Genomic DNA, 144,179 nt, shown 5'->3' on the forward strand with positions numbered 1-144,179 from the left:
ATGATTAAGATCACCTTTCTGCAAATGTCGTGGCCCATCTTTTCCACTTCATCACCCCCACCTGACAGGAGATAAATAAGTCACTATCTTCAGTTTAACTTCAGTACAAAGCTATTAGGAAAGATCAACACTGAAGTCTTAATATAGGACTGACATAGATGTTAAGTTCTCTAGCTGAACAATAATGCAAATTAAAATTTCCTACCTACTCTTATTCTTATCATGTCAGTCACTTCTCAAACCAAGATATTAAATTCAAAATGCCTTACCTTCTGAAATACTAAAAGGTATATGAACAATGGAAAATTAATTACTTTCTCTCATCTACCTGCTCAAAACATAAAACATCAATCCTGAATATTGCCCATTACAAAGGACCTAGGTTAAAATGTAACAACAGGCTTGGCAATAATCCCTATTTCATTTAGAATGCTCCTATTTATCCCTCATCTAGGATGCCATTCAAAAACTAATGAAAGCTCTATAGAAACCTTTGATTACAGTCAACTTACCAGTCTAAGGAAGTTTTTGTTTTTGTTTGTTTGTTTTAGAGGGTATTTTGTTTGTTTGTTTGCTTGCTTTGTGCTAAAACAGCTTCTAAATTTACAGACTAAACAGATTCATGGAGAATCTATACTAACTTGATCATATGCCAACACTGATCTTTAAGGTTAATACTTCTATTTTTTACTACAGCTTTTATTCTTTCACTGCATTTTAAAAACATCTAATTTTTTTCACAGATACCCTTTTGCTCTTGCAATATCTACTTGTAATACTTCCCCTTATTTTCACTTCACTCTACATGCTTATGCACTGAAGTAGCTCACCTGTCTTGAGCATTAAAGGCAACAATACCACACCAGTAGAGTCTCCATATACTCTCTCTACTCTCACACCAAGAGAATGACCATACCAAAATCCTGTAATTGAATAATTCATCTTGGTGCAAACCATAGTCAGCAGATGCTGCAAACTATACTTATATAATGTGATCATCACAACCACTTCACGTTCATACTGGAGAATTAGCAATTCTTTTTCTTGTTTAACAGAGAAATCTGTATAGATAAGAGTATCCTCAAGCATTCTATAACATTTTGCAATGCCTTTAAGTGCATTTCAAAATATTGTAAATGTATTTAGTGGTTTTCCCCCAATCTCTTCCCTTTTTTTTTTTTTTTTTTTTTTTAAAGCTAAATAAATAACTGTGAAATAGAAACTGTCAGATCATAAATTTCAATAAGGATTTTCCCCAATTTCTAATGATGGGTTATGCATCAGAAATGTCATCAAAATAAAATTATTGTTCTGCTAATAATTTCAGGCACATAGTCTTACTTCCTACTTTGCTCCCTTGCCTCAGGTGAGGCTGTTAATCCTATCTGTTGGCTCGTTAATGACTCATAGCCATACCTTTAGCTTCTTGAGAGAATAAAAAAAATAAATTTAATAATAATATAAAAACACGCACTCAAAAAACACACACAAAAAGCACACCTTAGGTAAAGGGTTAAATAAGACTTTTACTTTATGAAGCTGCTGATAACTGTTACAGCCTACTAAGGCGTTGTTTCATAATTTAAATTTATTTCTACTGTGCCATTCCACTAGATACCATCTATAAGCATGACTGTTTTCCTACACATATTGTATTTAATGAAGTCTCTGTAGTCCTCAGTACCCTGTAGTCAACAGGAGACCAGTACCTCAATACAAAGCCTTGAAATTCTCTGCTGAAGCACAGAGAAATGTGTAACTGAATCTGGTTATCCAGTCTGAAATTCAAATACGTGATAGTTTGTTACATTACAATATCTACATGGAAAGGTTCTATGGAGCTTAAGATCTTTCTAATCCAACTCACCAATTCAGTAACAAATATCTCTGTTATATTCTTCCCAAGGACAGGCTTTAAAAAAAAAATAATAATAATAATAAATTGGATTCCTTTTGGTTCAAACCCTTGATTTCATTCTTAAATTACTCTTACAAAAATTGCAAAGCCTATAGGAGTGAATACAAAGCTTTGCTACTTGAAAGATGCATTCAATTATGAGAGAGAAGAAAAAATAAATAATTAACAAAGAATAGATCAATTGAATGTAATGGGTTTGTCTTACATATCTCATATGTAGCCCACTGATGTCTCCCACAGCTGAAGCTGCTTTTATTGCAAAGAGAATATTGAGGAAGTATAATACATACTGGCTGTGACTGTTGTCTATGTTCCTTTCTTACCAGTCCCTCAGGAAACTCATGGTGGAAACACAAATTCATTTCTTTATCATCTGCTGCTTATGTACAAATCCTCACTAGCATTAGTACCCCTTTTACTTGCTGAGATCTTTTTGTGAGACATTGAAAACAAAACAGAAAAAAAAAACCAAAAACCAACAAATAACTCTTACTGCATACTCACTTCACATAATTCATGCCTGTCTGAAGCCACTTTTTTTCTCTATGCTAGTGCAGATAGTTATGAGCTCAGCATGCAGGGTCTTGTTAGTCGTTGGTGAATACACATAGCAAATGGTGATGACAATGTTGAAAAAGAATGTTTCATAGCTGAGAATTTGCTCTATCAAATAATGTAATTGTACACTTTGTATCTGCAACATTTTCCATGGAGATAATAGGAGGCATTACTTTCAGAGCAACCCACATAGTAAAAGCAACTTGAAAAAAGATGGTAGAATCTTGCATTCCATTCATGAAGTCTGCAGAATAATGACAGATATTGGCAGGCCTGTTCATATACATTATTTGCTGTGCTTATCTCTGAAACACCAGTTTCAGTGTAAGAATTGTGTACTTTCCTGTAACAATACCAGCAATCACAGACATCTACAGAAGCAGTGACCCCAGATATATCTTCCACCTGTTATTTGCATACAAAGATTTAAGAAATTGAGAGCAATTCTTGTTTATATATTACATTTTCTTGGTAGGATGCACAGTCTTTTCTTCAGGTTGTTATTACAAAGGCAAGATATAACAAAGAAGTTATTATGCATTAAGTTAGCAGCTAACTGCATATATACTTGGATATTATGGTTGTATCTAGTAAAAAAAAAACAAACAAAAACAAACAAAAAAAACTTTGATGAGGTAGCTTGTCCTTAAGACAAACACACAAACAAATAAATATCCCCAATTAGCTTTTATTTCCTATAGAAAGTTAATTTAATCTCTTTTTAAGAAGGGATGTGAAATAATTAGCAATTGCAAGTAAAAGGGACTGATTTCCAGTCCATCTCCAATCTGGTATGTACTTTTATTTTGAAGATATTCAAACTTCAAAGATGTTTTATATTGTCAAAACAGCATTCTAAATTAGTGGTTATTTCTGAAATTTCTATATGAGAATGTGTTTAGTTAAGGAATGCTTTTTTTTTCTGTGTGAGCGTACTCAGTATAATTTGCCGTCTTCTAGGCACTTGCAGTGCTACACTGGCTTGCCCCTCTTTGAGATAGGATACATGCTGTGGCTCCCCTCTTGGCCATGCTTGTGGATTTCCTTCTATGTTAATTAAGTCAAAATAAGGAAATGAAAGATGCACTCCAGGGTTTTTGGGCACAAACACATATTTTATGTCTTGTTATAGGCAACAAGTAATTGCTTTCTCAAGCAGAAATTTGACTATTTTATGTACTAGAGCAAGCCAAGAAAACTAAAAACACTGAGTAAGCTTTAGGAAACATATCCTCCAACAATCTCAGAATGTTTCAAGAGAAAACTGATTTATGTTTTTGCTGTAAAATATTTATTTATCATACAAGATACAATGCTTTTTAACAACAAAAAACAACAACAACAAATAAATAAATAAACAAAAAACCCCAAACAAACAAACAAACAAAAAGCCCCCCAAATCGATACTGTTATAGGTTTGGCATGTAAAAATGTGTTTGTCCAGAACAGCATGTAAATTTAAAAAAAGAGATGCTTTGAAATTTTTCAATTATGCATAATCTCTGTGAGAGTATTGCACTGAGCATTTAGAACCAGAAAAAAGAAGAATGTTGATTAACCTGCCAGGCAGCTCAGCAACACACAGCCATTTACTCAAAGTGGGATGAGAGAGAGAATCGAGAACACAACAGAGAGAAAAGGAAAAGAGAAACAAAACCACAATGATAACAGACATATATATATGTATATATTCTATGCAGTTTCTTGTCATCTGCTGATAAACATCCAGCTAACAGTACAACCGCTCACTGGCTGACACCAGCAAAGCAATGTCTCACTACCCCCACTGTCTGATGCCCAAACAGTCCCTGAGATGTGGCCCACCCCCGGCCAACTCCCCACATCTCTACAGCTTTTTGCATGGTGTCAGGTAGCATGGAGTAACCCAGTGCCTAACTCAGGCCAACATCTTGGCTTCTCCCTGCCCCCTTGTTGCCCCACTATAAATGTAGTGGTTCTTCCCCAAGTGTGATCCTGTCACTAAAGTATTGCTATGCTGTTAACACTGTTTCAGCTGAAACAAAGGAAATGAATTTTCATAATGGCAGAAGATTAAATCTTCTATCGGGAATAGTTAATTTATCCTCTGAGTTTATACTGGTTAACTATCTTCTAATTTTACAGAAAATTGAGTCATCTGCAGTAACTTCTCTTTAAATAGCACTAAATCACCTAATCACTGCAGCTCTATTTTTTTATTCATTCCAACATATATTCCTTAGAGACTCAGATGTGGAAAGAACTTTAGGATTTCCTTTCTCTTTAACTTTTTAATCTGCCCTTTGATTTGTTTTTAAGCTCTGAACAGAGCAATTCCAGGGTAGCTGTACACAAACAGCATTCTTTCACTGAATTTTCACAGAAAATTTAGAATTTAAAAAATTAAAGTAGTGTGTAAAAACACCCTGCAAAGAGGGATTTGTTACTTGCCTCTAAAACTGTATTTGAGATGCTAATGTTTCCGCTGTGATGAAATTTCATTATGATAATTGTAGTTTGTATACTGAATCTCTTCAAATGCAACAGAACTGTTTGCTTTATTTTTTCAATGGTTATATAATTTCATGATTCAGATTGGCAGATTCAAAAAGTTTAAAATATGTATGAATATATATATGTATTTCTATATATGTATGAATGTGTATGTGAGTATCTAACAGGAAAAAAGCATAGCATAAAAAGTAGGTAATAACAGTAAATCACATTCAGTTGACTCTTTTTAGTGAAAAATGAAAAAGCGCTACTTGGAATGGAAACAGTTCTCTTTATAATATGAACTATTTACTCATAGGAATGTCATAATAGCCACAACAGTAATACCAGCATGCTAAGAACAAATTATATTTAGGAGCAAATCTGACCTCATTTGTCACAAACTTATATTTCATTTTCAATTTCACTAATAATCATTTTTCAGAAAACAAAACAAGAAAAATATATTGAACTGATTCTGTAGCTTGTCAGAAACTAGAGAACCAAAGTTTCTTGTTGATACTACCTGTGTTTTCATTTTAGGAACTATGTAACAGATAAAAGGGTTTATGAAGGTGATGCTCTTTTGGAATAGACTCACATTCAGGCGGAGCTCTGGACCACACATCCCTCAACATAAATGGCTGTTTCACTAAAGGCTTGAAATGTAAACTACTGTCTGAAGGAGGACATGGCAAATTTTTCTTCTGCTTGACTGTTTCCTTTGGAAGCAGAAGAGGACATCTACAAAACAGATTTTGTTCACATCCGTGCTTGTGAAGAATGTATACAAAGGCTGCTCCAAAAGTAATGCCTCTTATTATGTCAGCCCATGACAGCGGAAATGAGTGTTGGTATGGTGATAGATACTGAACAATATTCTGTTGATGGCAGCAGAGGGGTAGTCTGATTAAACATAGTCTGACATGGATCTACATATGAAGCAAAGGTGTGTCACTGAATTCCTTCATGTGGAAAAAAAATTGCACCCACTGACATTCATTGTCTCTTGCTGAAAATGTATGGAGACCAAACAGACTTTGCATTATAGAGATGGAGAAATCTTCCATTAAAGGAAGGTTATTATTATAACTAATTTGAAAGTTTTCTTACAAACAGCTTCTTTGTAAGACTTGTTAAGATGGTACTTAGGAGAAAACTGCTTTTATAAGGATATTAAGCAAGTTAGTATGGTGAGAAGATGAGAAGTGGAGCTCTTGTACAGGCCTCATTTACCAAAGGAAATGCTTGAAAAATAAGTGGAAATGTCAGGTGTTGTGCAATGCTTGTTGCAAAACTCCTGTTGTAAAAAGAAATAAAATATTTAGAAAATAAACTGTAAAGATTCTGCTCAAGGTTTAAGCATTATAAGCCTAAATTTGAGAAATCACAGCATGAGAAATGCCACTCTTTGTTTTCAATCAGTATAAACAATTCTGTTTAGTTTTTTAATTTCCTGAACAAACCTACCCTTTGTACATGTCAAGTGTTTGTCTTAAATCTGCATGCAGTTCATTTATATAAATAAATATATTTAGTTGAAAGGAGACCAATAAACTATTCTGAAACTAGAATTTACTCTTCAAAAAAACCTGGATAAGAGCACTGGGTTGAAATCTTTGTCAGATATATTTTTACATGGAAAACAGAAGACTTGCCACAGAAGATGTGGAGAAAGACCTTTTATGATTGTGCAACTATCTTGTGTTTTGGGTGTTAACTTGAGAGAAAAGGCAGTGAGGCTCAAAGAATACGAGTTAAGGGGGGATGAACAGGTCTCTTTGGAAAGGAAAAGCATCCTCATGAGTAAAAAATTGGAATGCATGTTGTTTTGAATTAATTTGATTGATTTGGACTTTGCAATAAATTGTTCCCAGAAGGATACTCTTATTCTATTGGCTACCCAGATATTTAGCTCTGAAATCATGAGAGTTTACTCCATCCTTTGAACAACGAGGAAACAGAAAAGCCTGCTTTCTTTTCTCTGGAAAAATTCTGGTGCTTCTATCCCTTGTATTTACCAGCTCCATACTATAACATCACAAATAATCACAAAACTACCAATGACACTCTGTAATAACCTGAATGCAGAGGAGTGTAGAAAAGAACTATGCTTAAAAGTGCCATTTCATCTGACCAAATTTGCAACTAAATTTGCTGTGGAAGACATTTTTTCTCATTAGCAAGTAAAAGAGCAAGACATTTGTTAAGATGAAAGATAATCTTTCTTACTTAATAAAAAACAGATGTAATAGTTTCCATAACAAAAGGGACACTCCAAGTATGAAATAGTCACATACTTCATATTTCCGATTCTAGCACAAATATAACTTTTTTTCTTTATCCTACAAATCTCAGTGTGTTTTCCAGAGTTCTTACTGGATTTTGAGAAGAATAATAGAATAAAATAAATTTCATATTCACTTCTTGGGAATAAAAATGTTAATTAATTTTACAGCATATTTTTCTGTATCTAAGCCTGCACTCACTCCTGATCTTTTATTTTTCTCCTTTGACTTAACAGCATGATTTCACTAGATCTGATCAACTTCCTGTATTTTTATGTTGAATTACTGAGTGTAATACCACTTACAGCCTTAGTATGAGAACATCCACCATTTGGTCCCCATAAATATTCTGGAATCATCAAGGAATGTTTTTGGGTGCCATATTTTCTACAAGGAGGAATTCAATGACATGCTTTTGCTTCAAAAGCTCTTCCATATCAGATGTCATTTTGTCAGACTGCCCCTCTGCAGCCATCTGTGGCACAGCAACAAAATGTAGTGGGATACTGTCTACTGTCTCTACTAGCATACCATCAATATCCACCTCTGACACTGTGGGCCAACAATAAAATAGGAGGTATTACTTTTGGAGCAGCCCTAATAGAATTTATTGTTCAAATTTGTTTCCAAGTAAGCAATCATTTCATACTATTTTCAAGTCAAGTACCTGGTCCTTGTTCTTTTTACTGTTTTTATGCCTCATCTAACATAACCATATTTTTATTATCGGCAGGTTCCATTATCTCGTTAGTAGTGTCCTGGATAAAAAGATATGATCATATAATACAATGATGTTTAATATTAAACTGTGCATTCACAATATTATGAAACATAGTAATATAATGTTACTATAGCACATAGAGGCAGAAGCAATATGTAGTAAAAATCAACTTCCTTTAGACTTTAAATACTGTTCCAGTTGCTTCTAAACTTTTTGAAACAATAATGTGCAGAATGGCTGATGATATATCTTTCCCTTAACAGTGAAATACAAATTTCAAAATAAGGAAGTTCTAGAAAATAAGTCTGGGTTTATCATACGTGAGAGGCAAGATCAAAGGTATTTGTAGATTAAAGCTATTTTAAGGAGAAAGCAAACAAAAGCTTCACTTTACATTTCTGAAACCAAGAAGGCCACTCCTATATTTACATAGAGACATCCATTGAAATGCTTTCCTGGATCATGGCCAGAATATATAAAAAACTGCACTGAGTGACACTTCAGCACTTTATTAGCTAACATCAGAATGCTGTATTTATGTACATGCATAAGCAAAAAAATGCCACAATGCTTAATGCAACTACATGCAAAAAAAGTGTGAGACAAATACATCATCAAGAAAATTATCTGCAATCAAATATTCATTCTCAATTTCTTGGAAATATGGCAGTCATTCAAATCAAATCTTGGGTCAATTCAGATGCTGTGTAACTAGTTTTGTCAACACTGTCACCCATGAAAATAACTTTCCTATTGAAATGTTTCAAAATGGGATTTCTGTTTGTAAAGACTGAATGAGACCAACATTTTAATTTATGCTGTGAATCAATTAGCAGGAGGTTGAATGTGTCTCTATCCCCTTCAGATAAATATCTTACTGCTACTTATCACTGCCTGTTTCTTTTAATCTTCTTTTTTCCTCCTCCCCAGAAATGATTCACAGTGGCCTTATCAAGAGACTCAGAGTCCCCCAAACACCTTGAGTCAAGACATCTGTTGTGTGAATTCTGTCCTTGAAAAAGAGGATTTACACAGTGGAAATGTCATCACTTAAATTTGAGAGCAATGCCATCCAGTTTCAATCTGCACATTTTGACTTTCTTACTTTCTCCCTGGTGGTATCAGTACTCCTTATTTGAGCATGTTCCCTGCATTTAAAAATGCAAATACCAAGAAAGGTTTTCTCACTTTACTGTCAAATAATGACATCTATAGAGAGTGCCTTATGACAGATTAGAGCTACTCAGTAAGTAAAAATCAGGCGCCTTTGCTATCTGAAAATAATGCATCAGCTGAGTGGAAAAGAAATTTGGCAGCAATTTATTCATTTCCAAGATGGATTTACTTTAATGTAAGAATTAAAAATACATTTTAATGGCCAATATCTGTCTCTGTTGGTAGAGATGAGAAACTGCACATAGGTGAGGAAATTCATTAAAATAATGTTTCCTCATGATTTAGGGTCTCCAAAGCAGCAACTCACAAACAGTAGCAAGCAAGACTCTACACGCAAGCTAGATTCTTAATAAATTACTTATCTAGGTGGCTGATGCTGACTTTTGTCATCTTGTCCATGCAGATCAGATATGCTTTTAAGCAAGACAGCATAAAAGCCTTTTTATACAGCATTCACACACTGCTCATAATCCAAGTTTATTGACTTTTGTGCTAGCAGCCTGCCACTGGAAGCAGAAGGACAGTACTATTTCTCCCATGCACAGCAAAGACTCACATTCCTCGGGTCCATACATGCACAGCTGCAGTCTTTCTGGCTATGTTCTGAAACGGAGATATGTTATGAAGGCCTTATGATAGATTTTTCCTTAGATCAGCATCTTTAGATGATACTGAAGAACTTAAAGTTACCATTTGAGCTTTTCCTCTTATCATCTTTGTTAGTAAATAGTGTACTTGATGCAGTACCTTTGCAGCTTTACACAGCTGTCAGTGCACTGAAAAAAACCAAAAGGCTTGCTCCTTTTAGGTAGTTACAGTCTAGAAAGGGTCGTCAAAGGAGTTAAATGTGTTAGAATTCTGTTATCCATCCCTCCTAACTTTCTTGATTTCTCGGCAAATATTTTCCATGGATTTGCTCATACTCTTGAAAATTCAGAATATTTCTCAAGTTAACAGTACTATACGATGTCCACAGATTTCTAAAAACAACAAGGTGATGATATATAATGACAAAGGTCTTGATAAGCAAATCTTAATTTCGGGTTATTATTCTGTGAAGCACATTTCCTATTAATTCTCAAAAATCAGAGCCAGATTGAAAGGCAAAAGCACTGCATGGAGAAAGACCTGTCCCTTCTGTCCTATAGAGCTGGACGTGTCTGCTGCTGTTGATGCACCTCATTTAGGGTGTAGCACCAGTCTTAAATTCCTTATTGAAATAAAAAGCATGAGTATGTAACTGATAATAATCTGCATGTCTTTAAAAATATTTCAACGTTCATTTGGACAAAAACTATGCAATACCAACAGCATGAAATGTTGGAAGGAAAATGACATTAAAAGGGATGTTTTTCAAGGAGTAACAATGTTGTTCTTCAATTTTAAGATGTTATTACTACTGAATTTTAGTATAATTACAATTATTTTACTTTTCTTTAATACATTCACAGTACAATTTACTTTTCTTTAATATGTTAACTGTACATTGTACAAAATGTACTCTCTGTTTTGTAAACCTGTCAAATGCAAAGTCTCTAGTCATTTCTTTTTCCATTACTGTATTGTCTACAGTCATTTACAACCTATGATATACAAATAATAGTAATAATGAGAATAAGAGTATATTTCTGTAGTTATTTACAAAATCATTATTAGCAGAAAATGATAATGTAAAAATCCATGAAGTCAACAAGAAGAAATTAAACTGTCATGTTTCCTTTTTTACCTGTGCAGTTATTATTTTGTTGCATTTTATAATACATCATCGTCTGAAGACATTTTGAACCAGATGTATGTCATTTATTTTTCATAATTTTTAAGGCAGATAGATTTGGACATCAAGGTTTTCCACATATACATATGTATATACAAGTTCATTTTCTAAAATTGATCAACTTAACTTTCCTTTTAAATGATGTGTCTTTGGGATCAATTATTATTTTCACCTTTTATTTAAAATGAACACTAGAATAAAATGCAGTATCACAGTATTAATCAGTTCTTCCTAAAGATTTATTGAGGTACTAGGATGAAGGTGCCATTGTAACATTTGCTGGGGAAGTTCTATTTAAATTTTTGCGAATTTCTGTAGTTTTGAGCTTATAGTCCTTTTTACACACCTCTGTGATCTGTTTTTCTTTTCTACTTTGTGTCTTCTGTGAGGTCCCTACAGCATTCCTGTTTTAATAAAACCCTCTAAACGTGAGCATAGCAGAGAGGTTACAGTTATAGTTTTCCTTAGCTGTGTAGAAAAAATGCAAATATTCTCTGTTATCTTTTGTTCATTCCCTATTACTGAAACCAGTCTTATGTTATCTGTCTCTGCTTTCTTACCTAGTTATGCTTGAACTTTTTTTTTTTTTTTTTTTTTTTTTTTTTTTTTGGATTAGGAGAAAATGAGCCCAGCAGTAAAATCTTATCTCTATTTCTTACATCTACAGTGCTACAGAGCAAGCTCAAACCCTGGACCTAGTCACCCATACTACTTAATTATTAATGGACACTAGCATAGTTTTAATCTGCAACATCTGACAAGTTCTAAGAAATGCTTGGGATTGCATGAGCCAAGAGCCATTCCCATCCCCAGAGTATTTTTTCCACAGTGCTGTACTTTACTAAACTTCTCCTCTTTCCCTAGATTAAACACACAAGCAATCCAGCAAGATTGTTTTTGATCAGAATATTCCACAATCTAAACAGCATGCCAATTGCTCACAACATCATAATCACATCTGTTTTCTAGGCCATGGTTTCTGAAGGAATGTGTTCTGGATCGATTAAGTTGAATCCTGTTCTGTCAATTCATGAGAGAGCTTGGTGAACAATTACTACAGTGGATCCTTTTGTAAACAGATCTTATCTCTAAATCATAATGGTGTTGATATGCAGAGAAGGTAATGCTGCTCGAGACAAAGTAATTTTGTAGTGAAAGTACAAACCTCTAGACTGAAAGCAGAAAATCAAGTAAGTCATCTCCAGAGTAAGAAGTCACTGGAGTGTATGCACCTCCTTTGGGTACCTCAAACTCTCTCAGATATCTAAAGCAGGGAACTCAAAAGTCAGTATATTCTAAAACTCATAGCAAAAGCAAAATTCCATCAGAGTAGTGTATTTAATTTAGAATATCTGCAGACAATATGGAACTCAGTCCTGAAGGAGTTCATAAGTGTATTTGTGGTTCCCTGAACTCAAAACTATTAAGCACTGCTCTCATTGTTCTCAGTGATAATATTTTGCACAAAACATACGGATATCTTATCCTTGTATTTCTCATCCTTAGCATGCTCCACACCTATTACAGTACTTTCTGAACTTAGATCTGTTCTCCTTATGATTGAGGGCAGGAATCTGAACCAGTTTCTTTCCTATTTTAAATTATTAATTCTCCCAAGGCTATAGATATTCTGAGGGTAACACAGACAAGAGAGAAGATGAGACTTAAGATACTTCTGCAAGAATTGTTCTTCTCTATATAAAACCATTTATAATCACAGTTATGATAAGTTTAAGATTTAATTCCTTTGAAATTAACTGGAAAGTAACATGAAGCTGCACTGCACGGATAAGCATTCTAATATTCCAGAAGAAAGCAATACTTGACTTTCTGAGCAGGTTTGTCTCAACCTGATCTATCTTCTCTTTTGCATTTTCTTACTTGTATTCCAATAATTTTTTATTTTATTTATTTATTTTCAAGGCTACACAATACTTTAATTTCCTACAAAATGATTTCCCCCCCTATTTTTTCTGAAAATTAAAAACAAACAAACAAACAAAACTAAACAAAGCACAACAAAGAAAAACAAACAACCCACAGTCTTCTTAAAATAATTAATAATAAAAAATGCATTGTTTAATACACAAACTAAATTGAAAAGATCTATTCTTTGTACAGCCTTAAAGAATAATCAGTTTCATTGACCTAAATGTGCTGATGCACACAAGTAAATTGAGAACCATACTCCCCTGTCATTGCTCAGTTCTGTCACAAGCAATTTTAGAATCACTATTGATCTTTCATTATTAAGATTTAGAAAGACACTAATTTGTAAATCTGGGCACTTCAGACTTGGTTCACATTAAAAAAACAGTACAGTATCACCAAAAAGATTTTTTTTTTCCCCATTAGAATTTATTGTTATTACTTTTATTGTTATTAATCACCCTAGCCACTCCAACTCATCTCCTTTATTCAGGAGATTGACATGAATGCATGCCAAAAAACTAATCAAACACATTTCTCTGAAGAAGCAAAACCAATCACACAGTCATATGTACATAATAGAACATGAGTGTTCATTTATAAATAATAAATCAGTTTCATTGTGCATACTGAATACAAATTACTATAATTTTTACATCTTTCTCTCCTTTACAACTTCTCATTGAGAAATAAATGGGAACTGATTTCATTATGTATATGCGGGTCACTCTGAAAGTAATGCATCCTATTTATTTCCATGGAACCTAAAACAAACACAGAGAGCGCAATAACACTATTTGATAGAACAAATTCTCAGCTACAATACATTATTTTTCAAGATAGTCACCACCATTAGCTCTGCATTTTTGCCAGTGATAAACAAGAACCTGCATGCCACACTCATAAAAGCATGCACCAGCACAGGTGAGTCAGTGCCACTGTTGCCACTGCTGAAATATACCACCCACGACATCACTTTACTAATGTTTACTCTTTGGACACCATAAATTTTCAGCAAGCATCAATGAATGGCAATGGGTGCCATTTTTTTTCCGCATGGAGAAATACAGTGACACATCTTTGTTTCATCCACATTTCTGTGTCAGATGCCACTGTGTCAGACTGCCCCTCTGTTGCCATCTGTCACATGGCAACAACATGTTGTGGGATATTGGTGGGAAGGTTCAGCCTCTACTGCCACACCATCAACATCCATTTTTGACATTACTTTCAGGGCAGCCCTTGAACATATATTCATTTTATTGGCCTTTGAAAGCCATGCCTTATTGTGTTTGACTGCTTAAAATGATAAGAAGCAAAAGAAGACTGGTAGTTATTGGTTTGCTTGTTTGTTTTAATGAATATTAAATTTCCCTTTCTCATTCTAAGAACTGTTAGAACTGATCACTGAAAACCAACGAGACAGAGATTTTCCTGTCATGTAAAAATTATCTAAGGATAGTATACTTTGTATATACTATATTATATAGTATACTATATATACTTATATGTATACTATATATACTTATACGTATATATAGTATACGATATATATTAATATTCATCGTATATACTTATATGTATATATTATACTAGTATACTAGTTACAAAACAATCATAGTTACACATCTGATGAAGGCAGTAAGAAACAGAAACTACAATTTTCATGTATGGGATGAAAAAAAACAACAAAAATATAAAACACCGAACACCAACATTTCCTTCAATAGAAGAATATAGCTGATCATCAAATATTTCTATCTGTTCTAAGTCTGAATACGCTTGGCAAAGAGATGTTACCTGCAGGAGAAAAATATGTGCTTCATGAATATCACAGAACAGCTGCCAAGTATGTGCAGGTTTACAGTAGCTAAATTTCTGGTCTGGGTTCATTAGCCATATCTTTGGACTTGTCGATGCATGAAGCACTCTTTCTTCTGCAGAGTTTTATGTAGCTGAAAGAAATAGATTCATTGTTCCTTATGCAAAACACAAGTGCAGCAAAATTTTGCTGTTTTCCCCATTCTATAGGTGATTACTGCCAAATTATTCTATTCAAAGCTGACTCAAGTAGCAGTCAAAACAGAAAAGATAAAAGTAGCAACCTGCAGTTAAAGTATAGTTAAGAGACAAAGAAAAGTTTTAAGTATTTTTAAGGGTGTTTGTTGATAGGCAGGTAGTAAAAAGGATTAAATTTTTATTACTACAACTTAAAAAAAAATCAGGAAAGACAATACAATGTGTCTTCTTAGTCCTTGCCATTGTTAAATGTTGAAGACTACAGCAGAAAAACTTTTCACATGGAAATTCATAAGTTATTACCAATGTTCTTTTTTAATGTTGTTATTTTTATTTTCTTCAGCTTAACTAATGAATTTAGTGCAGAACTATCAGCAAAAACTGGAGGCTTGTGGTAAGTTGTTGCACTACAGGATAAACAGAGTGGATGGAACGAACTACTGAGCAGCCAAAAAAAATACTTAAGAGTGGTACAATAAACGTGTTATGAGTTCACTGGTCAAATTTTCTATGAAAAACAATGGCAATATGCAAAGAACGGAAAAGTTAGGATGGAAGCCATTTTACTTACATTTAAATATTTAAAACTGCAAATGTACTTATCTGTACATTCTGGGCAATCTTTGCAGTCAGAGGAAACAAATGGGCATTTCCAGAACACAAATAACCTCTTACATTCAATTCAGTCATTTAGACCTTTCCAGTGAAAGTAACTGTGTCCTTGCAGTGCTTGTTTCTACCACTCACAATAAGGATATCTTGGAATCTTAGCTCATATGTAGCTGTTACATTACAAATATTCTCTTATATCATATTAATCTCACATAAGAGAAATCCAAAACATGCCTGGTAAGGTTTCCTCCTGCAGTTGAATATTTTAATGTGCAGTTTGGGATACTGCTTACCATTTGTGTGACCTTCCTACACACCCAGGACACCACAAGCCATTTGGAGGGGACTGCAGTATCTCACTGTATCTGTCACTGCAACTGATCTGTGTTCAAAAGATAAAGGATTGCAGCAGTTACTTGTAATCAGAGATGACAGGTCATCTTATTCATTCTTTTGCCTTTGGGCAAGATCAACTATATTTTCTATGAGGTATATCAAAATACATTTTTACATGAAAGTTGTTAAATAGTTTCATGAATTATTACTGAGAAAAAAATATCCATAGTAGATAACCAGCATCTATGCTGTTCAGCTGCCTCAGGGCTGTGAATAGGTAGACCCTTGAGAATAAAAATCCTGACAAAGCTGTATTCAAAACCTTTGGCCATGTTAACTGCAGTAATTGTAAAATGTTCCTACATTCCATTTTATGGCCATGCCAATTTTATAGAAAGCCTATATCTATTGTTCCAGAGATTTGTATGCGACCGAAATATCTGTAGATCTATCTAGCTAATGTGCAAGCTAATGGGAGCTACAGGGTAATAGTCTGTCCTTAATTCACTGGCTTCTTTCAAAGATTCAGCTCTCTGTGCATCTTATTAATCTACTAATGAGTTGAACCAGTTCTGAAGTACACAGGCACCACTTCCAGATTTGTTAGAATTTGTTTGCCTTTCCCTGGTTTTCATCAGTGTCAAAGTACTATCCACAGAAACAAGCTATTCTATTTTAAGAAGTACTTTGAGAAAGGATGCCCTTTTCAGGAAAGGTTTTTTGAATTTGATAGGATAAAAAAGTACATAACATATAATACACAATTTAAATCTGAATGAGAAATAGTTCTATTTACATTAATATACATTAAAAAAAAAAAAAGAAAAAAAAGTGTAAGCTGATGTTTCAAATCTGATACAAGAATTTCATAGCATATTTTCATAATGGAAAGTTGAAAAGGCTTACAGGAGTCCTGAGTATCCATGGCTAATATAAACTACCAGAGTACATCCCACAGAGAGCTCCAGGAAGGGTCACAAAAAAACTATACTCTTCAAGAAGAAGTCTTTTTCTACTGCACTACTTAGTCTGAGCTATATAATTGCCTGTTTTTCAGAAGGCTTTTGTGTTAGGTTCTGCAACTACTTTCATTAATATGCTTTATAAATAAGATTGGCAAAGTAGTCTTTTCAAGCCTTCAGGAGTTGGGTATAGCTTATAGATTATATCTGCAAATACACTGAGAGAAACTGGGCTTTCATGTTCTGTTTTGTTCAAAGAATAACTGAAGTACAAAAAATACAGTGTGCCATTATGAAGAATGGGCTACTTTTGAAACTAAAAACAATATCTTTAGGCTCAGAGATCTTAATTTCTAGCATAAAAAAGAATAGTTTGGGTCATCTTTGCATAACTGAGATATATGTGTGAAACCATGCCCTTTTTAATGACAGTATATAAAATTTTGATGATTTAAGATTGTTTATTATATACCTAGCATAAAATATTTTCAGATCTAAATATGTCCCAAAAGGTAATTTTTTAAAATACTTTGGTTGTTTTAAAAGTTGCACGAGAGTCTCCGAGGACTTTGCTTCCAACTAGCTGTTGTAATTCTGGTCAGAGAGCCTAAGGGTTTGTTTGTTCTGTATTAGAGCAGCTAGCGTCTGAGATTTAAGTCCTCCTCCTTTTGGCCTCATCTTCATCTATTCAGGAACACTGGCTGTCTGCCACTGCTCTGCAGCTGTCTAGGCTATGTCTCTATAGCTGTCCTGGGTCAGTAGCTACCCTATGTAACCTTAGTCCTGCCATAAATTGGATTGTGTCTTTTGCAATTGCTTTCCATTTTTATTTGATGGTTGGATTCAAACCTGTTCTATGGTGTATTAGCTGCTGATCCTTCAGATCAGTCTGACATTCTAAAGAAAATGAGTTGGAGGTGCTGTACAAAGTAAAAATCTTTAGACTGTGGGACAAATAATTTCCCTTCCCCTGATATGTACAATCACTAACAAGGAAAATAAAATCTCTGTTTACAAGAAAGTGTTTTATACACATGGAACAGGTAAGAAAAGCACTCAGACACAAAATTCAGAGCAATTTCTGCATCAGCAAATGCAGTCTTTCATTATCACAGTCTAACAACTCAAATAATCGTGTTAATATCTTAATGCACCTTAATGTAAACAGCCCCAAAAATGAAGAGCTGACTACATTACACCATTACATTGATAAACAATTATACAAGTGTGTTGACATTTACTAAAAACTGCCTTTATATGGTGTACTCAATTTACAGTTTTCTGTCATGTGATTGGCACAAACTACAGTAAATGACAAAAAAAAAAAAATAGAAAAAAAAACATTGACAATTTCATGAAATCCCAACTCAACTCAGAGGAAAAAAATATTAAGAGAGATATTTTTATTGCTTTTCTCAGAAATTTAATGTTTATAGTGGAATATATTTTTCAATTTCTGGAAGCATCAAGAAGCAAAATACACAAAAAGCTAGAGATGTGAGATACGAAATTAGCAGCCTATTTAGTAAGATATCATATTTTTTCTGTGTGTTCAAACAGAGCTTAGCACAAAGCCCAGATCACTCTGAAATACATACAAGGCAGTTCATTAGCTGATGAGGTCCTGACCAGGCTGCATGAATTTTATTAACTCTATTGTCCAGAACAGAAGTTTACATAAACAGTTTACACTACAGCACTTCCATATAGATGCTTAGAGATGTCTTAATCTCCATTGGAGTCTCCCCATACAGCATTAAAAAATGTTGAAGAATTCATGTTGTTTGATGGGAAATGGCTATTGCAAGTTATCATAATTTTGTATCCCAAGCTGTGTATTGCTGGCAATGAGAAAAGGACTGACAGTAAAATGGAAATATGAAAAAATAATTTACTACTGATTTTCTAACATAGCACTACAATCCCCAAGATAATAGAAAATATCTCAGCCGCATGACCCATTGGAAAAATAAATTTCTGATTCCTAGACAGAATTGTCTACTGTAGCTCTACACAGGAATGACAGGAAGTACTGAGAGACAGTAAATTTCACAACTATATTTTTGACTTAATCAGTAAAGAATAAAATACAATATATGCTGAGGAGTTTTATTTCTGAACCATTGAAAAACACTCATCAAAATGCAATATTTATTGTTAGGTTTTACCCACTTTGGTAAAATGTTACTATCCCAGAGGAGAGCTGCAAAGTAGAGCTTAATTTTACCAAGACATAAAGACAATAACTAAAAGCTCTTCATGCGTGTTTTTGAACACATAGTCCAATGCTTTCAACACAATGAAGGAAAATATGGAAAATTAATTGAACAGTCAATAGGTTCTGATTTTTCACATTACCTTGAGAAAAGAGTGTTATGTTTCTACAGACCGACCTATTGATATTATTCAAGGTTATATTCAGACTGTTGTAGCTGCCAATGTTAAAACATCTACCTGATAGAATGATTCAGGCTTTTTCCTTTAGATATCCCAGTCATCATACAGACAGTGGGTTAAATCCCTCAAAGAGGAAGTAAAGAATACCTAAGTGAATTAGAAAATTAGAATTAGTAAAGAATACCTAAGTGAATACCTAAGAATACCTAAAGCCTTTCTTTTTCCACTGGCAGGACAGCAAGTGTATTTGGGTACATTATACCATGGTCTTTGTTTGAACAGTTAGTTTATGTACCTGAGCAGAACAGGCATCTTCATCTCTTGACCTTCAGAGCTCTGAATTCACTTTCAATTACAAGCTAATGAAGGATGCCCCTTTTTATGCACAATTAGGGAATGTGAACACAAAGCAACTCCAAGACTCCATATATTTCCTACGGGGATGCCTCCACCTCAGAGAGCAGCAGAGCCTGTCAGAAAAAAAAAAAAAAAAAAAAAAAAAAAAAAAGGCCACTTTTCCTCTTCAATCTGGATCATAGCACAGAAAGAGATTGAAACATTAGACTTGTAAGGTTTGAAAGTTCACCTTATGTTATTTCATTTACTTTATTATTTTTGTTTTAGCAGTCACTTAGAGATGAAATATACAGAAGCATACAATTAATTCATGTTCAGGAGAAGAACACATTAAAACAGTGTACTAAAAACATGTAATTTGGTTAGTTTTTAAGAAGGCCAAACATTATTTACATAATCAGCACATTAAAATTTTGTTAATGGGTTGTGAACATATAGGTTGCTTTCCTACAAAAAGGTAGAACTTTCTTTAAAGTTAGAAATTTAGAACTTTCTTTAATATCAGTAGCTAGCACTCTAGAAATATTTCGTGAATTTGACTTGCTTTTTGGCCTTTCATTGTAAATGCACAGAATGCTTTCTAATTTCTGTGGTATAAACAGGTTTTTTTTTAAGCATCTTTCTAAGCAAAGTGAGCAAGTCTTCTTTCCTAATCTCCTCCTCTCCACCCTCCCCCCACCCCCCCTTTTTTTTTGTTGTTGTTCTGATCTACTGATGTCAGCTACCTTATGTGATCTACCTGAATGAGTTAATAAACTAAAGAAAGATCTCAGTTGAGTAACTCCACTACTTCTTTGGTAGAAAGATACCCTTAAAATATTTATATTCTGTGACTTCTATGACAAATCAATATATTCTGATGTTATCTCTCTTTGTTGACCCATGGAATCACAGAGAACAGTAAGAAAAGCAACAAAATAGTGTCATTTTCCTTGTGTGTTCATACAAGATTTCACTTCTTCACAAGTAAGAACTTGAGAACTGTAATAGTGATTCACAGTGAAAGATGCTTTGTCTGTTTCAATAAATGTATACTAAAAGTATCGTATTCACTCTGTACTCAGCACTGGTAAGGTCACACTTTGTGCTGTGTTCAGTTTTGGGCCTCTCACTACAAGAAAGACATTGAGGCTCTGGAGCACTGTATTTATATTTATATCTGTGCTTGTATTAGGATAAACATAATAGTTCATCTATTTCTAGATAACAAGAAATTACAAAAAAAAGAAATCATATGCTCCACAAAAGACTATGATCGACATAAGAGGAACATTATGTAATGATTACACTGGCAATATAGACAACAGCAAGTAGAATAAGTAGCTTCCTAGTCTAGCAACTGTAATTTAACAGAGGGTCATGGAGCCCCTAGGACTGTGGTCAGTTTTCTTTCAGCTGTATAAGCCTTCTTCACTTCCCTTTGATAGTGATTTATGTAACTGAATGTGTCAAACTGTGTTTCCAACAACGTTTTGAACACTACTTCAGACCTGACAAGCACGAGCAGTAAACTGCAGCTGTATTTTCAGCAGTATTACACACAGTAGTGATCTGGGAGTTGAGTTCATCAGTGACCTACCTAAGTTGTTACCTCCCCTTTACAAGACTGGTTTATTATCTCTCACAGGTTTCCAGATTGCTTTTCTATTATCTATTTATCTTCTATACTTCTACTGACTACCTGTTTCAGCCGATAACTGCCAGCTGCCTCAAATTCTTTGTGATGCCTGATAAAGATCTCTCATGGCTGAGCCTATTGCTGTTGTTACAATGTGCTGTGTTCTCTGTCCCCAGGAGCTCTAAAAGAAAGAATTTTATTAGGCCTTGAATAGATGTGTTTGATGCTTATAAAGAAAACTGACCTCAGTGAAAAGATGTCCTTTGGCTATATTTTATTATTAGAATTCTACAGTCTAATCCTATTTATATGAATTTTATCATACACACACACAAAATGCAGTGCACCTACCCGTTTCACAAGCAAAACTAGGATTAAAATTTCATGTTAGTGGATGGGCTTTTTGTGTTCATGCGTGAGGGTTCAATAGGACACAGTGGTTTATGCAAAGCTTACAGAAAGTGGCTGATGTGAATTACCAATATGGTTCTAATGATGACACTGAGCATTGCTGGAAATGAACACAGGCACTGTGGGTGAAATCACACGGTATGTGCATGGCATCCAGGGGATCAGGCCCAGCCAGCATGGATTCATGAAAGGCAGGTCGTGCTTAACCAGCCTCATCTCCTTCTACTATTGGGTGACCAGGCTGGTAGACGAGAGTAAGGCTGTTGATGTAGTCTACCTAGACTTCAGCAAAGCTTTTGACATGATCTCTTACAGTATCCTCCTGAAGAAACTGGCAGCCCATGCCTTAGAGAGGTATACCCTTCTTTGGATAAGGAACTGGCTAGAGGGTCAGAGGTTAGTGGTTAATGGAGTTAAGTCCAACTGGTACCTGTTACAATTAGTGTCCCCCAGGGGTCGGTTCTAGGGCCCCTCTTGTTTAACATCTTCACTGACAAACTGGATGAGGGAACTGAGTGTACCCTCAGTAAGTTTGCAGATGACACCAAGTAGGGAGGTGGCTCTGATCTGCCTGAGGGTAGGGAGGCCCTCCAGAGGGATCTGGATAGGCTGAATCGCTGGGCTGAGGTTAATGGGATGATATTTAACAAGGCCAAGTGCTGGATCCTGCACTTTGGCCACAATAACCCCATACAGTGCTATAGGCTTGGGGCTGAGTGGCTGGATAATTGTGAAGAGGAAAGGGACCTGGGGGTGTTGTGTGTGCCCAGGTGGCCAAGAAGGACAACAGCATCCTGGCCTGTGTAAGAAATAGTGTGGCCAGCAGGAGCAGAGAGGTGATCATCCCTCTGTACTCAGCTCTGAAGAGGCTGCATCTCAAGTACTGTGTTCAGTTTTGGGCTCCTCACTACAAGAAAGACATTGAAGCCCTGGAATATGTCCAGAGAAGGGCAACAAAACTTGTGAGGAGTCTGGAGCACAAGTCTAATGAGGAATGGCTCAGGGAGGCTCATGAGAGACTTCATTGCACTCTACAACTTCCATGAAGGCGGGTTGTGATGAGGAGGGGCTTGGCCTCTTCTCCCAGGCAACAAACTGATGAGATTTAGACTGGACATAAGAAAGAACTTTTTTTCTCAGAGAGTGTCCAGGCACTGGAATGGCTGCCCAGGGAGGTGGTGGAGTCACCATCCCTGGCAGTGTTCAAGAGGCGTCTGGATAGGGAGGTAGGAGATATGGTTTTGGGGTTTTCAGTAGGGAGGATGGTTGGACTAGATGATCTTGTAGGTCCTTTCCAACCTTGCGATTTTATGCTTCTATGATTCTAGCTTGCCTGCGTACATGAGATAAGATTGAACAGTGTTTGCATGGAACAAAATTCAGTCTAGAAAAAGCATGTAATCAGCATGTAATCACACAAAAACTGTAGAACAGTGACACCAAGACCCTTTAGGCCCAGACTGTGATCAGAAGGCATAACTGGTGAGGTAGCAGAGGAAAATATTGAATTCAAATGAAACAAGTGGTAATGGGGGCAAATAGACTAATCTAGTATAAAACTTACACAAATGATTGTTGGACAGATTCACATAATAACATCAGGCACTCAATACCAGCAGCATTTTATTTTTCTTGGGAGAAAAATAATTCTTAAAAACAAATTCCATTAAATTCACTAAAAGGACCTCAAGTTGTTATGAATCCAGAGAGGAGAACACATAACATGCAGTCTCCCAAAGTCTGTCTCATTGTCAAATGGATGTGGAATGAATAACCAAACATGTAACTTCTTTTCACAAATACAGTAGGTAATTTTGCTTAATTTCTTCAAAAAGATCACTGAAACATACACAGCATCACCCTCCACACACAAAACATATACACATGTACAGACACTGCTTGGAACCTTCGCTAGCTTCTTGAAATTCACATGTAAATTATTAATCACTGTCACTAATACATTTTTAATTCTTACCCTTAGAGTGTGGCTGTGAACATTCTTACTTTGAATAATAGGCTGCCTACACTGGAGCTTTTCAAAGACTGGAAGGGTGTAGGACAATGACAGGGCTTTTTTTATCTGTGTCAGGGACCTGCCTCACTTCAGAGCCCTCATTCTGTAGCACTCACAGAAGAGAGCACTTGCTTTAAAAACCTAATGCCAGTGAAATCTGGAGCTGCATAAAAAATAAAATCATTCTTAAACGGTAGCTTTTTGTCACTTTAAGCAGGACACTGAGCTGTATCCAAACTTGTTCAGGCTGCTGGCCAGAATCACACACTGCTTTAATTGCAGCTAGCTTGTGTTCAGTCTCTGCCTCAGACCAGAAAAATGTGATGAAGCGTACAGCAACAATAGGTTAATTAAGATTCACGGACCTTTCCTAGAGGGACTGCTCTGAAAAGAGTCATACGAAGAAACTGCTTGGGGCACGTAAATATATATGGAATATGTGTAGTGTTATGTAATAGCATGCTAATGTTGTCTTCTAGTTCTATATAGATACACCAATGCATAAATACTTATATATGCACAGAATACATCTATTTTACTGTATTATATATTGTACTATATAGTGTCCAGTATGTACTAGTACACACTAGAATAGCAAATACAATGTATCTGTGAATTTTATTATCCAAAACATACATTGCATACATTTATACAAAAAGAAAATCTATACTTATATTTATACAGTTATGTATTCATTCAAATTAAGGCAAACTGTAGAAGAAATAGAACTATAAAGTGAAAAAAAACATCACCGTTTGTATTTTCATGCATTCACTGTTTCAGTTCCATTGGAAAACTACTCTTTTTTGACATTCTGCAAAGCATTATGTGAACTGTTCATACTTCACTGAGAAAGACAATGTAACCATGCTTTTCTGAATTTTACACATACTATATGAAGCCCCTTATGGCCTACAATTTTCTTCAGGGCACACAAGGTGTTTCAGTATAGAAGACAGCTTACCACTAACACAGTGCCAAGTTTAAAGTCTGCATTTCAGCAATAGCAGCCCAGATGATCCTAATTTAAACACCTGTGGTCTTGTAGTTGTGGGCCTGCCTGGAAGTGATCATGATTTTGAGCATGGCATTTGTACCAAAGTCCCCTTTGCTTGTATACCCAGGAGTCACTGCTTGGTATAGTTGGCCTCTCACAAGTGGTTTGTATTTTTTTTTTGTCTTCCAAAGCCTTTAGTGTGACCTGATGCCAGGACAGACCCTGTGACCATGGGTATTCTGGGCACAGCTTCCATCATACACTTGCACAGGAGATGACTGACACTGCTACTTGCATTAGTACAGCTGTGAGTTTCATGAGCAGCACTGGCAGTCCTTGTGGATATTTACTCCTAAAAATGACCTTGGGCCTAGGCAAGTAACTCAGTTACTACTTATGCGATGCCACAAAAAAACGGCTCCAAAATGTTCTGTTTGTTTCAGAAATAAAAGCATTTTCTATGTCACTTGAACTATTTACTGCTCCTTAAACAACTTGTGCCAGCATCTGTTCAGGGACAGGAGAGAGCTGGCTGCTTTACAGGCACGTGATAAATTACTCCCTTTTTCTGAAGCTGAAGAACTTCCAGTGGAGACTGATGATAGAAACATTTTAATAAAAGCATCTTAGAGAAAGAAGGAATTATCTTCTTATTTAATGTAAATTTTATACAAGAAAAATAAAACTTTTCTGGGGTATTCTGCTGTTTCGTTGTTCCCCCCCCCCCCCCCCCGAAAATTTTAGAAAGGTCAATGTACATTTTAGCTGACTCCAGCTAAGGGATGCAAACATTATTAGCAGAATATAGAAAAGCCTATCAAGTCCCCCTGTTGCTCAACAGCAGCTCAGCAAGCTGAATATTCTCAACTAAACCCCAACTTCTCTCTCCATATCCATAAAGATGTACTCCCAGTTCTTAAAATGTCTGTGAAGGTCCTGTTCGTAAAGTTTGAACCAAATGCTCTGAATGCATTAAAGTTATTTTAAAAAAATAATAAAAAAATCACATGGTCTTCGCATTTACTTTTTGTACATATTTTGCAACATAATGTCAACAACTGTAACTATTTCTTTTCAGATTACTTAAAATGTTGCACATGACATGCAACATTACCCATGAGAATAGGCATTTATGGTAAAGGCTTTAATTATCTAATGATGTGGTTATGTTCCATCATTTACCCATAGGAGTTCAGCCTCAAGGACAGAATTTGGGGATGATTTAATGGCTGTTCTCAGAAGTATGTTCATGGCTTATACAAAACAGTTCCTGAATTTTTCTGGGGAGTGTGGAGGTAGGGAAAAGGGAGAGAGAGCCACGACTTCAATCAAGAACTCATTCCTCATGGCCAGATTTGCTGCTTGATACGGTGAAGTTCTCCCATTTTCCACGCTAAGATCGCTGTCATTTTTTCTTGACATAAGCTTGGCTCCCCTTGCTGTAACCTTTGTGTGGAACAGCCAGAGAGTGCAAACAGCCTCATGATGTGCAACACTCGGTGCCCCGTGTCCCGCTGAGAAGGACAGAGGGGTGGGGCGACGGGGCGGACGGACACGACTAGTCCTGGCCGAGCCGAGGTGAGGAGCGTGACACGCGGCCGAGACACCACGCGGGCGCTGGGTCGGGCGGGGGCCGGGCGCTGCCTTTCTCTCTGGCTCGTCGTCTCCGGGCCGGGCGCCGCGCCCCCGCCGGCCCCGCGGAGCCGGGTTGGGCAGCCCGGGAGGCGTCTCCTCCGCAGCCCCCGCCCCGCCGCGCCGGTGCTGAAGCGCCTCGGCCGCTCCCCCGCAGCACCCCCGGGACAGCGGCGCCCCGTCGGCCCCGCAGCAGCACCCGGGCCTCCCTCCCAACCACCCGGCCCGGGCTCTCCTGCCGTGGCTCTGCTGCCGAGGCAGCCTCATGGGGAATAAATAAATTCATAGCCCCGCTCACCCCCGCGGCAGCAAGAGAAGCCGGCGGCGGCCGCGGGATTAGATCCAGCCCGAGCTAGAGACCAGGTAACGTAACCTACCCGCCAGGAGGGAGGAGGAGGAGCAGCGAGGCCGCTGAGGTCGCCCCCATCGGGGAGGGCTCCGGGGGACGGAGACGGGGCTGCCACAGCCGGGGCGCGACGGCGTCCCCCCCATCCCCCCCCAGCCCCGTTCGCTGTGCGCGCCGCAGTGTCAGTCACACACACGCTCACGCACACGAGCCGCCACCCACGCGGGGATGGATGGACGGACGGACGGATGGATGGACGGATGGATGGGTGGATGGATGGATGGATGGATGGATGGATGGATGGATGGATGGATGGATGGATGGATGGATGGATGAAAGGACGGACACCGCCCCTCGCGGGCGCTGCCCGCCGGTCCCGAAGCAGCCGCTGTTGAGAGGCGCCGCACGCCTCGCCGTGCCCATGCGGCCGCCGGGCGCTGACAGCGGGCGGGGAGGCGGGGAGGCGGGCGGCGGGGCCGAGCCGAGGCCGCATCCCAGGGCGTTGCCGCACCTCCCGCTCTTCGCAGAGCGAGTCCGCGGCCAGGGCCGCCTCCGCCTCGGGGCAGCTCCGCCGGGAGACGTGGGCGGGAAGAGCGGCAGCGAGGCTACATCAGTGTGCCTGACTGGGCGTCACTTGGAGGCAGTGGCCCCTAGGGGAGCGGCGACGTCACGCCGCTATGCTCGGGGAGGGTCTGCGGGGACCCTGCGCTGAAGCTCTGCCTGGCGTGGGCAGGGCCGCTGCGAGCCCAGCAGCGCTGGTTCATCATCTCCAAACACCGCTGGCTTTGCTCAGAGGCTGTTCATCCAGCTCTCCCCGTGACTGGTACCAGAGCCGGGAGAACACTCCTCCATCGTTATTTTTATATGACCTCTGCTAGCACACAGGGGACACAGCGTCCTTGAAGTCTCTCTTGTGTGGGGCATTGATAGCCTTGTCCCGAAAGAAAAGGGTTTCTGTGTGCACACAGATCTCTGTGCCCTGGTTGAAGTGACCCTTATAAGACACTGGAGGTGGGATACGGCCCTAACACAGACCTTTTCACATTCTGAAGACCAAAATGTGTTCTGGTGCTCCAGGGAGGGCCACTGATCTCTTCATCCCTGCAATCATGCAGACATGCTGCTGCTTTTCAAACCAGAGGTGAACAAGAAAACTGAACAGAGAAAAATAACATTTAGAGAAAGCATTTTTATTATTTATTTATTTATTTATTTATTAGATGCAAGCCTGAACTTTTAAGCAAAGAGGAAATCTTACTGAGATTTTTCTTGCTTTTCTGCCAAACAGCTTTCAGTAAACTGAGGGATGCGGATGCCTTCTGCAGGCATCCATTCCTGACTCTGTGGTCTCTATAATAACCACCTGTGTCTCCATAGTGACATCCACCTGTGTCTCCAGTTACATATCAAATAGCAATGAAAGGGGTGCTTGCAGCTTCCCTTGCAGAAACGGAGCCATAAACTTAACTGCACACTAGTTGAGACAGTGAGCCTTTGCTCTCTAGATGAACCATGATATGAAAGTTGGTCTCCATGATGGGGGAGGGAGTAGACTGATATTTAAAGGAAACAGTAAACTGACAAGTAGTTCAGTAAAAGTGGCAGTGTTTTTATTTGTACATATTAAATTCGTAAATAATACATAAATGATTCCCTTCTTACTTTTAAAGACAGCTCTCTCCCCTCTTCTTCCATGATTCCTGACTTTGGATATCATACTTGAGAATGATTACTGAATGGCTTCCACATAAAAGGAAAACAAGAAACTATATTTCAAAAGTTTCTATAGTGTGAGCAATTAATTACAGAACTATCTATAACTTCACATATCTGAATAGCTCAGCTGACTTAGTTTGGAACACAGTGTTTCTAGTATAAGTGACTTCAGAGCAAAACAGGCCTTTGAGTAAGGCAAATACTGGTAGCTGGAGGTCATGGATTTTGTGTGTGTGTGTGTGTGTATGAGTGATTTTGTTAAAAATATATTTTTCTTTCATTACATTTCTTCCTTGGATTTTGTTCACTACTTTCTACATTTTTACTATTCCTTTGTGTATGCATACTTCTGGTATCCATTGGTTTTCTGTTCCTTCATTTTAGGAAAAAAGAAAAAAATCCACTTTAGTAATATTTTTCTTGTCCTCTTTTTATGGCATGCATGTGGCTTTGCTTGCAGTATCTCCTGGTTATTGTTTAAGGAAGGAGACTACACCTCACCTGATTTTTCTCCTATTGCAACATCACTGGATACTTGTGAAGAGTAGAATTTTTCTTAAGTAGATTTCAGCTTTAGTAAAGATGATGTCTGAGTGAAATTCTGAATTAATTCTATACCTAACTTTCTTTGCTAGAGTTAATGCTGTCCATTTTCTTACGTGAGAGTCAAGACAAGAAAAATGGTCTTTGTCTATCCTAATTATTTTTAATATTTTTTAAAATATTTTTTTAATAATTGATAGCAAATATTTCCTGTATCTGTTCAGATATATATGATGTCCTAATGTTTGTACAGTACCAAGGAGAATATTGCATCGGAAAATAGGATTTCATTCGTCAGCTGTTTTATGTATCAAGGAAATGTGAGAAACAGGCTTTGTTCCACATATGCATCCCAGTCCAAACCTGCATTCTTTGGCATGTTTGTGTTTCTGAGCCATTGTGCCAAGTTTCGTAATTTTATTGTGAACCTTGGAACCTAAGCAAAAGTAGTTGGGATGTGGGAGTAAGGGTATGATATTCTATAACTTGAGTAATATAGGATGTTGGGCTAACCTGCTTAGCTTTACATTCTATCATGTATTTTCAGTATTTCTTATAGCTGTTGTTCTGTAGTTAAAGAATCAAAACAAGCTTTTACTGAAGAACAAATTCATAGTTCACAGGTTATGGTGTCTGGCAAACTAGAAGGAGTCTCAGTTTTGTTTGTTTGATTATTTGTTTGTTTTTTTTTCTTTGCAATCTCTTGAGTTTTAATTTATAATAATTATGTCTGGAGGAAAGGTGATCACAGAATTGCAGGGATTGGAAGTGTCCTCAAGAGATCGCTGAGTCCAACCACCAGCTAAAGCAGGTACCCTACAATAGGTCACACAGGTAGGCACTCAGATGGGTCTTGAACATCTCCATAGAAAGAGACTACAGCCTCTCTAGGTGGCCTGTTCCAATGCTACATCATCCTTACCATAAAGAGGTTCTTCCACATGTTAGTATGGAACTTCCTATGCTTGTTCTATTACTACACATGACCAAGAAGAGCCTGACTTTATCCATTTGCCTCCCACATCCCTTTAGAACAATTCCTTATCATCAGCTCCTTTTATTGATTATATTTTTGAATTTAGTTTATAAAGTGATGTTAGGTGGTTGGTTCCTTTATTTGTTATCATCAAGCTCAAGTCACCAATTACTTCCTACATATATATATATATATATTATTTTCAGGACATAGTGCTTTCCTGTCTCATGATGCTTGCAGTAATATGTAATAAGATGTGTGCATGGAAAGCAATTGCTGAAAAAGTGAATAAGTATTATCAAAAGGATATTGACATTAATAGGGCAGTTAAAAAAAAAAATCAAAAAAAAAGAATCCCAATAGAGAAAGAGGAAAAATAATGGGACAAAAATAGGACTTTACTTTGACACTTCCCATTATATGATTTTTCTCTGGGTGGCTTAAGAAATGGAACTGATCTTAATTCACAAAATCAGAAAGTAATAGAGAACAAGTTTAACTCTGAGGTGATTATTTATTTATTTATTTATTTAGCCTTTGATGTGTGTTGTTTGGACTTGTTGTCCTGATTATTCAATGTGAAATACTGAACCAACAAGGAGGCGGTTGTCTGAGTAATAGTGGAAATCATGGTGGATTTGGCATTCTTTTCTTATTGTTCCTATAAAAGATGACGAAAGTGTATGATTTTAACAATGCACATGTAAATCTCTGCAGACTAGACTTGCCCAAACACATGAAGGATATGTTTGCCACTCAAAAAATACTTTCCAGTTGCTTTGACAGGAAGTTTGGTAGTTATTTCACTTTCAGATCATTTTTGTTTTTTTCTGTGGATCAGATTTTCCTGTGGCGGACTCAGCTGTAGGTGGTGATCAAGGTGATGATCAGTGTGGGAACATTCAGAAAGCATATGCTGCACAGAATACTGTTCAGATCATGTCCTATATGAATAGCCTTTATTGTCTTTATATATTTTTACGAAGTTCTTTAGATTAGCTTATCTTCCCTCAGCTATTAGAAGGCTCCTGCTACTCCTTCAGACATGTTGCTCTCATCAGATGGCCTCTATGGAATCAAACTGTTGGCAGCACTCTCAATTTTGGCACACAGGGATAATGAATATAAAACAGTGACTAGTAATTGTGTTCAAAGTGTATTCAACATCGAAGATTTTTTACCATTTGCGTAGTGATAGTACAGTGATGAATGTTGCCTTTTGCATGATGTGCATGCAGCAGAAATTAGTAAAATCAGTCCCAAAGCAATGCTGCATAATTCCTAAGTATATAAGTGGTTTTCTTTTCAAAGAAATATAAACATTAATGTACATTTTAGCTTTCATTCTCAGCAACATGCTTGCAAGTATAAGAAGTTATTTAGGCACACCTGTAGTCTATGGGACAAGCAAAAATGAGTCAGTAAAAGATAAAATTTCAAATTGTTTCTGCATCAGCTTTAGGCTTATACTTCTCAGTGCTTGTTTTCCATATCCAAGAAATATTGAAAACAAATGTGTACACTACTAGAAGTGTACAGTACTACAAGTGTCAACGTCTTATGGGCCCGTCCTGCCCAAACAAGCCAAAGAGGATATACCGTTGCTATGAAAAGAAATATACATGCAAAATGCGTTATTATTATCCAGAGAGATCTAGATAGGCTGGATCAATGGGCTGAGGCCAGCTGTTCAAAAGACCGAGTGCTGGGTCCTGCACCTCAGTCACAACAGCCCTATTCATCGCTACAGGCTTGCAGCATAGTGGCTGAAAAGCTGCAAGCAGGGAAAGGGCTAATTGACAACCATCAGAACATGAGCCATTAGACAATGACCTCTAGTTTCACCAGGAGAGATTCAGGTAGGTTATCTGGAAAAATTTCTTCTCAGTAAGGGTGATCAAGTGCTGGAACTTACTGTGCTGTTCAGGGAGGTGGTTGAGTCACTGTCCCTGGAGGTATTCAAGAATCATTTAGATGTGGCACTGAGTGACATGATTTAGTGGGCATGGTGATTGTGGGTTGACAGTTGACCTAGATGATCTCTGTGGTCTTTTTCAACCTTAATGATGCTATAAATAGGACTGGATTTGGGTCTGAAACTAGGTGCCGGACCCTTATCCTCAGCAATGCTTTCTGCTGGTGTTAGAAATGGAGAATGGGGAGATATAAACTTCCAGCTGGAAATAAGGGTGATTTAAGGGTTGGGAAAAAGTGTGTTCGGGACAGAGACTCAAGTGAGCTGAGTGGTGTGTGTCAGGGAGCTGGTGGAGAGAACAGAGGAGGTAGAGAGAATAGAGCCTCACCGACAGGGAAATCAGTTCTGTAAACTGAAGAAGACAGTGGACCTATCAGCCAATTACCAAATACTTTTTAAGATGTACTCCTTATAGTAATTTTTATATAGTGTTAAACTGAGGACTTCCTTTCTGTCCTAAGGAATTTAGAGTATCTTTGCTCATTGTGTTACACAGGGGTCCTAACTCCTTGTCTTTCATTACGTTGCCTCTCTTCCACTCTTCTACTGCTAATAAAGATGAATAAAGGGACTCAGTAGCCCATAATTAGAAGTCACAGCACCAGGTTTTGGAAAAAAAGTGATTAAAACTTGTATATTTTGAGACCTGTGGGTTGTATATTCAAAGAAAATGAGAAAAGTATATGCCATAATAGCTTATATGAAGCATGAAGCGTATTTTGAGTTTGCGAAGAATAAGGGAAAAGGAGATCCTTTGCTCTTGTTCTTTTGTAGATATAATTATGCTGTCTAGAAGCATAAGGGCTTTATTTTAATGTTTTTCTGATGTATTTATCCTAAGGGAGATGTTTTGTTGTTGTTATTCTGGATACAAGAGTGCTTTATTTCAATGTAGGTTAATTATTTATTCATACATAGCAACAGTGCAGCACAGTGTCATATATGACCTCTTTTGGTTTTAGCTGTATTAGTACAGTGAAGGAGGTTTGTAAGTGAAGTTAGTGAATGTAATGTCCAAACTTGCATAAGTCTGAGAAACCAGGGAAGGATGTTTAAAGCTGACATCTGAGCACACTGTGGCATTTTCTGTCTCTTATGTTCAGAGATGCATTAAAAGAATATGACAGTAATGCTAATTGTCATTTCCTGTTTCTGTGACTCAAGTATTTTGTCTCTGTACTCTAGTGCAATTCCACTGGGTTGCTCTTTGTTTACATACATTAAGGGCTGAGTACGCTCTTTTGATTGCTTCCAAAGACATTTGGATCACTGACTTTGACTTGCCTGATTAGTTTAAATGAAAATTATTTCTCTTAATCATTATCAAAGTGATTTCTGTCTTGAAACAAATACTTTTATGTGTCCTTCTATGTCCTTCATTTCCCCTCATTTCTTTCTGTGGGAGCATTTTCCGCCTATTAGAATGGGGGGAGATATCAAAGAAACCTTTTTGCTCTGCTCATCTTACTGGTATGCTGTATTTTCCACACTAAAACTGGAAATGGTTACATCCTCACTTGTAAGATAGCTTTTATATGGAGTAGATGATACTCCTCCATAATAACCAGTAGGTATGTTACCTTTAGACTTGCAAGTGTTTACATTCTTTACTCTTAGTGTGTTTTGTTTATTATTTCTGCTTTTCAGATCTCATGGGTAAAGGAAAATATGTAGCCATGGAGAATGACAAATTGAAGAGGCAAAAACAGAGTAGAAGTGCAAGAGATGTTATTATTTTGAGGAATTTCATGAAGGCTAATACCTTCAAGCTATCAGAAGCAGAATGATGGATCATATTTTCACAGTAGTTTCAAGAAGTCTTTATTTACTTATTTATTTACTTACTTACTTCTGAGAAAGTAGTAGAAAGAATGTTGACTTTAGCTTTTATTCTATCTGTGTGCTTATTGTAGGCTGTAGCAATATTTTTTTTGTTGATGAATTGTTTTATCCAATCACAAAATGGCACACTCGTATAACAAGATTTCTTCCAAATGTGATTCTAATAAAAGAATAAATAAAATATACTACAAGGAAAACTAACCATCAAAAATATAATTCTCAAACCTCAGTACAACAATCTAGAAAATAAAAATTAGATATTGAATCTTATTGTTTAGCTTGAGAATTCTTGAGTTCCAGGAGTACTTTGCAAAAAGACATGGTCAGAAACATTTAATTTAACATTACTCTTAACGCATAAATCTATTAAAGATTATTCCATTTAGATTTCCTTGAGTAAAGATCTAAAGTCTATGACTGCAGGAGAGGGAGACATGGACTCTGCAGGATAGATTTGTTCCATGAGTTTCTCCCCACTTACTGATTGTACAGCACTGTGAACTCACCCTACAGTGCTTGCTTGCAGAGTTCATCTGCACATGAATAGATGACTCACTCTCACTTGTACTATTAAAAAGGCACTTTGACATAAGAAATGAATATGTCATGTGTGCATTTCCGTGTCTGGTACTGCCCAGACACAAAAGGATGTGTTGATTCAACTGAAGGTTTCCAACTTCAAATTATTTTTGCTATATATTAAAAAAGAGAGCTAAATTATTTCCACAATTCTGTTTATTAGTAAAGCTAATTGTTTTACGCAACCTGCATAAATATGTTCATACATGATCAGATATGAAAGCCTGTTCTTTCCACAACTAATACAAGTTCTTTTTCTGACTCTGACAGCATAAGCCACTGATAATGTAACAAGACGTTCTTTCTTAACTAAGTAACCAGCTTGCACTTCTAGGTGTATTTAAGTATTGCATAAAGGCTGTATATTGAAAATTATGTTCTTAATCCTCTCTTCTTGCTCATCAATGTGTTTCAGCGGCAACACTTTTTTTCTTGTACCAATTTCCTGAAAAATATAGCAGTTAGTTGATATATAACAGTTTATTTTTAAAGTATTACACCCAGATGCTCCTCTAATAAAATAGAATTCTCACAGAATACTGAGTTATACTTTTCACTGGGGATGGAGTATTAATTTCAGTATTACTGGGTCCTAGATAAGGAGGTTGTTATCTCTCTTAATAACAGGAGCTTAAATCCTACTTCTCAATCAATCCTCTCATCTAACCAACTCTCTTAAAGGATAAAATCAGAAATTACAAATTTAGTCTGAACAGCCCAGCTTTCAAGTGTGTTGAAAGCAGATGCAGAGGTTTATATATTCCTTATAGAAGGAATAGTGTATACTTATGGATAGAAAGGGAAGACTGCTTCTTACAAGAACAGTTTGAAAGGTGTTATGAGGGTGAAGGAGGGGAAATGGCGCACTGGCAGTACCAGAGAGTGAGGAACTGTAGATCTGGACCCCGTAAGAATGCAAAAGGACTGAATGCTTTAAGATGTTGTAATGTCATTACTTTGTCTTAGCCCATGAACTGCCAGAACAGAACAGACGATCTTTTTGACAGGAGTTAGCAGTAATTTATCCCACTAAAGACTGAAGATCTTCAGTAATGAAGGAAATTTTTATTTATCCTACCAAACCAGAGAAGATTCTGTTTTTCAGTGCAAAGTGGCTAGTGTTCTCACTGGTTCTTCATGGTGTTCTCACTGCTCCAAAGGGGAGGTTGAGCTGTTTGGTCAGTCCCTGCTGGGTTCATTAACTTTATGTGTTTGTTTCTGTTACCCTAGTTGAGAAGAGAATAGTTTGCATTTATGTTACTAAAAGGCTGGACTTGAATTATTTAACCAAACCCCACAGAGCACAGAACCTTTTGTATTTGGTCAGACTTATGCTCCCAGGGTCATTTTCATCTGCCCCTCTGACCTTGCCAGAGGGAGTCGTTTATTTTTTCACTTGTTGGACAAGTTTATCTGAGTCCTGCTGAGGAGAAATGGGCTACCTACTTTCTGCTGCAAAAGGGAATCAAGGGAAACTGTTTTTTTTTTTTTTTTTTCCTTTTGTCCAAAAGAGAAAAAAGCTTATGTAAGACCTTTCTTTTTTTTTTTGGTAGGAGACTGGTGACAGCAGTGAAAATATGCTAAGTTTTGAAAGTAGAGAAAGGCAGGAAAGGTACATGTCATAACCCATCAGGCTGCTGGGCTTTCATTCGCTGGCAGTCCAGACATACATTGACTCATTTTCTGCCCTGCTCTTAAGGAAAGCCATTGTAACCCAAGATATCTAAAAAAGCTCCATGCCTCAAAGAGAAGGGATGAACAGTACTGTCAGACCACTGGCTTTAATTTAAACTGTAAAATGCAGCAGTATAAATAGAGACCAGATTGAGCCACAGGGTGACTTTTGAGAGGCTGTGCTAAGTTCACCATCTTTAAAAAAGACAAAACAGATGCTGTAGATCCACAGCAAACTAGTACAGTGATTTGAATCTTATACCTGTGGACATGAAATCTGTTAAATTTCACTCAAATAGATATACACAAGGTGGTTGATTAGTTGAGAGAGGAAAAATCTGAAAGTGAAAAAATGTGAACTATGAGGGAAAGGTGCTGCTGAAGTGGCATTCAGGCCAGCTGGGAGCTGCGTAAAATTTGTATCTCTCTTGAGGAGTCTCTGTTGGCAGGATTTGTGTGTATTTCAGCCCATAAAAATAAACCTGCTTTACGTTGGTAGAAACTGCAGCCAAGAGTTATCCCTTGGGGGTGAAGGCTTCTGCCAGAACAGCTGCCCCTCTAGGCAAAGTACAAAGAAATTACACCGCACCCTTTAATCACTACAGGGTATGTCTCCTTGTCTTTAAACAAAAATACTTCATCAGTTGCTGGATATTTTTGTCACTGTGCTTGAGGATTGAAGAACTATGTACCCAAGCACAACTGTCATGTTGCCACTTTAATCTATGCTTACACTTATTGCTTACTTGTTTTAAATGCCTCTCTTAATCATGTGGATGAAAACCAAGTGTACTTCCAACAAACATAACATGTTTAAAGTTTTATGTGTGTAAATCATAACCTAAAAGCTGTAGACTTTCTTAAAGGCAGGAAACAAACATTTTTTTCCTTAGCGTAGCTATGAAACTACAAATATTTACTACATTAAAACAGGAGTCTTTCACAAGACTGACACTGTTCAAAGTTAAGATACCAGAAAACACTGTAGTACCATTCAATTCAAGCTCATTTTCCTTTTCTCTTATATTTTCAGTGTCTTCACAGCATCGTGTCTTTTCTGGAGAACACCTTTCGTTTCTAAAACTCACTAAGCTTTATGCACACACACTAAGTTCTACAGAATTGGGCTCACGTACATTATCTGATATGACTATAGATATGTATTTTTTTTTACTTGTTTGTAAACAGAATAATTCATGAAAGAGAAATGAAGGAATTTGGTATCAGAATTAAAAGTGACCCAAGTAAAACAGAAAATTTGCAAGCATCTGTTAGTGATTTGAGCATATTTTGTCCCTCATAAGCTAGAGTTTTTTTATTTTTGTTTTTTCTTAAAACAAGAGAGTTAGCCACTGGGTTTTTTTTTGTGTCTTGTGGGTGATGTTTTATAAGTTCATACAGCAAAATGTAAGATAATGAGGAAAACTGAGGGGAAATTGAGGTACTGGAGAAACATGAAACATCACTCCTGTGGCAAACAAGCCTCAGATCAGCTGTCAAGTCTTTCCTTACCTTGGACTTTGTATCCTGGTGTGTGCTTGAACTGTTGAGCTGTGAGAGGGTAAGCCCGGCAGCCTTGGAGGCTGGTAGATTAGGAAGGCAGAGTGGACATAGGGCTATCAGCAAGGAGCAGGCAGGCACTGCTGGGAAGGGCTGGCAGACTGGTGGGGAACGTGTGTTTTCGCAGCACTGCCATTGCAGTCAGTGTCAAATTACAGGTAGCAAGAAGTATTGATGTTTTTCTTGAGCCTGAGATTTTCAACTTGGTGCACAGGCGCACACTGTGCTTGATGCAGCTTGTAAGTCACCAGTATGCCTGGCTTATTCCGAAGGATGGTGTACAAGAGGGAGATGTTACCACTGCCTCTTTCCAGTCCTCTCCTTGTAGGCAGATAAAAAATCTTAATGCCCATGGACATCAGCTCAGTCTTTTCCTACTGTTGTCTCTTTGTGATTCCTTTTGGTCTTTTCCATTCAGTTCTAAATGCTAGCCACTGTCAACAAGTGCCTACAGGAGAATCAAGCAAGATCCAGCCCCAAAGGATATGAGTTCACGCAAAGTTAGGCAATGTGATGTGCAACGTAACTTTCATATTTGCATTTTCTTAATACCTAACACACTGAAACTTGTTTTTAATAGGCATTTTCATGTCTTGTGACATGTCTTATTACTCAAGCTCTTGCGTATATGCAGTTATCTAAGCCAACATTATCATTCAGGCCTGAATGCTTTTTACATAATTCACAGAAAATTCTTTTAAATGAATATTATATGTGGTGTTTTTCTTCTGCAAATATATTTACTAGGAAATTCTTAAGCCTATTCAGAAGGTTTTCTTACTTTATCTGGCAAACCGTTATTGTTGTTCTGGTTAGTAGTAAGCTATTCCTGATGCATATCCTGTATCTGTATTATCAGGAACAGCCTTAGGTATTTTTTTGCCTTGAGTAAAATATATTCTGCTGCCTCTACTCCAGCATTTGTAAGAAATCATATTTAATACCACCTGTTTTTATAGACTTTTAGAATGCTACATTATTGAGCTATTACAAAGCATAGTCTCAGAAAGTTCCAGAAAAAAATATGAGACAAAGTATGTATACCTTATAAAAATTAATGCCTTATTAGCAATTTAATCAGTGCAGTCACAAATTGGCTTTGAAAATGCTGCCTTTCCAATTCTGCAGCAACTGGGCAACTGTCCAGTCTTTACATAAGGTAAGCTGCCCTCTGCATTGTTCTGTAAGGCACTGAACATCGTTTCAAGTTTTAATTGGTGTTTGGATGGTTTATGTGATTATTTGGTTGAGCAAATTGTGAATTAATACTGCACATCTGAAATCTGTCACTGTTTTCTTTTTATAAAAAGATGGCTAGAGATTTTCTTTTGCTATGTAAGACTTGAAGATTTACTTTAAAAATGGATAGTATTAGTTAGCTATGTTATGTACATAAGGCATGAGATTGTTTATCTTCATCTTCCATAAATTTTCCTCTACACAGCCGTGATAGCCACAAAAATGTTAGTAATGCAGTATTTCAGAGTTACACATTTTACAAACACAGCAAAAGAAAATCCTGTACAAAATGGGTATTGCAGCACATGCTGTTCGGAGACTCATTGCTCAGCAAAAATGAACTTATTTTTCACAGCAATAAAAAAAAAAAGATTGCAAAATTTCAGATTTCAATGCTGTGTTGTTAAGTTGTGGATCTCTTTCAAGGAAGATCACAAGAACCTTTTATTAAAATTTAGAAAATACATTTTTCAATTCTGTATTTTATTGCGGGTTACATAAACAGAAAAATCACTTCCTACTCCAAGAAAACTTCACATTGGACAGGAAGAAGCATCTGGGTCATTAATGGAGTATTCCATACTAAGAAAATGCATTGTGGGCAAATATGGGTAGATTAATCTGATCAAATGCAGAGCTCAGCAGCGTAGATATGTATATTTGAGCTGATTATCTGTCTACCTATTTTATATAATGGATAGATATAGTTTATGTTTCAGGTCATTTAACTGTAATTCAGACATGTGAAAAGGTGATACATATCTCAGAAGTTTATTTTTGCCCATTGACTATAAATGACTATAAATGGAATGAGGATACTGAGATCACTTATAGATGCTAGTACTTTCAGTATCTAAAGACGGCTGTGATGAGTCCCTCCTTTAAATCAGAAACAATTATAGATGTTCTGTAAACCGGAGAATACATTTAAGGCTTTATTACAAACCTTCATCTTTCTTAAAATGTGATAAGCTAAAATTACATAGTAGGAGGAGAGACGGGAGAAAAGGAGATTCTCCCCCAATATCTGAGATGTTGTAGGTGCTCAGCCAAATATATATATATATATACACACATATACATATATATATATATATATTTTTATATATATATATATATATATATATAATATATATATATATATGTTGGCATATATATAATATTATAATGGAAATTATATGGAAAAAAACAGTGACCAAATTCCAAACCCCTGTTTAGCTTAAAGCACTACTGCCACTGCTAATGTAAAGCATTCTTTCATGAACAAAAAAAAGTATCCTTAGATTGTGATCGAAGGACAAATTGTTCTAGAGTGTTAAATATATAACTTGGCTGTATGGAAAAGAGATTATTTTTTAGATGTCTGTGAATAAGCAGATGTACTGGGACAGACATTACTGAGTAGCAAATCTGAGCTGGTGTTCTGGTGATCATCCAAAGTAAATGATTGTTGTGAACCTACCTCAATTTTTACAGTTTAAGCTTATGATCTGAGAAGTAATTCTCAGCCTGTTTCTGGTGCCTGGCTTTCTTCCAGGTGTTAGCGGTTAAATTTAATGAGCATGTGTCTATGTATGAGTGGTCAGCAATGTGCAGTAAAGTAGCTACATCTAGGCACCCATCTCAGAGGAGTTCTCAAGGAGCTAGGTCTGTATTATACTTAAAAATCTACTGCTACTATTAGTCACAAAATATCCTGCTAGTCTTGTATGCTGAGTTGGGTAGTAGCCTCTGGTATGTCTAAATTTTTATAGACAATAGACGAGGACAGCATTAACTTCATTTTTGTGAAGTTCAAGCTGATGGTGAACTGGAGGCCAGCTGCCTGCCATTTGTGTGCCCTATGCCAATTAGCTCTGTCACTCAGAAGTGCACTTTAATGTGAGCTCTGACCCTCTACTTCATGCTCAGTTCCCTGTATTTAGAGGTGTAGGCACAGATTTAAGCCCTTCTGTTTGCAATCTGAAGCATGTGGATGCACTCCAGCTCTGATCCACCACCATGGTGCCCAGTTAGTGCTTTTCCAGTCTTCCTGGTGTTGATTCTGTGTAGTGTCGCTAGAGGACATATATGGATGCACCTTCTAATGTGTTGCTGTTAGCCTGCTGTTATTCTCTTTCTACGGTTGCTGTTTGTGGATGCAGAAATGTTGAGGCCACAGCTGATTTATCTTCCCCTGCTCTGGCTCTCCCCGGGTGGGCCAGGAGCCTGTGAAAGGAAGGGCCTCTCCTGAAGGCCACAGCAGGGGGAACATCTTTGCTGACACAACTGAGAAGCTGCACCCACAACTACATACAAGTTGTCAAAGTGTAACAGAGCGTATCCAGCACAAACAATAGCTTGCTTCCTATTTCTTCCCAATAATAGGAAACGTGCTATTGTTGTTACCACATGCTCTCAGTCAGAGTTCAACAACCCATGTTTACTTCCTTTTTTCACTCTTCTTATGTGCGTGTCAGCAAACTTGTTCCCTTCCTGTGTTGTCTTCAGTACTGGGACAGACACCCTTTGCAAAGAGCCCTCCCTGCAGTTCTGTATTAGAGGCTTACCTATTCCTGCTACATATTATCTCCACTGTATTTCTTCCATCCTGGAGGAGCCATTTCAGCTTCAAATTAAAGTTTCAGACAGTACAGAGATCAATTAAATGATAATATTTTGTCGTGATTAGGATGGTATTTTTCTTTAAGCAGTATTCACTCTGGGTGTGCTTATAGGAGTTCTAAAATTCATCTCACTTTCCATGGGAGATTGTCACAGCTCTTTTAAATGCTGATCACCATTATAATCACATATATATATATTTCCCCAGATAAATAATAATAATAATAATAATTTAAAAAAGAAAAAATGTGGGAATTGTTTTTTTCCCTGTGAATATTCCAAGTACTGGACTGTGAAAGCAACAGCAATTTTCTTATAAAAACCTGCCACAGGGACTGCCTGATATTCCTGATCAATGCACTTCTAAGACCTTTAAGGCTTTAATATCAGTTACACAGTGGACAAGGAGAAGTTTCAGTTGTTCTGATTTGAACTGACAGAATGTTTTTCCATTTCATTTGGTCATGCGGTTTCATCCCTTCCGGCCTTTATTGGGTCAAGGCAAGCACAGTAAATGGGGCTGGTGAAAAATGACAACTATAAGAACACATACACATTGTTTGCTTCTCCAACAGCATAGTTATTGTCATTTTTGCCATTAAAAGGGTAGGGGTTCTGAAGTTAAAAAGAAATACATTTTACTCAGAATTCATGAGGGAAGTTATGATTTGATCTAAGGTACAACTTGCCTTTTATGTATATATATGTATTTATATTTATCGGTATTACAAATAATTAGACTATTTTTCCTATACAAAAATTGTAAATTGTGAATTTTTGTATAGCTTAAGAAATGTAAAATAAATTCTGAAGTTCTGAAGCAAATTCTGCATTATTGTCAGCAAAATAAAGCTTTTTGATTAATATAGTAACTAGCACTGCTTATTTATTCAAAGAAGTTTCTAATTACTCTACAAAGACTAATGTGGAATTTTACTATGTTTATAATAGGAACAATATGAAAAAGTCTACACTAATTGCATATTTATGTTCAATTGCTGGACAGTTTTTTTCAGATGAGAAAAAATATTAGACTTCTGCAACTTGTTAGCTGGAATGAGTGTCTGCATTTTGCTTTTAAGCTTCTGCTTATGATAATCAGGGCATTTTGTATAAAATTTGATTTTGTTGAACACAATCATATTAATGCTTTGTATTTTAAAAGGCAAGTTCACACCCAGCATCTCTATAAATGCTGAGTTCCTGTAGCATTAGTCATAAACTATATTCAGATGTCCCCAGATATATAGCATTTAAATGTTCTTTTGAATGTATGCATTTCTACAGGCAGTGATAAAAAAAGGCCCGTGTGACAAAGAAACTGTGAAAGAAATCCCAGTGTTCATAAACAAAGTGGGACCTTCTGTGGGATCACATTCTGAGTCCTGAGCTTCACCATAAACTCTCTTGCCTCAGCAATTTGAGATGCTTGTTGACTTGGCCATTGGTCGCACAAAATAAACCATCCAAACATCATGTGTGATCAGCAGCCAATCGGGTCTCCAAAGAGTCTTTAAATGTTCAAGCTGAACAAAGGCTCTGTATCTATCAAGTTCAGATAATTGTCTTGGACAGCAGCTCTCTGAGAGGTAATATGTTGTTTCTTTATTTCCTTTTGTCTTTGTTTAATGTAATAGGTAGTTTCAGATTACTTTGTTAATTCATACAAAACTAGTTGACCAATTGCATGCAAGAGAAGTCAGTGCACCAGCACAACTTGCACAATATTTGCTGTCGGCTTTTTAATGACTTTGTAGCATATATTGACAAAATAGTATGAAATGTTTTCAAAAAGAAATAATCTAAATCTTTTTATATCTCTAAAGAGTTATAGCAAGGATTAATGAGAATGAATGGTGACACTCTTGACTCTTATCAGGCTTTTTAGATTTGATTGGCATTTTTTTGTCTTGTATTTTGCCAACATTTCTTACTAAAGTAAGAATTCAAAGATGAGACTTCTGAAAAGGAACTTTAAAAAGGGGAGCATCAGTGAAACTCAGGTCGGAGTTTAGAATTAGTGCATGTGGAATGTAAATGTGAGTTACAGTAAAGAATTTGATGGAAGTTATTTGACTTGGACTGAAATAGGGGCATGATTGAACAGTGATAAAGAGTGATCAAAGTGTTTGGCAGAAGCACAACTTTGAGGAATCTTGAGAACCTCACAACTGATATGGTAAAAGAGAGTGAGAGCAGGAAGTAGATTTGAAGACAAGTTGAATGGGTCTGAGGCAATAGGAGAAGAAGATTATCACTGTGGCAGTAGGCATGGGTGACAGAGGGGATTACTTCCATGTGTTCTGAAGTAACGCACAATTTATAAATGCAATATCAGTTTTACTTACAAGGCAAGTCTTCATGATATACATCTTATTTTCATAAAGATTTGGGAGGGCAGCAAGACCATAATCCTGGTGCATGAAACCAAGCAATAGAGTGAAGGCTATTCTGCCTTGATGAACACTTGCATGACTCTTCTGCCATGCCAGGGGCTTTTATAATAAAGAATGATGGACTACTTTTAAAGCAAGAACTGTAGGTGTATATTTCACTGACACAAGTAGTTCTGTTTCAGTCTTTTGCAACCTCAGAACTCAATGTGCTATGACTGGTTTTAGCTGTAGGCACTTTAAAATTATTAGATTCCTCTGACTGAAAGAAATGCAAGAGTAATTTCCAATTGTTTTTCATACACAGCAAGCCCCTCCTTCCCTCCAACCTCCATCCAAGTTTTTGCCAGTTTTTAATGCTTCTAAAAGTTTTTACAGGGGCTGTTTATACCTCATTGTAAACAAATATTAATTAATCTTAGAGATAAACTGGTGATTTTTAGAGCTGATTTTGTATCACCTCTGCTATCAGAGTTTACAGCCTTAAAGTCTAATTCTGTCCTTACTCAGTTCAAAATAGACTTAAAAGATTTCAGTAGAGTTAATGGCTTAGAGACCAGAATTTTTGTTATGTTCATGATCTTATGATATCAGAAGTACTCTGATAGCTTACCACATACTAAAACAGTGTAACTAGGTCAAACCACAAAATAAAAAATGACAAAACTACTCAATGGTTACAGATTTCACACTTGTATTGAGCATTCTTGTACCCCTTTCTTTCTATATTTTTGGTTTGCATATTTTCACTATATCATTCTCATTAAATCTACATGAAATATTAAATATAAACTGTTAATCAAGAAACGGAAATTTTGAAACGATTAGATTTTTTTTTTTTTTTTTTCAACAGACAGTGGAACTTTATTATATAAAGTGTTTATTCACATAGTTCCACCCTGATGTAAAACAGATGTACTGTATCTCTCCGGAGTAAAACCAGCCACATGCTCTTAGTAAAAACAGGGGATAACAGAAAGGTATTCTGTATATATGAGCTTAAAGGTAGAGAGGGAGAGGACAATGAATCCCTACCTAATGGAGTCATGTTTGAGCAAGCATGATGCAGTGTGCAACCTTAGCCAAATTTGAATATGGTAATTCCTTTTGCTTTAACTTAATTCCCCAGATAGGTTTTTTTTTGTTTTTTGTTGTTTTTTGTTGTTTTTTTTTTTTCTTTTTCAGATTGTCATGCAAAATTGATTTATGAGTAACCCTCCATATCCCCTTAAACTGTTGATGGAAAAAAAGTTGAGGCACTGGAATAGCCTGTCCAGGGAGGTGGTAGAGTTGCCATCCCTGGCAGTGTTCAAGAAGCGACTGGATAGGGAGCTAGGAGATATGGCTTATGGGTTTTCTGTAGGTATGGTAAAGGGAGGATGGTTGGACTAGATAATCTTATAGGTCCTTTCCAACCTTGTGTTTCTGTGATTCTTCCAGAATTCACAGAGGAAGAACTTTGATCAACCCAGATAACAAAGGAAAGTAAGAGAGTGAAAAAGATGTGTGCAGTGTAGTTTACAGACATCATAAAACAACCACTGCTTGATGCCTAAACATCACTTTATGGTATTTCCAGTGATATTCCATGTGATGGTAATAAATCATGATTGTACTTTACAGAAAGTTCTTGTCTTGACTGCATAATTTTCTTAATTTTTTAAAAATATCTTTTATTTATGTATTTATTTTTGTTCCCATGGATTGCACGTGTAAAAAAGGGGAGATAAATAACTTGAAGAACATAGCCAAAACAGAAGGAGCAAAATTACAGTGGTGCTTAGAAACACACAAACGTTTCAACACAATTTTATTTCAAGTTGTCAATATTACTTTATTCAAGTGCAGCTTTAAATATAAATTTGTAGGAAATGAGAAAGAATGCCTCTAAAAAGTGTCCCTGGGGAGTACATGCACATTAACTAAAGTGTTTTAGGTTTTTTTGTTTGTTTTTTCTGATTTTCCATTTCTGTAGACATAGCTTGTCTGCAGCAACTAATTTGAGAAAGAATATTCTGAGCTAAAGAGGGAGATTGAGATGTTTTTTTTCTTTTTTTACTGGTAAGAGATTCAAGATCTATAAAGAATCTCAGTTTAGCTGACAATGTTTCAACCAGACCTAACTCCTACATACTCAGATGACGAATTTTTAGAGCAGGGAAAATGCCATCTGGTGATTCAAAACAATACGAAACTGATGGCATCAAGTTTGTGTAGATGACAAATGAAAATGACCATCAACCTGAAATAAAATTGCCATATGTGATTCATGGTCCTGAAGAGTCTGGAAACTCAAGCAAAACACTCAACTATCTCCATCATCATGTTTCTATTTAAAATTCTGTACGTTCATTATACTGCAACGAATTACTACTGCAGGTTTACCAACAGTGAATCATCATAGATGCTTTTCCTTGGTCATAAAAATGTCAGTGTATCTGATGTACACTGCTACAAAAGCTATGAACCATACATATCACAATTAAATAAGATATGAGAATTATAAACTGTGTGATTTCATCTGTACTTGTGGTTTTATATTACACTTTGAACTCTGATATGAGGATTCTGATTTGCATGCATATTGCATAATATGTGTAAAACTAGCAATAACGTCTGGTATATGAAGAAACTAGAGCAGCAATAACAGGTTAGAATAATAATTCTAACTATTTAAGTAGTAATAACAGTGAGTTGGTAGCTAGTAAGCTGGTAGTGGGTAAACTGTGGGCCTTGAAGTTTAGAAAGATCAAAACAAAGAGAAAGGGTGCACTGTAACTTTGAAGAGAAAGAAAAGAAAATTGCAAAATTTTGTTCTATAAATTAAGTCTTTATTTGGAGTAAATCTCTATTTGAGCTATGTCCTGTTTTGGGATGAGAGAGATTAAGCAACAAATGGAGTAAGGCAAACTCAACTGTAGCTCACTACATTTGCTTAAAGGCTCCCATCTGTAAATATTTAGTCTGAATGTTGATTTTATTCATATTCAGTTCTTTCTTTTAGAGCTAAATTTGTGACATTGTGGATTTTTTCTCAGTACTTCTGATGAAATTGTGTAATGCTATGTGTAAGCATTCACTAAAATTGCTCCTTTAGTTGTAAAACTTAAATATTTGTTGATAAATGCTGTAAAACATCCATCTCTGTTTGGTAGATTCCCTTTGAAATCAGTAGGGATTTCCTTGAACCAAAAGGATCAGACTATATATATGTTTGTGTAAAACTGATTCTTCATTAATAAATGAATAATAGAAATAACATTTAATGACTACTATGCAATGTTTTCTAATTTTTGATTTGTACGTTTAAAAATAATTTAGTACTCAGTTGTGTTTATACATTGCTGTTGATAAAGACTTTTTTTTACTTGAAAGTCATTTTAAAAAAGGAAAAAACATATAGAAAAAAATGTCCCACTGAACACTTGCAGATCTGTGTGTGATCATACAAGTGTCTTTTGCATAAAATTTCTAAACATCTATCAAATGTGAGCTCAAGATGTCTTGTAGTTATAACACTTTTTGTACAAAAACTCAGTGCCACAGACAATAATGCAACAAAGCAATATTTCTCAGACAAATCCTGTTTTTCAATCCCTTTTGACTTGCTTGTTACATGTTATGTATTCTGATCTGATCTTTCCCATTAGTATATATCAGTGTCTGGTAATTTAAACCATCGTGTAATTCTGTGTTTACAAAGGATTACTGTGCTCTGATATTGTGTGTCTGACATGTATAGGTAACTTCATCTGTGATAGACAGTATCTACATTTTAAGACAATAAGACAAGGTGGTGAGTCTTTAAATTGACATACAATCACTGGTTGGGTTAGAGTGAGTTTCTGTGGAGTAAGAACCGTACAGTTCACTTTGATAATGAGAACTGGCATAGATGTTTAATTTATTCATTTCTTTTCGCTTGGAGGGTCAGAATGAACTGGTATCTTCATTTCTGCTTCTATAAGTTTTCAAATGAGTTTCGCTTTTTGATTTTCAAATAATATTTAATTTGAAGTATCAAAAGAACAATATTAAACCCTAGGTGTCTATACAAAGTTGAGAATGAATAAAAGATAAATTCTGTTCACTGTAAATTTCAATAACAACAGTCTAATTTGAATGCAGCTTAACTATTTCAGAAGTCAGTTGACGGTCAAAGCCAATATTACTATGAAGTCTGAAGTGAAAGCAGTCATCCTTGTGGTAACAGGGACAGATGACCTTTTTGTATTTCTTGTGATTAGAAGAGTAAAGAATATTCTCCTTAAAGGAAAGAAATCTTAAACCAGATATATCAAGTTCTGTTCACAGAATGGGAGAATTCTATGGTATGCTTTCACCTTGTCTTAAACCAAAAGGCACTTCAAGAACTGACTGATTAATTTCCAGCACAAACAACAGACCTAAACTTTGACTGACTGGGCTGTTAAAGGAGTGAGTGTAGGAAGTGATTTGAATTCTAGGACTTGGTGATCATTTAAAGCCAGGTCCTCTTCGGAAGACCAATGCTGCATTAGTTAGGATTGCTTCTGGACAGCATGTGCTACAACAGGATCTGTACTAACCTGTGAGATGAAACAGCTTATTCCCATCTGTCGCTGACCAGCTGTCTTGTGCATTCCCCTCCTTTTCCTGAGATCAGCCTGACAGCAGTATTTATACTCTCAAGCTATCATGCAGTTGAGCTGCAAATGGGAAACAAAAAGGGGAAGATGCTCTTCTTAGCAGTCATTTGTCCAGAAATCACTGTCTGGGTGTGTTGGGCTTTCTAACTCTGATTCAGAAAGAATAATTAGCTTGTGTCTGTGCCCCTCAACAGCTGAAGAGTCTTTTCCTTGAGGCAAGAATATAGCAAGAATACCGCCTTTGTTGGAAGAGATAATGACATTGTTTATTGAGAATTTTTATAGGGAATACTGTCTGAAGAGATGAGTATTTTCCTGGTAACCACCATTTTGCAGTGCTTAGTAGCAAACTATTTTAGATTTAGTTAAATTTGCCATTGCTTACTCTCAAGAAATTTCTTATCACTTAGCCACCGAAGACTAACTCCTGCATTTAGTAATAATAAATACTCTGTTTTTCAAAATAGTAAATTTTTGCAATATGTTCAGGAAATGTTTAAAACACTGATAGCAGCTGAAAAATATTGCAGTCCACAAAGCGTCCTCTGAAATCTAGATCTGTGGGGGAAGGACAAAAAACTTAAAACCCACCTGTTTAGTGCCTGTCTTCAGAGAAAGGAATACTGGCCTATCTGCACACCATTTTGAAAAGTAGGACTTTTTTCCCCCTATTTTTTCTACCTTCCAGATGAAGTTAAAACTGCATTGTAGGAAAGTACACTCTTTCTGTATCTGCGTTGAAAACATGCATCATTCTGGGATGCAGTCAATCTGGGATTGTTCAGTCTGGAGAAGAGGAGGCTCAGGGGAAGACCTTATTGCTCTCTATAACTATCTGAAGGGAGGCTGTTGTGAGCTGGGAGTCGGCTTCTTCTCTTGTGTAACTGGTGATAGGACTAGAGGGAATGGCTTCAAGCTGCGCCAGAGGAGGTTCAGGATGGACGCTACTTCTTTGAAAGAGTGATCAGGCAGTGGAACGGGCTGCCCAGGGAGGTGGTGAAGGCACCTACTCCGGGGTTGTTCAAGGAACGTATGGATGTTGTTTAGTGAGACATGGTTTAGTGAGAAATATTGGTGATTGGTGTATGGTTGGACTGGATGATCTTGTAGGTCTTTTCCAACCTTGGTGATTCTGTGATTGAAGAAAAGAAGAAGCTTTATCTTTTAGATGCACAGAAAAGGAAGAATTAAAATGTTGTAGGAAATTCTTATAACTGGTCTTCTAAACAAATTATTGTTAATTTTGTTGTAATTACATTTTTCCTTGAAACCTTCTCAATGAAGCAGGGCTAGTCAGTAACTAGTAAGTAGTATGTTATTATTTTAAATACTTGCAGAGGTCAATAAGAGAAATCCTAACTAAAATTCTGGTAATTACTTTGGTCATGCAATCTAGTATCCTTCAGTCTGTAGAACAAAATATATAAGGGCTAGTTTCACTGGTCTGACTCCATGTTTTATAGTCTGTGTCACTTGCAAGAAAATTAAAGCTAGCAAAGGATGACAAAGCTGACATATGATATAAAATTAATGTCCCAATTAGCTCAATATACCATTCCCAAAAGAAGTTGGCTAGATATGTGTAGTCTGTAAAAAAACAGGGAATGTCTACTATGGTTTGAAGTTCGTCATGTCCTGTGACAAGGAGCTGTGAAATTTTGTGAGTTTATGAACGTGAGAAGAATTTGCATGAAGTGTTACATCATTTTTCTGTTCTGTTCCACTGCTGTCACATTTATTAAAGCTGAAACTCTTGCTCTTACTGACAGTAAACTTCAGGTATTTGTGAAAAAGGAAAATATATTTGATATATACATGTTGTGAACATTTTTGGCTCGGTCTTTTTGTTTATTTTGCAGGCTGCACTTCCTTGGGAATGCAGACCTGGGGAAATGCTGGTGCAGCCTGGGAGTCAGGGTGCTGCTGGAAGAGAACCTGTCCTGGCAGGCTGCACAGAGTGGCAGGCGCTCTAAGGAGAAGAGTTAAGAGGTTTATCACACATGTGCCTTTGCTGTTGGCTGGCACTTGCCTGAAGACATTGGAGTTAGGGCTCAAGAACAAAAACATAATCTACATTTCAACTGCCATGTTGATGCAAATTCATCTTGAGGTCACTGTAGCAGGAAGGCAGTGCCTAGCTTGAGTGATCTGCATTGCTGGTGTGCTAGGTGGAGAGGAGACAGAAAAGCAAAAATAGAACAGTTTCTCTGCGGGGATGGAAATATCTTTGATACACTTAGGTTTTGTCCCTTAATGTAGTGGGAACTGTGCCAGTCAAGAAGTGAATGTGCGACCTTGAGACATACAGTAGAAAGGTAAAGGACTAAGGAGGTAATGAAGATAATATGATTTAGGGGACAACTGACTGAACAAAACTGTGAAGACTCCATGAGCGGCAGCAGAAAACCCTTTAGTTCGTTGGGTTTTGGATTAGGACAATTGAGATAAGGTTATAAGAATGTGAATCAGCATGGTGACCTGAGATTAGCTACTCAAGTGCAAAAGTTAAACTGTGAAACAGAAAGCCTTTTCCCCAAATAGTTTTATAACAACCACTGAATTCGAGAGCTGATATCATTAACATTTGAAAAGATCTGTTTGAATGAGGGCAAAATTACACCCTCTGCAAATCAGAAGACAAAGGAAGAAGCCATTTTTCTTTATGCACCTTCATCTCCACAAAACAGTCACTTCAAAAATATATTGAATAGTGAAATAAAGAAAGATGGAAAAAGGAGAAGAAATTCTGCTTAGTGACAAACCAAGAATGGATTAAAAAAGGAAGTGTTTTAGCCAAGTCTGACACTATGAATGCTTTAGCTTACTAGTGGTGACCTAGTGTCCTAAAGTGTCCTAAAGTGACCAGCAAAATGGAAAAAAAATCACAAAAAAACAAAACATAAACATTTAAGTGTCATGGAGTGTTTATTTCCATATCTTAAGTGACATCGGTTATCTATCTATCTGTCTATTTATCTATCTACTTATCTATCTGTTTGGTAAGATGTGATTTTCAGAGTTTATGAACTGAGTTTTAAGTTCATTACAATTCAAAAAAATACTGTTATGTCCTTGATCTTAAATTCAAAATGACTCATTTTTAACTGGGAAATAGGAAAAGACATAGAAAGGAAACTAATCCGGTAGATTAGGAAATTTTCAATTAGTAATGAACTCACTTCATATGTTATTAGGAAACTCATTTGTATCAGTAAGTATGAAATGCACCATTGAAGCAAACCTTAATGTTCTTTGTTTAGTAATTCATCTTTGACTCACAAGGAAGACTTACTACGATGTATGAAAATATTGAAGAGTTAATTACTGTCTATTGAAAAGCCTTGTGGGATGCATTTCATCCTTCACAGAAGACACATTGTTTTCTGTCCCACAGTAAGTACTTTATGTGTTCAAAATTATCCCATGGTATTCATTTCTGACTTGGCAAAAAGGATTTAGAATTAGATCAACAGTATGTAGTAACATCTGGCTGCACTGTGCTGCTGAATTACTCGTGTGATAGCAGTAAGAAAAGAAAATGGCAAGCAAATATACATAATTGTAGGCTCAACGGCCCAATATTCTTGTGCACACTGGTTAAACAGACTGACAAAGCAGAGGCAGTTTGAGATGTGTTAATATGGGAAAATATAATTAGGTCCAAAATAAAAGTTACTGTAATTCAAGCAGCAGATATAAACAATAAAATTGTGCTAGGCCTGTCTGTAATCAAATCATACTGTAATACTGGTGATTTGCTGAGTGTTGTACAATAGAACTGAAAGTTTTGAAATGAAATTATAAAAGCAAACCTTTCAAAGCTAGATGTATTACGCATTACCACAATCAAATGCATCAATTACAAAAAAGTGACTTCATTGGTTATTGCAGCTCTCCTGTCAGCTGAGTCACAACAATGAATCTAAAGACTAAAGTGTAACAATTGATATCTGTTCTTCACTTCAGAAAGAGAGGTGGCTGAAGGGCAAGTAAACCTCAAGTTCATTTATGCCTGAATTTCCATGTCTCACAGGGGAGATGTTCTTTAGCTAAATATAAATTCCTTAGCTCTCATTCTCTGCCAATTGTAAGAGTGCGCAAGTTGAATTTTTTTTTGTTGTCTGTGAATACTGAAAAAGACCAATTAATTTTCTTTTCTCTCATGTATTCATCCATTCATCCATTCATCCCTCTGTTTTCCCCATTCCCTTTCTCTCCATTCAGCTACATCCAGGATACTCCTGAAACTTTGTAGCATAAAAAGTAAACTCAAAATGGCAATGATCTTGAGATTCTAAACACTGATGACGACATCTTCCCAAAGTCTGTATCTGTATCTGTATCTGTATCTGTATCTGTATCTGTAGTAATTCTTTTTAGTATTTTTTTTTTAACCTTGTTATGATTTTTTTAGTTCTTTAGCCCCAACTTTGTCATGATCAAATGACAATGAAGCTAGTGTAAGATCTGGCAGTTTGTTTAGATATCTGTATATCATCTGGGGCATTCTTTCTATGCATTGGTATTAGAGAAATCAAGGGATATCCTGTACATTTTAGAGGCCCAGAGCACAGTTTTTATTTGGAGGCATCCACAGTTCCTGATGGAGGGGCTAGGGATGTGAAGGTGGCTCTGAACAGCTCAGGAATCAATAGCATAGTATTTGTCTCAGATATTCTCTGTGTTGGCATACAACAGCTGTTTATCCAGGTGCAAGACAGATGTAAAGTCTAGGTACCATGGCCAATGCCTTGAAGACGTGTATGTTGGTGGCTTCTTATATGAACCATGAGACAGCTGAAAGTCAGTACTGGTTTGATGGCCACATGTACAATGTATCAGAGAAAAAAGCATTGCCTGATGAGCCTGTGGGTAATTTCAAACTGGTAACCTAGATCTTGGCCTCTCAAAAGTAATCTCAGTGTCTAAAATGGCAGGTTAGAGAGGTGTACTCTTGAAAGAAGGAGTACTTTTGCTGAGTCCTTATTTCTTATGTAGATAATGTCTGAACTTGTTTCCAGAACGTGGATTGCTCTGTGAGTGTTACAGGTGTAATGAAGTTAAAACAGGATTTTTTTTTTTTTCTTTTTTTTTTTTTTCAGAACTTGTGGCATGAGTCATAAGTGCCTAGCTACACATTTTTGGCAACTTCTTGATCTTTTCATTCACTGCACTGTATAAATGGCACAAATGTGATTCTGCCTACTCAGAACTGAAAAGATTTATCCAACGTTAGAAATGCTAGATTTCCAGTAGTCATGTCACTACAGAAATAATTCCTGAGAGTAGATACCTTACATCATTATGGATCATAAAATCTGCTTTGCATTATTTTAATGTTGCTCCAAAATTTACACATTTCCTTTATTTCTTTTAAGTGCTGAATTTTATCTGTAAATCTTCTATGCTTTTTCTTTTCTTCACCTTGATTTCTTCTCCTTCTTCACATTTACATTAGTAACCAGAAGTACCCTATTTATTTAAACAAGCAGCAGGATAAAATCCAATTTTATTTCACAGGCGTTTCAAAGACACATCCACCTTTTGTTGCTTTGTGAGTTCCTAACATCTCTGTGCTCAGGGAAGTAGCTATATTTATTTCTTATACTCTGTAAGTGAGGAAGAAGTCTGCTACAAATAATAAATTGATGCCACTAGGATATAACAATCAAAAATCAGTAGATTCTGATGGCCTGAAACCTGCTTTACAAAATTCGCATTTCAGCATCTAGTGTCATCTGCATATCTGTAGCGCTGATAAATAATAATTTGTGAAATTCATGTAACTCACAGACTAGTAAATAGTTTTAGAAGTACTTGAAAGAAAAAACACAGTTTGGTTTCCTCACAACTTTTCTCATGTGTGACATTCACGGGGTTTCTTTTATTACCCTGTGCAGTTGCCATAATAGCAGCAGATCTGTTGTTGGAAACCTCAGGCTGTATTTGTTGCAGGCATACCATGCAAGTAGGAAAATTGTACTTAAGCTTTGACATAGTGCAGCATGACTTGGTTCGTTTATCTAGATTCAGCCAGCTGGGGGTGGTTCAGCAAGTTACTCTGTTAGTATGAAATTTACTTCCTTGTCATTTTTGATGGACCATTAATTACTCCTGTCAAATAGAAGCAGGGGAATTTGTAGTTTGAGTCCTGAAAAAAATGTAGGATTATTTCCAGGAGGCTGTGTAAGGAGTAAAACTGAGACTGATTTTGGTTTTCTCGAGTCTCGCTTTTTTCCTTTTGACATAATTTCCAGTGTTGGTCATTGTGTTTTAGTTGCACTATGGCTTTTGTTTCATAAAGTATTACATAAATGTGACATACTTGCATGGGTTTTGTTAGTTGTGTCATGTAAATCTTTCTCTGGGATATGAAATAGTTTGATCACTTTCTTTTTTGTTATTGGTAGGAAGTTTTGGTTTTTTCACAGAATTAAAATTTCAGTTTTGAAAAAGAATAACATTTATAGTGGAATAATTTGAATTCCTCATTCTCCTAGTTTAAATCCCTGGGAATTTTTCCTTCAGCTGTTTGGTCCTCAGAGCTGTAAAATTTGACAGGGTAAATCTTAAAGGGTATGTAAGTGCTGTCTGTTTCATTTTTTATACTGCTAGCTGAGTGTTCTCAGTCATTGCTAGTAAAGCTGAAACTTTCTTTTGACATCTTTTAGAAAAATGCTATTTTTGTCACAGGTATTTGAAGTGCCAATGGAAAATAACTTCCATTGCTGCTTGAGTACTTACTGAACTCTGAATTAAAAAATCATTTCTAAAAAGATTATTCTGGCTATTCAATAAATAATTATAAAAAGTAAGGAATTGAAGCTATAATAAAGGGGAAAAAAAACCCAAACATTCTAAATTCTATTTAATTTTTCCATGACAAAATGATGAAAAAGAATGAATGATGGTAAATGGGATTACCAAATGTAAATTAAAATGCAGATGATACTATGAAACATATAAATATTATCCAGAATATTAAATTAAAGGACAAAGGATTAATCTTTGTATTTCTTTGTAATTGAATTATAGGCTATGACTTCATTTATTGTACATAACAGATATTTGTATCCTGATGTGCAGATCATTCTTTCTCATCTGGAAATATATTCAGGTCATAATTTTAGGACTTGTGGCAGTTGTCCAGAAATCTCAGATATGTCTTTTGTGACTGCAGTGTGGTCTCTTGCAGCTCCGTTTTCTGAGACTGACTGTTTCTTTGTCATACAAAAGAGATGTTCATATGTCTTCCCAGAAAGAACACAGGCAGAAATATGAGAGACATAGGCAACATTAATCTGAAGTGTGGATAGTCAGTCCATAGTTAAAAGTTTTTTATAATCCTACAGCTCCTATAAGTTTGGAATTTTCTGAGGTGGCTATACAAATGAAAATGATTTTGCTTTCAAAATACATTTCGTTAGTTTCCCTATGAGAAACTTGCACAATAACTTGCATACACAAAATAAAATTGCTATTGCCATGCACCCTGAATTACTCTTCTGTTATTAAAACTAAGTTATTGTGCATACTGTAAGATCTCTGCATTTTCTTAAAATGAATCTTTGTTTCTCATGACATAAGTGATTACTCAGACACTGAAATTTGTGAAATAATTGGTCCATTTAAAAATATTTCTGAGTCCTTGCTTAAAGCTTACCTGTTAAGAGTGTTGTGTTGTTGTTTGTCTCCTTGTTTAAACTGCATGCACAAGTAAGACAGACATGCCTGCTAACTACTAAGATTTTAGAATAATGTGATTTTTATTTTTTTTTTTACACACCTGTCTTAGTCAATCTCTTTTTCTTCAACTACTCTGGCACCAGTATCAACCTTTCAAATGACTTTTGTTTCAGAGATCTGTTGGGGAAAACTAAACCCCCTAGCTTCACGCATGTTCAGTTGTTGGAAACTTTAAAGAAGTTTGTGAAAAGTTTTATTTAATTTAGTTCCAATAATAAACATCCTTTTTACAGTATCCTCTCCTCCACCTCCCCATTTGTAAAACATTCTGAAGTTGAGGGAAAAAATGGATTTCTGGAAGATATTCCTTGTCCACTGAATCTATTTATAAGTTCAGCTTTCCTTGACTTCTAACTTGAGTCAGAATATAATTGTTCACAAATAAAAAATACCAACAGGAAATAATAAGTGATCATTCCAAAGAAACATCTGGTTATATGCTGGATGTCACACCACAGGGCACAAGCTAAAGAAAGCAGCTAAAAAAAAATAGAAATCATGCTATATTTGCTTCTTCAAATACTGCTTAATCAGTTCACCTGCTGAAGAAGATAAAAACTTGTATTTTCTTATAAGCATGTAGGAAATTCTGTGTTGATAATTTGTGTTTCGTAACACTCAGCAGCTTGGCCCAGATCTACCTCCTTTCCAAAATCTGTTGAATGATTTCACTGTTGAAAGCTACTTGGCATGCCAGATCTCCAGAAATGCTGTGGTATTCTGTGACAGTCAGATGAGGCCAGAGCAGCTATCGGAAAATGTGCTGCAGGCTGATAGCAAGCCATGAGGTTTTTGGTGTTTGTTTTTTTTTTCCTGTATTATTTTTTCTTTTTCTTTCTTTCTTTATTATTATTATTATTTTTTTAATGCTTGTGACTTGCTATATAATGCAAAAGCAGCATTTATGTGAAAATACAGATTTTTTTTTTTTATTATTATTATTTTCCCCACTTGGTTAACTAGAAAAAAAAAACAAAAAAACAGGAAGAAGAAATTGAAAACATGACTAGAAGCAAATTCCAATGTCAGGGGAGAGCTGAGTACTGAGTTGAGTGTAGCTATACATGCTACTGAGTCTGCCTACATTTTCTTGCATCATTCTCCCCAGCTCCTTGCATGACTTAACACAGAATATAGTGCAAACAGGGTCAATGATGGTGAGCCAAAACCTCCAGTCATTAGGCTAAAAGGTGACCTTGTGCTGTGTTGTCAAATATTTTATCTGAAATGTGAACTGAATTTCTTGCTATATTCCTAAGTGTAAGCATAGCTTTTGAAATATTGAAAAAATAAAAAATGTTTTAAGTAAGATATGTGAGACAGCACAGAAAGTAAAATGAATGACAAAAATGTACAATTGAGGGTTCAAAAAATACATGGCATATTATTTTGCCCTGAATTAATATTAATTTGTCTTTTGTCTATAACAACTTGGGTTTTTTTTGTTTTGTTTTGTTTTTAATGAGTGAGAAAACTACTCTGGCACAGAAAATAGTCTGATCTGCTCCTCTTCATATATCTTTTTCATAACTATTTTCTCATATTGCAAAATACAAAGTTTGCTCCAATGGTAATGCCTCTTATTTCCATGCTACATTAGACACAAAGAGTGCAGTAACAGTATTTGTAAGTACAAGTTCTCCACTACAAAACACTATTTTTCAGCATAGTCACTACCATTAGCTATGCATTTTTGCCAGTGAAGAAAAAGAGCCTGCATGCCATGCTTGTCAAAAAGTGCTTAACTGTCTGGAACATGTCTTCCTTGTTATCACCACTGCTGAAACACACCACCCACTGCCTCAGTGAGCTCACATCTGCTGGTTGGTCTCCATAAATGTTCAGCAAACATCAATGAATGTCAGTGGGTATAATTTTTTCTGCATGGAGGGGATCATTGACACACCTTTGCTTCATACACACTTCAGTGTCAGATGCCATTCTGTCAGACTGCCCCTCTGCTGCCTCTAATCTCCTGCCCCTCTGCTCCCTCTACCTGTCACGTGGCAACAACATGTAATGGGGTTTTGATTGGAAGGCTCAACCTCTTCTACCACACCACCAACATCTACCTCTGATGTTGTGGGCCAAAAAATAAAATAAGAGATACTATTTTCAGGGCAGCTCTCATAGAAAAGAAAATTATTTTGTTAGTGCAGAATTTGCATTTATGAATTCATATAGGTTATGTATGATGCAAAGCCAATCTTGACTTTAGTTTTTCTATTAAATCTGTACACTTGGGGATGAGTACTGTGTCTTTCAAAGATTGACATTTTCATTTGTAACAAAGAGAAGGTTACAGCTACATCATCACCTCAGATTTATAAAATCGAGATGTCAAACTTTTCCAGTAGAAGGTCTTGGAAATTAGATTCTCACTTGGCCTACCAGAGATGGAATTTGTTAAATTCAGAATAATAAAAAAGATATATTTATTTGCCTAGGAGAGAAATAATCTAAGATGAACCACTGTTCACTGAGACTGTTGTTATATAATCAACAAATTAAATATGCTACAAGGCTTCATTCACTCTAATTTAAAAATATTATTGGCACTGAAATTTCCAGGTTTACAATGAAGACAAAGGAGATTTTATTTTGAAAATTAAGAGACATTGGCTTTAATCTTTAATAGTATTTAATGTCTCCCTTTTTAATAGAGAAAGATTATTTCAGAAACTTTCTCATGTTGCATTAAGGATTTTTTTTTATTATTATTTTTTTTAAGTGTCTGGAATGCTTTTGCTAATTATGATCTAAACTAATTATGATCTATGAGAATATGGTTATTTTTATCGTTTTACTTTTAAAGTCAGTTGAATAAACAAACCTTTGATGTAGTCACAAGAATCTGGGGGATGAAGGTCAGTAAAACCTTTTTTGAAATAGAGTTCAGCCCTACTACCGCTCTCATTCTGGAAAGTTTTGTGCAGTGCCTTGTCCTTTTCTGTGTGCTGTGATTGTTTTAGAGAAACAATCATGGTGTCACACCTGAAAATACACAGATGCCACTGCCTACTTGCAGGTAGCTTGCCTGTTACATTTTAATATTTGTACATAACTCAGAGTACTGTGCCATGACATTAAACACTTAAAAAAAATGCAGATAGATTAAATAGGTTGTGACACTGGCTTGCTGAAAAGACAGTTTTCAAGGGCAGCAATATTACAGTGTTAAAAGCCTTGACATCAAGAATGCATACTATGTCTCTGAAGACTGAAAGAAGCCAATAGACAAAATATCCTACAACAGCAGAATCAATGAATTCTGTAATGGACCAAATAAAAATACCAGAGCTGGTCATACACAAACACTTTTGCTGAGAACCATTCTTGTCCTTAGAAAATGATCGTCATTGGTTTTCGTTGCTTTTTGTCTTGTAGAAATTTATTTGGCTTAATATCATAATCTCTTAATTCATACAATTGCTATGAAAGGAAATAGGAGCTTAATACATAAGCTTTATATAAGTTTCATGATAATAAGTATAAGCTTATATATAGATGTTAGTAATCAAAATCTCAAGCAGCTGCTGAACACTGAAGGCCCTTAAATTACTAGTTGCTTCAGGATTCTAAAATTCTGTCTGTATCATGGTCAGAAATGCCCAGTGTTGACTGTGCTAGGTGTAATACTGCCTTTTGGTCTGTTAAGTAAACAACATGAAATTGTTTGGTGGGTCAGGGCTATTTAACATTTTACACACAGTCAATAGGTTGTCACAGTGTTGGCTCTTTTAGGTGACCTTGTTATTTCCTTGAGCTGCTTGTGCTAGGATCAGAACATAACATAACATCCAAGTTAGATTTCTATCAGAAAAATTTCTAGTTGTCATGTTTTCTGTTTTAAGAGATTTCATCATTTATGAGACTGTTCAAGAGAACATTGCTGTTCTATATGATAATTTTTTATTTATTTATTTTGGAGGAAATTATCTTATGTTCTTTGGCTGGAGAAATTGCTGCTTTAGAGGTGGGTAGGTAAACTTGGAATGAGTAGGTTTACCTGGAATGACTTTTTTCATTGTAGACCAGTTAGACACATTTAACCCACAACCAATTTACAAAGGTCTTACGAATAATTGTTTTATTTAAAATAATAAGAAATCTATGCAGATTCTCAGGCACTTTGTTGAGCTGAGATGAGTAAGGCTTTCCTGAACATACAAGAAGAATTTGATGCAGGACTCCAGGTCACCTGAAGTCATTGCCTTGACTGGAAGAATTATGCAGGAAGCTAAAAGACAGTCAGGTGTATACTTATTATTATTGGTACACTCATAAGGTAAATGTAGATCATGATGAAATTGTCATTAACATAAATACAATGGAACCAAGTAAAAAGAAGAAATTTCAAAGAAGGAATTAAACATGTCAGTCAACTTGACACATACAGACAACTCATAATACAGTGAAAGCACATCTCAGAGTGAGAGAACTAATGTATGACTTCAAAGATTTAATTCATGTTTCTGTTTTTTATTTTCTGTCCTGGTTACATCTACCTATTTGCAAAAGAAGCATAATATTTAATAAAGACTGCATATTTTTCACAGTCAGCTGTCTGGACAAGATTGTTATCCAGAAGAAATAAAAAACCTACAACCAGTTATTACATTTAAAGTCATTTATAGGTAGCATTTTTTTATTTTTTTATTTTAAATGTAATAACCTAGAATGCACACACTAGTGCTATTTTGGATAGTGTTTTCTTGATAAAGTCTTTCTTTTAACAGAGAAGGATAGAGACACCATCTGAACAGTAGCCATTTTAAGGTGCAAATGTGCTCTAGAGCCATCTTTGCTTTGCTTTGCTTAAATAAGCACTTTATTTCAAGTACTTTATTGGCAGTTAAGGGTGATCCGTAGCTACATGACAGTATGCGGTGGGTTAATATTACACTGTTTCACATCAAAGCAGGTATGTATGATGTATTAGAGCAAATAAATCTGTGAGCTTCTCTGGTAAGAGACAAACCATTTTTCCAAAGTGAGGTGCAGTTATGCAGATATCTTCAATACTTGAGGGTATACCATGTACATGAGATATGTAACTGTAAGTTAACTTTTCCTGAAATAATTATGTAGGAGGCACAAATATAACCTTGTTTTCTGGCTCATGACAACATCATTAGTATTTCTGAGTCAGTTTTAAGAATCTGAGTGATTTTGTGGAGTATTAGGTAGTCATTATTCACAAAGGTAGTCATTATTCGGTCTTATTTCAGTTTCTTTGTTTTTTGAGGAAGGGTAACTTGTAATCCTTTATTTCAAAGTGTTTTAGCCTATAAACAATTATGCATTTGTTGCTTTTAAAAAAACAACAACAACAACACAAAAAACAAAAAACAGAAAAAAACAACACACGGAAACAATCAGAACAAAACATAAATAATTCCTGATTAGTTTGACTGAATTATTTGCCTGCCATAATGAGCTTTGGAGAATATACAGAAGCAAGGTTACAGTTAATTTCACTGAGTGATATAAAAGCTTTAAGGAGAGTTAAATGGATAATTCAACACTTACATTGATTGTGAACAGCCTTTCACAACACTTAACTTGAGAGCAACCCATAGCAATATTTGGCCACTATAGTAATACAAGTTCATTATAACTGCATCAAGCACTCTGATTGCAAAGCTTCAATCTGTTCATTTTACACCTGAGAATATTCACAAATTAGAGCACCTGATATTTCTCAAAGAGGTTTCAGCTTCTATTATTCTTGGACCATGCTGGTGTACCAGCTTTTCAACTCATAATTAGTTATCAAACCCAACCAAAGTTTGGGGAAGTCATTTTTTTCCCCATTTATTCTGTGAGCTTAAGTTTGTAAGAGATATAAAAGTCCATTAGTTGGAAATCAACACCTGCATGTCCAAATGCAGTGTGTGGGAAATGACAAAAGTAAATAAAAGTCTTCCAATAACAAACTTTTGCATTTTTTTTCCTTTATTTTTTTATTGTTAAAAATGTCTGAAACAGCTTATGAAAAACAAAGTACAATATTCTTATTTAAGGAGCTTGCTTGAAAAGATTTTCCTTTCTTTGAAGCAGAATTAAACAGTTCTTTATGTTAGCTTGCTATTAAATTATACTTAGCAATCACAGGTAGTAAGAATAGCTATTTGTTATGTATCTTCACTATAAATGAATGCAGGAAACCATACAAAGTGATTTTTATCTTTGATGCATAACAGAAAGAAGCTGAAGCCAACTGGAAAAGTAAAAAAATAGCTGGAGCATTCCATATGCTTCTCCTAAAAGTGCTATTTCATTTTGTTAAGAAGATGAGTCATAGCTTTATTTACACTTTGATGATGAAAGCAACACTATTTGCTTCATCATTTTGTTCTCTTATTATTTCCTCAGAAAGGGATACAGATGAATTGAGTCACCGAGTCCCTCTTTGCTTTCCCGCATTGTTGGTAAACTAAAGGTCACTCTGAAGGTTTATTAGTATTGCATCTTGCAGCATTCAGATATGCAGGGGAAAATGAAACACTTCCCCGCAAAGGGCAAGTGAAAAATTCTGTGTCTTCCAAATTCATTTCCTAGCTAGAGTCACCTACATATGTAGCACCATTTTCTGAGATGAACGGAATAACTTAGGCATGTTTTTCCATTTGATTATTCATTTTACACTGTATATGATACAATAACTGTGTGTTACAGGTATATTTTTAGAATTAATAAATTGTGCTAGGCGGTAGACCAAAAACCAGCACATGCTCTTTCTACATTTGACAACCATATAAATTTATTTTGAGCCAATTAGAGCAGAGTTCATTTTACACTACTGTCATCTCTTAGTAAAAACATTTTATTGATCAATGACATGAATCTCACCTTACCTAACTTAGTAATGAAATGAAAACCAAAGGAAGTAAAGCAAAACAAAAGCCCAAATACCATATGTAATATATAAAATGCAAGATATGATAGAAAGGGAATAATAAAACTAATGTTGAACAGAACAAAGTTTTTTGGCTTAAGCCAAACAGATTAAAACAAGTGTGATCTTCCCTCAAGAATACTAGGCAGCACATCCAGTAATCTACTGAGAGAGTTCTGAAATACTGAAAAATGTGTTTAGCAAAGGACTTGTGAATGAAAAGAGATGCTTACTTAAATCCAGTCATCCCAGAAATGGTTTGTTGTTTCATACACAGCTGTTGACTGAGAAAGGATCTAGCTAAATGACAATTATAAATACAGTATTTTTCATATGAGAAAGCACATGCCAGTGCATAGGTAGTGTGTGCATAAGTCTATGCATTCTTTTGCATAGGTAAGATGGTTGTTTAAGAACAGCAGAAATGAATCAAAGATATGTACTTAAGGTCTTTAAGAAAAAATATATACTCCAGAGATAGGTGCTTTGTTTACAGAGAAAAGTGTTGTTGTCTTGAAGATTGAAGGAGGACTTCAGAGAACTAAAATGATCTTAGACTGTGAATTCCAGCATTATAGTACTTTCTTAAGGAGAAACATTTCGATTTAAAAATTTGCACTACCACTGTGTCTTGTTATCAAGACTGTAGATGCCTATAGATGCTGTAGATGTCTATAGACATGGTTTTATATGTAGAAAGTTTGGTTAAATTCTTGTTTTTATCTAACAGCTGACATTTTGTATATATCATGTGATAGCAACAAAATGTGTGTATGTGTCGGTTTGTTGTAACGAAAAACACAACTCATAATTTTTTACTTCTGATCTGGTTAAACTTCTGTCCTGAAAGGGACAGCAGGGTCATTGCAATAGATTGAGGCATTCAAATAGATTGATTTCTTACATTCTATGTTGTTTGGCTTTGATTTATTAAACTCTTAGGTAGGTATGATTTACTGAAACTCTACTGTGAATATTTTTACTGTGTCCTTTTGATAGTTGGAATCATTCAAATACCATAGATAACTTTATATTTCCTTTCTCATTTGCTATATATTTATGTAAACTGTACTGCTTCTTCTATTGCAGCTATTATAAAGAAATCTTGGGGACTACCATTATTCTGATCTAGATTCTCTATAATGATGAGGGAACTGTGTTTTACAATATGTTACTACAATTCACGGGAGAACAATCCAAAGTATAAAGCTTTTCATGTAACCAGATAGAAATGAAAAAGCTTATACTTTCAAGTCTAATTACTAGTTTGGTTTTGACAAAAAAGAGTTATGTGCAGAAAAGTGCTTCAAATAAGTTTTGCTATTATTAGAGCATAGCATATGTAAACAAAAGTCCTTCTAATTTTGGAGTTGCTTTTGACTAATGAAACAATGCTGTCTCCAGTACATAACCTCTGTCCACAATGTGTAATTTACTATCTAAATCAGAAGTAATGGAGTAGCAGAACTCCTGTTTGCGAGACTGCTTACTGGGTCCGCAACACAAACAGTATCCTTTTTGAATTGCTCATTTGTATTAAGAAATGGGTTTGTATTTAGGAAAGGACTTTTTTTAATGTTTGGAAGGACTTGTGTAACAGACTAAGGTGCTTGATAAGTTCTGATCAAAATTCTGGGAAAAACAGATGCAAAGCTGCTGTAGAGCAGAGAAATGGATGTTGTATAACGTATACACATAGTGCTGGAGTCAATGGAAAACATTTAATGAGAGATTCAAATCTGTAAAAACACAGAAAAATCAGAAAAACAGGGAAAAATGAATATTTGATTCCTAGTCTTTTTCATTCCTTGTGTCAGCACAAGAGGGAAGAGATTTCAGAATTGTATAGCACTTCTCTAGCATCCTTCAATGGTTGGTCACCTCATTTTATTGAGCGCATCAAGGAAGTGACAATAATTTTATGACATTGTGCCATAGCAGAGCTACAGTCTTCACACACATATTCTGGACATTCAATGAGGGCAGAAAATAAAAGGCAGAATAAAAAAATGCAAATAATACAGTATAAACAATATGATTAAATTAAATTATTGATGAATTCTAAAGCTTTCTGCAAATGATTCAAAGACTGTTTTAAGTGCAGCATTGCAGAACTGCTCTGTCAAAGGTACAGCTGTATGATGTACACTTTGGACAGAGTGTACTGGGCTAAGAAAGCATCCTACATAATAGACACAATAGACACATGTTTTTTGATCTCCTCACGTCCCATTTCTCGCAATGGGTGGCAGAGTACACATTAGAAATAGATTAAATTGTCTTGGTCTTTAAAGTTATTTTGTATATATATCAGCAGGTCACCTCATTAACACTTGGACAAAGTACATAGTAAGTTTGTAATTAAACATCCTCTTCCTTCCCATGGAAATCAAATACAATCCTAGCTTCTTCCTTCCCATATTTGTTTATGTTAAACATTATCGTTGCCTAAATTATATTAGTTTTGGTACATACTTCAAATAAGTTTTTTTATCGCCATGTTCCAGACTGGACAAATAATCATCACACATGCACTTATTTTATGTAGTGCAGTGCCATGATACCTGAGTGTAACTGTTGTCTAGATGAGCTAACAAAGCTATTCTGCTCTTCTACTGAGAGACAGTGTGAGTACTTCTGTATAACAGCAGACTGTTCCATGTAAATTTATACCTCCCCTTTTGCTCAGGTGTCTGCTCAATATTGCATCTCATGATATAAAAGTATATTTTGTACCAACATAAATATCAGCATAAGAGGAGCAGCAACTTGAGTATGCTGGACATTGCTGTCTACTTTAGTGCTAGGCAGTTAGAGATGTTACCTTCCCCTTCATAGTCCTCAAGGTGCTATTGAAACATGGTTTCTGTATTAAGAAACAGCAAGTGCATCTTCAAGGATGGTTTCTGCATGAGTGCCATGGTAGTATGTATGCCTGTTTATCTATTGCATAGAACTGAGGAACTGGATGCAGTAGGAATGAGAATACCTTGCTCTCAAGTTTTACTTTTTTAGAGTCCTGGAAATTACTGGTCATAGGATGAATGCAATGGTAACTAGTATTTCCAGCTGGGGTAAACTGTGACTGTAAAAAAAGTGTTGACATTTTTGAACTCCTCCACTTTGATTTATGAGCCCACACACATTCGGTTCTCAAATCATTTTTTTCTTTTTTTTTTTTTCTTTTTTCTTTTTAATTTTAATTATTATTTTTTATAAATGTATGGAACTTTTCACCTCTGCTGAATTCTGAACATAGATAAAATACTTATTTTCATTATTTCTATGGATCTAATAGGATTTAGTAATTCTTGAGTAATCTCTGAATTAATTTATCTTTCGGTTATAGTCTACTTGAAATCACATTTTAATCTTCACTTACAGAAAGAGCACACACATCAAGCTATTATGGGCACAGCTGTATCAATTTGATTTTTCAGTTTAAATTACCCATATATTTTTAATTTTGTTTCATACAAATAGATGGATCACTTTCTCCACTCCCATAAAGCTTTAGAAAATCTGCCTTAACTGAACAGCGTCTTACTTATGTGACCTGGATTCTGGAGAGGTTTTAGGCTGGCTACCTACAGAAAATATTTTGTCTTTTCCAAGATTCTGTAGTTCCCAAATAATATCTTTCAAAGGCTACTTTCCTTGTTGTAAATTTTTATGATTCTGCCCATTTTCTTCTTCCCAACATATTTTGCATATTTTCCACAAGTTAACTGTGGCTTAACTAATGTGTAGTTCTTTAGTTTTGTTTGGAGGTTCACACTTTCAAAAGCTTTCATCTCATAAAAAACACTACTAACTTTTCCCATTTTAACTATAACACAGAAAACATTTCTTAAACCAATAACAATTCCCAAATTGGCAAGAATACCTGAAGTGTGAGCCCAGCATAAGCTTTTGCAGTTTGGAGATACTTTCCAGCCTTGGACAGTTATTTGATCCCAGTCATATGTCCTTAGGAACAGAATCCAGATCAGTTTACTTCCTATTACATAATCTAAGTAGTTGTCATGGGGGCTGAAACATTAGTAACTATTTCCACCCATAGAAGTCATGTGCTGCACTAACTTTGAAGAAGAATATTTTCTCCATGTGCTCAAGGTGATACTTTCAAGCCAGGATTTAGGTGATAGGTAGAATGTATGCAAAAAGTATCCTGGGCCATGATACAGAAGCAGAAAAGACAAGCAGCTTGGACTGTTATCTCAAGAGCACAGATGATCTTTGGTAGTATTTGCAGAAATTTATGGGAGCAGAATCTGCCATCTACTGCATCTTCATAATAGTAAACTGATAGACAGATGTGAATATTATGTTCAGCAAGAAATGAACAAAATATTGTACTTTGTGAAGTATATAATTACATAACATGAATTCTGATTCTGAAAACCTTAGCTAGTTGCACAGACTAATAATAAGCTATTTCTTACCATCATCAATATTTTTTTTCCAGCTTAGCACAGAATGATATTAAAATGAGTATTTTTATTATTGATAATATATGAAAATATGCTGCTTTGCAAAGACTGTGCTATTTATTTTTCAAGTAAAATACAGCAGCAGTACAGATAACTCCATTAATGCTGACCTCAAGCCTTAGTTCCTACACTTGTAAAATATTGCAAAAAGTGAATCTTTAACTCTTCTCCTCCAAACATCAGAACACTTTAAAATATCTATCCAACATATAGCTCTAGATTTACGTGAACCTATTGCTGTTATTCTAGATTTGTTTTGTTTTGTTTTTATAATTTGAATTAAAGTTGAATTTTAAAGACTACGAATGTGCTGATGAAGGCTTTGAGCCTGTGGCTCAAGGGTGGTCTATGAAGTGTTAAAATAACATGCGCCTACAACATGTTTTAAGGCTGGTAACCATCATAGTTAAATATGATGGAGTACTCACAGAATTTAAAGGATGATAGGAGTGGTTAGAAATAAATGAATAAGCAGATCAATATTCTTGCAGTGCAAAGAGCTGATGCTTTGAGCTGTAATGAAGGAGTTTAGCTGAGCTTATTAAAACTTCTTTAATGGAAGAACAAAGTTTGGGGTTTTTTGTTGTTTTTCTTTTTGTTTTTTTTTTTTGTTTGTTTGTTTCTTTTTGAAAAGTTGATTAGTTTGACATTTTTTATTTATTTATTTTTTTCCAAGTGTGCCAAATTTTTCATCAGCCTCAATCAACTTATTGTTAAAGCTGATTAATTCTTTGGACTGGATCACTGGCATTTTCAATTTAGCCTTCAACATTTCATTTCAGTGCGCTCCAATTTGGGTGGGGTGTCAACTTCACTGTGTTAGATATTTTATTGACTGCTTTTTTGAAGTAATTGAAACAGAATTGCAATCACTGTGGTTGGAATACATTTCACTTAACTTTACTCATCTAGCCATTTAGTCATCTAGAATAAGGTGGTCATTTAGGTTTCCCATAAGGTCAAATAAAAATGGTAATAACAAATGCCTGATGAATGGAAGTCCGACCCAGAATTGTGGCAACTGTGAATGCAGAACAGATTTTAGAAGTTTCGATAATAGTACTCAATGTGAATCCAGCAGCAACAATAAATGAATAAATAAATTAATTAATTCCAATGAATGATGAATATTAGCATAGCTACATTGTTATTTATCTCATTAATGACTTAGTTGTTCTTGTAATCTGATCTCAGTCATGTAACATTAATTTCAGTGTAATTTTGTCAGGTAGGGGTCTCAGTTCAGTAAAAACCTCTTTAGTGACTTAGTAATAACAACCTCAGCCTTTGTTTAAACAGTGATGAACTAGAGTCCTGGTGTGAATGGGATTTTGACTACACTTTGTCAGGGTACTTAACTCATTTTTGCTTTTCATAGGGCAACATCTTACCATGCAGGATTCACTTCTGTCTCAGTAATCCTGCAGTGGGTCCTCAAACTGGGACATAAGATGTGCCTTCATTCCAGTTTGAATTAGACCTTTCATAATTCCTGCAGATGTTAGGAACTCACAGCTTGTAATAGTGCTTGTTTAACAGTTTTTGCTTCTCCATCCAATTTTCTGCTCAGCTGCTGCTGTTACTAGGAACCAGCCCATTGCAACACCAAAGCCTACAAGGAAAGAGAGTTACTGGGATTGTTCATTTATTTTTGTCTTATAACACGTGGCTTTCCCTTCATTCTGCCTCCCTCCCCAGAGCCAGCCACTGCTAACCTTCCAGGCATTTGGAACAAAGTTATTCCTATGTGTGCCTTGAGTGTATGAGGGACTATTACTTTCCCACTCTGCCTTCAGGCACATGCTAGTGTTGGTACTGCTTCAGTAGGATGAAAAGTGTATTACAGTATTGATTCTTAGCTATAAATTATGGATGGTTGAATAACTGAATGTTTCTTTCATAAATATGAATATTTAGAAATACTCATTTGTCTGATCTTGGAGAGAAAAAATAATTAGTATTTTTTCTTTAATAAAATAAAGCTTAATATTTAAAATAGCAGTGGTAATATATTTTATTATTTTTTGTTAATATGCTATTAAAGGTTGAAGTGAAACAGGCTTTAAAATTAAGTAGGAAGATTTAAGATTTGACTAGATTAAAAAAAAAAGAAAGAAAGAAAAAAGAAAAAAAAAAGAAAGAAAAGAAAAGTAATGATAAGTCCTAACATATACCTCATAAATAAAAATATAGTTTACTGTATTTATATTTCAATGTACTTATTGTTACCTTTTGCTATCTGGAAAGCACTGTCTTTCAGTTCATGGAAGTTGGAGAAACTTTACAAAAACAGCAGCTTTCTAAAATACTTGCTAATTTGGGTACATTTTAGCAGTTTTGTTCTTCACAGAGTGTTTATCCTGCAGGTTAGACCCCAGCGGAAGAAAATGCAGTAATGTCAAATTCTGAGTGTATCTGTAAGACACTTGGGTTTTATTTATCATGTACCCCTCAGTCTATGTATATGGACATTCAGACAAAATGAAGCCTGTTTTCCTCTTTCAGGAAAATCAGTAGGCTGGCTACCAGTGCTTGTTAGGAGATACTTTGCCTATTAAAGCTCAGAGATAAGAGCAGAGAACAGTCTCTCTTGGTCCTTTCAATAAGAGTCCTTCTATGTCCTGCTTTTCTCCACAACAAAATCCCAGGTCAGAACAAAATCATCTCACAGAACTGATAAAGAATTTATTTTTTTTTCTATTTTTTTTTTTTTTTCAAATAATGGATGTTGCTTAAAGAATAATAGAAAACTGCTGAAGAAGTACTATTTAGTGTAACAGTACCCCTGTAATACTGTCCTGCTTGGAATTCATTAGAGCTACTAATAAAAATAAGAAAACAATATATATTTTCAGCTTTCTAACAGGGATCTTTTATAGAAGTAAAATTCCTATATAGCTCATTCCTTAGCTAATGCTACCACAAAGTCATTGATTTTAAATATAACTATTCTATTAATATTCATTAGGGTTTAGACCAGCAGACTATCTAAGCCTACAAAACAAAGATTATAGCCTACCTATGCTTCCACTTCAAGCTTTACAATTAATCAGCATTTGTTACGTAATGAGCTTTAAAAATCTCACTCTTAACTGACAGTTTACTTAGGCGTTAGTCCACATCCCATCTCTGACACCCAATTTGTTGTAAGTTGCAGTCAAGTTATTTATCCTGTTACTGTATTTGTTTTCTGTGTCTGGAAGTGAATGAGACTTCTGAATCACCTCACCAGAATATTAGGAGCCTGAGTGAACTCAAGTTTGCAAAGCTCTTTGCAGTCCCTGGCTTACCACATGAAGCTGGAATGCCCTACACATGTGCTAAGTATTCTTACTATTGTGCAAAAAATAGGGACAGATTTTTCACATACCATCTCTTTTCCTCTGGGACAAATGGCAGACAGAATGCAAGTGGAGAATGAAGCAGTTATATTAATGGTGCAGAAGAGCAAATCTAAAGCACCCAGTAAAATCCATGTCTCTGTAAACATGAGAACAGCACATCCCCTTCTGAGAAGTCTGTGACAAGCTTTTGTACTGAGAGCTGTTGCTGGTGCTGGCAACTGCAGAATATTAATGAAGCCCTGGTCTGAACAGGTTGATCGTGACTGACTGAAGTCTGCAGCACTTGGTATCAAGATACATTATTTGTCTGTAGTGTTTGCTCTTGGTTTGACCTTGCTGCTTGTTTGCTTGTGTGCTCTTCCTCTCACCATTCCATCCTCTTTGCTCTATTTCCTTCTTTCTTTTCTCCTTCTCTTCCTCTCCCTCCGTATCTTTTTTAAATTTACTTGTTCTCATTTGCCCAATTACATTCTGGTGTGCTGAGATACCTATATAATAACAGTGTTGCATATCATATGTTTTAAAAGTATCCTCTTGCACTCTTTCTACTATTTCTTAGTAGACACATTCAGCTCTTTAAGTTAGATATGTTTTTATTCACTGCTTACATAACAGGGATTTATACAGAGGAACTAGAAGAAGCTTAGGATAAAATCCTTGTTCACAGGCTTAAGGTACAGAAAGACTGAGCAGCCTCTCTGTACCTGATAGAGGGAAGAGGGCTGATGGCTTCCCTAAGGACATTCTTCACTCAGTGTCCCCTGCTACTTGTCCATGCAGATGACATCACTGTCCCTCACCCACCACTTGCCTCTAAAAGGAAGGGGATGATCAGGACTGCCTGGTGAGCTGATAACACACAATGGAATTGTGTGACTGCATGTCAGTTCTGCTGATGACCTTCATTTACTCGAATGCAGCTTCCCTCCCCCCCCCATGGCACTTTGTTCTACACAAGAATATCATCACACGTGACTGTTTTTACATTTTCTACTATGTATATCTTAATATTCTTCATGGCCCATAATAAGCTCTGAGACCTCTGGAAAGACTTTTCACTTGTCACTGCTTCAGTCCTCCCTCTTCTTATTCTTCCACTGTCAGAATTTGTACCTACTTATCTAAAATGCTTTTTCATTTTGGTTGCTAATGGATTTTTCACTCATCTGTATACTTCCTATACTATCAAAATGTTACTAGATAAGCTTAAGAAAAAAGCTGAGGATATTAATTTTCTAGACTGCTTTAGATGGAGTTTTGTTTTGTGGATATTAAGCTAATTTTTTACAGGACAAAGCTGCTTTAGTTCCTGAGAAAGTATGGGATGTTTGAGTTGTTGGACTTCATATTCCTGAGAAAATGATTGCTTTTTTTTTTTTTCCCCCTTGGTGCAACTATGTATGTATTTATTTATGCATTTTCTTTTTACCTTTTAAACTGAATTAAAATTGGCTGTTGTGATCGTAAAGGAATACCAGGGAATCTATTATTAACTGCACTCTGTGGAATATACAGGACGTGTAAGATACAATGATCCAGACTCCTCTTTGTGGCAGGGCAAAGTCTGGCATAGGATATTGGACAGTCATTCACCGTAGCGGTGCTATGCTTTGAAGCATAGGCTGAAAAACATAGAAACAGCTACTGCACCTTTGCTCTTTTCCCTGATGTCCTCTTAGTTTACTCTGAAGCTTTCAAAGAGAGGACAATGAACTGTTGGAGCCTGTCCTGCTACCCTGAAAAGGCAAATACAGTGATATATTTTCAAAGAGCTGATATGCAAGAATCATATTATTATCTAGATTGGAAATGATCTTCAAGTCCAACCATCAGCCTGGCCCCGCAAATCCACCACTAAACCAGATCCCTTAATGCCACATACTTAATACCTTTCCAATGTTTCCCTACCCTCTCCATGAAGAAATTCTTCCCACTACTCAATCTCAGCCTCTCCTGGCACAATTTGTGTCTGTTTCCTTTCAAACTATTACTTGACACCTAAGAAAAGAGGTAATGGAAACCTTCCTCACTGCAACCTTCTTTCAGATAGTTTCAGACAGCAGTGAGGTCTCCATTCATTTTTCTTTTGTCCAGAATAACCAACTCCCATTTCCTCAATTGCTTTTGTCAGTCTTTTCTCTAGTCTCTTCACCAGCCTCATTACTCTACACATGCTTAAGCAACTCATCATTCCTTCTTGTAGTAATGGGCCCCAAACTGAATATCTAATCTTAATCTTCCATCTTGTAGTTTTAAACCATTTCCTCTTGTCCTACGAGAGTAGACCCTGCTAGAGAGTCAGTCCCCTTCTCTCTCATAGCCCTCCTTTAGATACTGAAAGGCTTCTCCCAGACCTCCCCAGAACCTTCTCCAGGCTGAACACCCCCATCTCTTTCAACCTGTCCTTGTAGAAGAGGTGTTCCATCCCTTTTTGTGTCCCTCTTCTGTACACACTGCACCAGGCTTGTGTCTCTTCTGTACTGAGGACTCCACTTTTTGATGCAGTACTGCAGGTGAGGTCCCACTACTGCAGGATGGAGGGACAGGATCACCTCCCTTGACCTGCTGACCACACTTCTTTGATGCAATTCTGGATATGGTTGGCTTTCTAGACTGTGAGGGAACCTTGCTGGTTCATATCCAGCTTGCCATCCACCAGAACCCCCATGTTGTTTCTGAAGGTGCTATGCTCCAAGATTTCATCTCCCAGCTTGTACTGATAGCTGCAACACAGGTGCAAACCACTGTCCTGCTTGCCACCCTATTTCTGCTGTAGGCCAGGACTCTGCTGGCCTTCTTCACTTTGACGCAATGCTGGCTTGTGTTCATCTGGCTGTTGACTATGACTCCCAGGTCCTTTTCTGCCAAGCAGTTTTCCAGCCACTTTTCCCCAGTCCTACAGCACTGCATTGGATGGCTGTAACACTTGGGCACCAATGGAGTTCTTCTGACCAACGTACTGGCAGTAATTTTCCCAAACACTGTGTTATTTTTAGAAAAAAAGCATGCTCAATAAGTTGATAATCACTTTACATTTTTTATGGGCAGCAATTCCCTGATGTTGCACCATATTACTAGAATTTATAATAGAGATAGGAGTGCTGTTGTATGAATATGAAATATAAAAACAAATATGCTCAAACTTTGAAGTCTAAGAAAATAGTAGTTAATCTTTTATTGTCATTATTATTATTTTTTCATGAAATAACCAAAAGTTTTCTCTGATGATCAGTACAACAGCTTTCTGGGACAGAAAACTGCTGTACCAGGTTATTCAGTTAGGTCATAGAAACAGAGATTTTCTTTCTTTTCTTGCCAATTTATTTGTTATTGTTTTTTGTTTGTTTGTTTGTTTTGCTTTGCTTTGTTTTGCTTTTCTTTTTTTTTTTTTTTTTTTTTTTTTTACCTGTGGAGGTAATCACTTACTATGTGTGCTCTAGCGTACTTTGGACTTTTTGAGGTACTCTGCCTTCCAGTGGGTCCTCTGTCAGTAAACAGGTGTTTAACTGCTTTGCCAAAATTTAATTTCAGCAACTGTAATTGACTCTACTTTTCCAGCTTCTAGTGGCAGACCCAGGTTTTCCTTTCTGCTTCATGATTAATATTAAGCTGAAACTGGGGTAACCAGAAATAAAGTACATGCCAGGGGTTCTTTCTGGACATGCATATTAATTTAAAAAAAAATAAATAAATTTTTTTTTAAAGTCTGCGTACAGAGAAGCAGAGTAGTAGATAACTATTGCTGTCAGCAGCAAATCTGTATGACACGATGAAGAAAACAAATTAGTTGCAATATTGCAGCCTTGCATAGAAGCCAGGTGTTTAGTGGTTGATTTAGCCCCTCTGGAGGTTAGCCAGTGTGAAGGTGATGCCTACAACCAGCTTCAGTGAAGTGGAGAATCAGAATTAAAGAGGTTTCTATCACAGAGGTGACCTTATGATAGATAATTTGTAAAGGAACACTTTGCTAGCCTGTGGTGTGTATTGTAGGCAATAGTATATGGCATTTACCCTGACAGCACTCTCGGCACTCTACTGGGAATTAATATAAGCTGACACAGTTCACTCTTTAGTTTTTTGTTAAAGTAATCATATAACTCCCAGAGCTAATGCTGTTCACTGTGAGAAACTGGGGTATGATGTAAGCGACACAGAAGAAATCTCATTGAGACTCACTGGTAATCATAAGCACAACAAAAAACTTACATACTGTTATGATCTGCAGCTTTCAGTATTGGTATGTCAGGGGACCAGTCAAGAGTAATAAGTCAAGTAAATGCCCAAGAAAGAAACATAGAAGGTGAAATATTCAGGATGCGCAGTCTGTGTAGGTTGCATTACAGAAACAAAAACACAGTGGACTCCAACTTTGTTTACTAATAAAGGGGATCTAGATTAGAAAAATCTCAGAACTACAAAATTAATTCTTGCAGCTACGTGTTTTTTAGGAATAGAGTATCAAGATGATAATATATAATATCTATAGGAATAAATATCCAGATGATAAAGAAATATAAAATTATTTTCAGGCTTTAGGAGTTTTAAGGGAACTACCTATAATTTGTGAAGCTTCTGGATTTTGTTGTTGTTGCACTGCTAGGAACCTCTACAAAAAATCACTCTGGTGCTCTCTATTATGTAAAACTTTAAATTAGAAAATAGCTGTGTAAAGTGTGTGAGGACTTCCTGACTTCCTGATGTCTTAAAGTGTGTGAATACAGAGAAAAAAAAAAAAAAAAAAAGTACCATCAAGTTTGACTTCATTCCTGCAAATAATGTCAGCAGTTACTAATAAGCAGAATAAAATGTTAAAAACCGAGTACAATATGACATTGTACTATTTTGTATTTATCTTATGGCTTCAGAAAGAATTTTAAATCTCTTCTTAAGATGTGCTTTTAAAATGTTTTCATGAGTTAAACTAGAAATATTAACAATGGTTAATGGCTGGAAAATGACAACACGTGATAAAGCATTCTGTTAACATACTTGTTCCTTACTGTCCTTGCTGATGACTTTGCTAAAGTACCTTCAAATGTTGCTAACAAAGCAGCATTTAGGAATAGTTTATTTCAACTTTTTTTCCAGTTCTTTCTATACAACATTTTTTTTAAATTTTTTTTTTTTCTGTTTCATACCTATTCTAAGTCCATACTGTAGATCAAAGATATAAGCAAATTTACCTACACCACTTTCCAATAAATGAATAACTGCAAACAAAATTTCAGTAACTGACATCAATGATTTTTAATAGCTGCACATACTAAATGGGATATTTCATATATATACATATATGAATATATATTTAAGAAAAGCTTTTTGCTTCTGAAAACATAATAATGTGTTCTGTGTTTGTATGTCAACTGGGAGCTGGTCTCTGCTTTGAGGATTCTGAAGATGATGGTAGAATACTGCAGTATGTTAAAAAGAAAAACTGTCTGAAACTTTGTTTCTTCTTTTCCAGACTAATTGGAGAAGAGAGAGAGACTAGAAATGCCACCAGCAATAGGAGCACCCCAGTACCCACCTCCAGATGGAGGCTGGGGGTGGGTTGTGGTCTTTGGGGCTTTTATTTCCATTGGATTCTCCTATGCATTTCCCAAAGCCATCACAGTATTCTTCAAGGAAATACAGGAAATCTTCCATACATCATATAGCGAGATAGCTTGGATATCATCAATAATGTTGGCTGTCATGTACGCAGGAGGTAAGATGTTTATGAAATTTGCAAATATCACAGCTCAACTGCCTGCATGGTCATACACTTGAATACTAACCTAAGAATTTACCTAATGCTTTTTCTTTAAATGTCATAACTTGGAACATTTCAGACTATAATAATGGAAGTATTAAATCTTAAATGCATATATTGTAAAAATATATGTACGTATATATAAAAATGTATAGAAACTGTATGAATAGAAAGTGAAAAGATCATATAGAAAAAGTATATAGTATATAGTACAGTATATACAGCATATAGTATATAGAAACTGGAAACACTGTGCCTATAGTACTGCGTCCTTATTCACTGAAGAGTAGCACTTCTGGATTTTTCAGAAGTGGTTTCTGAAGAAAAGTACGATATTATCAGATTCCGGTAAACAACCTTTTGAAGGGTGCATGAACTCCTGGTTTTACCATGGTAATTTTTTTTATCACTGATTTCAACCTACATTGAAATCCTTGACATTTAAGTGACCACAGCTGCTTTAGCAGTCAAGAGGGAGAGGTAGGTGCCTAGAGGAAGGAATTCAGACTAGCTGAGATGCATTCTTTAAGTACCTCTTTCTTTTTTCTCCCCCTCTGACTACAAGGAAGACCCTATAGTCATGATACCATTAGCTGAAGCACCTCAGTTAAATATTTTTCAGTTAATGGGATGGAAAACATAATGTTTTTTTCTTGTTTTTTTCCAGAGACAGAGACATAGTAAAGATGATTTGACAAGTGGTGTCAGTATCAATAAAAGCTTGTTCTTCAGATATTTTGATCTTATATTTATTCATAGGGAGATTTTTGAATGAGTTTATAGGTGCAACAACAATTCACCAGGTGAAGAAGCAGCTAATAATGATGACTGTTGACAACCAGTATTCTGTAGTTGAAAATTTGCTCTGTCAAACAGTGTTATTGTGTTCTTTGCTGTAGATTCCATGGAATTAAATAGGAGGCATCACTTATTCTTGTTGTAGACTCATGGTTTTGAAATAACGATTCTGCCTGGTATAAACACTCTTTGAAGCCATAGCTTCTCTAGAACCACTTCCTTAAAAATAGAGCATTTAGACAATCACTGGCAGAATATGAAATAGCAATCAGGAAAAACATTTATAAAGGAAATCGCTCCATTGTTTGTATTGTGCGAAGGTGGTTTGATTCCTTAGCATCTGATGTACTGTAATGTGAAAGACATATGAAGACCACAAGTACAGTGTGTAGTGTTTACTATGAAGTGTGATATGTCTGTGCGAACACTCTCTTCATCATACTATTAATTAAGGTAACTTGAAAACATCGAAGATCTGTCATTCTCATTAGAGCTTAGCATTCAACCTATTAATCATCACAGTGGGGTCAGTGAATAAGTTAAGAGTCTGTGCTGACACTCTTTGCTTTAGAGACTGCAGCCTCTTGCTGTAATTAGCTGGCTTCTGTGTTTCAATAACAAGGTATTAACTTACCTTTCAATGCTTTAGGAAAAAAAAAAACCACGAATACTAATAAACTAATAAATGGCATCCAGTAAGGAGCTAAAAGAATGTTAATTATGTTTATCACTTACTTCATACTTAGAATAAATGGCATTAAATTACAGCAGGCCATCTGGCAATCCATATGGTCTCTTGCAGTCCTGGTTAATTCCTGCAAATAGGTCAAGCACAGCATTCACTCTGTTAGGAAAGCACTAAGCAGAGGTGACAAATCTGATAAATCTAGTCAATATGAAACTCTTTTCCCCTCTCAGTCTAAGATAATATGCATTTCCATGCAGTTCTTGTTGTTTTTATTTATCTATTTATTTATTTTTCTCAAACACGCTCTTTTCCTCTCAACACTCACCTCCTGGATGTTTGTTAGACCTTACTAAACAACCTTCCCAAAATGCAAGATCCTGTAATACGATCAAGGTTACATGTAATAGATGGCCTCTGTGGTTCAGCCTGTGCTTGAAAGAAGTATCCTCTGGAGAAGAGCAATAGTTCAGTCTCCATGGCAACTCCTTCTTCTGCCTGTCTTGAGCAGGGACTGTCAATTGTATTAAATTCAGGGTGATGGTTTTGTGATGGACTCCTACACAGAAGGGACTGTGACTGGAATGACCACATTTTCACTAGTGGAGGACAGAATCTGGAGTATGATGGTATAAGTGGAGCTATCCTGACAGGGCATAACGTATTTGTGTACATATATGGAAACATATATATATGTTATATATAATATGTATGCATGTATGTTTTCTTTAATATATCAACTTTCTATGCATGCTTAAGGGTCATACATATGCTGCGATGCACACAAATATTAGGGAATTGAAGACCCAAGAGACCAAATATGCTTAACCTCAAATTTTCAACATTCATTCTATTTCAAAATTTCCATTTTTCCACTTTGCACAGCATTAACCAGCCAAAGGTGATTAGAAATTTTATCAGAGCTCAATCTCTTTCTAGAAAAAAACAAAAACATATATATATATATGTATTGCTTTCAGTGTAGGTTTGATTGGAACCTTAGTGATGGCCATAAAAGCCATGTGACAGATATGTTGATTTCAGGCACAGGTGACCTTGGGAAAAAGCAGGTTACTTAACTGACTTTACAACTTTTTCATGTCATTTAGCGAAGGGCAAATTTCACATTGGTTGCTGTTGTTGTTTCTGTTTTCAAAAATAGCTTTTTAGATGTGACACTGGGTTATAGACATAAGCTTGAAAACTGTTAATTACTCCAACCTGCAAAATGTGGGATTGTCTTGATGATCTGAAGTTCAAAGAATAGACGTACATTTAACTTCCAGATGACTTTTCCAAATAATAATTTAAAATACATTTTGAGACCATTCTTGAAGAAAAAAATGCTTCAAGTTGTTTAATTAGTCACGCAAAGTTTAAGTATTCAAGCAAAATTTAAATAGTCACTGATACCATTTTTGAAAACATGCTCACAGTTAAAAAATGCAACATCTAGCCAATTCACAGACATACAGAATCACAGAATGATAGGAGTTGGAAGTAACCTCTAGATATCATCGACTCCAACTCCCCTGCTAAAGTCTATTCCCTACAGTAGGTCACCCAGGTGGGCGACCAGGCAGGTCTTGGATATCTCCAAGGAAAGAGACCATCTCTGAGCAACCTCTCTTCTCTCTCTCTCTCTATCTTTTTTTATTATTATTATTTTTATTTTGTGTGTGTGTGTTATTTCATTATTCATGTTTGAGCTTAACCATCTTGTTGTAGCAAACTCGTCAAAGATTTTTTAGTTGACTACACAAAAAGTAAACTAAAAACAAGCTCTCATTGTGACTTTGTTGTATATTAATTTGGAAAATAATGTATCATATGGTATGTTCAAAATATTTGTGATTTTATCTCAGTGGGTGTTCCAGCGATATTGCTGTGAAGATGAAATGACGTGAACAGTGAAGATGACAGTTGCGAAATGCATGCTACACAAACAACAGATGGTTATGGATTTTTACTTTTGGATAGAACCTAGTCTCCTACACTTTTCAACCTCCCTGGTAACATTTTCTTATTTTAGATATACAAATACTGGCACAAGGTATTCTGTAGCCATGGATAAGGAGACTGAGAAGATTTCTTAAATTGACCTATGTCCTTTGTTGTTAGGGACAAACATTTTTCTCCATCAGAATATGGAAAGCATTGAATTTTAATAACCTCATTTAGAGTGCCCTTGAAAGCAGAACTTATCAACTTTCCAAATGCCTCATGGGCATGAGGGAATACTTTACATTTAGCCAAAAATGTATGTAAAGTAAGTGTCTATGTCAAGTTAATTTGAGACTCACACGTAATGAAAAGAATGTGTAATGAGGTGACATAAGAACAAAACATTTTGAATCTTACTAACAAATACAGATAAGTTCTAAGAGATGCCAAGTGTAATAAAATATTACAAATATGCATCTGTTCTTTTTTTAAAAGAATACCTGAATGCTAGCATGGCCTGATAAAGGCTTTGAAAAGTAATATGGCTAATTATTTCACTTTCTAGAAGTCTTTTAGTTTTAGTAAAAACTATACCTTTTAGGGAAGTGTTCTGTTGTAGTAACCTGTTTTAAACACAGAGAGGTTCTCTGTTTCTAACATAAAATACTTCTAAAATTGGACTTGGGAAGAAGGGTAATGATGTTTTAGATACCTTTTTTCATACCCTTTTTTTTCTTTTGGAACAGATTTGTCATTCTAGCCAGTCTCAGTCTTGCCACTTAGAGACAGTCTCAGAGTTAAGTATATTTAAAGAAGTTATTTTTTTTGGTCTTTTGAATAATTGTCAGAAAGATGTCTACGTGACAAAGAATTGCCATTGTACTTCTACTAAGCATTTTCAGTGTGAAAAAGTGGGTTATTAGTAATGATTATCATAGGAATCACAGAATCTCACAGAACCACAGAATCACAGAATGACCCGGGTTGGAAGGGACCTCAAGGATCATGTAGTTCCAACCCCCCTGCCTGGCAGGGCCACCAAACATACACCTTTACTAGATCAGGTTGCCCAGGGCCCTGTCCAACCTGGTCTTGAACACCTCCAAGGATGGGGCATCCACAGCCTCCCTGGGCAGCCTGTTCCAGGGCCTAACCACTCTCCTAGTAAAGAACTTCCCCCTAACATCCAACTTAAATCTTCCTTCTTTTAACTTAAAACCATTTCCCCGTGTCCTGCTATTGTCAGCCCTTTCGAAGAGTTTACTCCCCTCCTGGGTGTAAGTTCCCTTCAGGTATTGAAAGGCTGCAATGAGGTCATCCTGCAACCTTCTCTTCTCCAGGCTGAACAAACCCAACTCCCTCAGCCTGTCCTCATAGGGGAGGTGCTCCAGCCCCCTGATCATCTTCGTGGCCCTCCTCTGGACCCTTTCCAAAATCTCTTATATAAATCTCCAATATGTCTTTTTTGTACTGAGGGCTCCACACCTGGACACAGTACTCCAGATGGGGCCTCACAAGAGCTGAGTAGAGGGAGACAATCACCTCCCTATCCCTGCTGACCACCCTTCTCCTGTTGGAGCCCAGGATCCCATTTGCTTTTCAGGCTGCCAGAGCACACTGCTGGCTCATGTTTAGTCTTTTGTCCATCAGGACCCCCAGGTCCTTCTCTGCCAAGCTGCTCTCAAGGACCACTCCTCCCAGCCTGTACAGGTGCCTAGGGTTCTTCCAGCCCAAGTGCAAAACCTTGCACTTTGCTGTGTTGAACCTCATTAGGTTCACCCAAGCCCAGCTTTCCAGCCTGTCGAGGTCCCTCTGAATGGCATCCCTTCCTTCCACCGTAAATATTTGCATTAACTTTGATTAAACTAACTCAAGCATCTAACGAAAACAATTTTCATTTATATACAAGCAGGCAACCTTGATCTTCATTTCTATAAGTAAATTAATCATGACAGCTTTTTTTTAATCCCAGAAAATACTGTTTTTTTTATCTCCCACTTTCTTTTAAGTAATGGGTCAAAGACAAAAATAATAAATAGCATACATCATAAAGTGTATTTTCTAACGGATGAAACTATGGGTTTGTTTAATTTAAACTTAGGTCTTTGATATGTTCCTTGAGCATGCAAAACTTTGATGAAGGAATGCTTTTTTTCTGTACACTAATAATGTTGGATTAGTTCCCATATAGTTTTTCATATCACTGGATCATACAATGGTTGCATTTGTGATGTGTGTCATGTAATTCAAAGGTAATGAAACAATGGTGTAGCACAACTGGGAATCATGAGATATTTAAGCAGGTCCCAGAGAAGTATTATGGGGAAGGAAAAGTCTATCTACTCATGCTGTGTATACCATTGTAATCACACCAGTGCTTCAAATGAAATAATAAACCTGGCACTTTACAAAGAACTTATTATAGAATTTTACTGGTCCATTGTTTTGGAACGTCTAAGAACTATTCCCTTGTTTATTTTGAAAGGGTATAGTCAAGGGAAACAGAGCTGAACTGTGATTTATAAGATATTATAAAGGAGTATCAATTGACTACAGCTGAGATTCTTATTGTGATTCCTAAAGGTATGTAGATACATATTTGTTAATAGAAGACTTAGTGATAGGTTTATTCTCCTGCCAGAGTAACTACAGAAATCAAAGAATGAGGTTTCTAATTGTCTTTTAATTCATTAACCAGTTTTGAAGATTTTTGCAGAGATCAGATATGACACACAAAGATAAACATATGTACCAAATGAAGAGGCTTTTGAACAATCAGAACACTTTAATCTATATTTTTAAGATTACTATTATTATTAAGATTCGTTATTAATATTACTATTGAGATTTTTAAGATTACTGTTAAGATCATCCATATCAAAGTATATAACTACTATTTTCCTAGCCAATAGGTGTTTCAGCAGTGTGTACAAGCACACTTTATTCTTTATTCCTTTATTCTTCATGGATTTTGGCATGTTTATTTAATTGTCAGGAAAGTTAAGCATTTCCAGTGCAATTTTACCTGGCTTTTGTTTAGATGAATAAGAACTATGATGAGACAACAAAATGACATGTTTAAATGTGGAGATTGTAATTAAAATGGGAGACTGAAGTGAGAAATAGGTTGTTCATTTACTCATCCAATTCAAACACTTCCTGCAGCGCTTTCACACGGACAAGTTTTACACTGACTGTGTCCTGCTTTATTTTCTATTTATATTGCTTTGAAACACTTTTCATTATGTGCTTTGACTCTCAGAAAATTCTGGAAGGAAGTGGTGATGCCATTACATCTTTTTAAGATTATATCTTCTGTATCAATGACATGGACAGTAGGTTCAAGTGTATCCTCAGGAAGTTTGTGGATGATATCAAGCTGTTTGTTGCAGTTGACACTCCTCAGGGAGAGGATGCCATTCAGAGGGACTTAGGCTGAATCACTGTGCCAAGGTGAAACTCATGACATTCAAGAAAGCCAAGTATAAGGACTTGTACATAGGTTGTGGCAATCCCCATTATCAGTATGAGTTGGGGAATGTAAGGATGGAGCACAGCATCACTGAAAATGATGTGTGGGTACTAATGGATGTCAAGCTGGACATGAACCAGCAGTGTGTACTTGCAGCCTAGAAAGCCAGAGGTTCCTGGACTGCATCAGAAGAAGTGTGGTCAGCAGGTCGAGAAAAGTAGTCCTGCCTCTCCACTCTGTGCTGTTGATGACTTACCTAGAGTGCTTTGTCCACATGTGGAGTCTTCAGTACAAAAGTGACCTGGGCATGTTGGAGCACATCCAGGGGAGGGACACAGAAATGACCCTGAGAAAGCTGGGCCTATTCTATCTGGAGAAGGCTACAGGAAGACCTGACAGTGGCCTTTCATCTAAATGGGGGCTATGAGAAACAAGGAGACAGACTTTTTAGCAGAGTCTGTTGTGATAGGACCAGTGGAAATGTTTTCACACTACAAGAGGGGAGGTTTAGATTGGATATAAGGAAGAAGTTTTTTACAGTAAGGTTGGTGAGGCACTGGAACAGGTGATTTGGGGTTTGTTCCAATGAAGATTGAATTAATATTTTTAGTCTTTCTATACCTCTTGAATGTTGTGTAGGTTGTAGTGTCCAGTGTTTCAGTGACATTTTCAGATGTACTAGTTTTGATAACCTGGTAACTTTAAAATTATTGGCTTGTAAATGTCAAATATTTCCTCATACTCCTAATTAACTTGTTTCCATCATTCACTAAATAAAGATAGCACATCTGGGAGAGTAAATTGTATGTTTAATAATTGACAGAGTTTGTTTAATAATTATAGTTTACTGTAAACTGATAGAAATCTATTGATCTTTTTATATGTTCACCTGTGAGTGATCTGGAAGTTCAATACATTTCAGTTTCTTTCAGGCGAGATCCATAAACACTTCCCTGTTGGTATCAACTGACCGTACCTAACCTGTCATGCTGGAAGTCTAGTTTAGCTTGCTTTTCTTTGTAGGATGCCTTTGTTTTTCCACGAACACCACTTATTTGTGATTTTTTTTCTTTTTTTTTTTTTTTTTTCTTTTACAGCAGTAAGCTTTGCTGTCCAACACATGCTGCTTCCAGATTTACTGCTGCAGCCTAGATTTTATCTTCTTGTTATTCAACAGAGTAGAATATAACTTGTTCAGAGGAGTGGCTTAGTGTCAGAACTTTCAAGGACTCCTTGCAGTGGCTTTCTGAGTAGGCATAATTCAAGAAGGCAAGTATCCTATTTGGCCTTCCCTAGAAGGTGGAGTTGTTGTCTGTCCTTCGCTGTCAAGTTTCACTCAGGAAAGCTTCAAGAACAATTGTGTTTTAAATCATTTGAATTATTGGCCTATACCTGAATGGCAGAATTAATTTCCCCTTATTGTGTTATTGCTAAGCTTTGAGTGTTTCTAATTAAGCAGCTAAAGCTGTTGTTATTTGCCTAATCAGAATACTTGCAACTTTCAAAGCAGCAAGTAAATAAGCAAAGTACAAGAAGTTTTACTTTTGGATCTTCTACATAAATACTCTCTTTGGAAGAACTATTTAATCCATATGAAACCAAGACACTATAAATGTTACCATGAAACATTTAACTAAGGAGCATAAAGTTTTAAAGCTGGCATAAGCAGCATGGAGTTATTACTTACAGTGAATAAGATTTACTTAGTTAGCTAGTATGCCTGGACATATATCCAGCAAAATGCAATAAAATAAAAATACTGAAATTGGTAAATAGATACATTATAGACAGACTGTGTGCTACATATCATGAATGTGCAAATCTTAACTGAACTTATTGCCAGATATTCTAGAATTGTTGTTTGAAAAGTGACTCTGGAAAAACAAAACAAAACAAAACAAAACAAAACAAAACAAACAAACAAACAAACAAAACAAAGTCAGAAAGGAAAGGTTAAAACAGATCAATTGATATTGGTAGTGACAAATGACATGTTTCACTGACAACGTTAGGCTGTTATCAGAGATGTGCAAAATAACTGCTTGGAACTCTGCTCCAAGTATGAGCAATATGTGCTTAAATTTAAATGCCATAGAACCAATCAAGTTCAAAATTATATTTCTCACTTGGTTAAAGCAAGTCAACATATGGAACGAATTCGTTGTGGAACGAATAATCTAAGAAACCATCATGGACCAATTAAAGGTCAGCCAGGGGATCAGGCCTAGTCAGCATGGGTTTATGAACCTGGGTTCATGATCCTGTCTGACAAACCTGATTTCATTCTATGACAAGGTGACCTGGTTGGTGGATGAAGGTAAGGCTGTTGATGTGGTCTACCTGGGCTTCTGTAAGGTCTTTGACACCATCCCCCATAACATTCTCATGGAGAAGCTGGCTGCCTGTGGTCTGGATGGGCATACGCTTTGCTGGCTGAAGCACTGGCTGAACGGCCAGGCCCAAAGAGCTCTGGTCAATGGAATTGAATTCATTTGGTGGCCAGTCACAAGTGGTGTCCCCCAGGGATCAGTGCTGGGGCGCTTCTGTTTTCTCTTCATTGATGATCTCGATGAGGGGATTGAGTGTACCCTCACTAAGTTTGCGGATGACACCAAGCTGGGAGGAAGTGTTGATCTGCCAGAGGGAAGAAGGGAACTACAGAGGGACCTGGATAGACTGGATCAATGGGCCAAGGTTAATGGCATGAGTTTCAATAGGGCCAAGTGTCGGGTCCTTCATTTTGGTCACAACAACCCCAGGCAACCCTACAGGCTTGGGGAGGTGTGGCTGGAAAGCTGCCTGATGGAAAGGGACCTTGTTGTGCTGATAGACAGTTGGCTGAATATGAGCCAGCAGTGTGCCCAGGCGGCCAAGAAGGCCAATGGCATCCTGGCTTGTATCTGGAATGGTGTGGTGAGCAGGACTAGGGAAGTCATCCTGCCCCTGTACTCAGCATTGATGAGGCCTCACCTTGTGTACTGTGTTAAGTTTTGGGCACCTCAGTACAAAAAAGATATGCAGGTACTGGAGCAGGTCCAGAGAAGGGCAACGAGGCTTGTGAAGGGCTTGGAAAATCATCCATATGAGGAGAGATGAGGGAGCTGGGGCTGTTTAGTCTGGGGAAAATGAAGCTGACCTTATCGCCCTCTTCCAGTATCTGAAAGATGCTTCCAGTGAGTGCGGGGCAAGTCTCTTCTCACTGGTGACAGATGACAGGATGAGGAGAAATGGTCTCAAGTTGCACCAGGGTAGGTGTAGGTTGGACGTTAGGAAACACTTCTTTACAGAAAGGGTAGTTATACACTGGAATAGGCTCCCCAGGGAGGTGGTTGAGTCACTGTCCCTGGATGTGTTTAAGAGACGTTTGGATGTGGTACTCGAAGATATGATTTAGCAGAAGGTTGTTAGAGTTAGGGTACTGTGGTTAGGCTGCAGTAGTACTTGATGATCTTTGAGGTCTTTTCCAGCCTGAGTAATTCTATGATTCTATGATTCTATGGTATAAACATGTGTTTATATATGTATGCAGATCCGTACTTTCTGTGGGCTGGACTTCCAGAAAGATTGCATCTTTCTCAATGCAATGGAATTTTCTCTCTCAGAGCAAGGTCCAGTGTGTGTTTCATGACTGTATTTACAATAATGACCAATGTAATTCTGTAGCACAGAGCTTCCACTAAGCTCCAGTTGAAAGACTGTACATCTGCAGCATTTAAAAAATGATTTTATAACATTTGGAAATTTAAAATAGCACTGTGTGGTCTGGAATAAAATGTTTTTTATTATTCTGTAAAGCCAAAGAGTAAGAGTTAGATCACGGGACCTCTGAATGGCTGTCTTTCTAATTTGTTTATTTGTACCATAATTTGTACCATAGGAAAAGTTTGCAATTGAAGCTGAAAATTCTGCATTTTGAAACTTTTATTTCAGTTTAGGAATTAAACAGATGTTTAAGCATAAGACTGTTTAATATAATGCTGGTTCTAATTTCTGTATCATTCCTTTACAATCAAATAGCAAACCACAAAAATAATACACCTAGGAGTGATTTTTTAATTATTTTTATTTATTTATTTATTTTTGTCTTTTATACAGTGAATTTATACCTGTAGAAAGAATGTGCAAGGATATATATAAACCGTTGCTATTCTGATTCAGAAGCTTTCTGTATTCACGTTCTCAAATACAAACAGTAACTTAAGCACATTGCATGTTACTCTGTGCTCAGAGGAACATATCTGAAGTGGCAAGTGAGATTAAGTTATGAACAAATTTGTATCACAGAAATTCTTCTTGATCACTTCTCCATATGTTATAAAAAATTTACCTGACAGGGTGTTCAGATATACATATTGCCTAGATCATTCAACATTCCAACCAATAGTTTTTCAGAAAGATCTGTTAAAATTGACTAGAGAGACTTAGTTCCTCCTGCAGTAAGATAATAATTCTTTTATTAGGAAACCTAAGTAATATTCTTCTCAGCAGCACATAAATTCAATCCTTGCAGAGGCAGATGTATTTCACTGGATCATTTTAATATGCTCTGGCTGAAGAATATTAGCATAACTCCTTAGATGCAAGGTGACTCCAGGAATGCATGATATCTAAACAGCATCTGTAATACAAATCTTAGGAAGCCTATATTTTAATGGCCACTGATTTATTTAGAATATATGATGCATTAGAATAATTAGAACTAAGCTGTTTTATGTTACTTGGTAGAAAATAAAGTTTCTGGCAGTGCTAGGTTGTTACCTTACATCAAGTAAGAAAATATACCTGTTTCCAAAAGCACATGAATATTTTCTTAAAGTGCAATAAGATGGTCCTGAGTGATCAAGCTACTTCATGTTTCTGCTTGCAGGAGAGCTCAGATATTCCTTGTGCATACGAACAAAATTGGTACAGACTCCCTTTCATCTCCCAAATTTTTCAAGAAGACCTTGTCTCTGGGAATGTAATCTCTAATACCACAATGGAAGGGACTATGTAAAGAACATAATATACATGATTCCTTTGTAGTCCAGCCAAAAAACAAATACAGTATATAACTTTGCCTAGCTCTCTGGTAATATCTTAGTTTTCCACTCATTAAGACCCAGGTTACATTTACTCATTTTTTCACGACTCTTACTCATTTTACCTTTTACATATTTTATGAAATACTTCTTTATAGAAAGCACACTTTTCCCATTGCTCAGGAAAGTCATCATGTTTTAGCTGATTGGAGTCTGTGGAATGTGTATGTACTGAAGTCCACAAAAAGAAATGGCATGTGACTAATATATAAAGGAAATGTCTAAAAATTTCAAGGACCCAACGTACAAAGCTCTTATTGTGGAAGAAAATCTCAAAATGTCTGTCTGATGACAAACTCAAATCTAATGAAAAGAAATATGTGAGGTAGATATGGGAACATGGAAAGATAAAGTGATATCTACTCAAATGTATACATATGTACATGATTTCACTTTCAACTCTATTGCATTGAGTAGTATTCTCAAGCATATGTATTTTGCTTTAAAATGGTGAGAAGAACTGAAATTAAAAAAAGAACTAGGAGAGTAATGATTAAAACTCACTCTTAAGTCACTTATTCACTGGTAGATATTTTCCTAAATATTCCTATTAAAAATTATTTTTGAGTGCCTAAATTGAAAGTAAATTTGAAAAAGTTTTAATTTGAACCTCTGAAACACATCCAGTATTCTGGAATTATTCACTAAGTTGTCCCTAGCTTTATTTGCTTGTTTCTTTGTTTTGTTTGAAAGCAGAAAACCAACCAACCAATAAAAACAACATACCAAGGATCCTCATTTTAAGTTGATGGCTGTTGTGTCCTTGTGTGTCTCCCCCCAACCCCACTGCCCTGGTTGCTCAGACTCCCCTTTTGCAAAATACTGGGAAATATGCAAATTCTACACATGGAATGATTCCTTTTCATATACCACCATCTGCCCCATTTACACTCTAAATGTCTTGGGCGCCAAACCCTAATGGAAGTGCTCAGTTTACATTTTGTAGAATATCTCTGAACAACAAATAGTTCCCCTTCACCCTTTCCTCAAAACTTTGTGAACTGAATATTGTTCAGATACAGTTCCTCATACATGAGCTAGTTTACCTTTCAAGGAGGCTGTTGAGGAGCTTCTGAAATTCCCACTCTCAAGCTTTGTCAGTTGTAACCACTGAAAGTCACCACGTGCATTTTATCAGATATTTTTAAGAATGCAATTATAATAAAAATATTTTAGATTTTTATATATGATAAGCATAGTGTGAGATATGTGTTAGACAACAAATGCTTTAGTAAATAATCTAACATTATTGAGAACGACTTAAACATAATGAGTTCTCAGGACTCCTAATTTTAAATACATCCAGATTTACACTTCCTGAATATGTAGATGACATTTAATGGTTAACTCATGATTCATAATTCACAGTAAGTGATCCACAGAAGCACCATAGGTGGTAGATTGAGTATTTTCAATTTGAAGTTTAATTATACAGTAAAAAGTTGAGTTGTGAAAGGAGTATGATAAAGAAGGATAAGGAAAAGGTAACATGTTGTGATTTTCCTGAAATAATGTATTACTGCCTGCAGTAATTTATAAGGAAACATTTCTAAGTTGGGTTAGACTTAATATTTTTCTGGAAAAAACAAAACCCAAACAAATTGTAGAATGATGTGCAGTGTAAGAATAGGAAGTTATATGAACACTACTACATCAGGCAGTTTGAAGAAGACAGAGAAATCTGTATGCCAGTATTAATCTTAACTGATGAAGTTTTTTCCAGGAAAAGTAGTCAGTGATTTTTAAGGTGTACAAAAAATCATAAATCATAATAGGATATAATAAATAGAAAGTGATGAATAATGAACATTTGTGAATATTTTGTTCATGTGTGCATACATATGCAGAGACAGAAAAGAATTGTTGCTCAGAGACAGAAAGAAAAAAATCAAGGGAAATATTTATGACTATATATTTGTAAGTTAATAGCATGGTTTAGGAAAATATCCATCAAGAATTTAAATATTAGCACACACTGTTTATTTTCTTTTTCAATGATTAGCTCTGGAATTAAGAACACGGATTTATTTTCAAATTGATATAGTTGTAGCTGCAACAGTAGAGTACTACAACTGCTGTCTTTTCATTTTGTGAACTGCAACAATGCAGAAAATCTTGTAGTAGAAGAATATACAGAGCCTGTCTGACAATTCAGTTCACAGAGGCAACAAGCTGTAGGGGAAGTATTTACACACATCATTGTAATCTGCATAGACAAAACACAAGTTTTTTGCATATTGACATTTAGTTATTAATTTTTGAATTATTTTGTCTCACTAGTGTACTCAGAAGTTTCTAGGTAAAAAGTACTTGTAAATGGGATGAATGCTCTGTATTATCCCAGGTGAAAACAATCCATTTATATCATTTGAAGTCTCACAATCAAATGAGGAAAAATAAGTGTTTATATTTCATTCTTTATATCTTAGTTCGTGTTTCTATGTAAATACTGCTTCCCAATTTGTTATTGTTGTCTTTGTATGGGCAAAGAGTTTTTTAGTTTTTGCTTGTTTGTTTGTTTGTTTAGTAATCTTTGAGATAATACTAGAAATTGTGCATAGCTATAAGTTATTCATTATTTTCACATTAGTATTAATTTTCCTTTGTTTCCTGTCAGTAGACCAAAAAAGGACTTGTTTTGATCTCTCCAGACAAGTGATGTTGCTTTTTGTTCAAGCACTTAAACACAACTACTACCAAACTAAACTAAGTCCTTAATCTATAAGTATCCACAGAGGACGAAGGAGAAGCCACTGAGATGAATGAATAATATTACATAGATGAGATGTCTCCAAGAAAACCATTAAATATGTTCATTGAAGCATTTCTGTATTTAGAGTAATGCATCCTGAAATTTCTGCTGAATCCCCGGAAGGATAGAAATTTAGTGAAGCTTATTATTAATACCTTCATGTTAAATATTTACTGTAGAGAATTATATCTATTAATATCTACGTGGTTTTTATCTCATGTATTTTTTACCAGAAAAATGAATAAAAGCTTTTTTTTTTTTTCCTCATTTAAAAAAGTAATTTTTGTTGTATGAGTTCAGTGTGCATGTAATATTATTTAGATGAAACTTCCAAACACATTTCTAAGTCTGAAAAGACTTGTGTTAACTTTAGATTCACAAAAGTACATGAACTCCTGAGGATTATAGTTGATTATTTTTAAATGCTACTTTAGAACATTTCATCATCTTATCTTCTCCAGGAAATTTTTATTATGTCTTCCAAGAATCTCACATTTGCAATTGAATTTTCTGATGTTAATGTTGATGCACTACATTACGTTGGCTGTTTAAGTTACGAGCTGGTTACATCAGTTTTCTGAGAAAAAAACAAAACAAAACAAACAAACAAACAACAACGACAAAAAACAAAGTACATTTAATTTCTTGGAAGACTATTTGGAATTCATATATCAAGATGCTGATCATATTTGCAGCTGTTCTCATGACAGAAGCATATAGGCCACTGTGTCCAGTTAATTTTGAGACAGCATGCTTTTTTATTTGGTAGTCAGTGACCATAAATTTTACTGAAAACTGCTGAGTGTTTGGCAGTTTGTAGAATTAAACTCATTTCTGATTAAGTATTCTTATTGCTACTTGCAAAAGGAGTGCCATAAATCATCTTCAAATCTGCTTTGTGATTGACTCTTTTATGACAGGCTTTTGTGAAAAAAAAATAAAAATCTATAACAGAGCACACAAGAGATAATTAATATCAAACAAAAAAGTGTATCCATTAAAATAATAACCAGCATGGCTACACTTTGATTAAAACTGAACAATTTTCCAACTTTTTAAAATTAGTATTTATTCAGAAGTTTGATGACTTGGAGATAAGTTTTCCAAATTGTGTGGTCCGTAGATCCATACACATCAGTGCCACAACTAATGTATAAAAGCCTGCAAGCCAATCAGAAGGAAACTTAGTTTGAGATGGGGAAGTGATGGGAAGAACTCACTGCACTCATGGATGGTTGAGCTGCTTGCTGCTTGCTTCCTGACACGCACTGCTTGAGCTGCTGCCCTGACTCGGTCTTAAACATTTCTTTTTGGTTGCTATTCATTGCATGTGCTGCCATTCCACAAACATGATAAAAAAATTAATAATAAAAAATTTCCTGACACTGTAATCATCTCAAATTAATAGATGCTTTCTTTTTCCCCCATACAACTCCCTTTAAATGCTCATCCAAGAGTAATTATAGTATTTAATGGGAGGTCCAGAAAAACAAAATATTTTTAAGACATTTTCAATCTCCATGAATAGATTTTCAGTACTATCTGAAATCAATTTTGACTTGCTTTTTCTCTGGATAACTAATGTGACATTCCAAGAGCAATATTAAGTACTTTCAGAAAACATTTGTGGTTGAAGGAGTAGTTTTAAAATGAAAAGTAAGGCTTTGCTGTATGAAATACCGGTGACTGCCAAACAAAGCAAATTGATTCCTAAAAGTGCACTCTGTATTTAAAAAAAAAAAAAAAAAAAAAAAAAGTTGTCTCTGTGTGAATGAAATTACAGATGTGAATGAACTTATAGCACTGAGAGATCAAAGCAGAAATCCAGAAATTTTATTTACTTTTAAATATTGCCACTCTTTCAGTGAACATAAACATAAAAAAGTTTCAAACACAACTTCATTATAAAAATAAAGCACAATTGTGGCAGCTTACAAGCATTCTGTATGATCCTTTATTCTGCCACAGTCCCTGTCAGAACTCTTCTAATCAGTTATTATACATTTAAACAGCAGATCATTTTTTTATCCCTCAGAAAATGTAGTATCTATATTCTTTTCATTTCATTAAAAAACAAAATAAATAAATAAATAAATAAATAAATAAATAAATAAAAGATGGAAAAGATGAAGAGAGAAGGCAGCAAGAATTCTAGTGACCTAGACTCTTATAAATTAATGGAGTGTACCTAATACATTTGGACTGATAAATGTTACTCTACCAGAGAGCTGAACAGGATATAGATTTTATGCCAAGTAAATCTTCTTTTATGCTGTTTGGTGGCCCTCAAACAGATCTTCCAGTACTATAACCTCTAGGTATCATGAAATGGAAATACTGTTATCATCTGGTTTGCATCCTTTAAGCTTTCAGAGATACTAGATATGAAGTTGTTGCATTGTCTCCAGAGTCAGATCATTTTTTTGAAGTGTATATTTTTTTAGAACTGGAAAAAAGCAAATAAATACATAGGTATGTGCATGACTGTGTGTGTATCTCTGATAATGTGACTATGAGACAGTCTTTTAAATTTATAGTCCATAGTTTGAGCTGTGTTCATTTACACAAAAATATCTACAGTACACAGCTGAAAAAAAGAAACAAACATTTTATTGAGTTCTGTTTAAATCGTATTAGCACATCGGCATGTTTTAAATGTAAAAAAGTGATTGTTTTTTCAAACATCTGCTTTTTAAATCTACTTATTATTCAGCTATGTAGTCTTTTTTATTATCTTCTTTTAACAACATCAATGCTTAACTGAAGAAGAGAGATCTAAGTGCTAAACACTAAACTTAGAAGTGAGAGGAAAACAGATTATTGCTACAGTTGTTATTATAAGAAATAATGCATTTCATTTCTAAACAATTTATTTCTACTAAGAGGTCTTGGTATTCTCTGAAGGCCAGTCAAATTAGCGTTGTCCTCACATTTTTAGCATACAACTGGACAAGTAAATGTTTTGCTTAGCCATCACAATAAGTGCCACATTATTATAGGCTTTGTATAGAGCATCATTAATAGTTCCCAATTGCATAGCTGAAAAAGTTATTGCAGTGTTTTCCTCAATGTATGATGAACATGAAAAGCTTCTTTCTTACCCATGACTTCCTTTAAAACATTTGTACCCTGCTGTATAAACCTACCTGAGTATTCTTCAGTGATGCAGTTACTGTTGCTATCTTACTCCTTCTCAAAGTGTGGTCATTACCTTAGGTAGATATAAAACAAAAATACAGCCATGAGACTATTAGTATATTATGATAATGGCCTTAAATTTATTTCAGGGAGTGCATAGTCTTTTGTGGCTGATGGTTTGTAGGTGCTAAGGGAGAGATCAGGCTAAATATTCTTGTGGGCTTCCTGACTTAACATCTGCTAGGTAGTTATTTCAGGCTTCAGGAAAATAGACTCAAAGATTCAGCAGTCCTATTGTGCATTAACATGCATTAATGTACAGCAAGATTTTGGCAGTGTTATGTTGCTTAAACAGCTTAGTATTGCTTCTCAAAAAACAAAAACAACCAAAAAACAAACAAACAGAAAAGCATGGAATTTAGGTCCCTGCTGCTGGCATGTGAGCATTGCTTATGTGTAGAAACTGTTAAATGTGAAATTAGATTGATGCATGGCTATAAAAAGTATGATTTCAGACAAACAAACAGCTGGAATTTATGAGGGCTCATATGCATTGAGATATGATATGCATCGTTTTATGAGGCTCAAATACCAAGTATATACACAGATGTCACAAGAACATATTTAACCTACTCATCAGATTGGGAGGGTTTCTATATAAGTAATGGACGTGTCTTGAACTAACTTAGTGTCTTATAGAAAGATTCATATTTCTGAAATGCGCAAATACTAAATTAAAATACTAGTATATACAGAAGAAAAAAAAAAAAAAAAAGAAGTGATATCAATTTTTGGCAGTAAATGCACATCATTGCTTGAGTAAAACATCTCAAAGATAATACAAATTTTAAAAGAATTTTTAATTTGTACAGTCCAAGTTTAGGTCATTTGAAAGTTCAGAGCTCTGATACACCAGGTATCTTTGACTTTCCTCTGATGTCTTTGCCCACTACCTGCCTAAATTGATACATGCATACTTGGCCTTGAGCTAACACACCTTTTAGGTGAGGATGACATTGTATTATTTGATCTGAAAAGCTGTAAGTCCTTAAGTCCTGGACTGGCTGCCACAGTTAAGATCCACAGAGATGCAGTTTTCTTGTTTCTGAACTGTTTGCAAAGCTGTGTCCCTGAATGTATTGTGCTATGAAGACTAAACATTTCCCATTCCCTATAGGAAAACCTTCAAAAGCAAATATCTTCCCCAGACAACTGAGCAAACAAGAATCTGACATATTATCCTGCCTTATAGAAGGAAGGAAGGTTCGGTGGAACAGTATCAAAGAACATGGATACTACAGTTCCTATTCCTTTGCAGTAAATGGTACTGCAGAGCTTGTCTTTCATGTAGTTACAGTTGGAAAAATGTCAACATTGTGCAATGCTGTCTTTTGATCCACAGATTTATTTAAATTAGGTCAGCAGTGTATCAATATTGCACAACAATATTTTTCCATTCTATTCCTTTCCAACACTTGATAGTGTGCTATGTGTTTACCTCATCATTTTCACATGGTCTCACACCTATCTTGGCTTTTCACAGTCTTTGTTTAATGAGAAAAGAAACAGATTGCTATCAGGTCTTTTGCTATCTAGATAATTTCTAAAGTTCTTACATAAGGGTACAACACAAGATGCTGCCTGTAGTGAATAAATCTGTAAATACTTTGACCTAATATTCTCCCAAATGCATTGTTCCTTACTTCTGCCCCAAGGAACATTCTAAGTATGACTACAGCAAGTCAGTGTTTATTGCTGATATATTTTTTGGGGAAATTAACAAATACCACACAATTTTCATATGATCAAATTAATTTACAGAAAATTTACCTTAATATTATTTTTTTCAACAATATAAAAAATATTTTATATAGGCCCAAAACTTTTTACTTTGAGTTAAAGTTGTGGGGTTTTTGTTGGTTTGTTTGTTTTTTCTTTAACAAAAGAAAATATATTGCTCATGTATTTTAAAAGGGCTTTCTTTCAAATTCAGACTTGAGCCCAATTACTGATTTTCCAGACATATCTGTATAAAACAATTTGTGATTTCATTAAAAGAGAGGAATGCATGGTATATTTAGAAGTGGTCTGAGCATAAGTTATCCATCCCTCATGTCTCAGTGCCTTCTTCATATGTCCCCAAAGGAGAAACCTCACCTCACCATGGTTCTTCTCAGTGTCTCCCCTCAAGTAGAAATAAAGACAAACTGATTATCTCACAATGTAAAATGTCTGCTAAATGGTGTAATGTTTCATATGTGATTTTAAATCATTCATTAAATCTCTGGGCTACTGTATATTTAGTGGGCCATTCTATTAATGAGTTTTTAAGTCTGGAGGTTTCAATCCACTTTCATGCTTAATCAGTGAGAAGCAAACATAACAGTCTTCTGTCCTGTTTTCTATGTTAAAAAGATGAGCCCTAACACCTTTGCTTTGAGTATCCTTTACCTTCCTAGTAAAATAGCAGTCCCATTTCTTCTCTGTTCCACCACCTTCATCTTCCTGGGGAAGAACAGGAAGTGTTTTTAGGCCCATTCCATTACTCATACAGAACTGAGCACATTTGGCAATGCTTGGGCTGCCTGGACAAGAAGCCCCATTTATTGCCTGTGCTTTTTGGGCCACAAACTGTTTCTCAAATACAGACTGTAAGATCCAAGCATCACTGAAATTAGAACTCTAAATATTCAGTTAGTCAACTTGACATGTTTATCACTCAAATTAATTTCAAGCTAACCTTTGTATTCACTAGCTGTTAGAAAAGGTGAGCAGGTACAGAGCAATACTATGGTAGATGTTTGTTTCCTTAAGGAAGTTAGCTAAAATTTGGTCATTCAGCACGTGGTAAGGATTTTTGTTGTAGATATTTAACATTTACAGTATGTTCATGATAGTCATTTAATACGTTTACAGTAATTCAAAACAGTGGAGTCCAAAATAACAGTATACATATGAAATATACAGTCTTAAATTTGGTGGAATTGGGGATTTTTTTGCATCATGAAAATTCTGGCATTTATTCCTTCAGATATTTATAGTGAGAGACTTAAAAGTGTTTTGCAATGAAATGAGGTGCAGTGCTTGGCATTCCACTTTATGCCAAGTGCCTGTTTTGTATTTAAAATTTATTGCTTTTTAATATTGGTGTTTTTATTTTTGAATTGGGTAAGTTTAGTTATTGCAAAAACAAGGCAATTCATAATGGTTTGGGCCAAATATAGTGCAATCAGATGGTGTGCAGGTTTGCCTAAAGAGCTTTGACAACCTCTTAATCTTGATATGTAGCATGCCATCTATTCTAGTCATGGTCGTTTAAGAAACAGATAATGCATGTCATGCTAAATTGCATACTAGCTGTTTGTTTAGTGTGGACGTAATTACACCATAAACCGAACTGCAGTCGAAACTGAAAAATGGACTTGTAGTAATATTTTTAAAGTTTCAAAATCTTTATGCTAAACCATATTTTAGATTTTCCCAGACAACCCGTAATCATCCTACTGCCTGCTAACTGCCTCTCTGAAGGTAGTAGGATGAAGGAGAAAATGAGTGTTAGGGGCCAGTGATACACATTCTGATTTGACAGTGTTTCTAAGTCTATGGGTGACTTTAAGTCAGGGTCCAAGACATACTGACATGCTACAGTATCAACAGGATCAGTTCTTAGTTTGCTTGCCTGGAGATTTTTCTTGCTATGTTAAGCAGAGTTGTGATGTCTGTCTCATATGCGAAATTCTTCAGCCCTTGCACTTTCAAAACTTCCACTGTTCAATCTTAGTATTGATTACTTGTGAACTGTAACAATCCCTCTTGCTTGTCTGATGTCTTTAATCTTTTGATCCATCTCCATGACAAATCAACATTTATACTGTCATGGAGACAGTATATCCACATTCACATTCATGTGTCTGCAAACTGTTTCTCTGACAAATTGGTACAGAAACAGCTAAACATTTTCCAGGATGGAAAAGAGAAGAAGTAAAACATTCCGACATATCTTGAGGAAAAAGACATGTATGACAGAGTTACCTGCTATCTGCTAATGCTTTTTTCTTCTTTCAACAGGTCCCATAAGCAGCATTCTGGTGAATAAGTATGGTAGCCGACCAGTGATGATTGCAGGAGGTATCCTGTGTTCATTTGGCATGATTGCTTCCTCTTTCTGCAATAGCGTTCTGGAGCTTTATATATGTATTGGGGTTGTTGGAGGTAAGAATGTTCTTTAAAATGTAATACTATATTATTTCTAATACTGTTGTACCAACAACCCATTACTGAGGAAGAACTCACCCCGTGCAAGGCATTGCACATGCAAAACAAGAAGGTAGAAATATCAGCTCATTTCAGCTATGTAAATGTGTTAATTTTTTAAATTAGCCAGTATGATGTTAAATTATTTCATTGAATATTTCAGGAATAACTGAGGATTTTATTCAATAAATGCTGTATGTATGTACTCTTCCATGCCGCACTGTAATTATGGTATAAAAATTGACAGCACTTATTACAGTAATTTGTGTAGCATTTCACTTTCATTGTTTTAGCTTTCAATCATGTTATGCATCAAGCAGGGTGGCAGAGGGTAGCAGAATTCTAGTAAAAATGCAGAACCTAATCCCAGCTTTCTGTAGGTTCTCTCCCACAGAAAATATAGTAGCTTTCAGTTCTGAAGCTTTCTGTGTAAAATCAAAGTCAAGCCTTAAGAAAAAATATTCCTATGTCATGAAAAGCCTGAATATTTCCTAAGAAAATGAAGTAGTTGTAAACCCAGCAAATTAATTTACGTACTTACCAAAAGTATCTTTTAAAAAATGAATTAATTAATAGCTACTTAGCCTTTATCACTGAGATATTTTAATATGGACAGAAGGCCTAGAGGTGCAACTCATATCCTTGTGTGAATGTGTGGACTGTTCCCATACTTGTTCTCTTCTGTAACTATTCCACAGGTAGTGGGGACTTCCATACATGGGGATGTAGATCTGAACGTGCTCCAAAATAATTATCTCTTTTAATTTCCACTTTTATACACAATCTTGATCTTAAATGGGGCTAGAAATAAAAAGGGAGGAGATTTATTTGTTTAAATTCACCCTACTTTCATTGTAGCTGAGGTGACATTTAGTAACTTTTGTGAGATGAGCCAAGAGAGAATTGTTACAGGTTTCTAAATAAAAAGAAAAAATAGAATTATGGTGCTGATACCATATTTTCTGTGTCACTCCACTGTCTCTATTGCTGCTGAAACACAGCAAGGAATTTTGGCTTAAATTAAAATGCTACAGGTGAATATGACAGAATACCACTATGATGTAGTCCTGACATTAAGACAGACAGAAAGACATTTCATTTTCTCATGCTAGCTGGTTTTCATTTTCATTCAAAATCACTAAATTAGATATTGGTAATTTAAAAAATAACTTGGCAACAGCATGCTGTATGTTCTGTAGTTCATCATATGCAATAATACTTTGTACTATTTGTATTTGTATTTTAGGTCTGGGTTTGGCATTCAACTTACAACCTGCCTTAACCATGATTGGCAAATATTTCTATAAGAAGCGTCCCATTGCTAATGGATTGGCCATGGCTGGAAGTCCAGTGTTTCTGAGCACATTGGCACCTCTCAATCAATTCCTCTTTAATGCATTTGGTTGGAAAGGAAGCTTTCTCATTCTGGGAGGACTACTTTTGAACTGCTGTGTGGCTGGGTCACTTATGAGGCCTGTTGGACCAAAACCAGTCCCTCCTGTGAAAAAAGATGTTGAAAAAGGCACAGGAGATTCTGCCCTGCACAAAAACAACAAGAAGTCTATTTGGCAAACTATCAATAAATACCTAGACCTATCCCTCTTCAAACACAGAGGGTTTCTGATCTATTTGTCAGGAAATGTTATTATGTTTGTTGGTTTCTTTGCTCCAATCGTATTCCTGGCTCCTTATGCCAAACACAAAGGAATTGATGAATATTCTGCTGCTTTTTTGCTATCCATCTTAGCCTTTGTAGATATGTTTGCTAGACCTTCAATGGGACTTGTGGCAAACTCTAAATTTATTCGGCCAAAGATCCAGTACTTTTTTAGCTTTGCTGTCTTCTACAATGGCATCTGTCATATCTTGTGCCCTCTGGCAACAAATTACACTGGTTTGGTGATATATGCCGTATTTTTTGGGTTTGCATTTGGAATGGTTAGCAGTGTACTTTTTGAGACTCTGATGGACCTTGTTGGTGCTGCCAGATTTTCCAGTGCAGTTGGACTGGTAACCATCGTGGAATGCTGCCCTGTGCTCATAGGCCCTCCTCTAGGAGGTAAGAATCTCTTTCATTCCTTTTTTTTTTTTTCTTTTTTTTTTTTTTTTTTTTCCCAGACATGAACTTGCAGTTTGCTAATGAATTCATAAAATAATTCTACTTAATGTTATCTCGTGTTTTCTCTGTGACTGGGAATGTACTGTAAAGTATTACATTACATTTATTATCTTTGCATTTCAGTTTTGTATCCATATGAAAATATGAAAGTGTACATGGAGTACATTTGCAGTAGATAGATTATGAGTGTATCTCGACTAGCCCTTAAATTCAGGTGACAAATGTATGATTTCCTGATAGTATTTAGAACTGTGTTTGCTGCCTTAATTTACATATATTCAGTTCCACTTTGCTCTTCACCAGAACAATTCTTACTCTCTTGAATTCATCAGATCCACTGCTCAGTCTTTGAAGATATTACAGAGTGACTTATAGTTTTTCCAGCTTAATCACAGCTGAAGGAATGCTTTCTTACATTTAAAATGAACACCTTAATTGTGTAAATGGAGAGAATTTTCATATCTAGACAGAATAAACCAGCAGAGAGGTGGTGGAACAGACAGAGTCAGGCTTAGCCGCTCAGGCCGGACTCCAGCATGGTGTTGCATAGCATTGTGCCCAGCTGTGAATGCCACACCACACTTCCCCTTTAGCCAACTGTGCAGCCTGTTTCTGAACAAGTAGATTCAGCCAGTAGATAGGTTTGAGACATTCAAACATCAGTATTTGAATAATCCTTCCTGGACTGAAAATTTTAATGTTACTAACTTCTCTTTTCAGTGCAAGTAATGGGAGATAAAAAGCAGATAAGTTGTATAGTTTGGGCTACATTTGTAACTGTTGGGAATCAGGTGCCAAAAATGATGAAAAGAAACTTATTGAAGTTTATCTAAAAAAGAAAAAAAAAAAAAAGCATTCTTTTATGAATTTTAAATAATCCTGAACTATTCAACACACTTCAATACAATAATAATTGTACACGTATTTTTTTAACAGACATCAAGATATTCCATATTTGCCTTTTCTTTTAACATTTGAGTTCATTTTGGTAATGGCAGAACGAAACGTACAACTCACACAGATTCTTTCTGTGCCACCTAGTGGAGGGAGCCATCCGTGACTGACAGAGTCTGGCTTTTTCAGCCAGGCTCTGAAATGGATATCAATATCGAAAAAATTTAAATTCAATATTAATGGTACAATGGCATATATGAGTATTTATTTTTTAATGTGTTAAGTTTGCACAAGTTTCAAAAGGCTATGTGTTGTCCTATAACTACAAGTATTTGCGCTGTAATGATACGTAATTGATTGCTCTTGTTAAACAGAGACAACCAAGGGGATGAACACTTGAAAAATCTAAATTCCATTTTTGACTTGTTCATGTTCTTTAAAATATTATGCTGAAGTAATGCTAATGCAGAATCTGATTTTTAATCAATTTTATGAGACTGCGTATGAATAAAAAATGGCAAATTGTACTATTTACAATAAGTGAATTATACACTTGCAGCACTACCTAATGCTAGAGTTGTGGAATAAAGAAAAGACTAAAATAGTCTGATGGCTTGTAAATGTGTCTCAGGTGAATTAGGGCATTATGGCTACAACCCAATAGAAGCATATAAGTAAGTACTAAATTGAACTGTGCAGGTTATATTTTGAATTTTAATGATAGTGTAGCTGTGTTCAAAGCCGAATGCTTGCATATGTACAAATGTTGATTAGGGAATTGAAAAAATCAGAAAGAATGGCTCATAAAATGGAAGAATACTGTATTTTCCTTGTCATGTCCAAACTAATATTAGAATTGTGAATATTTAGGTAGAGGCTTCAGAGTTCAAAAATCAGAAGTTGAGGGAGGATGATGGCTGAAGAGATAAGCCTTTCTACTTCTTTCACCAGTCACGGGAAAATAAAAATGAAAAACGAGCAGTTGATGCACAGTGACAGCAGTCTAAGAAGGCACATTTTCTTCCCATCCTATTGTCTGTGTACAGCCTCCATGAGTGTCAGACAGTCACTCCAAAACAATAGGAAGCAAAGTAAGGAGCTGAATAAAATAATAAGACAATGAAAGAAAATGAAGGAACTGAAAACTGTCTGTCATTATTCATTAAGCTTTACTTATTTTGTTCTTCAATATTTTATCAATGCCAGTGATTCCAGTGACAATTTCTAGTTGAACCAGCATAGGTTTTGTTAGAGGTCCACTATATATTTTAGACAATTAGAATGTTTTGGAAGTGCTTTTTTTGCTTCAGCATTAAAATCAGGTCATATATAGATATTTATCCTAGAGAAATATTCAGACTGTATTAAGTATTCTATTCTAAAAAATGCTTTTCTCTCCTTTTGTTTTTCCACTTCAGGTTGGTTAGTGGATGTTACTGGTGAATATCAATACATGTATTTTGTCTGTGGAGTGATTGTGATTGTAGCCAGCATCTGGTTGTTCATTGGCAATGCCATTAACTACAGGCTTCTAGCAAAAGAGAAGAAGTTAGAAGATGAGAAACAGAAAGCACAGAAGAACGCTGACTTGAAGGAGGCAGAACCACTAACAAATAATGAGAATGAAGATGCTGCCAGCAGAGCTGACAAAACTCTTGAAGATCCTTCAGAAAGAGAAACCAATATTTAATCTACAGTGTAGCCCAGAAGACAACATTTATGACTTCCATTAGAAATATGCCTTCAGGACACAAGCCAGGTTCTGTGTTAATAATGATCAGTTACAATATTGGATGGGAACAGATTTTTGCCCCATGTCAAGACTCCGAGTTAGATCTACAGTTTATTTATTTCAGTGATGCAAAATTGAGGTTACAGAGGTAGTGTCTCCATATAATGAGACCATCCAAACTATGACTCTGGACAGTGAAGAGTCCAGAAAACTAGCTGTAAATTCTTCACACAACAAAGTTTTGTTTCAAAAATACATCAAATGCAAAAGCATCTCTTACTGTTATATGGGAAGATATTTTGTGTTCATTAATAGAGTACTGTTAATGTCTTTTGAATTGATGTGCCCAAACTGTATTTACTACTAATATCATAAAACAATATGAGCTCAAATGTATGTTTCAAAATTATGCGAATGAAGCACAATGAAAACTTTTTTTTTCTCATTTGTATGCCCACTAGATCAAAATATTCAATATGTCTATATAAACAGTTACAATAGGAATGTAAAAGTTAAGGTTGGAAGGCAATCAATTGGTGGGCACAATTTATAAAACGTAATAAACAGCGGAGGTTGTTTCCTCCTGTAATAGGTGGCTATGTTGTACTTCAACAGATACATTTGAACACAAGTACATTCAGACCTCGCTAATTCAAAATAAGCTAAATGAAAGTATTTTAAACTAGGATAAACTAGCAGAAGTGGAAGCCAATTTGTTCAGTTGCTTCATGGCAGTGACATCAGTGTGGATGCTTGAGTTCACTGGCAAGTCATTAACTGGTTGATAAGAAGATGTAAGGTCTAAATTCAGGTTCTTGAGGGCAGGTAACTTCATACCAGTTTCCATCTCCCCTTCCCATATATTTATGAAAAGCTACTTCTATTTCATGTTACTGGTTTAACCAAAACTGCTGCAAAGTACATTGCCAGTACAAGTCTGGGAGCTTTGTATTAGCAAACCATTTTTTGCAGGATATTTGGCCTTGTTTCACATACACATATCAGTTGAGATATACACAATTGTTTCTCTTCCTTTAGGTTAAAAGGGAAAGAAAAAAAAAAAAAAAAAAAAAAAAAAAAAAGATTTAGCATTGCACTTGAAATTGAAAAGTGCAAGCTTCCGAAGGTTTTAAATAAAAATTTTTCTGTTCTATTCATAGTTAAGGAAGGGTGCTCTTCGTTTTGCAGAGTTGCATACATAAGCCACAGAAGATGTGAAAATTAAGGGTCTGATTCATAGAACATTTATTCACTATTTATGCAGGATACACATGCATTCAATTCAGGAAAAAAGTTTGGGGTTTTTTTAGCCCTCAAATACATCTTGTACAGCTTTAAGTATGCTGGACAGACAGATATGTTAAACACAATTTGAAGTGCCAATAACAAAAGAAATACAATAATGAAAACTACCAAGTGCAAATGCCGGTTTCTTAAGAGCGGCATTCAATTTGATTATTTTCATTCTTTTTAAAAAAGAAAAAAAGGAAAAAAAAAAAATGAAAAAAAAAATTGTTTGCCTCTGTCTTGCAGGATTATCATCTTATTTGCTATGAACTTCCATAGTAATGCTGAAATTTTCATTATCTCAGCACCGTTTTGGAGAAGAAACATCATGAATCCACTAGCAAGATGGTACAGAACTTTGCATCTTCTTTTTACCTAATTAGGCACAGGAAATCCAGACAACTTCTCCAAGTCCTTTAGGTGCTTCAGAAATAAGAAAATTGTTTATTTCAGAGTTTTAGAAGAAAATAAGATTTATATGCCCAGATTTGAGCAGTGAATGGTTTAAAGGAAAGTGATATAATCCCAGTAAAGTTGCAGGTCAGAGAAATAAATATACCTTCTTTCAAAATGAAATCCAGACAACACCCTTTGAGATAAAAGCATTGCTCTAGCATGGAAATACAGTGGGAGTTCCAGAATCCAGTCTGAAAATGCCCCACATGTCCAGAGTTGTGGAGTTTCATAAATGGCAAGCTGTCATACAGTTAGGAGTATCAGTAATAATGCTGGATTGCAAAGGATGAACTGAATCATCAGCTAAGGAGTAGTCATAGGGAAGATCACTTTGCTCTTGACAGCAGGTGTCAGACAGAGATTATTTGAAGAGTTCTGTATAGAGGTAGATCAAAAATGACCGAGGCAAAAATCTGTGTGCTTATTATCTCTGCAAAACAATCAGACAAACAAACAAAACCCCAATAAACCAAAGGGAAAAAGAAAAGACCCGCAACATAGCATGATTAAGGACACAGTAAAAGACAGTAAGTATCAACTTTTGATTTGAGCCCATTAAAAATTGATATTGACCATTAGGGGCTCGAGAAAGAGGCTCTTGGGAATCATGCAACAGCTGCCTGTTTCATGAAGGACTGCAGAATACGATAAAACATAGCATAGGAAATAAGGGAAAAAAACAAGATTTTTTGAGCTATAGACAAACCTGCAGTAGCAAGAACGATATTACTATCTCAGAGGAAACCAACATTTGTATATATTCTCTGGAGGACTCCTAATCTTTCATCTCTGGTCAGTTATGTCAGTAGTAGGAATGAAAGAGCTGCTTTACCACCATTCACCAATGTACAACTTTTAATCACATGATAAGGTAAAATGATGTATCAGGCAACTGAAACAACGTAAGACGCGAACCGAATCGAGTGAAACATTTCTTCACATCCTTCTCATTCTTTTCTTCTTAAAACTGGCAACTACTACTGTAACAACAAAAATAATCAGAATGCACTTGCTATTACTGAGTGTTATGGAATTTTGAATACATAGCATAATGAAGAAGATTGGAGCCATATCTATGCAGAAAATGCCAGAAATGAAAAAGTCTTCCAAATAAGAGTTCTAAAGTGGTATTTTAATATGTAGTTCTTACTTTAATATTAATAATAAACTGCCTTCAGTTAATTCTATGAGCATTAAAGTAGTGAAGTGAATATAACTTGCCTATAAAACCCAGAATGTTGTTCTTTCTTGCACTGAGCTGAAGTCATTACTGCAAATAATTTCCTTACCATTCTACTTTAAGAATGAGACCCATATACATATCATTTATTTATGTCCCCGTGCTTTTAGTTACATTGGACAGCCTTCACTATGGAGCACTGTAGGGTCAAGATTAGGAGATGCCTTTGCTTTACAGTCATGAAATGTACTCTCAAATTTTAAGATGTACCACATGCATCTGTTACACAACATGAAGTCTGTAGTCTCTTTCGCTGCAAGCATACCCTGAGTTAGCCTTAATCTCATGTATACTTCATCCTCTTTATCTGTCTGCTACAATATTTCTGAGCTAGATTATCATGTTTTTTACATTCAATCAATCAAATAATGCCAAAATCATTAAATTAGTAGGAAAGAAAATAATCAATCTCCAACTATTTAACGTCAAGGTTAAATTTTAAATAAATTCAGAGTACTTATCCAGACACTTTTATCTCTTTAGATTTTTTTTGACATTATAATTCTTTATAGCACAATGGTTCTTCTGTTTTGACCTTTTCAACTCCAGAGAAAGCCTTCTCTTGAATAATTCTCAGTACTTGTTGAGGAACAAATGTTCACCCTTGCCACTTCTCACCACTGAACTGTGCTTTCAGCTGTCGCCAGTTTTGTATCTCCCTCAGGTTCACATACAAGATGTTGTAGTCAGACTGCAGTACTTATGTTTCAGGTGGGTGATTTGTGAACTGTTTTGACAGGATTGGAAAAAGTTGTCTTCAAATAGGTTATTATTATTTTCTTCAATTTTCTAATGATAATTTCCTTATAAGAGTGAGTTCAGCTTTCCTTGCTGTTGAAGGTAATGGCAACAATTTCATTGACTTTGTTACTTCACATTCACATTAATTTTTATGGCATTTTTGCATAGCAACATCCACTGTACTTAAAAGGTTTAACAGCATGTACATAACTGTTCAAAACTTAACCCAGAGAAGTCTGTAAAGAGTCACAAAGTCACAAGCTGTGCTGATAAACAAATTTCAATTATTATTCTTATTATTAGTAGTAGTAGTATTGTACAATCGTCCATAAAGATTCTATGAAGTAGCAATGCATCATGCACTCCCTCAAGTAGTAGGATTACTCTTCCCTAGGTTTAACCATACAGAAATCATATTGATTTTATTTTCCATTAGAAATGCATCCCTATTTACTATTTTTGTAACTTCATTACCCCTCTTATTCAACTTGAAGATTCTCCTGACTCCCAGTTTTCCATTCTGACATTACACAAAAAACTTACAAATGGCATAGAATGACTTTTGTTAAATACTTGCTGTCACTGTCTTCCTCAAATGCCTACGTAATTTTTTTTTCTTCACTTGCTACTTTATATGGTTGAGGGGAAGTAAGGTATTATTCACTTACTTATGTAATAAACTACAGATAGAACATACAGCCAGATCAGATGTAGCCATCAGGATTTCACTAAACAACAGTGACCACTTTCTTAGAATCACGGAATCATAGAATGGTTTGGGTTGGAAGGACCATTTATGATCAACTAGTTTCAACCCCCCTTCTATAGGCAGGGACAACTTCCACTCAACCAGATTGCTCAAAACGTCATCTAGCCTGGTCCTGAACACCTCCAGGGAAGGGTCATCCACAACCTCTCTGGGCAACCTGTTCCAGTGTCTCAACACCCTCACAGTAAATAATTTCTTCCTGATAACAGTAGTATAAATCTACCCTCTTCCAGTTTAAAGCTGTTTCCCCTCATAATGTTGCTACATGACTTAATAAAGAAGTCCCTTCCCAGCTTCCCTGCAGGCTCCCTTCAAGTATTGGAAGGCCACTATAACGTCTTCCCAGAACCTTCTCTTCTCCAGGCTGAATGGTCCCAGCTCTCTCAGCCTGCCTTCATACAGGTGTTCCAGCCCTCTGATCATTTTCATGGCCCTTCTCTGGACCTGCTACTACAGCTCCATGTCCATCTTGTGTTGAGGGCCCCAGAAATGGACACAGTACCTCAGATGGGAAGAGAGCAGAGTAGAGGGGTCAAATCACCTTACCCTATCCATTGGTCACAGTTCTCTTGATGAAACCCACAATACATTTGGCTAGATTAACTTGCTGCAATGGATACTAGCAATTTTGCCTTTAACAAAATTCAACCAAGGCATTTTTTGTTAGTTTCTCTATAGATTACTGTTTTGTATTTTACTCCTACTGAGGATTATAAAGGGATTTTTAGAAAATACTTATTATCAGAGATGACATAAATTTTATCAAGGCTCTCTGGTCTATTTGGGGGGGGGGGGGGGGGGGGGGGAATATGCACTTTCCTGATGTTTGTGCATACATATTTAAAGCATTTGCATGTATAGGCATCTTTTAAATCCCAATTTGCATAAGTATTGCTGTATAATTTCAATATCATTTACATGTTATTATTTTGCAATTTTTTTTCCTCTGTTGTCTACCTCTCAATTACAGTTTGGAGACTTGCATGACCCTGAAAGAATACAGCTAACAAAAAGCACTGTGTTTAAACTTGCACAGATTATTAGACAGTCTCCAAAATATTTGAAGTAATTCATAGTAATTTTAAGGCACTACATACTGATGACTGCATTTGTTTTATCAGTATTTTTAGTAGATCTGAAGACTTAAGCCATACTGGTATATTTTTTGCATCACTGAACTGGTGTGAAGAAAATCAATGTGTCATTTAAGTATCCAAAGTCTACTGCCCTTTCTGTGAGATGCTGCCTTTTTCTATTTCTTTCTATTTCTGAATTAGAGGAAGAAACAAAATGGAAACATTAGGACATTAGTACATACAAAAAGTGTTACAAAAAGTGTTGCAGAATATTTTGCGTTCTTCATCCCAAAAGAGAAAGAGAGAGAAGGAAAGAGACAAAGAGAGAAGAGAGGAAGAAAGAGAGGAAGAAAGAGAGGAAGAAAGAGAGGAAGGAAGGAAAGGAAGGAAGGGAAGGAAGGAAGGGAAGGAAGGAAGGGAAGGAAGGAAGGAAGGAAGGAAGGAAGGAAGGAAGGAAGGAAGGAAGGAAGGAAGGAAGGAAGGAAGGAAGGAAGGAAGGAAGGAAGGAAGGAAGGAAGGAAGGAAGGAAGGAAGGAAGGAAGGAAGGAAGGAAGGAAGGAAGGAAGGAAGGAAGGAAGGAAGGAAGGAAGGAAGGAAGGAAGGAAGGAAGGAAGGAAGGAAGGAAGGAAGGAAGGAAGGAAGGAAGGAAGGAAGGAAGGAAGGAAGGAAGGAAGGAAGGAAGGAAGGAAGGAAGGAAGGAAGGAAGGAAGGAAGGGGGAAAAGGTTTGTATTTTTTTGTTTGTTTTTTTGTTGTTTGTTTGTTTTGTGTTGGGTTTTGTTTTTTTTTTTTTGAGACAAAAAATTGAATACAGAATTTTAGCTTTCTTTCTCTTACGTGGGCAAAGCTGGGGAATCTGGTTACAAAACACTTAACTGGGGACAAGAAATAATGATTGCAAAAAAAGAGAGTTGTTTGATTAAATATACTCTTCTGCTTAGTCTAAAACCATTCTTGCCTTCTAGAACAGTCCATAAAGTCCACTGAAGTCAACATAAGTATACAATCAGACAAGCTTTATCAGACTTCAGAAGTGATTTGTCTTCAGTGGAGACTTCAGCCTTACTTTCACCATATCAAATCTCAGGAATATCAGACATAACACAATAAATGCAGGATTTATTGCAACTGGCAAATTTAGTTATGTCCACATAATAATGAGTAGTGAATCGGTCCCTCAATTAACGCACAATATGTATTACTTTGTCAATGTAAATAAGCAAAAACAGAAAGCAAAAACAACAACAACAAAATAATCCTTCTGAATGTAAATTATAAATAGAGAGGATGAATATCCGAACAAATCTGTTTAACTCCTGAAGTGAATATCTGTTTCCTTTCAAGCCTTTTTCTAGCAGTTCATAACCTTCATTTTATTATTATTTTCTTAGAAAGTGATTTGTGTCTTTTGAAAGTGTATATATAAATATATATATAAGGGAATATATATCTGTATGTGTGTATGTGTATATATATGTATTCCCTTATATATAAAACTCTAATATATATATATTATATATATTTATGTATATATAAAATATATATAATGTTTTAGAGTAAGTTGCATATTGTGCCTAATAAATGACACACACTTGTACACAGAAAAAAGATTTTGGCAAATGATAGAAAAATGTAGAGATTTTTTACAACAGTAAAGTATTATTTTTCAGTTTCTGATGGTTTTATTTATATCATAATTCCTTCAGAAAATTTCATTATTTCATAACACTGGTATTTCAAGCATGGCTCAAGCAGAAGTTGTCCTAAATTCACTGAGAATTTTCATTGTTAGGCTAGAACTTCTCCACTGAGTATGCAGTGGTTGGTTGGTTGTGAAAACTGAACTGAAAATATTATCTGTGAACAGACTGTGAATCATAGACTGATTTTTCAACACTGTAGTACGTATTGCAAGATCATATGAGATATTGAAAGACAAGATATTCTTGTAAAAACTATGGAAAATGAGGAAACTGAGGTCTCTGCAAACACTATTCCACTTAAATTATTGTGGGGAACTCTCCTGAACAGTAAATTATAAAAACAGTGGCAATTTTTAATACATTTTTCACGTGCTGTTTTTATTCTGTCTGCAGGTAGGCAAGTCTGTGAAATGCCTACATTTGTCTCCGACTCTTAAGAAGTATTACCTTAATTTTTTATTTTTATTTTTAATACATTTTTCAGAGTGGTACATAAAGCACATACGTAAATACCCTTCCTGATCTGTGATATAGATGTATTTTCCAATTCTGGCTTACTTAGAAAGTTCACAATGTCTGCAGTCTACTAACAGAACTTGGTATTCCTATGCAATAATTCAACATGCTGTTGCCACTGTTGCTGGCTACTATTTTTTTTTTTCTTCCTTTTTGTATTTTGCAATACTGTATGGTTTTTACTTGAATATGTTGGCTAAACTTTTTGTTTTGATTTGTTTTGACAATCGATTAGCTAGAGGTGCTATTTATGTTCCAAAGAGATCCGGGTGGATGATAACATTTTCTTTCTAGATGCCAAATGCTTTTTTGACTTGACAAAATTCAGTGTTCATAATGTATATTAATCCTGTAAAATGCTTATGCACTGCATTACATTGTATTTAAACACATTTTTGCTCATTAACTGCTATTCCTGTACTGGTGTCTAATATGTCCATTTTGTCCATATATATTTATGGAAAATTACGAAGAAAAATATGTATGATTAACAATCAAAAAAAAAAAAAAAAGAAAGAAAAAAGAGAAAAGAAAAGAAGAAAGGAAAAAAGGAAAAGAAATAAAATTTTCGTGTAAAATTTCTGAAAGTACGTAAATGCTTTTTAAAACTTTCATTCTTTAGTAGAAATTATTTTCAATTTAAAAATGCTCACAGATTCAATTTAAAAATATTCACAGATACATGTGTAGATTAACTATTCAGATTTAGCTAAGACCTTAAAATCTCTTATATCTGCATTAAGAAACAGAACTGATAGGTTTCCTAAGCAGAAAAAATACAACTGGCAGTGAATGTGCTACCAGCCTCTTGCTATCCCTAACCACACCATAAGTACAACTAACTCTCATAAATTACTCAAAAAAACATCTGGACACCCAGGACTTTCCTCAATTATTCTGATTGGGAAGTTCTTCTGTATTCCATGCATATACAAAAACATTCATTTATTACTAATACCAATTTCTGTGCAGAAGAGGAATATGTCCGTAGAAACAAAAATAGTGGATATAGATAACTCTTCATTCACTTCTTTCTTAGTGTTTCCAGATCCTACTTGCTTGTCACTTGGCTTGAGGCTACAGTTAAATTATTTTTTATTTATGTAATTTGATTGGTTGTTTGAAATCAGAGACAACTGATTAACATCCTTTGCATGCTATTTATGCGCCTTTTATAAACATGTGCAAAAAGCTACTAGGAAACAAAGGTGTACCATTTCTTAACTGAACTGTTGAATACAAAACACAACTTTTATGAAAAGAAATGACCTTTATTTTCTGATTTCTAATAACTGCAATATTTATTTTCAAGTAATGTTATCAGTAATTTTCTTGACATGGAAAAGTTGATTCAGCTATGTCAGCTATTCTGTTTAGATTCTAGCTCACTGTAATATTTGCATATCTGAACATATGTAATATTCATAAATAATCTATTTTGAGGCATAGACCAAACAAAGATTAAAATGAAATTTAAAAATACATAGTGGTAAAACCATTCTTTGTACAGTGAACTGGGTCCAGCACTGCTCTTTTCAGTTTGTTTTTGATATTTAACCTTATGATTTTTAACCTCGATCAATTACATTGTTGCTATCTCTTGCATGGTAAACATATGTTACCCCCCTGAATGTAAATGCCATGCTAAAAAAAAAAAAAATATTGCTCAATTAAGGATAAAAGTAAATGCTAATGGACTGAAATCTTCAGTTTTCACTTGAATACCTTCAAGCATTAGAATCACTGAATCATTGAATGATAGGACATCCTGAGTTGGAAGGGACCCAAAAGTATGATCATACCCAACAACTCCACACAGGTCCAACAAAAAATTCAAACCATATTTCTGAGAGCACTGTCCTAACACTGTCTCGAACTCCCTCAGCTCAGTGCCATGACCTGCCCTGGGGAGCCTGTTCCAGGGCCTGACCGTCCTCTGGTGCAGACCCTTTCCGTAAACCCCAGCTACCCCTCCCCTGACAGATCTTTGCTGTTCCCTCGGGCCCTGTCGCTGTCACAACAGAGAAGAACTCAGCGCTGCCCTCCGCTCCCTGTGAGAAGCTGCAGCTGCCATGAGGCCTCCCCTCAGACCCACTTCTCTGAGCTGAGAAAACCCAGGGACCTGAGCTGCTCCTCTTGCGTCCTGCCCTCTAGACCCTTCATCATCGTTGTAGTCCTCTTTTGGACGCTCTGATTTATGTCCTCCTTGTATTATGGCACACCAGGCTGCAGGCAGTGCTTGAGATGAGTCTTCTCCAGCACAGTGCAAAGCAGAATAATCTCTTCCCTTGACCAGCTAGCAGAGCTGGGCCTGATGCATAGGGTACAGCTGACTTATTTGGCTGTCACAGCACATTTTTCACACATATGCAATCCTATCTATCAGTATCTCACAAGGTTTTGTTTTCTCACAAAATCCATGAAGTTTCTTTCTTTTGATATGCTTATTTTCTTTCCCTGATTTTATTATATGCATATAGATTCCTCCTAGAAATTGTACAGCTGTAAAGAATCTCCTGAGATTTTTATTTTCTCTGTGAAATCGTTGGGGATTTGCTGTGATTCCTGAAGTCTCTGGTGCCATCTATACCAACCATTCTTGAATGTCCATGAATGGGAATGAGCAGCTTGCTAATACAATTTTTCTAATTTCTAAATTTAACTCAGACAGCAGTTCATTAACACAGTCTATTTTTTATTATTCTTACCAACATTTGTAGGATCCTACAAAAAGACTGTGTTTAATAAAATAATTTAAATTGTGCTTGAAATTCTGAGTACAACACCACAAGAAATATTTTAAAAGTGAGTTATTCAGACATAAAGTTTCCTTTAAAAGAAATTGAAGCCAAATTGGGATTGAAAGATTTGTCTTGCAAAATCTGGTTATAAAATCCCTAAATTTTATGAAGTCATATTTTCTTCAAAATAAATATCTTCAGAAATGGTACTTGAAAAATCTAAAGCCATAGGCGTACTAAAAGAAATGGCAACATTTTCCAAAGCATCACACGCATCAGTTTTCACTGACAAAAAGTTTATTTTGGAGGAGCAGCGACTCATTTTGCCAACCATCATAATGTACTTTGATTAATAACTGCAATTCCAGTTTTGCCTGAATGATAGATGAGTAGTAGTTAGGCAATGTAATTATTCAGTTCAATCGCTGAACTGAATAATTGAGGAAAATGGTTGAGATTGAATTATTTATTTATTTTTTGTTTCCTTCAGAAAAGTAATTCTTTGCTTTAATTAGAAAACAAACGTTCTCAATTCTGTTTTGGACCTCCTAGATGGAAATAAAGGTAGATTTGGACGCTACTTATTAAACAGCAGGATTCATAAATGATCACATTATTTATTTATATAGATAGACAGGTTCACTTCTTTCTTCTGTTGGACATGAATGAATGCACAATTTCCTTTTCTAAAGCTGTTGGGGATTAGTGAGTGATTTCCTGTCTTCTCTTCCATGTAATTTTTTCTGCCACACAGACTGGTAATCTTTTGTTCCATTTTACAAGGAGGCACTCTAGCATCTACACTCCAGATCTTCCAACAGCAAAAATATAAATAAATGCAGAGGGAAAGAGCACCAATGGAAACATGTTCTGGTATCCTTTAACCAAAAAACCGACAGAATTGTGTTTGGATAATATTGTAGGAAATGTACTGGTTTGAAATGATACACATTCATCTGTTTTGAAAGACTGAAAAAAAAAATGGGCTGGCATTGGTGATCTCCTTCTTTTTACTTGGCTGATGTATATCGCAAACAAAAGACTTTATTTTGTGATATTAATAAAATCCAAAGCCTGCTTTTTTGAATTTAAATGGATGCTGGATTTGTTGTATTAAAGGAATAGTCTGAGTTGATTCAAATTGATGACCACACACAATATTTATCACCTATCTTGAAGTTCAAAAATGTGGAATTACTGTCTAGATACAGAAGCATCAAAAATATATATGGGAAATAAAACCCCAAAGTAGCAATTAATTTCCAAAGCAGTTAATCATCCTAGCAGATTTTTTCTCACATGTTAACAGTGTCACTAAACAATTCTGAGTTCTGGCAAAAAGATACTAAAAACTATTTGCTAAACTCTGTTTTAACAACAGCCACAGTTACCTGGAGATTTGGTGTAGTGAGCAGATGGCTGTTAGCAGAAGCATATAGTTGCAGGTTCTGAAACTTATAAAATGCTTAACAGCCTTCAACAATTTGAAATTCACATGAGTTTTCAGCCTGTGGACTGTTTGAAATTTGGTAGTTGATGTAGGGAATCAACAGCAAGGTGAACAAGTTTGGAACAATTTATGAGGTCCATTTTGTCTATCAGTTCATAACTTACTCCCATATCTGTGTCATCAGTCTCAGCAGTGTTCTTTCTATTTACAGAAGAAAGTCACTGGGAAGCTTCCATGATGACCTTTCTATCACCCTCCTCTAAGTGTAGATCAGACAGCTACCATGAGAGCCTGAGGTGAAAATTGCTTTCCTCTAGTTGTTTGCACATTCTCCAGCTCACAGCTAAGAATCTACCATACCAAACAACTACGCAACACAATACCTTTCTCTCTTCAAGATGCTCAGTTCAGAGGCTCAGCTCACTAAAAGTTATTTCAAGGATTATATGTTTTGAACATATTCCAAATTCTTCCTCATTGTGCCCCAAACCTAGACAAAGGACAACAGTCTGAATATTCAGTCTGAATAGCTGGGGTGTTTTTTGCTTTTTTTTTCTCGGTTAGTCATGGTCTACAGTGTGCATGACTATCTTCCAGTGGAAAAACTTAAGGTTTTTATATTTAAGGAATTCTCTTAAAGATAGAGTTTGGGAAAGATCCTAGGAACGTCACACGGAAGCAATCAGAAAGCTTTCTGAATAGATTTTTCCACTTTACACAACTTGTCCTTATGAGACGTTCATCTCTGCCAAAAAATTTTCAGTCACCCTATGGAAAGCTACATTTTTGGATAATTTTTTCATCAGCTACACATAGCTGTGAAAATTTTAATCTATCCCATGATGGGAAGATCTTGGTTGGACTGAAGGACTGTAAGAAAAATATCAAATATAAGAAGAATCAGAATTCACTCATTCACGAGTCTTTTTCCAACTCCTATAAATAGTGTCATTATTTTTTTGTCACAGACTTTATGGAATAACTTTTATATTTGGAAAGTTATCCATTCCAAATATGATCAGAGAATAAATTATATATATATATATATAAATATTTTTAAAAAGCTAGATAACTAGAATTTATTTATTTATTTATTTATTTATTTATTTATTCATCTTTAACCTTCTGATGGGCTGTTCTGGGAAGTTTCCTTGTAACATTCAGGACTATTATCTACATTCCTAGGAACACAAATGAAGTCTAGCGACCTTTGCAAAGGTAAGACCTATGTATTCAAGATGTAATATCAGTGATTACTATTATTTTAATATTCTCTAAGCACATACTGTTCCTTTGTCACCCTTATAGCAGCTGAAGAAACACTTCTCCTGTTCTCAGCATGAGGTTGCTAGCATCCCTGATAAAAAAATTACTGAAACAGCTATTCACTTCCTAACATCTCCAGGATAGAAATGACTTCACAGTTCTGAATGCTCAAACCCACATATTAAATTAAAAGGAAATCTTTCTTTGTTCAGCTCCTTATTTCTGTCAAGTTTGTTAGCATAAGAGATTACATGAATATTTTTAATAGTACTAATAGATTATACAATGTATATATAACACTTTGTGAAGTCGAAAACACAAACTGAGTACCACAGTTTCAGTACAATATGCAATCTGTATGAAAACATTGTGCTCACAGTTACCATTTCTCCTACTACAAAAACCAGCATCTATCCATCTGGTTTCTCATAAATTGTACTAACAGGATAACACTATACAACCTTGTGGACCTGTAGAGGATATGGAGCAAGGGAAAGTTCATACAGCAGACCGCTCTCTTGAGCAGTAGTTAATGCATTGAGACACAGCTTCTTTTTGTCAATATCTGTTGAAGATAAGGTCAAGAGCTGCTGGATTGTTATAAGATATTCTTTTCCCATTACATCTTCCCCTCAATTTCACAAGTTAAGGCATGCTTCCCAGTCTGTGCCAGAAGGGGAAAGGCTCAGCTTTCCCGACAAAATGTGAGTAGCATCTGCCATGAAGAGTAGATGAAAGTATATAGGTACTGGGCTGTTTTTCTGCTTAGCACATCTCTAACCATTTCCCTTAGAAGATTTCCCAATGTATTGTTTTGTCTTTCTACATGCCCTCTAAATGAAAATGTATATAACAAAAGCTTAACTGGAAATAATTTCACTGCAATACAGTTCTGCTGCTGCATTACAGCTTGTGACATATTCATGTTGTAGCATTTCTGATTTCACAATAGACTTGTAGCGACTTATGTAAAAAAAAACAAACACATAAAAACAAACAAACAAAAAGAGAACAACACAGAAACCTTTCACTTATGTAGTGTTCAAGGTGATCATTTACATCTCTGCAAACAGATCATGCACAACATTTCTATATGTGTTATCTTAATGTCCAGCTGATTGACATCACCAAAAAAAATGCTCTTTGAATCATATTAAATTTTGCTGTTTCCATCCTCCTGAAAGCAAAAAATTTCCTACACAAAAGTGAGCATCTTTGAAAGAGGTCCGTGTGGGGAGAATCCTCACAGACAGTGATGGACTGATAAGCAGCCCTTCAAAGTAGACTCTGATTCTTCATTAGTAAGGCTACAAGAGGGGAAGAGAGAATGAGATGGTCTACTGTCACTTTCTGCTATTGCTTCAGATTTACCAACCTATGTCTGTGAAACAGTCATAGATGTCTGTTGAACTGTTGGCACACAACAGTAAAAATCACAACATCTTCTTAAGATCATGAAATGTCAGCTTTCCTCTAAAGCCTTTATTTCAGAAGTAAGGAGAAGGGAACAATCAAACAGTGGATGCAGCTGAATTTCTGAATGCCTGGAGTATCTCTACATATACATTTTATTTTTATATATATATATATATATATAAAAATTATACACACACACATATATACACATTATATATAATATTATATATATAATGTTATATATATAATGTAATATATATAATATATATATATAACATACATAGTATGTATAACATATATATACATACATATTTAAAATATATATAAATTATAAGATATATATTTATATACCTATATCTATAAAAATAAAGATGTTTGCATGAGTAAAAGTTGTTCCACTGCATTTATATATGCATTTTATATGATGATCTCCTTCTTGTTAATACTCCTCACTTCCCAGAAAATGGAAAGAAAATCATCTCTGTGAAGACTCTTCTGGAAACATTTACTTAATCTCTCTTACATTTAATGAAAGATGGTATATATAAGAAAACTTGGGAAAGTTTTCAGGCAGTGTTAAAATCCCACTGCTTTATACAGCTTTTTCATTTCTCACTTACATATTTCTTAGCATATATGTGTAAAGGTCCATAGGAACCTGCAGTACTGAGTATACACACCCTGTGGAGTTCTCCATGTACCTTTCCCGTGAATTTCCATTTGATTCATTTTAATCTTTAAAGATTGATTATTAAAAAAAAATGTTTCATATTTTAACTTTTAAAGCTTTCCTGCTCATAGGGAAAATCCTCATTTAATTCAGGCAGTTTCTCTATATTCATAATTAAGTATTTTATATTTCATTTCCTTAAACTCCTTTCTGTTGGAAAGATTATATAGTACTAGAAATTGAGTCTGCTTGAACTGATCAGTAAACGAGATCTATCCTTATAATCTGAGTCATCAAGAGAATCTTCTCAGAAGATTAAAGAATTGGCCCTGAAACATCCTCGTAATCGAAGTCACTTAATGTCAAAAAGCATACTTGCTTCTCTCTTCATGAAATCCATACTTTAACAAAAGAAATGAAAGACATCCTTGGACTTCTCAGACTTCAGGACTCTGCAGCTTTGAATTGAAAAGGGGATAATAAAAATTTAGATTTAAGCCATTAAAGTGTGATTCAAGTCATCCTGTATAAAATCCAGACTTTACATCTTTTAAAATAATTTGAAAAGGCAAGTACAACGCCCAAGTACGACAAAATGTACCCACTCAAAAATCCTTATTTGAAGTTCATCAGAGCCTAAGTTAATATACTAGAACAACCCTTTATGCAGCCCTCTGAGTATTTTCAAATTTAAGGCTTCCTTTAGCTTTCTCAGACAACAGCATGTCTGTTCAGTCTTTCAGTGAGCTGTACACAATACACTGCAGTGAATATCAGTGTGGTCAGTAACCCTCTGGTTCTGATTCTTTTATTCCAAAATAATTTTATATTATGTTTCCATCATGACTTCTTGTAGCAAGATTCCTGGTGCACTGGTGGCATAATGTTTTCCATATTAAACAGCCCACAGCAGTTTGCAATTTCCCCTAATCTTTGAAAAGTTTCCTATTCAGGTTTATCTTAACCCATCCCATCCCAGAATCACACAGTCTAAATCAAGTTTTCCCCTTAATTAATAAATCTTCAAATAGATGGAAATCACTTTATAAAATTAAATACAGCAAGAACACGACACTTAAAATGTTGTCATGTAGGTTCAAATCTGAACTACGAAGCTAACTTTCTAAGTATTCTAAGTGATCATAGATGAATCAAAGGTGTATTCCAAAACTCTTGAGTCACAGACACTGTGTCAGTGACATCTGACAAGCTGTTTCTTGTCCAGTGACTCACTGGGTGTGTATACCCTGATAAGAGGATTGCAACATAGCCTGTCCTGCAGATGGGTCTGGATCCTCTCCAAGGCCTTCTGTACTGACTTCAGCATCCGGAGCCCCCATTTACCCAAGCCTCATATTCTCCAATGGACAGTCACTATGACCTGCAGGCCACCTACTCTTCTCTCCAGCTGGTCTTGCTCATTGTGGGATGGTATCACATATAGTAACTGCACAGTCATCACACTCAGCACATTCTTTGCTGAATCTACAGACACATGGGACCACAACACTTGTCAACCTCAACACTCAGAACTCCTACATTTTTAGGAGAGGTGACAACTTTTGTAACCTGACAAAGGCGGCTTCTTTATGATGATGATCAGCATTAGGTGCAGATGGTTCTCAAGACTCTCTCATGGAAGAAAACTGTGACACCACATAGTTTAAAAAGACAAGAAAAATAAGAAAGAGTGTCAGTAGTGCTTCTTATTTTTGTGTTACTTGAGAAACAAATATGAACATGATTCCATATCTGATGACTTACCATTGTTTGTCAGTGCTCTAAATAGCAAAGGAAAGGAAAAAAAAATCCCCTAAAAAAGCCTTTTAAACAGTCTTTTTAGTAAAGAGCAAATATTTGGCTCTAAAATTTGGAAAATTATAAGTAATTGTCTACTTAATAAAAACAAATATATTTTATTTTTGAATATTTTAGAACATTTACATTCTAGAAATACACACATACATAATCAATATTTTTAATGATATATACATATATATAAAATAACAGAACATAATTCAGAATATAAAGGGTGGCAAAAAAATCTCCACAAAACCTCAGGAAAAAAAAAAAGACAAAAAACCTAAGAAATTGTTTTTATTTTCAATTCATATCTTGCACATTTTTATCAGATTCATCAGAACAGGCAGTACTGTCACAAATATCCAATGGGAGAAATTCCACAGAGCTCAAAAGTATTTTCCTATTGTGATACAGAGCTTTGAAAGTCAAACTTCCCTCAGAGTAAATTTGTCCGTCACTGTAGGATGCAAGAGTACTCTAACTCAATGGATTTAAATATTTTACTATAAATCTTTGAAAATTTTCAAAGCAGAAATATTCTTCAAATCCAAATATGTGTAACATTAGTGGCTAATGATATTACATTATTTATTATTTATTTTATTTTTGTAGGCTTTGTTCACATGCTGTTTTAATTTGTAAGTGAAAAGGTCAGAGACGTTAGTATTTCCAACTTAATCATTCCTCACAAAAACATCAGAATACAATGAGAAGACATTTGTGACTGTCAGCCTCTTACTGTACGTCTGAAGGCTTTACGATCGTTAATGACTTTACGATCTTGCCTCCCGAAGAAGCACGCAGCTATTGTAGAATCTAAGACTACACGTTCTTCATGCTCTGCTTTGCGTAAGTGACCAATTACCAGGTCAAGGCTAATATCTACACACAGACACTAATTTCATGAACAGTGAAAAATGGCTTCTTTTATTGCTTTTGTGGTGTTTGTTTATATACAGGCTCTACTTCGTCTACACCCCCTTAAGCTATGCATAATAATATCCCATCACAGAGCAGGGGAGGTCCTGTCACGTCACAGCCCAAGTGTTCATGCACGCCTACTGCAACATCCGTCCCAGTGGCGATTCACATATAGTGCCAATGGCTTGTGAATGTCTACAGCACTGCTTGTAGTGTGGTAGTGTGTATTGGCAGATATGTTGAAATCCAATTTTATTTCCATAAGTACTAAACTCACTGACATTATGTCATAGTAGCAAAATTTTACATCTGTTTTTTTTTTTTTATTCTTTATTTTTTCTTTCATAATTTCTTGATTATAAGTGATTAAACTGACTTCATACTTTGAAGTGGAACTTTCAGAGATATAGACTACACCAAAGAGAAAAATTGCAGTGAGCTGTGGCTCAGAAGTCAAATATGCAGTTACTTTGTTGAGAAATAATAGCTTGACCGGGCTCTGAAATTTATCTGCTTCGAAACCTCCTAGGAGTTGGAGAAGGAAATTGCACTTCATATAATGGGAAACATTTAAGATTTTTAATGCAAGGCAATGTATTCTATATACTCTCTATCAAGAAACTTTTTCAATCTGCTCCTACCTGTGGGATGACACTTCTGATGGCTTTTAAAATGAGAAAAGAAGACTTATTCTATACCGGGGACACTGAAAATAGCTGTATGCTTGTGACGAAAATTCATCTTTTTTAAACAAAATTTTGTTGGAAAAATAATTATAAGATTTCTTTATTTATAAATTGTTTTACCTAACAGCAAAATTCACTTTGATTTTGATCAGGTCATGTGTATTTGTCATTATAAGAACAGTGACTAAGTATGAAAAAATGAGAAATATATATTGGTATAGAATTTTCTGTTTGAGGGATCTATTTTTATTATAATCAATATATATTTTATTATTAAATACACTGGAGTAATGTAGCTACCTTTCAGAATGGCGTTTTCATGCATGTAGACTAACTATGGTCCACAGAGATACAGCCTTTGTCTGCCATACTTAAGACTTTCTAAACATACCCTGGAAATAAGTTAAACCTACAGAATCCAGATTTACCTCTAGGTGCAGAAAATTTATATATAAATTTAGATTAGCCATTATAAGTGCCCATAGTTGTGATCTTTCTTCTGTGTTCTTCCCTGTTCATTTCCATAGAAAGTGGTAATAAAATGAAAAAAAAAAAAAAAGAAAAAAAAAAGAAATAAAGAAAAGAAAAGAAAAGAAAAGAAAAGAAAAGAAAAGAAAAGAAAAGAAAAGAAAAGAAAAGAAAAGAAAAGAAAAGAAAAGAAAAGAAAAGAAAAGAAAAGAAAAGAAAAGAAAAGAAAAGAAAAGAAAAGAAAAGAAAGAAAAGAAAAGAGGGCAGTAATTTTTATAGCTAACAAAGAGGAAAAAAGTCACCTTCTGAATTGATCTCATAGTTTTAAATATCTGAAAAGAAGCATACTTCTTGAACTTTCAATGTCAAACTTCTTGACATTTACTACTTAGCTATCTGATGCTTCTGATTTTCCATTTTGACACCTTTGAACATCTCAGTCCAGGGATCAGTTCCACATGGGCTAGACAGAAGTGCTAATTTTCTATTAGTCCACTGCAATATCCATCAACTTCCAGCTTTGTGCATCTCAGTGCATTTGCATAGACTTCTGTAAGATTTCACTCTTGAATTACTTATTTATTTCAGTTCCTAAAATATCTGCAGTGTTTTGGTGCATTCCTTCATCCTGGTGCCAAGGCTTTTCCATTTTATGTCAAGACAGTAGCATCAATTGAGTCACAGCTATGGAATCAGCACAAACTCCTCACACCTCTGTGGTTTCCCTTGAACTTGTCCTCATTGAGGAGTTGAGCTTGTAATGAGTTCATGGCTACAACTGCAGTCTAGGACTACTGGAAGCTCTTTTTTAGAAGAGTGATTAATGACAGAATGATCTGGTATGCATTTTCCTCTGCTTTAATACAAGAATCAGCCATGGTAAATTACTGTTGTTGTTGTTGTTCTATATATTTTTTATATATTTCTGTGTGTGTACACACTAATGTTGCCACAAATCCAACAAGGATTCTAAGTACAAACACCTGAACTCATACTGTTTTTATTTCATTTGATAATGGCAGGCTTTTGAAGCTTTCTTTACCTAAAAGTGGCATCTTTCAAACAGAGAATTGAGATGTCAGGGAAAAGCACTCATTATTGTTTACTGTTCATTTTTCAAAGCAAGAAAGAGAAGCACTGAGGAGTTCAAATGCTATCATCTGTACAAGAAGATACATTATTGTAAAATGCAACTTGCTGTTATTGCTAGTATTATCATGAACAATGTTTCCATTATCACTTTGTAGAGGGTTCCTTATCTTGTTATCTTGCTTTGAGTCTTGTGAAGTGTAGTTATTATGGAGGGCTTGCTTATTACTTACCTGAAGAGAACTCCTCTCAGTCTTTCTTTCATCTACAGAAAGCAGCAGCTGAGATTTCTTTTTTTTTCTTTTTTTTCTTTTTTTTTTTTTTTTCCTCCCCAGAATGAGGGGTAGAGGGCTTGAGGATTTTTTGTTTGCTTCTTTTTCTCAAGTGCTTTGTAATTTCAATGAGTTCAAAGATGAAAAAACAAAAGTCTTGCAGTCTAAGAAAGTGTTTGGGGGAATCTTATGTCCACCTTGAAGCAGAATTTATTTGTGTCATGAAAAGAATCAAAAGTTCATTTTAGCTGCTGTCAGCACCAATCCACCTGTCTATCCTGTTGCTCTATCTTTCAGATGTGTTCATTCTCCTAAAAAAAAAAAAAAAAAAAAAAAAAAAAGAGAGAGAGAGAGAGAGTAAGTGGCAGTTTAAAGTATTTTATGCAGTCATCCTAATGATTAAGTCATTTGTATATTCTATGTGCATCACATAGACTGATAATGAAGTCCTTATTAGTAGTATATACTCTGTTTTTTACACATACATAACAAATTTCTGCTCAAAATGTTGCTCAGTTGTTTACCTGTTTATCCAGGGAAAGACTATAATATTATTTGGAAATAATGTACGGCTGAAAGATTTCTTATGTCCTGCTGGCAATAAACTTCTGCCTTTATAAACCATGTCTGGGTTATTTTGTTTAGCAAATTTCATGAGTTACCAGAAATAGCACTCAGATGCAGTACCAGCAAACCCACTACACTTGGACATTATGCTAATTGCTGAGGTATGCCAGATATAAGGGTCCAGTATATTAGTTTGCTAGAAAGTAAGTGATTCTCACTCTCATTTTATTTATAAAAATCCAAGCTGATAAAAGACTGAAACAACACCATAATGAAAGGCAGTTACCTAATTATCTTAACAACAGAATTTCACTAATTTGTTATATATATATATATATATATATATATATATGCATATATATATATATAAACTGTCAGAAGTTGTGAGCCATAAGCACTGAGCACTTTCCAATTAGACATTAATTTAAAAGAATTAATTTAATTGGACTTTGCATGTGTTTGAGACTGTTTTTTTTCTTTGAAGAACATTTTAAAATTCTGTCAGCATCCTCTGAGACAAAGCACTCAGAGCAATGTGATTTATATGCATGGCACAGGCCAGATTTGTGACTTAGGCCTTCTGCATCATTGACAAATCATCAGGGTGTCATAGGATAGCAAGGAAGGTTCAAGGGAAATGTCCTCTGGCATTGAAATTCTCAAATATTATTGGAAATGTGTCATTGTTACTTACTCTGCTCTGTTGCAAGGTAAGAACAGTGCCCTCTTTATGTTCAGCCACAGATGAGTGCCTCTAGCCTGACTGGAACAGCATGGAGGCTCAACCCAAACCAAGGAAAGGCAGAGTTTGGAATCTGAGGTAACTTGTGATTACCAGATACATCACTTCTGGTACTGTCACTTCTGAGGGGAGTGGTGGGGTAGTTTCCTTAGCTTCCTCAGCCTTCCAGTAGGCAGCACACACTGGGAGTTTCATGCTGGGGAGAATCTTGCAGGTACACACTTACTCCTCCGACAGCCGTAAAGAGTACAGACTGCAATCCACATTCAGGTGAACTGCCAGCTGTAGAAACAGTCACTGCCCAGCAGTCAGACTAGCTGATGGACTTTTAGTCTGTTCATCAATAGCACAATGTTCTTGTGTTGTGAATCCTAGAACCGGACACATTACTCCACATGTGTTTCATGAGAGCAGAGTGGAGGAGCAATACCACCTCTCTAGTCAAACTTGATGCAGCCCCAGATAGTTAACCTTCTGGGATGCAAGAGCATATTGCTAGCTCATATTGAGACTTTCATCAACTGACACCCAAAATGCCTTCTCCTCAGGGCTGCTTTCAAGTTATTTCCTACACAGCCTTGGAACTGCTACAACCCAGGTGCAGGACTTTGCAGTTGGACCTTTCAAGTCTCTATTGAAGTAATACACAGTATAGCAACACCCAACATGATTTTGACTTAAAAAAGCCCACTTAAGGCTTTAAGAAATATTGTGGAAAACTTGCAATCATAATTTATGATTGCATAGTTAAATAATGAGCCATTAATCAGTATCAAGCTTTTAATTCATATCAAGACAAAAGGCTTTTGAAGTGAATCACCTGACATTTTTTGCTGGCTTTCACACCATGTCAGTCTTGGTGTATACAAGATAAAACTAGCTTTCACATAAAGGTAAGCTGACAGTTATGCTTCAGGAATTCATTCAGTGCACTAATTAACTACGCCCATAACTCCATACTGTCTGGTCTGAAGTAAGAGCTTCACCTCAGTCTTCAAAATTCATATGGACATCAAGCCTTCATCAGCATTAGATTCATTCTTGAAGTTTCACTTCTACTATTCCTGTGACTTGCTTAGTGTAGACAGAGCTGGAGGCAGTTAAAGTTCCCCTTATACAAACAAGACTGCAGAATTAAGCCTCGAAGAAAAATTTTTAACAATAAAGTTTCATCCTCAGAACCTGACTCTTTTGTATTTTAATAAAAACTAGGCATTTATGTTTAGAAAGTAAGGGGCTGGAGAGGTAATACAGAAAGCAATATAACTTGCATGCTGCATTTTTCACATACGGATTCTGATAAAGGCTTAATGTTGCTTAGTAGCACTATGAACTGAAGTATAAAGAACCATTGTGTATCGTAAGATACTCTGCCACAGTATATTTTTCACTGTCAGATTCTGAGCCTCTGTACACTTACCAAGCCAAGTGAATACTTGCCTCAGAATGGATATGATAAACTACTAGTCACAGGGGATGCTACAGATGCTTAGAGTCCCTTTCTTTGAGTTAGTCCATACATATTTTACTGCGTACATAAAAGATCCAGACATCAGAGATGAAACAGAAAAACCTTCCAACTGCAAAAACATAAATACCTTGTTATGCTATTTGAGCTAATTATGTACACATAATGCGTAACCTCAAAAGACATAGACGCAACCTCCAGGTCTGACTTCATTTCATTAACTTGCACAAAAATTTAAGAGACAGCATGACCTCAGATGACTCTCAGTGCTCTGACAAACAGAAGGATCTTCAAAGTGTTATTTGGTGTTTCAGCAGATTTGGCAGGGAGCAGCTACCAACAGCCAGTGAGAAAAAGCATGCAAAGAAGTTTTATGAGGTGATTTCTAGCATTTTGGTAGCTTAAAGGATGCTCATTAAGAATCCATCTTGGCTAGATTTGAGAACAGGCACATGAAATTTTGAGAAATTTCTGTCTTTTGAGTACTGGATAAACAGAGAAATTATTGTTAGGCAAGGGTGACGTAGACTTTATTGATCCTTGCGAAATGAAACTCTCAGTTTTCAGTTACAGATTACACTATTACTCACCAGTTGCAAGTAAGACTGTGACAAGCTGCCTATCCTCTCTCAAATGTCCTCTATAATATCTGTAAAATTTGTAGGGCAAAAATTGCAAAAATAGCAAAAAGAAGTATTTCTGCATACCAGCAACATGAAGACTCTCCAAACTGTGCTATGAGAACAGTGAGGTGGTGGATGCTGCATTTCAGCAGTGGTGACAATGGTCCAGCCTTTACAAATGTGCATTCTCTTGTTCTTGTTCATCACTGCAGAAAATGCATAGCTAATGTTGATGCCTCTGATGAAAACAGTGTTTTGTAGCTGATAATTTGCTCTATCAAATGTTATTGTGCAATTTGTAACTGTTGTAGTTTCCATGGAAGTAAATAAGAGGCATTTCTTTTGGTGAGACCTGTGTATGTGCAGCCCAAGACAATTTCTCTTTGCTCAGTGTGGCCCAGGCAAGCCAAGAAGTTAGACACCAACTGGCTAGATTATCATATTAAGACTATTTGGGATCCAATGGATTGAGAAATTTGTGAACAAAGATTGTAATCTTTTCCTCAGAATGCTACCAGGTTTAGGTGGCATGGAGAACATCCTGTTTGAATACATTTGAAATTAAGCAGATTTCAAACAGTCTGAATTTTACACTTTGTTCCTACCTTCTCCTGACCTACACCTTGAAACTTTAGGAAAATTCACAAGTAAAGTTAAACAATAATGTGTCTCCAAATCAGAGAAGCACTGCAAATTTCTGTTAAACTGAATGAATTATTCAGTCTTGGGAATATCTAAAGCTGGTAAACAATAATACATTCATATAATGTAGATACTTATGGGTCAGAGACGCATGGACAAGCCTTAGAGTTTTATGTGTATGAATAGCCCAATCAGAGGCCTTACCCTGTAGGGTTTATTCAGTGATGGAATTTATCACTTTCTCACATCTTTGACTTGAGTTTTAAATCTTGAACTTCACAGGTATTGATAATATACTGTAGCAAGTGTAGTTGCTTCAAATGAGCAAAATCAGAGTTGCTTGCTACATGACTAATTAGCATAAGCAATCTCTTGTCTCATGGCAACCTAGTTCTGATGATGAACACCTGCCAACCCAGATGGTTTGGGAAGGAATTTTCTCATTTAATAGAATAAAGTAGTGTTTCTGAGATGCCACAAACTATTATTTAACAGTTTTGAAAAAAGTCCAAAAAGTGATTATTGTGAAATCTTAACAAATAAGCATCTCCAAAATTGTCACGTTCAGCTGCCATCACTTGTCAAGAGTTGGATTTCAAATAGTGCATGTTGTTCTGTCCATGTGCGCTAGCAATGTTATTGACTAAGCATATAGGTTCAAGGATACTACCCCCTCCTCTTAAAAATAAACAGCAGAAAATCAATGGAGCAATAGCATCAGAAAAATCACAAAATTTATGGACTCCTAAAAGGTTCTTAAAAATACTAATGATAAGACTAAAAAGATTTACTAATAAAGTCATGATTTTTGTAAAGTTTCAGAGAAATGTTCAGATATACTAATTTATAAATTTTTACCGAGTTGAATCTTGTAACTTACAGCAGTTCAGCATAGGTAGGTGAAATATTTTAAATGTGTGTATATATATACACATATATATATATATATGTGTGTGTGTGTATATATATATATATGTGTGTGTGTGTATATTTATATATATATAAAAGGTATATAAATATATAAGATAACTCACTGCTGAAATTCTAATCCCACTGATGTCACAAATATCAAGATTGAGCTACCAACCACAAGAAGCCTTAGAAATATCAACAATTTCAAAAATTATCTACATTTTAGAGTAGACATTTCTCAAGCCCTTCCAATAATACCTTTTATTAAACTCTGAAGAGATTAGGAAATCTTGCTGAAGAAATCAGTATTAGATGTCCTGCTGAAAATTCTGAATATTTACTTCTATTTTTTAAAATCTAACAGCAAATTTGACTTGAACCAACAGATTGAGTTTTCAGAGGTTATATATTTTTCTTCAGCTTTAATACAACTACAAGAGTAAGTTGAATATTTGATAACACAGAGAAGAAGCAAATTCTTCTTGGAAAATTGATCTATTCTGTATTTTCTCTGAGGTTTCTGTTTCTGGCATTCAGTAGTCAATACTGATGCTTAAGTTGGGAGAAAGTGTAAACAACTGATGATGAAAATGTTTAATGTTTACTTGGCCCTTTATCTACTGTTTTGGTTTTTTTTGTTGTTGTTGTTTGTTTGTTTTGTATCAAACCATTTCAAATGAAATATGAATAACTTATTTAGAAAGACCAGTTCTGCAAATGGATTTGCAGGGAACTGCATATATTAATATAGTCCCAGACTGCAATTAAGCAGTTAGTTCTAGTGATCCATGTGTCAGAAAAGAAAAAAATAAATAAAAATGTTGAATTTTATGATTCAAGTATTGCCTTTGCAGTATTACAAGATAGATCCCCCTCCATTTTCTTTTTCATAAGTAGTCTAAAGAGACATTTGAAAAAATATGTACTGTGCATAAAGGATTATGAATCAATTTACAACCCCTTCTCTGATGGAATCAACAATTTAAATTATCTGTAAAATCTGAAAAGGGAGTATTTCACAACCACAACTTACCATTTACTGCATACATTATGCACCGTAAGTGTATATTATAAACTACTAACTGATTCCAGAAATGTATTTTCTAAAAGTCTTCAACTGAGAAAGAAAAATAGACCTCATTATGTTCTGCAGAACTTTGGCACTTAAGAATGGAAGAACAATCTGTTCATCATACCAGAAAAATCCATATTGTCCCAAAAATATCAGCAAACCACAATGCAGAAGTAACAGCTATGCTGACAGATAATATACAGGGATTCTGGGATATGTCAGGCTGCAAGATTAGCTCAAAGCATTTCTATCTGAGCGTAGAATGCATAGTTTAGTTAAATTGTGGCAGACTTACATAAATTTCATTCACCAGCTTTTCAAAATACTACAAATTCTATTTCAGTATTTTGATTTAGTAGGACATAAATACATATAATTCTCTCTTTATATATATATATAAGGATAGATATATCAGAGAACATATTACAGTAAAATCTGTGTTTTTTATTTATTCATTAATGAGTGAAGCAATATCTTAAATACTGGATCTTGAAGTATTTAATTCTATGCTAATCACTATACACTTCAGGAAGAAGTGGCACCCAGTATTTCTGTAAAAATATAGTGGATTCTCTTAAAATAATGCAGTTATATTTCCTCCCTATGCTGTAAAGAAGAACTAAAAAGAAGTTATGTATATACATTCTGAACTAAATATATATATTATTTCAAAATTTAAAAAAGAAAAAGTGAATGGGTTTTATTGATGTTTAAAGACTTGAGAACAGAGTAAAAGAAATTCACAGTTGTAAAGATTCTAAATGGGATCTGAGAAGGAGGTCTTATTTCCCATGCTTGTGGCACAGTACTTAGTTTACCCTTAAAACATTCGAGAATGAAATTTTCTCAGGTTTAAATTCTGGCCAGAAACACATAGGACATAATAGATGATGTCATCGAAAACAAGTCTGAAAGATACTTCATAGGGATGTGATGACTAGAACATAACAGTCATCCAAATATTTCTACAAACCAAAGTTCTTGGAAGTGGTATAAGCCCTCAAATGTGTGTGTGTTTGTGTGTGTATTGTGGTGGTAGGAGGGAGGGGTAGACACAGGTGTTCCTATATGTATTTAATGCACAATAAAGGGAGATTAAAATTAAGGGGGGAATATTCAGAATAGGATCTTCCCTGCTATTTTTGTTGTCAGAGAACATTGACTAGGCAAATAATATGACAGGTTGATGAGATCTGAGCAAACCTTACCTGATGTATCTTCAAGTTCTATGATAGATTAAGCTAAGTTTAAAATTTTGATCTGAGGTGAATGGTTTGTTACACTGTCTAGCAAAATGACCTTGGTATATTGGAATTCTTGAATAACAAACTAAGCGTAGACACACAAACACTGTGAAACTGTGCTGTGCATAGGAGTCCGGGCTGCCAAAAGTATCAGTCTTCCAGTTCAGTAGAGGGATAGTAATGACAGCCCACTGCATTCTTAAGTAGCAACACATAAAGCAGGAACAATTATTCAAGGAATTTAGGCTGTCATATATGTAGTTGAGTACATCAGAACTTTTTTCTTCCAGTGTAATTTCTTCTTCTTCATTGTGTGCATATTTTGTGTGCCGCTCACATGCCGCCTGGTATTTTCTTCTTTCCCTATTCTCTATTCCCTATTTGTTTCCTATTCCAAAAACTGGCAGTTGCCTTTGCTAATCATCAGCTCTACTTACTCCATCTCCTCCTACAGCAACACCACAATATTTTCAAATGTCTACTCTTAGCAAAAGAGTGAAAACAAAGCAAAATTAAAAAATAAAATAAAAAAAATCTTAGTGCTCTCAGAGCTGCATTTAATTTCTACTTTCCTGTCTGGTCTGTTTGTGACTTGTTAACATTATAAATAAAGGCAGCAGGTAATTTGAAGTAAGAGATGAATTGCACTCTGTCAAGCTACATGAGACATAAGGATGTCTATTTAATGTCCCTGTGGAAAAATTATGAATCATTGATTTAAATTCTTCAGCTAATGGTCAAACAGCCAGGTTTGTAAAATCAGTAAGCATACACACTCACAAATCACTGTAAAAAATACTGAAACTGTTCAGTTCTGTATCCAAGTTCCATGTATTTCCAAAACTGTAATTTTTGTGTAAACTGAGAGTTCCAAAACTAGTGTCAGAAAATGCACTGAGTGTTTCCCATGTAATATATTTCATCCTTCAGTAATAAAATTGTCCAGGTTTCAGCTGAGATAGTGCAACTAGTACTAGTTTTGGTTATTGATGGGCAAACAGAGGTCTGGTTCAGGCCATTCAGCAGGAAACAGATACTACCTCTATGACACAGAAGCAGTGGATGGGGCAGAGACAGGACAGTGGCCTGAATTATACAGGGTGTTATTTCATGCCACATGACATCACAGAGAAGTCCATAAAGGTGTGGGAAGTTGGCTGGGGTCTGACTACTGCTTATGGATTGACTGGGTGTCAGCCGGTGAGTGGTGAGATGTTGAGGTACATGGAGGACTTTGGCCAACAAGCAGTTGTATTGTTAGTTGGGTGAGTGGTAACTAATTGTATTTTAAATACATTTGTGTATATACATATACATGCACACACATTTCGTTATAATTGCATTTTTGTTTGTATCTTCCTTGTCTGTCTTAGTAAATAACTTTTTCTCAACCCATGAATTCTACTTTGTTTCCAGTTCTCTCTCCTTGGGGGACTGAGTGCACTGTTGTGCAATGCTTAGCTGCCTGTGAAATTTAAACCAAAGCAATCATCAACTTGTAAAATCTGCATAATCAGGTCTACCATTAATTCAATATATTCTGTGAGGGCTGCTCCTATTTTAGTCTGTTGGCCCACAGTGAGAGAGAGCTGTGGTGTGGCCTACAATGTTGGTGATATGGCAGTAGAAGGTGAACCTTCCTGTCAATATTGCATTACATTTTGTAGCTGTGTAACAGTTGGAAGCAACAAGGCAGTCTGACAGAATGGCATCTGACATGGACGTGCATATGAAGCAAAAATGGGCCTCTGAATTCTTCAATGCATAAAAAATAACACCTATTGACATTCAATGATGCTTGCTTAACATTTATGGAAACTACCTGAAAAAGAGTGAATTAGAACAGAAGAAAAAATAACAATATGTATCTGTAAAGGAAGAGCAACAAGGTTAAATTATTTCTTTCATGTTTGATGACTTTTCCCGCTGTAGGTTCATGCTGTCTCCAGAATCAGCATCTGTTTCTAGTATTAAAAATAACATGAACAATACAAAAGCTATTAGTAATATTCTTTAGATTTACAAGTGAATCCATCTAGTCATGTTTCACTTTATTATTATTATTATCTTCCACAAACATTAGAGAACTGACATTTACTAACATGAATTCCTACGGGTATCAGTAATACATTACTTTTAATATTTGTGATGAAAAAGTTTGATTTCTTTTCCAGAGAATAGATTATTATTATTATTATTATTATTATTATTATTATTATTATTATTATTATTATTATTATTATTATTATTATTATTATTATTATTGCATCTTACTTTCATTGTAATATTAATATTATTATAATGATTTAGTGTTTTTTTAATTGATCCACTGAGTGCAGAACATCATTACTGGACTCAAAGCAACAAAATAATAAAGCATCATAAATTCAGTCAGTGAAATGTGTTATATAAATTATCTATACTGTTATGAAGATTTGAAGGTCTGCTTTCTAAAGCTTTCTTAAAATGTGAATGAAGCAATAACTTAGCTGGAATAACTAAAGAAGAGAGAATTAAATTTTATGAATATGTTTGATACCATAAATGAGGGCAACAAATCAAATAGAACAAAATAAAAGAAATGTATAGAAATTCAAATTCACTGGTTCCAATTAAGGTTTGTTTAACAACTTTCTGCATGCATTCTAGCTTGCCAGTCATTTCTGAGAGTTGTCTTTCATAATAATCAAATCAAAATATACAATACAGACACCATCTCTATAATTTGATTGATTTTTGAATGACAGCAAAAGAGGTGAGGAAACTGTTATAGGAAGGCTACAAGAAAACAGCCTGAAAAATCAGGAATGGTAATTGGATGAAATTCAAGACATGGAAATTATAAACTAAAGGACAAAATCTGCATTTGATCTCAAACATATCTATGCTTCTAGATTTCTTTTGCAACCAAATTAAAAAACAAACATGGAAGAACAGACTCAGAAAGTCTCCCAGTTCTTCCATTGTTGCTGGAAATGCACAGCTACCTGAACTTCTTACAGAAGGAAAAAATCTGACACCTGTTGAAATTTTTCTGCTGACCATTCTGAGACCACAGTGAAAAGAAACATTGAAATCTTGTTCCTCCCCTTCTTATAGTTTGAGTGTGAAAGCTCTACTGAATGGCTGCCTTCTATGAGATCTAGATTTCTAATTAATTCTCCAAAATTAATGTTTAACATGGAATGCCATATGCAAGTTGAGATCTAAAACCTCTGCAGGAAGTCAAATAAGAGCTTCTCAAATGAAGGGGACAAAAGTGCTTTGTCTGTTTCCACTTGTAGTTAAGGGTTTGATTAATATTCACTGTAGAAGTACCACTGTAATTTTTCTCCGTCATTTTCACTCATTACAGATGGATCTGTACTACAGTCTTAGGACATCTGTCTGTGCTTGTAACTTCAAACCTAATGATATCTGTTGGCTTAGAGAGTCTGAAATTATTTATTCTGGTCCTGCTTCAATGTGACTACTAAAGAGAGGCTGAATCTGAGAAATCTTACAACATATCAGGATTCATAGTCGTCATGGAAGATTTCCTGACTGAGGTCAGGTTGTAGAAGATAATTAATCACATATATATATTTGTTATTGTTTGTTTATTTTATCTGGTGTAGTCAAGATAGATATATTAATGGATTCTAGTATTTAATACATAGATCTCTCTGGATGTCCAGAATTTTTATATAAATACCCATTGGCAGGAACGAAGACTCTATCTTTCGTACTCTTACATACATTTTCTAGTATGAGTAAGTACAAAGGACACCTGAAACATTAAAGGGAAATTAAGAAATCCTGCAACCAAGGACAACAGAAAGCAGCACTGTTCTTACATTCAATGAGAAATAAATGGGAGAATATGTCTCTTTCCAAATTCAAAACCACCTTTCTGACCTCACTTTTATACAATGAATAATATAAACAAAGACATTGATTTGCTTCCCAGATGGAATTTATAATGCTGTAATATTTATAAAATGTACTTATTTTTATTCTAAAGATTTTATTATGTGTTTGGATTTAACCCATATGTGTTCGACTATTCTAATGAAAAGGAAAATGCAACAAAAGCTAAAGCCAAATTCCAAGTTCCTCCTACTCTGCCAATGAATGAAATAAGGATGCAGAAACTGTCAGTACAGAATCCACAATAAACAAGTGTAAAGGTAAAGTGAAGGTAAACAAATACCTGCAATTCTCTGGTCATGATCCATGTGAAAGAAAGCTCCCGTTTTAAAATAAATCCCTTAAGATCTGCAAAAATTTTACATAAAGGTGCTAGATCTAGATAATCTGTGTATTCATTTATTTATTTCTTCTGACTGTTTTGTGTTTACGTGGCAAGGTTTTGATAGAAGCATGGCTACAGAGCTGCTCCCTGTGGGCAGAGCTGAGGAGGTGCACCATGGCAAGATGAGACCCAACTCAAATCAACTTCAAAAGAGACCCACTGCTGGCCAGACCTGAGCCATTGAGTGACACTAGTTAGTTTAAGAAACGGGAAAAACTGCTGAGCAGCAGCAGCTGGGAGAAGGAAGTGAGAAAATATGAGAGAAATATTCCCGCAGCCACCAAGGTCAGTGCAAGAGATCAAGAGGTACTGTTAGCATGGAATTTTGTGTGTTCCAGTTTCAGCCTGTTGCTTCTTGTTTTATTCCTACACACCGCTGAAAAGAGACCACCCCCATTGACCTGGCTCCTACACTTTATTGATTTATAAGCACTTATGAGATCACTTCTCAGCCTTCTCTCCTCCAGACTGAAGAGTCCCGCGTCTCTCAGTCTTTCCTGGTACAGGAGATGCTCCAAGCCCTTAATCATTGCCACCCTCCACCAGACTTTTTCTAGAAGATTCCCATATTTTTGAACTGAGAAGCCCAGATCTGGGTGCACTACTTCAGATGTGACCTCTCCAGGGCAGAGTAAATGAGGAGGATCAACTCCCTCGATCTGCTGCCCAAGTAGTTTTTGATGGATACTGGGATACCATTGGCCTTCTTGGCAACAAGGGCACCCTGCTGGCTCATGGGCAACCTGTACTGATACATGCTATTACTCCTCCCTATGTGCAAGACTCCAAACTCCCTCCCTTACTTCCAGATATGGGAAGAGTAATGAGGAATGATAAAATATACCTGTTTTAAAATAATGTTTTCAAAAAACTAGCAATTCAGCTTCTAGATTATCTAAAGATATTTTCAAAATAAAAGCAACTCTTTACGCCAAATTCTGTAACAGTGTTGTTCTATTTTCTTGTTCAGTTACTTCAGTTGAAGATGACAAGCCCACTTTGACAGGGTTTTAATTAGTTTCCATATGTGATCTGTTTATACCATGTGGCTTCAAGATTTTCTCTGTGTTTGGAAAAAGAAGCAATTTAAAGAATTTCAGTCATTTACCTGCATCAGTTCCAGCATTCTGAAGACAGATGGGTTATATATTTATTATTTTTTTTAGTTTTCTATGTGTGTAGGGGGTTGGTAGAAATATAGAAATATATATTTTTAGATATATTTAACAACAAAATACATTTTTAAAAAAAAGAACACATAGATTGAGCAACAATTCTATATGTATGCACATGACATATGTATCCATGTATATGCACAAGTATAGCATATATCTAATGCTTGTGTTTTTCTGTTGTTATATATGTTTGTATGTATGTATGAGTATTGTTGTCATTCGGGATTGTTTGGACAGACTTATTTTCTGAGAAATTGTGCTAGGAGAAGAAACAAAGATAGACAGGAGGTCAAGTGAAGGATTTTCAGCTGTTAAACTCAATTATGAACAATGACTGAAATGAATTTAAAAATGTCTTTCCTGAAGGGTAAATGTACTCTGTTCTCCAATATCTGACACGACAGTGCTTAAAGGCTCTTCCTGGGATGATCTGAGCTCTGCTTAATATTTTATCTCTTCAATAGGGAGTGGAACCTAATGTTTTGTTTGTCTGTTTGTTTTTGCATCAGTTCCCTTTAGTTTTCATGAATGCATTAAAAATCCACTGCTAAGTATGTAATAATTTGCTGTATTCCACAAGATGAACTGCTTAGCTGACAGGAACAATTAATTTACAACACACAATGCATAAAAAGTGCTTTGTTTTTTGTTTTGTTTTGTTTTTCCTAAAGTTGCAAGAATTCAAAGCAGCAAAATAAAACGTGAGAGGACAACTTAATATAAAATACAAGGGAGAAAACCCAACACCTATTCTCATGGAGAAATGATAGATTACTTTTTAAAAAATTCATAACATTCAAATAAAAGGTGTTTTCCTTTTCATGTTATTTATCTGATTTGGAATCTTGTTGCAGACATATTCTTAATCATGGTTATCTACTCTGCGCAATCTCTTGGTTGCTACAGACTATTCAAAATATTACTTTTTTAATACTCAGAGTAAACATATTTACATCTCTTTGTTGAATCCGTAATTTTATTTTATTTCATTTCATTTTAGTTTAGTTTAGTTTAGTTTAGTTTAGTTTAGTTTAGTTTTTGAGTTATTTCTAAAATAGCATTCACTAACTACAAATAAGATCAAATTTACTGTTGTCATTTGTGGTCACACTTTATTTTATTTTTTAAATATGGTGTTTCTTTCTCTCAGGAATCTTCCACTTGAAAGAAATAATTTTAAAATTTAGAATGTGATAACAGAAAAGCCTTTGGGCACCTATATTTGCTATAAATCAAGGTAACATTCAAGCTTCTGAACTTGGAAGCCCTTATGTAACAGAACTGGAAATTGCAAAAGCACTTATTACTGTACTAAGTTCTGCAAGTTGTACATGACAAAAATCATCTTCTAGAAGTCTAATTCTGACTCGATAACTTCGGATAATGGCATGTTCATCACTAGCATGTTCTGCATGGATATAATCTTTGATTTATGAGATTGTAATACATTAAAAAACAAAAACAAAAAACAATTTTCTCTGTTGGAAAATCTTTTCAAAACTGAAGCTTTGCACGTGGATGTCATTTCACATATGGTCAATGTGTATAAATACTTGAAAGGAAAATGTAAATAATATGGAGTCAGACTCCAGTGTTGCCCACTGCCAGGACAAGATGCAAAGGGCACAAAATAAAACCAAGGAGGTTCCATCTGAGCATAGAAAACAAGCACTTTTTTGTTGTGCAGGTGGTGGAGCTGTGGAAAAAGTTGTCTAGTGAGGATGTGGCATCTCCTTTCTTGTTATCTTCAAAAGTTGCTGGAAAGTGATCCTGGGCAAAGTGCTCTGGATGTCCATGCTGCTGCAGATGAGCTCCAGAGTTCCTTTCCAACCTTAACACTTCTAGACAGTCATTGAGGGATCTATATCAGTGAGTTAAATAGGAAAATAATTGGATAAGTTGCATTGAAAGAAATGCCTGCTATAGATACAAAGTGCACAATAACACTATTTGATAGAGAAAATTCTCAGCTACAAAGCTCCATATTTCAGTATTATCACTGCCATTATCTATGCCAACTATGAACAAGAATATGCATGCCACACTCCTAAAAACCTGCACCAGTGGCGGTGACTTACTGTTGTCACTACTGCTGAAAGGCACCACCCATCACCCTACTTTGCTCACATCCACTGTTTGTTCTCAATAAAAGTTCAGCAAGCATTAATTATGCCACCAAGTAAAATAGGAGCAAACCTTATGAATAAGACAGAATTAACCACAGTGATAGGATAACAACTGAAGAAGAGTGCTAACATAACATGAAACGTTTTCAGTAGTACTTCAATGCTACAAGGACTGTAATGAAACTTTGGAATTTTTGACTTTATGAATTCAACTTCCTCAGGTCTGATGTGTTATTTAAAGTTGTTAGAAACATGTCAAATAAATTTCTAATATATGTATGAAACTCAGTCTGTTAATCATTTGTTTTAGACATAGTAATTCACCAAGTGGTAAAACCTGAAGCTCTTCATACTACACAAAATGTTTATATAATGGATAAGATTTTTGTGTATGTATGACAGTGAACAATTCCTAGGGCTTGGGATTGTATTCCCAAGACACTGGGAAAATAAGTTCAAGAACAACACTAGTTCTGCTCTTTTTCCAATTACACTGGTAAGTTTTATTTGTCTGCCCTGATTCTCAGTCTGTGGAAATTTACTGCCAAATTTTATCAGAATTTTTAATGATAGCAATAAATCCTTAATGAAAGAATGATTTTACCCTTATAATCATAGAATTCAGTGACAATATAAAAAGGAGAGAATTTCCTTTAGAGAAGGAAAGAATCACATGACAGATTTGTTTTTTTCTTTCTGCTTCCTTTTCCCTTCCCTTCCCTTCCCTTCCCTTCCCTTCCCTTCCCTTCCCTTCCCTTCCCTTCCCTTCCCTTCCCTTCCCTTCCCTTCCCTTCCCTTCCCTTCCCTTCCCTTCCCTTCCCTTCCCTTCCCTTCCCTTCCCTTCCCTTCCCTTCCCTTCCCTTCCCTTCCCTTCCCTTCCCTTCCCTTCCCTTCCCTTCCCTTCCCTTCCCTTCCCTTCCCATTTCAATAGCATTTAGCCAATGCAGCTGAAAAGACACATATTACTGAGAAAGTTCAAACTGTCTGAATGTACTGCTTTCCTCATTGAAGGCATGCCAAAGAGATAGTCAGTCAGGAGGCAAGAATGAAGAACATAGGCTTTTATTTGTTTGTTTCCAAAATTCAGAATAGGGACAAAAGTACAATCATTTATATGATACAACAGGAAATAAACAAACCCTCATCAGAATGAGAACCAACCATCTACCTTCTTGTTTTCCACTGGTCAAATTAGACCTCATTCAATACTTGTATAGATAAGAACCTGGCTGCCTAATACATATTATGTCCTTTTTAAGAAACATTTTCTTTAGGTAGAACACTGGATTTTTACTCACAATATCTTTGGGAGATTTGAAGATGGAGGATACAATTTGAAGCTGAATACCATCATCTGTGTGTGTGTGGGGCCACTCTTTCCAGGATTTGAGGCTTTTCATCATTTAAGCAAATACATTAACATTAGTTTTACATTTTACAAAAATAGAAAAATAATTAATATCAGACACAAAGGTAATCACTCCTTTGAGGAGGATAAAGGAATATCTATCAGCCTGTGTTTGAACAATACTGTGAAAACTAGACTAATGCAATCAGAAGAATGAGCGAACTAAAAGCAATTAAGTTTTGAATTGAAAAAGAATTGCTGACAATAATAATATGTATAATTTCTTGGTGATTTGGAAGAGTTTCAAAAAACACACCCCTAATATGCTGTTTTAATTTTTAATGCTTTTCATAGAAGACTTACTGAAGATGGAAGACAGCATTTGAAATAGTCAGTCAGTGCAGAAGTGCATGGTGACCACTCCATTTTCATGAAAAGGTTAGAATTACTTTTAGTCACTAAGGAGATGGATGAAATTAAATCTCATACTCCAAGTTCTCTTTTCTGAAACAGTGATTTGAGGTTTGCAGATCCTAATATTTCTTGAACTAGATTTTTTTTTTTAAACCACAGACCTTTCTGACTGAAAATCCTTAGATATTCATTCACTGGTTTATGTGATTTTCCCATTTTTATTTTTTAGCCTCTACCTTGTCTTCTGCTTTCTTTCATACTAGTCAATGGAGTTTATTCTACTAGCTCTGGCTGGTGGGGAAGGAGAGCAGCTAAAGGACAGTGGAATTGTCTTGCTAACATAAAGTACTGATGATTTTCTTCACACAGGAAAAAAGAAAAAAACTCTATCAGTTCTCTTTCTGCTTTTTTTTTTTTTTTTTTTTTTTTCTTTCCCTGTAAGAATGGAACAAAATGATCTCATAGCTTAAAACAAGCTTCAGTCTTTAATTAGGTACAGCTTAGGTTAAATAGAAACAACACAAGTCAGCCTACAGATGTTGAATCTTAAGATTTTTTCACAACTTATATTTTCTTAATTAGCATTAAAAAAATTCGAAGTTTTATGTCAATTTTGAAGGTAATGGGACAAGTACTTATAAACCTTAAAACTAATAGACCACGGGCAAGAGAGAGTCTATCAGGTTATCCCAAATTGAAAATACATACATCTAATAAATATAAGAGAATATATTGGTAATTATTTATTATCAGTAAAAAATTGATCCTTATATCAGATTTTTCTAACAGAAAATTGGCATTTAATTCACAACAAAGAAAATGAAGTCAAAAAGCATTCAGGTGCCAGGAGGATTAATATATGCTGTAGTAGTAGAGACTAATTTCTAAGCTGAAAAATAAGAATAATTGAAAGACTGCTTTCATAAATGACTGATGATTGGAAAGAATAGATTTTTTCTCACCTTTGATTAGGTAGAAGAGACTTCTTTAGCATGAGAAAGCAAGCCATGAATTTGTGCCTTTCCTTAAACATAAAAAAATAAAAGATAAAGAACAGGCTAAAAACATTGTTCTCAGCACAGCTACATTCTTGTAAATTGGCTGATCACTGGCAGCCATCTGTAGAAGCCTAATAATAAGGCAGAACTTCAAAATGAAATGACTACATTTAGTCAGTATTTTCTGAAAACTCACTTGCAAGAGCAATTGCAAAATTTTATTTATATTATTTTATATGACTTAGATAACTCATATTCCCTTTTTAAATATCAAGTCTTTCAAGCTTTTAGCTGATAGACATCTTTTATCTCCAGCAGTAAGGACTTGTCTTTTTATATCCTGAAATTCTGAGCAACTGTGAAAAACATTAGAATGTGCCAATTCATGCTATCCTGCATGTAAATAGATGTGTTCTGTGAGGGGGAGAGATTCTTATAGCTTCAAGGAATAATGGAATAATGGAAAGATACTTTTTTGGGGAAAAAAAAAAATATTACGTTGAAGAAACCAAGTGACTATAGAATAGTTAAATCTAAAATAAAAAAAGATTAAACAATGTCTTATAGCTATATATACTATAGCTATAAAATATTTTATTTCCCCATAACTACAAAGTGATTAATATAAATTTTTGTATCATCTGGGCATATTTTATGATGTTTTACAAAAACAGCATCAGCTGTACTACTTGGTAAATAAATACATTCAGTATTTTCATGTACTTTTTTTGCAATTTTCATATAAAAATCCACTAATCTCTTTTTAGAATTATTCTTTTCATCATGTATGTATGTAGATCTCTGCATATTATTATTCATCTTCTAAATACATTTATGATTCCATTTATTGTTTGTCATTAAAATGTTGATATTCCAGTACAAACAATCAAGTTTCAGAAACAGAGGAAGCTGATCCCTGACAGCAAACAGTGGTAGATATTTGATTTAAGAGCTATCATGTTTATCCCTAAAAGAGAAGTTAATATCTCATTTTGATTCCTTATGTTCACTTCACTGATTTATGGGCAGTGCATCCACCCTCGTTTGTTTCAGAAATGTCCTTCAGAAATAGAGTGCATTTACAGTGATTTCTTTTTGGTGGTTAGTGGGGCCTCAATATTCCAAATATTCCACTTTCAGAGAGAGAATATATACTGAGAAAACTCAGTAGGTAGCACATTGATTTTTGTCGTTCTTGCTTCCTAGTATTTTTTATTGAGGATTCAACAGTATATAGGCCAAAAGCATTGAACAACTAACATTCATTAGTTCATTTCCTCACAATACGTTTGTGTACATATGTAGCACATAAATACAAGGCAAATCAGCAAAATTTCTTTCTGTGTTTCTGAATGAGCATGTGCAAAACGTCAAAATACAGGAGTGGTAGGTTTTATACTCTACCAAACGTAACATTAGATCAAAGCTGAATTCCCGAAACTGGGTCAACACCACAGCTTTCATTTCAGCAGTACTTATGGAAAGCAGTTAAAAATATGTTTTAACAAATGCAAGATGTATATATGAAAAACCCAGGGTGTTCCCAGGCCACAATACCGTATAGCTGTGCAGATGATCTGCTCTACATGGTCAGTCCACAGGATCACAAGCATGGGTTGTCTGGTCCCATTTAACCTGAGAATCACTCCATCCAGCAGAGAAGTTTTTCAGATTAGCCATAATCATTCTTACTGTTTACATAAGGAACCACAGTAATCCTTTAAAATGTCTGAGGCAGATGAACCGATGTTTTAAACATGAATGCTTAATGTCTGCGGCTTGGACAGGTACACATTTTGCTGGGTAAAGGACTGGCTGGAGGGCCAGGCCCAGAGACTGGTAGTGAATGGAATTACATCCAGCTGGCAACTAGTCACAGCGGCATTCCCCTGAGGTTGGTAGTGGGGCCTGTCCTGATGTGTCTAGTGCATGGACTCAGATGTGAATGATCCAGATCATTTATTACAAGTTCTCGCTTCACTTGTATACCTTCACAGGCTTTCTTTTCCTAGCTTTTCCGTTTGCCCTCACATGTCAACATTCCACCAACACTCTTCAACCGTTCATGTGGATGCTTATCCAATCAGAGCCATGAGCTGTTTTTTCTTCTAGAAGTGTCCTTGGTTCTCATGCTGTTTATCTTGCTTTACAGCTGCTGCTCCATACACTCCTTCTTGTATTCCCACACCGTCCCCTTCAATATCTTTACTGATGACCTGGATGAGTGCATTGAGTGCACCCTCAGTTGGTTTGCAGATGACACCAAGTTGGCTGGAAGTGTCAGTCTGCCTGGGGGTAGCAAGGCCCTACAGAGGGATCCGGACAGGCTGGATTTCTGAGCTGAAGACAATGGGATGAGTTTCAACAAGATCAAATGCCAGGTCCTGCTCTTGGGTCACAGCAAACCCAGGCAATGTTACAGGCTTGGGGCAGAGTGGCTGGAAGACTGTGTAGAGGAAACAGACCTGGGGGTATGCATGGCTGAACATGAGCCATCAGTGTGCTCAGGTGGCCAAGAAGGCCAATGGCATCCGGGCTTGTATCAGAAATAGTGTTGCTAGCAAAAGCAGGGAAGTAATTGTACTTTTGTACTCAGCACTGGTTAGGCCACACCT

General features: G+C 35.7%; 1 protein-coding gene across 5 annotated transcripts; it reads left to right on the forward strand.

The window, feature by feature from the left end:
* Positions 1 to 26,009: 26,009 nt before the first annotated feature.
* On the forward strand, positions 26,010 to 106,343 carry SLC16A7 (solute carrier family 16 member 7). 5 transcript variants are annotated; one of them, XM_085536518.1, is made up of 6 exons: positions 42,787 to 42,834; positions 51,527 to 51,659; positions 76,215 to 76,457; positions 98,441 to 98,584; positions 99,873 to 100,685; positions 103,058 to 106,343. In XM_085536518.1, exons 3-6 carry the CDS (start codon positions 76,244 to 76,246, stop codon positions 103,327 to 103,329), a joined length of 1,443 nt encoding a protein of 480 aa, XP_085392644.1. In that variant the 5' UTR covers positions 42,787 to 42,834; positions 51,527 to 51,659; positions 76,215 to 76,243; the 3' UTR covers positions 103,330 to 106,343. The 5 variants fall into 5 exon arrangements, with proteins under 5 accessions (XP_085392662.1, XP_015710707.2, XP_032299169.2 ...); XM_085536536.1 differs by lacking the exons at positions 42,787 to 42,834; positions 51,527 to 51,659 and adding an exon at positions 26,010 to 26,137; XM_015855221.3 differs by lacking the exons at positions 42,787 to 42,834; positions 51,527 to 51,659 and adding an exon at positions 26,356 to 26,554.
* The last annotated feature ends 37,836 nt before the right edge of the window (positions 106,344 to 144,179 follow it).

Source organism: Coturnix japonica, chromosome 1, assembly GCF_054131305.1.
Source record: "Coturnix japonica strain WE chromosome 1, WE-NBRP24, whole genome shotgun sequence".
Taxonomy (NCBI): Eukaryota; Metazoa; Chordata; class Aves; order Galliformes; family Phasianidae; genus Coturnix; species Coturnix japonica.

Coding starts and splice junctions, on each gene's coding strand:
- SLC16A7 (XM_085536536.1), top strand. CDS start 76,244: ATGCCACCAGCAATAGGAGCACCCCAGTACCCACCTCCAGATGGAGGC. Junction 98,585..99,872: donor ATGTATTGGGGTTGTTGGAG/GTAAGAATGTTC, acceptor TTTGTATTTTAG/GTCTGGGTTTGGCATTCAAC. Junction 100,686..103,057: donor CATAGGCCCTCCTCTAGGAG/GTAAGAATCTCT, acceptor TTTCCACTTCAG/GTTGGTTAGTGGATGTTACT.